Source organism: Erpetoichthys calabaricus, chromosome 2 (assembly GCF_900747795.2).
Source record: "Erpetoichthys calabaricus chromosome 2, fErpCal1.3, whole genome shotgun sequence".
Lineage (NCBI taxonomy): Eukaryota > Metazoa > Chordata > Cladistia > Polypteriformes > Polypteridae > Erpetoichthys > Erpetoichthys calabaricus.
In genome coordinates this window covers 97,080,720-97,202,910 of record NC_041395.2, presented here as the reverse complement: position 1 = coordinate 97,202,910, position 122,191 = coordinate 97,080,720, and the positions used below count along the sequence as shown (strand labels likewise).

At 37.7% G+C, this 122,191-nt stretch overlaps 1 protein-coding gene across 1 annotated transcript; it reads right to left on the bottom strand.

The window, feature by feature from the left end:
- Positions 1 to 31,222: 31,222 nt before the first annotated feature.
- LOC114645306 (mucin-2-like) lies at positions 31,223 to 101,180 on the bottom strand. The gene is made up of 48 exons (XM_051922499.1): positions 101,060 to 101,180; positions 100,550 to 100,811; positions 95,606 to 95,720; positions 94,630 to 94,720; positions 94,203 to 94,312; positions 93,890 to 94,106; positions 88,347 to 88,472; positions 85,321 to 85,438; positions 84,776 to 84,914; positions 81,860 to 81,973; positions 81,253 to 81,322; positions 81,017 to 81,154; positions 79,401 to 79,565; positions 78,009 to 78,103; positions 76,892 to 77,018; positions 75,768 to 76,023; positions 75,052 to 75,104; positions 73,057 to 73,163; positions 72,702 to 72,853; positions 70,628 to 70,766; positions 69,959 to 70,069; positions 69,291 to 69,470; positions 67,813 to 68,052; positions 65,720 to 65,876; positions 65,298 to 65,426; positions 64,644 to 64,791; positions 63,709 to 63,752; positions 59,974 to 61,082; positions 56,639 to 56,723; positions 56,432 to 56,563; positions 55,650 to 56,197; positions 54,410 to 54,584; positions 52,559 to 52,813; positions 50,679 to 50,858; positions 49,225 to 49,444; positions 47,400 to 47,578; positions 46,915 to 46,984; positions 44,589 to 44,686; positions 43,518 to 43,549; positions 42,971 to 43,148; positions 42,290 to 42,394; positions 42,150 to 42,190; positions 39,750 to 39,872; positions 37,555 to 37,650; positions 35,866 to 35,994; positions 34,151 to 34,190; positions 32,336 to 32,459; positions 31,223 to 31,666 (listed from the first exon to the last, which is right to left on the bottom strand). Exons 1-48 carry the CDS (start codon positions 101,133 to 101,135, stop codon positions 31,441 to 31,443), a joined length of 7,824 nt encoding a protein of 2,607 aa, XP_051778459.1. The 5' UTR covers positions 101,136 to 101,180; the 3' UTR covers positions 31,223 to 31,440.
- Positions 101,181 to 122,191: the final 21,011 nt, after the last annotated feature.

The window sequence follows — 122,191 nt, the reverse complement described above, 5'->3', positions numbered from 1 at the left end:
CGTCCCAGCGAGCATCTTGCAGGAGGCAGGAACAATCACTGGACAAGGCGCCAGCTCATCGCTACTACTGCACCAACATGCCCCCATGTTTAATACATGCTTTAATTTATTTCTTCATGAAAATGATATCAAGTATACATCTTAGTATTTAAATTGTTCAGAAAGCAGTAATATCATTAATGAAAAGTGTCCTTTGTCCTGTCGTCATAAGAGAAAGCCTGCTTAAGAAGCACGTAGTGATTCACACACATAAAGCACAATGAAGTACACAGTAAATTTAACATTGATTTTAAGATTAAGTTTACAATGTTGTACTTTAATGATAAAATAAACTATGAGATTAAAAAAAAAGTGGAAATATGAGTATGCATAAAAAAATCCAGATGCATAAATCTGTGCATTCACCAACTTCCACGTTCTTCCGGTCCATAAATCCCGGTCAATGTGAAAAGTATCGCTCGTTCACGCGCCAGCTGCCACTCCCCAAACTCCTCCCAGAATTACGCCTCTTTGAATATGCAAATCAATATAAATAGCCCTTAAACTCAGGGTTCTGTGAAAAGTCAATGGCAAAAGCACAGGGGAAATAGAAGAATTTCAGCGAATACCACGTTGAGGCAAATAAAAACTTACTATTTGTTGGTTTAAACAATGGTATAAACAACAAAAGGAAGTTGATCGAGTGACATAGAGTGTTGGAGAAAATCGAAAGCTCAAGTTCACAAAGTCGCACAGTGCCCAAAATAAAAAAGTTGTCAGATATCAAAGTCGCCGTGAAAAAGCGAGTTGTAGCCCACCATCTGAGTGTCATATGAAAGCTTATTAGGGTACAGAGAAAAGAAAAAAAAATAGGGACACAGTGGGAAAAAAGCTCAAAATGTCAACTTTAATCTCAAAATTTCCACTTTAATCATGTAGTTTATTTTGTCGTTAAAGTAGAACATCATAAACTTAATCTTAAAATCGTTTAATTTACTAGTTTCTCAAATCCTATCGTAACTAAAGTAGCCTGTTAAATGCTTTGTTTTCTATGTGTTCTTCTATGTGCTCTATGTGTCTGAATCATGACGTGCCTCTTAAACGGGCTTTCTCTTCGTCCGATAGGACATAGAATCTATTACATTCGTGATATTACAGCTCTCTGAATAATTTAAATACTGAGATGTATACTTGATCTCATTTTCATGATGATAGGAATTAAAGCATGTATTAAACATGGGAACACGGTGCCGCAGTAATAGTGACGAGCTGGCGCCTTGTCCACAGATTGTTCATGCCTCACACAAGATGCTTGCTGCACCATGCACATCCTTCGATGAAATAATTTACTGCAGCAGTACTGTCTCTTTCAAACGTACTAACCTCCAATTCCTGTCCTTCCTTTTCTTTCTCCAAATACCCAATCACCACACAATCAGCTCTGTAATAGATGTAAAGCCATCTGTAAGCTGAGAACGCCGATTCCTCTAAACTTTTAAGGAACATTGAAATATCTTCATACTGCATGTTTAATTATTCTATCCATCTATCCATCCAGTGTCGCGCCAGCCCCAGCAAGAATACAGCGTTAGGCAGGAACAATCCCAGAACTAGCTAGCGATGTGACACCCTGTCCTCACATGTTTAATTATTAACAATATACATTATTTAAATGAAGTTAAAGTTTTACCTGTATAATATAATAAACATATTTTGCTGCATTTCATCTTAAAAATGATATTTTCATCATAAGTAAATATGTGCTAAAGTGGCTCAGGTTGTGTATCGCAAGTTTACAGTGAGGTAATTGTACTTATAAGTACAAACAGTTCTACAAGGAACACTTGATGCACTGATTAAGTGTGTTTATAGTTCTTGGGATGAAACTATTTCTGAACCGCGAGGTCTGTACAGGAAAGGCTCTGAAGTGTTTGCCATATGAGAGCAGTTCAAATAGGCAGCATGGATGAGGCAGCATGTGCTTGGTGCTGTATACTGATAATTCTCTTTCCGATCAGCTGCTGTAGAGCTGTGATTCCACACTCAGATACAGTGATATAAATTCTCTGAGAGGTGTAGTGAGAGTAATATGGAAAAGATGATCTGCTGTGGCAACCCCTAACGGGGGTAGCTGAAACAAGAAGAAGAAGGTGCTGTGAAAGTAACAATGGTAAAGCAGCTATGGTATTTTGAATAGTTTGTCTATTCTGTGGATCATTATATTGTTACAGGTTAATTACAATCAGATGCCTTAAATTAATAAACAATATATAGTTAATTTCAGTGAATATGATAAAGCCACATCAGGGATGTGGATCTAAAAAAGAAAGGGAAACCACACAGGGACAAAAGCACTGCTTTGACATTGGGTGCCGCCAGTTTGCAAAACCGAGCAGAGAACTTGCGTACACCAGGGTTTGAGCTACCGTGAAAATGTGTGTGGCTTTACGTCAAGTTTAGGTTTTATACATCGCGATTTGAGTGTTTGTGCATACGCACCATTTATACATGAGGCCACCTGGTTCTTGGCTTTTATCCAGGACACTCGCAAACCCAGACACTCAGACTCCTCGCTCAGTCTCTCGAGAGCCCCAATCATCATTGAGCCTCCATTGACTCAGCGAAGATTACAGCATTGTTAGCAAAGTCAAGATTAGTGAATCTCTCTTAACCAACAGATGCCCCACAGCCGGTGGACTCCAGGACCCTGCCTAACACCCAGTCCATGCAGGCACTGAACAGAGTAGGAGCAAGAACACACCCCAGACAAACCCCAGAATCCACTGGGAAAACCGCAGAGGTTCTGCCTCCACTCTGCAAGCACTCACAGTACCAGTGTAGAGGCCGGCCATGATATCCAGGAGCTTATAAGAACATTATTTTAATTTCTAGCAAGTGTTTGCTTTCATCTTTACTTTAACAGACTTTTTTACTGCTCATTGACTGTGTTGAGCATTATCTGAGTTCAAACCGAAGCATTAACCGAGAACCAGTTTAATGATTCTTATTCATTTGATTTGTGAACTGAATCATCACCCATGAATGAATAGCACCTGTCTTGTTCAGTTGTGATTCTGTAATGTAACACCTTATTTTAATTATGCATCTTACATTTGTTTGTCATGCTCTGTGCACTGAAATAGGACAATGTCATATGAATTATCATCATGTATGTGTATATGTATATATATTTTTATTTTTGTATATGATATACTGTATTAATTCCTGTGGGGAAATTACTTTATCGCATGACCTTTGAAGATCTTTAGCCTCAGAGCCACCATTTTATATATATATACTAGCAAAATACCCGCGCTTCGCAGTGGAGAAGTAGTGTGTTAAAGAGGTTATGTAAACATATATCTACATATACATATACATATATATACATACATATACAAATTTACACATCTACATATATATATATACATATGCACATATATATACACATATATATATATACATATGCACATATATATATACATATGCACATATATATATATACATATGCACATATATATATATATATATACACACATATCATATATATATATATATAGACATACATATATACATACATACATTCACATATATATATGTAAACATATATATACATATACATATATACATATATACACATATCTACATATACATATATACAGTATACATATACACATATACACATCCACATATATATACATATATATATATACACATATCAGCATATATATACACATACCTATACACACATACATAAACAGACACATATACATCCATCCATCCTCTTCATATATACATATATAGCAAAATACCCGCACTTCGCAGCGGAGAAGTAGTGTGTTAAAGAGGTTATGATAAAGAAAAGGAAACACTTTCAAAATAATGTAACATGATTGTCAATGTAATTGTGTTGTCATTGTTATAAGTGTTGCTGTCTTATATATATATATATATATATATATATATATATATATATATATAGCAAAATACCCACGCTTCGCAGCGGAGAAGTAGTATGTTAAAGAGGTTATGTAAACATATATATACATATACATATATACATATCTACATATACACATATCTTTGGTTTCCTCCCACAGTCCAAAGACATGCAGGTTAGGTGCATTGGCGATTCTAAATTGTCCCTGGTGTGTGGGTGTGTGTGGGTGTGTGCGCCCTGCGGTGGGCTGGCACCTTGCCCGGGGTTTGTTTCCTGCCTTGTGCCCTGTGTTGGCAGGGATTGGCTCATGTATTTAGGATATAGCGGGTTGGATAATGGATGGATGGGCATTTGTATGCATAGCCCCATTTGCCCGTTTTCGTTTTTTTTCATTCTTCAGTAATATTTAAGCAAACCCGAAGCTTGTCAGTTCAAATCGTGGTACTGACACCACTGTGTGACCCTGAGGAAGTCACTTCACCTGCCTGTGCTGCAAAAAACCAAAGTAATGTAACAAATTGTACCTCAGATGTTGCAAGTTGCTGGAATAAAGGCATAAGTCAAATAGATAAATATGTATTATACACATAGGAACTATTCATTTATTTTCAGTTAAGTCATCTGCAGCAAACCTTTATAAATGAGGGTTTCTCGTTTTTAGATAGTGCAAACTGTTTCTTCTTCATTGAGGTTTTCTCTTGGAGAGCTTTTTTCATTTCATTGAAAATTAAAGTAGCAGCTGCCAAAATATGTAGCTTTCTTATTAATTTTTCAACATTGTGTAAAATAACTTTATAAAGTAACATAAAAGGTTTAAATACTCGTTATCCTTTTACACTAAAATATTACTAAAGAGATACAAAAAAAGTAAAATGCATATGTTGTTTTTCTTTAAGGAGATTAAATATTACTGAAGAAAAAAAAAAAACTTAAACAACCAAATGGGGCTATGCATACGAACTTAAAAGGTTTAAATAAAACAGAAATATATACCTTTTATTTTTACTTCCTTAACTTGTGGAGGGTGTATCTTGTAGCAAAGCCCTAAGTTTTTTCATGAAAGCCCATTTCAGTCAATAAGTCTTAAAAAAAGGTGTAAAGATATTGACAATAAGCTACGCAAACCCACCAAGACGTGCAATCATTTAAATCAAGGTGCGAGTCGAAAAACACCATCCGATACTATTAGTTAATGATTAACACATTTCTATATGTATTGTATGCATACAATACAACTGATAATATGTTGTGCTTATTTATCTGGTGTACCGACATTTTTGCGCGTTTAACGGCTGAAATCTAACGTGGTTTGTGCCCTTCAGAATGAAAACAGTTAGCATTTACCTTTTTAATAAAAAGCGAGCTTTTAAGCCTGAGAAATCACTCCGTAAATGCACACGTTTAATTCTTGATCACTTCAAACAACTGAACTATCCAGAACATTTCAGGCATACATCCAGCATTCAAACTATGTATAAAAAGCACAACTGTTAAAGGAATTCAGCATTTCTTAATTGAAAATGTTCCTTTAATCCTCAACATGTCTCAATGAGTCGTTCTGGTGGTTTTACTTGACATTTTGATATTCTGGTTAATTGTGTTTGCAGTTGAGATGTTCTTTCCTGATTTATACTTGTTTTCTCGTTAATATTTGTTTCGCTGGTGTTAGTGTTCTGATTAGAGGTTATTGGTCCTTTGATGTCTTGACGGTTTCTTCTTAGAACAGCTCCTATTACGCAATTCCGTCACATTCCGTCTATTGTTTCTCCGCTTTTCTGGAAACATGTAAAAAAACATGTGCCGCTCAAACGTCACATTGCGCTTTGGGTTGCAATACGTTTCGAATTTTTCAACTATTTTGTTCAATTTCATATTGTCTCCATCTTCTTCAAACTGAAAATTGTTATACACCTCTAGCGCCTCTTCACCAATTACATGTAGAAGCATAGACGCTTTAATTTTTTCACTTTTCCTATCTGCTTCAATCGCAGCAAGATACAACTCGAATCTCTGTTTAAATCGTTTCCAATTTTCAGCTACATTTCCATTTAACTGGAGATTTGGTGGGGGCTGTAATCCTAACATATTTGTTTTTCTCTTTTGCTAGAACATCTTAGCGCTTTCTGATCACGTTTTCGGGTTACTAACAGACACACGACTCGTTCAAAAGCTGAACCTCTTCTTCACATTCCTCTTCCAATCCGCCACTTCTGACACCATGTAGTGATCTTGTTAGGTTCGTAGTTTAATCAATACACACGATTGAAAGATATAATAACTTTTTAATAGACAGACTTTAGAGATATTTACTGTACAAGTTACTAATCGTTCTTTAGTTCACGCCCATTCTCCTACTTGCATCGGCATTCACAGGCATTACTAATCATTCTGTATGTATCCCTTAATAGACCTTACTAATCAACTATCATTACAAAATCCAACGTGGTTTGTGCCCTTCAGAATGAAAACAGTTAGCATTTACCTTTTAATAAAAGGCGAGCTTTTAAGCCTGAGATATCACCCCGTAAATGCACACGTTTAATTGCACATGTGTTAATATGCATGCTTACACAGTATTAAAAGACCCTCAAAAATTAACGTCATTTACCTTTGTTCTCGCGTTTGATAAAAGGCGAGCTTTTAAGCCTGAGAAATCACCCCATAAATGCACACGTTTAATTGCACATGTTTTAATATGTATGCTTACACAGTATTAAAAGACCCTCAAAAATTAACGTCATTTACCTTCGTTCCCGCGTTTGACTCGTGCTGTAAATCTCTTCCTTGTTTTTAGTTCAAGTGAGGTGAGTTACGTAGGAGGTGTGATGACGCGATACGTGACTCCGCCTCCTCCATTAGAGTATATGGACAAAAAACAGGTTCCAGTTATGACCATTACACGTAGAATTTCGAAATGAAACCTGCTTAACTTTTGTAAGTAAGCTGTAAGGAATGAGCCTGCCAAATTTCAGCCTTCTACCTACACAGGAAGTTCGAGAATTAGTGATGAGTCAGTCAGTGAGGGCTTTGCGTTTTATTAGTATAGATATATAATATATATATATATATATATATATATATATATATATATATATATATATATATTGTCACAATAATGACCATCAGACATTGCGAAGGTTTGGGGCAACCACCCGTATAATTGTTTACGGCTACAAAACGAATTAATTAGCAAAGACATGTGCATTCAACTGAGTCCAAAACAGAACTGATTCTTTTCAGGCAATATGGCGACTTTAAAGGCCAGCGAAGGAAGTGATGTCATCAGCACCGGAACCGGAAGGGACGTCATTGGCTGCCCCAGAGCCAGGTGGGATTTCCCTAGAATGGTCTGCAAAAGATCGAGAGGGAAAATCAGTGCACTTCGCCACCCCCTGGTCTGGCATGGAATTACATGTATTCAAGACCTTTAGTTGTCTCCAAAACACACGTGTGTGACAATATATATATATATATATATATATATATATATATATATATATATATATATATATATATATAAATATATATATGTACAGTCATATGAAAAAGTTTGAGAGCCCCTCTCAGCCTGCATAATAATTTACTCTACTTTCATCAAAAAAGATAACAGTGGTATGTCTTTCATTTCCTAGGAACATCTGAGTACTGGGGTGTTTAATGAACAAAGATTTTTAGTAAAGCAGTATTTAGTTGTATGAAATTAAATTACATGTGATAAACTGTGCAAAAATTTGGGTATCCTTGTAATTTTGCTGATTTGAATGCATGTAACTGCTCAATACTGATTTCTTGATACACCAAATTGGTTGGATTAGCTTGTTAAGCCTTGAACTTCATAGACAAGTGTGTCCAATCATGAGAAAAGGTATTTAAGGTGGTCAATTGCAATTTGTGCTTCCCTTTGACTCTCCTCTGAAGAGTGACAGCATGGGATCCTCAAAGTAACTCTCAAAAGATCTGAAAACAAACATTGTTTAGTATCATGGTTTAGGGGAAGGTTACAAAAAGCTATCTCAGAGGTTTAAACTGTCAGTTTCAACTGTAAGGAATGTAATCAGGAAATGGAAGGCCACAGGCACAGTTGATGTTAAACCCAGGTCTGGCAGGCCAAGAAAAACACAGGAGCGGCATATGCGCAGGATTGTGAGAATGGTTACAGACAACCCACAGATCACCTCCAAAGACCTGCAAGAACATCTTGCTGCAGATGGTGTATCTATACATCGTTCTACAATTCAGCGCAATTTGCACAAAGAACATCTGTATGGCAGGGTGGTCAGAAACAAGCCCTCACGCCACTAAAAGAGTCACTTGTTGTATGCAAATGCTCATTTAGACAAGCCAGATTAATTTTAAAACAGTGCTTTGGACTGATGAGATAAAAATGGAGTTATTTGGTCATAACAAAAAGCACTTTGCATGGCGGAAGAAGAACACTGCATTCCAAGAAAAACACCTGCTACCTACTGTCAAATTTGGTGGAGGTTCCATCATGCTGTGGGGCTGTGTGGCTAGTTCTGGGACTGGGGCCCTTGTTAAAGATGAGGGTCAGATAAATTCAACCCAATATCAACAAATTCTTCAGGATAATGTTCAAGCATCAGTCACAAAGTTGAAGTTATGCAGGGGTTGGATATTCCAACAAGACAATGACCCAAAACACAGTTTGAAATCGAAGTCATTCATGCAGAGGGAGAAGTACAATGTTCTGGAAGGGCCGTCACAGTCCCCTGACTTGAATATCATTGAAAATCTATGGGATAATTTGAAGCAGGCTGTCCATGCTCGGCAACCATCAAATTTAACTGAACTAGAGAGATTTGTATTGAAGAATGGTCAAAAATTCCTCCATCCAGAATCCAGACACTCATCAAAGGCTATAGGAGGCATCTAGAGGCTGTTATATTTGCAAAAGGATGCTCAACTAAGTATTGATGTAATATCTCTGTTGGGGTGCCCAAATTTATGCACCTGTCTAATTTTGTTATGATGCATATTGCATATTTTCTGTTAATCCAATAAACTTAATGTCACTGCTGAAATACTACTGTTTCCATAAGCCATCTATATATATAATTCACAAAGCCGCCGCCAGAGTGGGAAGACACCCATGAAAGCACGCAGAGCAAAGCAAGACACCCATGAAAGCATGCAGGAAGGGGCGTGGATTCACTAAGCCACCGACAAGTAGGAAGGAGCCACGCCCACCAACTCTAAGACCATTGGATACGACAACAACTCGCAGAGCCACACCCACCATTTCGGACGCGACGCCTCGGAAAAAACTACGTCATTTATGTTCGTCTGTGCTACAGTACACATGGACCTCTGAGCCACGTTGACATTTCGGTTACGACGCACGACCACCATCGCAAACTGTTTTACACGCTACGTACAGCAATTCACATCTGCTACAAACATGCGTCTTCTTAGATGGTCCTGCAGGAACACGGAAGACATTTCCCCGCCCATGACTAGGCGGTGTGTATGCTTCGAGAACGAGGGTGGACACGGCAGGACCATCTAAGAAGAGGCTGTGTATCGATATATATAATTCACTAAGCCGCCGCCAGAGCAAGCAAGACACCCATGAAAGCACGCACCGCTTTGAAAGCAGTCAACTCACAAAGCCCAGCCCACCAACTCATGCCCATCAACTCGAGCACGACCCACGCTCTCAAGGCATTCACAGTACCTGCTCATGTGCCCGGACTAAACAACTCATTTTCGTCTTTGCTACAGTACACATGCACCACTGAGCCACGTTGACTTTTCATTATTCTTTTCGGTTTCAGCTGCATTTCCATATATAATCCACCAAGTCGTCCGACCGTGGGATACAAACGACAGAGCACCGCCCAAGAACTTGAACCGCTAGAGAGACACGCCCACCAACTCTAAGAGCACCAACTCTAATACGCCTGCCCGCCTGACTGTTACCAGCGTTCACCGCAATGTACTGGAGTGTAAAACCATCACAACTATCAGACGCTGTCTATATCTAAGAAGATATATAGATACTCATTTTCCCTGGAAAGCGTCCACCCACGCTCTCAAGGCATTCACAGTGCCTGCTCATGTGCTCGAACACAACAACTCGCCACACACAAATCTTGCTTAATTTGACTCAACACGGGAAACCTCACCCTGCCCGGACACGGAAAGGATTGACAGATTGATAGCTCTTTCTCGATTCTGTGCGTGGTGTTGCATGGCCGTACTTAGTTGGTAGAGCAATTAGTCTGCTTAATTCCAAAAACGAATGAGACTCCCTCCTGCTTAATAGTTACGCGATCACCAAGCGGTAGGCGTCCAACGTCTTAGAGGGACAAGTGGCTTTCAGTCACGTGAGATTGACCATTAACAGGTATGTGATGTCCAGTACTGCATGCGCTCTGCACTGAATGGATCAACGTGTGTCTACCCGGCGCCGACAGGCATGGGTAAGCCGTTAAACCCCATTCGTAATGGGCACCGGGGCTTGCAATTGTTCCCCACGAACGAGGAATACCCACTGAGTGCGGGTCATACGCTCCCTCTGAATATGTCCCTACCCTGTGTACGCACCCCACCCCCCTGCTACTACCATGGTCGGGTGACTTGGATTATATATAGAAAAGCAGCCGGAACCGCAAAGAACAATGAAAAGACAACGTGGCTCAGAGGTGCACAGATGACAGCGACTCAGGTGAGGAGTTGGGGGCAGCAAGTCTTTGATAGGCTGCAACAAAATGATGAAAGAACAGGCGCATTTTTTGTGCAAGATTTAAAATGCACAAGCGGTAACACTGCAAAAGCAGCCCAAACCTGAAAAGACGACTGGCAAAAAGTGGCTGACAAATTAAACGCGTGTGCATTGTACTTACTGAACGCAGTGTTACGGATTTTGCAAATGTTCATTTTTTTCCCTCTGCTTAAAAAACATTAAAAAAGTGGTGTGATTATGTGGCGTATACTACGCCGCAGGTTGGTATGCAGCATGTAAAACAATTTGTTTGTCACGGATAATTTAAGAATATTAATACTTCATTACATTGATATACCGGTGTTTTCAGTATTCAAAGCGCTATCCACACAGGGAGGAACCGGGAAGCGAACCCAAAATCTTCCACAGTCTCCTTACTGTAAAGATAAAGAATGCACCACGCTCGATCTTATTTTCATTTCTGTTTGGACAACTGTGTCGTTCAGGAAGTGGTCACCCATGAATACATAATTATGCGGCATATGCTACGCCGCAGGTTGGCTAGTGTCATATATTAAAAGGAAGTTGCCACTTTGAAAGCTCAGCCAATGATAAACAAAAATCCAAAGAATTAAGAGGGGTTCCCAAACTTTTTCATATGACTGTATATATATATATACAGTGGTGTGAAAAACTATTTGCCCCCTTCCTGATTTCTTATTCTTTTGCATGTTTGTCACACAAAATGTTTCTGATCATCAAACACATTTAACCATTAGTCAAATATAACACAAGTAAACACAAAATGCAGTTTGTAAATTGTGGTTTTTATTATTTAGGGAGAAAAAAAAATCCAAACCTACATGGCCCTGTGTGAAAAAGTAATTGCCCCCTGAACCTAATAACTGGTTGGGCCACCCTTAGCAGCAATAACTGCAATCAAGCATTTGCGATAACTTGCAATGAGTCTATTACAGCGCTCTGGAGGAATTTTGGCCCACTCATCTTTGCAAAATTGTTGTAATTCAGCTTTATTTGAGGGTTTTCTAGCATGAACCGTCTTTTTAAGGTCATGCCATAGCATCTCAATTGGATTCAGGTCAGGACTTTGACTAGGCCACTCCAAAGTCTTCATTTTGTTTTTCTTCAGCCATTCAGAGGTGGATTTGCTGGTGTGTTTTGGGTCATTGTCCTGTTGCAGCACCCAAGATCGCTTCAGCTTGAGTTGACGAACAGATGGCCGGACATTCTCCTTCAGGATTTTTTGGTAGACAGTAGAATTCATGGTTCCATCTATCACAGCAAGCCTTCCAGGTCCTGAAGCAGCAAAACAACCCCAGACCATCACACTACCACCACCATATTTTACTGTTGGTATGATGTTCTTTTTCTGAAATGCTGTGTTCCTTTTACGCCAGATGTAACGGGACATTTGCCTTCCAAAAAGTTCAACTTTTGACTCATCAGTCCACAAGGTATTTTCCCAAAAGTCTTGGCAATCATTGAGATGTTTCTTAGCAAAATTGAGACGAGCCCTAATGTTCTTTTTGCTTAACAGTGGTTTGCATCTTGGAAATCTGCCATGCAGGCCGTTTTTGCCCAGTCTCTTTCTTATGGTGGAGTCGTGAACACTGACCTTAATTGAGGCAAGTGAGGCCTGCAGTTCTTTAGACGTTGTCCTGGGGTCTTTTGTGACCTCTTGGATGAGTCGTCTCTGCGCTCTTGGGGTAATTTTGGTCGGCCGGCCACTCCTGGGAAGGTTCACCACTGTTCCATGTTTTTTGCCATTTGTGGATAATGGCTCTCACTGTGGTTCGCTGGAGTCCCAAAGCTTTAGAAATGGCTTTATAACCTTTACAAGACTGATAGATCTCAATTACTTCTGTTCTCATTTCTGTTCTCATTTTGAGGTGCTTTTGGTCTACTTCTCTGTGTCAGGCAGCTCCTATTTAAGTGATTTCTTGATTGAAACAGGTGTGGCAGTAATCAGGCCTGGGGGTGGCTACGGAAATTGAACTCGGGTGTGATACACCACAGTTAGGTTATTTTTTAACAAGGGGGCAATTACTTTTTCACACAGGGACATATAGGTTTGGATTTTTTTTCTCCCTAAATAATAAACACCATCATTTAAAAACTGCATTTTGTGTTTACTTGTGTTATATTTGACTAATGGTTAAATGTGTTTGATGATCAGAAACATTTTGTGTGACAAACATGCAAAAGAATAAGAAATCAGGAAGGGGGCAAATAGTTTTTCACACCACTATATATATATATATATTATATATATATATATATATATATATATATATATATATATATATATATATATATATATATATTAGGACTGGGAATTGATTTAAAAAATTATGTAATTAATCGCATAAATGTATGTACTTAATTAGGATTAATTGCATCTAATGTTAAAACATGTAATTATAATATGAATACATAAATCATGGAGTAAATGCAAAATGAATCACAAATTTAATGTAGAATCAACACTTCTTCTTCTTCTTCTTTCGGCTGCTCCTGTTAGGGGTTGCCTCAGTGGATCATCTTCTTCCATATCGTCCTGTCTTCTACATCTTGCTCTGTTACACCCACCACCTGCATGTCCTCTTTCACCACATCCATAAACCTTTTCTTAGGCCTTCCTCTTTTCCCCTTGCCTGGCAGCTATATCGTTAACATCCTTTTCCCAATATACCCAGCATCTCTCCTCTGCACATGTCCAAACCAACTCAATCTCGCCTCTCACTTTGTCTCCTGACCTTCCAACCTGAGCTAACCCTCTAATGTACTCGTTTCTAATCCTGTCCATCCTTGTCTCACCCAATGCAAATCTTTAACTCTGCCACCTCCAGATCTGTCTCCTGCTTTCTGGTCAGTGCCAAATGTTCATCACAATCAACAACTTGATAATTATACTCTACACAAGTGTTTTTCAATTGGTGCACCCTGAAATAACAGGGTAATGTCCCTAGGTCCTGATCTGAGAAAGACATGGTCCAGTAGGTTCAGACCTGTCTGAGAAGGATGGTACTATCTGGAGAAGCCAACATAAAAGCAGCTCTGCAATCGCTGTTTTGCAGACACAGCACTTAGAGAGCATTTTAGCAGCCAGCAGTGGTGTTGAGGGTCAATCTGCCTGGGTGCATGTTTGCAAGCAACTCTCATACAGAGGTCATAGAGGGGTCATTGGAGTGAGGCAGAGATTTTTTTGGGTTACAAAAAGTGTGCCACTAGAGAAAAATGGCTGAAAAAAAGCCCTGGTCAACCTACACCTTTGCTCCTTCCATGCTAAAAAAGCTGCTATTTCAGTTAAAAACTGACACTGTGCATTACATGGATGGTTATGTTGCATTCTTTGCATAAATTAGTGAAGATGCTACAAACTGGAAAAACGGGTAGGGATAATCATTACACTTCTATTTTGCAGAATTTTGTCATTTTATTAAGGCAGTCAGAACTGGCAGACTGGCGACTTAAATTCAGAAGTACTAGACACTTATTTTGGTTTTAGTGGCAGTCAAAGATAACTTATTTAGCACTTAGACATTGAATTGATCTTCTTACACAAACATGAAATGAAAAAAAAAAGGAGAGCATAATTTTTACCATCGCAGCTTTTCTCTATTGCACCAGGACTGCCGTAAACCCACCCCACACACAAACACTTTCCTCAGCACTGATGTCAGTATGAATAAATCAAGAAAACGAACACCAGTGTTACATATTGACATGTAGCGCATCGTTGTGAACCATGTAATATAAAATGTTAAACCTTTAAATGAATATATTATTCCATGAAAACAGTAATGGAAATGTATGTAATTCTTTAAGGTAACACTTAAACTATTTGTATTATTGTAAAAAAAAATTACATAAAATATCATCCTGGACCAAAGCACCGTCTGAGATGTTTGGCTCATTGCCAGCCCTGGATGCAACAATATTTTTTAACATATTAATCAGGCATCATTGCCAAAAAATAATGTGCTAACATTCTCAGGCCTAATCAATATATATAGATTGCTAGAAGATAAAAAAAAGTGTGTATTACCTGCAGGACTCAAGCAACGCCTCCAGCTTCTGAAGTTTCTCCAGCTCAGCATTTGTTGGCATAACCACGTTAGTTTTATGTAGGGCTAGTGCATCTCTTAGTGGTTGTTCGTTTCTTCGCACACGCTTCACCATCTCCAGAGTGAAGTTCCATCTAGCCGGTACATCTTGCACGAGTGTCTCAGTCTTCAGGCCATGCGCAACTTGCTGTTTCTCAAGTTCATCAGTATTTGATGAACTGTGCTTGAAGTGCCCCACCACCTTTCGGCATTTGGAAAGTGCGCAGTCAAATGCACTATTCTGCAGAGACACTGTGACAGAACGTTGAATGCTGTGTGTGATACATGGCAAGTGTTTGAAAGGCAGCTGTCTCACCGCTGAAATTAAATTTCGTGCACTATCTGTACTGAGTGTGCTTACTTTATTCTCAACGCTCCCCTGCTTTGCTACATCCATAAAATGTTTGGCACATGTTTCAGCATGATGTCTCTCCGATGTTTTCATGACCGTCAACGCATGTGAATGCAGTTTCCACTGTTCATCGGTATAATGGGTTGTAACCCCGAGGTAGCTATTATTTGCAAGTGATGTCCAGTAGTCACCAGTAAGGGCGACTGTCTCCATGATCTCCAACTCCTTAGCTAGTTTTGCCCTCTCTGAATCATACAGCTCGTGTATACTAGTTACGACTGTACCTCTTGAGGGTAATTCATAAGTTGGGTCGTTTCTACGCAATCCGAATTATGTCGCGCAGACCTTCGTCCTACACTATATAAATCGGCCTACATGCTGTGGCTATCTGTTTAGCAATTGCTACCATTAATTTGCTGGAGGTTGACACGTCCATTGGTTTCTGCCATACACTGTCAAGTATGGTCTGTCGCATATTACCCGGGCTAATGCTATTAGTGCAAAATGAATGCTTGGCTTGCATGTGATATTGTAGGCTGCTTGTACTCCGGTGATAACTAAACTCGGCTTGACAGTAACTACACACAACCTTAGTTTTATCAAGTGAGCCGTCGGGCAAGTTTTGAAACTGAACTTCCCATTTAATGGACCTTTTTCCATCGTTCAACAATTAGGAATATGGAGTGACTTCTACGAGAAATAACTTGAAGGCTAGAGTGGCACGCATTCAGTTTGCAGGCTCAGCTTGAACTACGGGAATGTTGTAGGTTCAAAAAGAACCTGCGTTAGCGGCACTCATTATTTTAACGGCATTAAAGTTAGTGTACGTTAACGCGTTACTTTGACAGCCCTAATATATATATATATATAAAATGTGTGAAATATTAAATTAGATATTTCTGATGTAATCAGAGGGGGACCCCTCCGGACTTTACATATGTGCTACCATATAATCCTAATAATGAATCAAATTAATCAATTCACATAAACAGGTAGTTTGAAAGAATCAATTCAGTAAAGTGAATTGAAATACCCATCACTACTCTAAATTCTCCCAATATGAACAAGCGTACATTTATGAATGATCATACACAAGTATTAGTATTTCACCTCCTAACCCAGGGTTAAAAGAAGAATCTATAATATGGATGGGATGTTCAGAAAATCAGTGGATGCTTCTTACTAACTTGCTTATCTAGAACAGGGTCAGAGGAGCCTATTCCAGTAATTATTAGGTAGGAAGAATCCCTGAGCAGCGCAGCTGCCCATCACAGGGTGAACACATACTCAGGCCAATTCAGCAATGCCATTTCACCTAACCTGAATGTCTTTGATCTGTGGGAGAAGACCAGAGCAGATCCAGGCAGATATGGGGAGAATATACAGTTTCACACAGGGAGCCCCCATGATGAGAACCCTGGTCTCCTTATTGTGAGGTAGCAGTACTACCACTGTACCACAGATGCTCTAAAAGTTTTACTCCCCATTCAAGAATGTTGATCATTACATTTCTGCAAAGTCAACTAACTCATTCTTGCTATTTTTTACCACACCTATGTAAAGAATGCATAAGGGGCACTACGCCCTGTGGTGACTCCTTGCTTTCCACAATGGCCTCCATGGATGGTGTTCACTTACATGTATAGCGTGTTCTGAAATTTTGTTTTACTTTGATAATTTTCTGATGTAGGAAGAATGTATTTGTTGCCTGCCTGCTCCGGGATCTTTTCATAACAAAAGTCTTACTATTTTTTGGGACAACTGATTTATTATATGATGGGTAACTTATGGTTGACATTTGCATGTTGCTTTGGATTTTTGGTCCTGCCTATCAATGCTGCTTTAATGTATAATGAGTCTGTTACACACCAAACATGCATTCCTCTGTCCATGGCAATTCCCTTCTCATTTGTGACCAGTCTCTATGTCTGTAGAGGATGACTAAGTATAATCATACATCATCAAGTAGTCATCTCATTCCGTTGAACTTGGGCCTAAAGACAGGCATATTAGAAAATTAGAATTTCAGTACATCTTAAATGTATTTTTTGTTCTCATTAGAACACTTATAGTTATTTTTCTTAAACAACATTCTTTTATTTCAATATAAGCCGTTTTTAGCTCCTGGAGTACCTTGTAATTTTCATTAAAATGTGCGATTAGTGGAAGGGGAATGTTTCTATGTAATGTTTTCCAAACTATGGTAAAAATTAAGTGACTTGTTTATGTTCTTGACAAATCAAGATGCATCCTTCAAAATGTGATCAGTGCATCAAAACATTTCAAAGTGGGTTTATCCAAAAATAGGATCTTCAACAGTTTGGCAATCATTGTGTTGAGTAATGAGGATCTGATCTTTTATTCAAATACATCAGTAAGATCCATAGACTATGGGTTTTCAACCTTTTTCAAAATGTGCCCCACCTTTGTGCATACTTTGGACTCAAGCCCCCCTTCCCCTCAACCACACAAAAAATACATCAGGATGCACACATCATAATAATGTAGGCTATCCATGCTACATACACGTCATAACACAGGTTGTTTACATTCATCATATGATTTAAGCCAAGAACTTACTTTTTTTCAGTGGGATGATTGAGACACCATCTTATGAATTCAATGCTGGACACGGCTAGTGTTAAATTGTCCTCCACTGTTAGTAAATGTGATCAGTACTGTACTTGCTTTGATGTACGATAGGATGGAAATCGTCTCATTGTGTTATCGGATAGTGGAATTTTCTCAATATCACTGGCAAACCAATCTCAGTGCAAAGTTTCTAGAAATCTCCATCGCTGCTGGACAAATTAGAGTCTCTGCAATCGTATATGGCTTTTCGCTTTAGTGATCAAATATGCCACTTCAAATGAAGCCGTCAGTGCTTTAACTTGTGCGGCGGTTTGGCTGAGCATGAATGAGTTTCATTCTGTTGCTCTCACCCTGTTATTACAAAGTGTTTACAAAGATTGATCATGGCTCGAATAAAGAGCATTGTTCCTTCCAGTCTGGATCAGTACCAGCAGGCAAACAGGTCAACTGAGGATTGTCCCATACACTGCTTTAAATCGTCTTGAGAATGTCTATGCATATGCCTATGATGATTACAGCTCCACATTCAACACAGTCTTCCCAAACAAGTTGACTTCTAACCTTTATAGTCAAGACCTAAACACAAGAATATGTAACTAGATAGTAGAGTTCTTGAGCAATAGCCCTTAGACTGACAGAGTAGGCACACATTTTTCCTCAACCTTAATTCTGAGCACAGGAGTGCCACAAGGATGTGTACTCAGTCCCCTTCTTTATGCCCTCTTTACCCATGACTGTGTACTCACTTGCACTTCAAATACAGTGATGTGTCTGATCAATAATAATGATGAAGCGGCCTATAGGACAGAGATGCTGAAGTTGGTGGGGTGGTGGATGGTTTTGTATCTTAATACAAAAAAGACAAAAGAAATCATTATAAATAAAGGACAGAACATGCATCAACTATGATCAGGAATGAACCTGTGGAAAAAGTGTACAACTGTAAATTTTTGTATGTTAACAATACAGAATATCTCTCTTGGTTTGCTAAAACCTCCATTATAGTAAGGAAAGCAAAACAATGACTTTATTATTTGATGTGGCTGAGGAAAGTGAACTTGTCCCAGAAGCAGCTGGTCAACTTCTACAGGAGTGCAATAGAAATCCTATTAACCTACTGGATCACAGCTAGGTACGGCAGTTGTACCAAAGCTGAACTGGGAGCTCTTCAGCGAGTTGTTAAAATAGTACAGAGGATCATAGGAACACGGCGTCCAGCAATTGAAGACACGCTGCTTGAAGAGGGCATTTACCATTATTAAAGATCCATCTCACACTCGGAACCATCTATTTGCCATCCAATAGGCGTTATAGAACTATTCATGCCTGTACAAGTAGGTTCATAAAAAGTTTTTATCTAAAGACCATCCTTCAATAGAATTCTAAATCTAAGTAAGGTTGCAAGTTAAATAATAGTGGAATAATGAGTTTTCAATTTTGGAGTAACACAAAAGTTTAAATATGTTTAAGGGCAATAACAACAAATAATCGATAAGTGTGCAATACTTGACCAGAAATGTTACAGTGTGGAATTATTTCTTGTAATTTATTTTATATTCTGTTATTGTACATTTCCTTATTTAAGTGTTTATTTCATATTTGGCATTGAGTTCAGTGGTTACTGGTGTCATTTCGTTATAACAAAAAAAACCAAAATGACAATAAACTCTGATTGGATTTATTATGTATAAAATGGAATTAGATATTAGCTGATGCTGTAACATTATACACACCTTTCACTTGATATCATTAAATGGATGGCAGATTTTCTTCTCTGGTTAAAATGCACAGTATGACACATGTGGGTCTGGGAATCGACTTCCTGGTTCTGTTAAGGAAAGCGATACCAGTCTGGGATGAGAGGGGGTGCTGTTACTAACTGTGTCTTCTCTTTTGCCTGCAGTTCTGAGAAGATATCCATGGATGACACCTAACCCCACACACAATGTCCAGAGCAGTTTCCAACCCTTTCAGTCTGGTGCCATTAAAGTGGATGGCTCTCGGAAGGTGGTGTCTCATTCTGACCAGGCCTTCTCTGAGGACTCACCTCCCATGTGATCCAAAATTTTTGATCTTTATGGAGACCCTTTTTGATATGAAATATTGTAAGCTGTTGTACCACAGTTCACTCTTAATTTTGCTTTATTACTATTAAACAAGAACTCCCGACTGGTGCCCCAGCACTCCATGGTGACTTTTTCTGGTTTGTCCACAAGTTCACAACAGCTATAGTCAAAGGCTCCTTTTTGTTACAAGTTCTACTCACTGTTTATGTTCAAGTGCTTACAGTTTTAATCACTGATGAAATCCTTAAATGTGATTTATATAGTGTATTGCTGTGTCACATGGAAATATATGAAAACTGATGCATAAAATCAAGATGGCAGGCAGAGATTAAAATATCAGATCTTAGAGAGAGGAAGGGGAGATTGGCTTAGGATGGTTAAATTTGTGGATAGATCAGGGATCTACAGTGCTACAAGTGAACACTTCATTTTGCAATTTAGCTTCAGAAATTATGAGCTTGGCTTTGACTTAGTGTTTTGTACATTTTTAAACTGGCTCTTATGTTTATTTAAAATTTCCACTACAGTGGAAAATGATGCAACTTTCCTTTACCAGCTACAGACAGATCAACTGATTACTGCAACTCAAAACAAAACGCATGGTCTAGTGTCCAATAAACACACATTATTATTATTTTTTGCAGAAGTGCTGCATGTAAATTGCGTCAATGTTTTGTAAAAATATTTTGTAAAATAATGTATTTACAATTCTTTACAAAAAAATCAAAGTTTCTAGTCACCCATCCATTTTACCTTCTTAACTGTATTACAGAAATTTAATTAATGCTTGGGGTGGATATTAATTTTTTTTTAACATTTTTTCCCTTCTTTTTGTCTACAATATTTTATTTATATGGGCTGACAAGATTAGGTCTGTTAAGCCTTCCATTTATCCATCCCTCTGTAGTTTTACTATGGAGTATAAAGAAAGTCCCTCCTCAGTCCAATGCCAAACTAAGTGAAATTCACTCAAGATGAACCAACAGAGGGTCACAATCCAGCGGAACAGCATGTCTTTTCACTGTGGTAGGAAGCTAAGTAATCCCACAAAAACACAATGAAATCCTGTATACTGGCAATTGAACTTGAAGATTGCAACTGAGATGAGAGTGAGCAGAAGTCAGTGACAGGCAAGGGTCAATATAAAAATACAAAAAAAGTAACAAATCAAAGTTAGCAAACCTCAAAATGTAAACCAAAAATCAAGTTTTAGAAAATCTCCCTGGGGCGTTCTAGCTCCAAAAGTTGATTATCAATAGCTAAATGCACCACAAAGATTCCCACAATTTCAAAATGTTTAAAAACTTGGACAGTTAATAGTGTGCCACCATATTAAATACTGCTGCCATGATGACATCACACATCTCACTTCTGGTAACCACAGGTAGCAACAGGGAGCCGTTATTAGCAACAATATGGACACAGCCTTAAAATAAATACACAAAAAATCGATGGTAGTCGAAAACATTATAAAAATGATAATACAAAATAATAACTTTATCACAACAATATTATACATATGCAAATTTAGAGCAGAATTACATTACATACACATGGATGGCCCCAACCACAAAATCAAGACACCAAGAGTTGTATTGATAGAACATTCCTGAGTGTGAATTTGGCTGAAACTCCTAAGTCATTTCAGTCCTTTGTGAATCCCCATTCAAAGTAAGCAGACACACATGTAAATAACGATTTCAGAGGACAGGGTTGCAGGTCCTGTTTCAAAGTTGGTAGGTGCAAATCTATATTATAATGGAGTAACCCGTTGGGTACCTAATAAGTTTACACTTATGCTGTCTGTCTGCCTTGTCTTGAATCCAAGGATGCCACTTCTGCCTCTGCTTCCCTCTCCCTGACTTTTTGCTTCTGGTGAACCCACAACAACACTCACAGCCACAGCATCTGGCACCTCACTCAAGCTTTATAATGCTTGCTAACCATTAAGCTTCACATCTTCGTTGAGCTTCACCAAACTTTCTATTTTCCATTTCATACCTCACTGTACACTTCAAACATGATCACGGCAGGCCCAGGAAACCGCCCCATCTTCATTTATCCATCCATCCTGTTGGCTAATGCTGCTGTCAATCACTTCTGCTACTTTCTTCATTTGCATACAGCTACCTGTATGTGCCACACAGGGAATGTAAGTTCACATAATATTAATAAATATTGACAAATAAAAAATTGATCAAGAAATAAAAATTTTAATATAACATTGCAAAATTTCAAGCAAAACATCAAAGCATTTTTGAGATTTGGGGTATTTACAGTGGGGGAAATAATTATTTGAACCCCTGCTGAATTTGTAAGTTTGCTCACCTACAAAGAAATTAACTAATTTTTATGGTAGTTTCATTTTAATGGAGAGAGACAGAATATCAACCAATACCCAGAAAAAAACACATTACATAAAAGCATTTTATATATATATATATATATATATATATATATATATATATATATATATATATATATATATATATATATATACAGTATATATTTAAGATGCATGTCATTGAGAGAAATAAGTATTTGATCCCCTACAACCCTGCCAGAATTCTGGTTCCCACAGACTGGCTGTGTGCCCATGTGACACACAGATTACAATCAATCAATCAATTATAGATATTCCTGATCTGAACTCATTATGTGTATAAAGCACACCTGTCCACAGAATCTATTTCTTCTATTCCAACCTCTCCATCACCAATAGCAAGACCAAAGAGCTGTCAAAGAATGTCAGGGACAAGATTGTAGATCTGCACATGCTGGAATGGGCTACAACACCATTAGCAAGAAGCTTGGTAAGAAGGTGACAACTGTTGGTGCGATTATTATGACCATCAGTTGCCCCCAGACTGGAGCTCCATGCAAAATCTTGCCTCATGGGGTGTGGATGATCATGAGAAATAAACATTTGAAATACATCAGTCTGTGTGTAATGAATGAATCTAATATACAAGTTTCACTTTTTGAATGGAATTACTGAAATAAATCAACTTTGTCATGATATTCTAATTTTATGACCAGCACCTGTATTGTAATCTTTTTAATTAGTCAATAAAAGGTATCATTTTGTTTGACTTTTCACTTCAAAAATCTTACAAAACTCAAAGAACAGAAAGAGAATTTATGACAAAGAATCTCAGTGTTTATGAGGTATACTTGTTAGGTAGAAGGAGGAACAGAGCAGAAATGTTCTTTAGAATAGCATTTCCGCATGCGGTAAGAAATTATAGGCATGCTGCTTTTGTATAATTTTTTACGTAGAAAAATGTATTCCTCGTAATTTAAAAATAATCCAATTCAGGTCTTTTATTCAGTTCTTAACTCTTCATAGGAATTGAAAGGATACCATGAGTGTATATTCTGTTTATGAAATAAATCAGGAAAGACAACACAGAAAAGGTTGGGGCTCTGTCCAATAAATCAGCTTAATGGCAGTAATGGGGACAGATGATAGAGCAAAAGATTTAAACTGCTGTCTGTCACCAATACACATTTATCCAGAGAGTGAGGTGTGTGACATAAAACTGTTTGCTTTGGAATACTGAAGCATTTTTGAAGGCAAGTCAATGAGTGGACTCTGGTCACAAACAGTTCTTCTTTCAGTTAGAGATCAGAAACAATTCAAAACGTAGGTTAGGTTCTCCAGCTATAGACATGACTCCAACATATGTTACCTTTGTTTTATCCACTTTAAAGACACCATGCTCACACTCCTGTCACCCTTTGTCTAAAATAAAGCACACTTAATATATTTGTGTCTGAAAATAAAACTATAAAATGAAATGTTCTGTTAAAATTAAGAGTTTGTTTATAAATAGTAAATTTGTTATCCTCCTTATCTTGGTATGGGTAATCTAGGTTAATTTGACCAAAAAGGGGTGGATAGTCTTGATGTGGAAAATCTTCAATTTTTGAACTGCAGACTGTATATATAAACTTGTAATTATTTTTCTCAAACAAACCAGGACGAACTGAATTTACAGGAATTTAATTACAGGCATTGCAAGCATCATTTTGTATTGTACTAGTAATTTATGCATTTGTTCAAGTCGGTTTCTTTTCCAATTAGTTTATGACCTGGGAATATTAACCAAGGAAATAAATACAGATGCTATAGAACCTGTTTTGATTTTTAACCTGGGAAAGGACAGACTCCACAGGAGTAGGAATTACAGAATTAGTTTACAGCTTGAGAAAGGAAGGAGTATGAAGGTATTTAAAAAATCAAAAAGATAGCCAATCAATATCTGTAATGTCACGTGTCCTGAAACTCCACATGTGCATTTAAACATAAACATGGCTTGTCCAAAGGACCAGAAAAACAATAATAAAAAAAACAGAGATAGTGACATCAGATCTCAAGACATATGCGACCATTTCATCTGGACATTGGAGAACGTAATCTAAGAATAACACCGATTGCCAAATCAAAAAGCAGCCCCAGGACAACATCCACTCTTGACATTTCAGATTTTCAATAATCTTTATCAATAAGACTATTTTTAAACAGACTTTGCTACTTATTTAGTTTTCTGTAATGTTTTCTTATATTTGGTATTATTATATGTTAATACATTCCATGTTGCTTTTATATTTTCTAAACTTTCTACACTCTAAAGTAATTGAAATAATAAAATGGTACTAACTGTGAGTCTGATGGCTACTTTCTTATCCACAAATCAGTTGGGTCACTTCTTAATAAGTAAGACATTGTTTGGTTAGTAAGTAGCATATAGTCAAAAGTGTTGTGCTTTTATGTGTGTAGAGACAACACCCACACATTTGTTAGAGCTGATGATAGTAAATCCCTATATAAAGAATCTTATACAGAACAATATGGAGTGACTGGCACTTGGCACCACCACTCTGGCTAGGATCTCAATATGCATGTGTGTGAAAAGAATCCTAAGAGAAATATTGTGGGGTAAGTGGCAATTGGCACTTCATTGGCATAGTAAATGAATCTTCAGATTTGTATATATATTTGTATATTTGTATGTGTTTGTAGAATCACACAGTAGAATATGATTCAATTTAGAAAAACGAAAACAGTTGCATTAATTTGTATCTTACTCTTTATTTTTCAGCACTGATTGAACTATTGTCTGTTTTTCTATGTTCATCTGTATTATGTAATATACGTAATATGTGATGGCTATTTATAAAGTTTTCTTTAAAATAATCCAAGACAGGATACTGGCTTTTATTTTGCAGATTGCTACATTTTCTCTAAACTGTACTGAGTTAAAATAGATAGCATTGCTGGCTCAAAGCTCCAGGCATCTTCATTTGAATTGTAACTTAAGACACTGCATGGAGTTTGCACATTCTTATGTTTTTTTAAGGTTTTTTTCCCCAGATATGCCACTTTGCACCCACACATTTATAAGAATTGCTGACTAGGCTAATTGGTGACCCAGTATGAATGGTTATAGGTGTGTAAATGAGAGCGTGTGTGACCTGTGACATACTGAGACCACAATCAAGGTGCTTGGAACTCTACAATTGGGTTAGGCAAGGTCAGTTAACAGATGGATGGCTGGATAAGCCTTTATTATTCAATACAATTCAATTCAAGTTTTTATGTTTGCCTTCCTTTCATTTCCTCAATCATTACCAATTCCAATTCTTTTTTTTCTTGTATAACCAAAAATTTGATTTTAATTCCACATCCACGTCCTTGTGACATTCTGCATCCATAACACACATACATGGCTGGCTCTGCTTCATTCCACTCAGTTTATTAGTTATGAAGCCATTTGTAAGCTTGTTCATATTCACTGACAGCTGCTTTGCAAGTACACTGAAGCATCTGGTCGCTGGAAACCTAAGTGAACATGGCATGACCTTGAGCGTGCCAGTTAACTAGTCTGTGTAACACATGGAAACAATTGTAGTATATCCTGATCATGCAATTATGATTGGCAGTTTTGTGTTATTATGTTAGTATTTCTCTTTATTTATTTTTACAGTCATTGAAACCAGTCCTGACATTAGTTGTTTAGTATTTTGTTGTTTTAAGGTCATTGAAATAATTCTGCATTTCCTGCAATGCCATTTTGCTTTTTGCAGGTGTCAGCATGTTGTGTAAATTTGAGTAGAAACTGTAAGGAGAGACATCAATCGTCACGGACTGTGTAACATCAAGGGCCAAGGAGTAGAGAAGTCAGCACTTTGGAACCCCTACAGATTTTATTTTTTTCTCCAGCCATCTGGAGTTTTTTTTTGTTTTTTCTGTCCACCCTGGCCATCGAACCTTACTCCTTTTCTATGTTAACTAATGTTATCTTATTTTAATTTTGTATTTTGTCTTTTATTTTTCTTTTCTTCATTATGTAAAGCACTTTGAGCTACTTTTTGTATGAAAATGTGCTATATAAAAAAATGTTGTTGTTGTTGAATTCCTGATTGTCCGAGTATGTCCATACTCAAAAGAAATTCAAAGTGCTTTTGCATTTTCTGTTTATCAAGACAATTATTTACTTTCAACAATCAACTGCAAGTTAGGTTCACATTTTTGTCTTCATGCTACCTTCATTGGCTTCCCATTTTCAATATTTCACTTTTGTTTTGACACCCTTTTGCTCTTGCACTGTGCCCTCTTCCGGCAGTATACCACTTGTAAGTGACCTTGAGAAGAGCTTCCTGTCGTATATACTGAGCAACAGAATTGCTTCAAGTAAAATGTTAATATTTTGAAATTTATAACACTAAACATTACATTGTGTTGTCACATCTCACCATTATCAGTTGTCATAGCTGGACTGAGAAAATTATGGTTAGCAGTAGAATTGTCTCACTCTGTGTTTTGCTAAAGTTTTCTTTCTTTAAATTGTGTCTGTCCTTTCCTTTTTTGGAATTTAACTCTAACATAGTACAATCAGAAATGTTCGGTGTCTTCAAAACAAACTGGATGAACTTCAAGCATGTGTGTGCTTTCAATCCAATTACAGAGGTACAGTATATGCATTAGGCTTTTAAAGAAACATGGCTGAATGAAAACAACCACTTGATGACCAATTCATTTGGATAGAGACTTTGCCATCACTGGTAAATTGCATGGCAGTGGTGTCTGCCTTTATATAAATAATCGTGTAAATCGATGATGGTTAGAGAAAAAGGTCGCACAAAGGATGTGGAATTTCTTTCTGTCTCACTGCATCCTATTTGTTTTTCCAGACAGTTTCCACAAATTTTCACCCTGAGGGTGCTGATGAGTGATGCAGCTGACAGCATCTCAAGAGTGACACAGAGCCTTGAATCACTATCTCCCAACTCTACAAATGGTATTTTGGGCGATTTTAACCAGTATTCACCAAACAATAATTTTGCCAGTATGTCACTTTCAAGACTTGTTATTACAAAGTGCTTGATCAGCACTGTAGCAAAATTTTAGGTGCTTATGAATATAAAGTCAAATCCCTTCCAAGTGTATCTGATAATAACTTTGTCCATGTCATTCTTACCTACAAAGAAAGTAACACCTTAACTTTATTCACCCACAGGATCACCCCAAGGCTGCTGTCTGTTGTCTGTTCCATATAATTTTTACACAAATGAAGGCAGGTGTTCACATATGAATAGACATATCCTGAAATGTTCAGATGATTCTGCCATTGTGAGTCTGTTACAAGATAAGGATGGCAGCCATGAACCTGTTGTTGATAAGTTTGTTCAGTGGTGTTAGGATCCTTTTTATGGCTAAACATTCCTAAGACCAAGGATTTGGCTGTAGATTTTAGGTGCTCCCCTCCTTCCTCTCTCTGAACAATAATAAAAGTGGAGACTGTGGTAATGGTGGAGCAATTCAAATATTTATTGACAATCACTGATAACAGGGTAACTTTTGATCTCAACACAGGTTGGGAGAATGCACTGATGCAGTGTGTTGCTGTTCCCACCACACAACAAACCACCTCAGGATCCCAAATTATGACCCAAGTGCAGCATCACATTAGTTCAAATGAAATGGAACATTATGAAGAGAAGAAATTTGTAAGTAGGGGCAGACATGGCTATTCCATTGTTTTAAGTTGCCTTTTAATTGTCATATTTTATTTTATATGTTGGTTTGGTTACCTAAGCACCAAAAGTATAAACTATCTAAACAACATTGTAAAAACTAGCCAAAAAAATGATTGGTTTGTAGCAGACTTCTGCCCATGAGATGTATTACAAACAGAGTAGGAAAAAGGCCAACTCAGTTCTTTCAGACAGTAGCCATCCTCATATTCTTACATTGCTGTCAGGCTGCAGAGTTAGGTTCCCATTGGTAAACAGCAACAGATTTAAGAACTCTTTAATTCCTAGAGCTATACACATTTTGAATTCCAGTAGTTCTGGGGATCCTGCGGAATTATGACTTCTTATTATCGTGTACTGTTAAAGGTAATTACACTTATGTGTAAAAATCTTGTGTTTGTTTTGATGATAACATTGGTTGCCAGATGTTGTGCCTTGACTTATTTTCTTGTATCTAGGTAACAGCATCTTATGTTTTTGTACTCCCCTGCTGCAAATAAACTTCCTTCTTGGACAATAAAGTCTTCATAACCTAACTTAACCTAACCTAACAGTAAATATAAAAATAAAAGAACGCAAAAGTTTAACAATATGTATACTAAACAAATTTCACACTAAAAAGAAAAAGTAAAGCCCCCTTTACACTGCACAACTTTTCCAGGGATTTTCAGTTGTAGCCATGTACATAATCTTACCAATTCATGAACAGTTGGATGCACATCCAGGAGTGACCTCAGTAATCCAGTCATATTGCTCTATGACTTGCCATCACAATATCAAACAGGTTATCCATCAAAAGAGTTGATAAACAATATATACTCACCAAGAAGTATAATGCATACAATGTGAATGAAAGGAAAGATGTAAAATGGATGTGTTGGACTGCAAACAAAAGAGACACTTGTCTGTCCAAAGTTTGTGAGACTCAAGGAAAGTGTCTCTAACACAAATGTGCACCACGCAAGCAACAGTCCTGTCTCCTTTTCTCTTCACTCTAGGTACCTCCGACTATAAATATAACACCAAGTCATGTCCCTTTCAGAAATTCTCAGATGACTCTCCACTTTTGGTGTGTATTGATAAAGGGGATTAGACAGAATACAGGAGTCAGGCAGAGAAGTTTGTTTCTTGGTGCAAAGAGAACTGTCTGCATGTTAACATCAGAAAAACCATGAATCTGGTTATTAACTTTGGCTGCACCAAAGAGCCTCTATGTCCAGTCACGATTCAGGGAGTGAATGTTGAGATGGTGCAGTCCTATAAGCACTTGAGGGTCCACATCAATAACAGGTTGGACTGGTCTTGGAACACAGAGAAACTATATAAGAAAGGGCAGAGCAGGCTGTTTTTCCTTAGGAGACTGTGTTCCTTTACTGTGGGAAGTGACATCGTTCACATCTTCTGTAACTCTGTGATGGCCAGTGCAGTTTTCTACACTATGGTGTACTGGACTGGTAACAAAGCAATCAGAGTTATTGGGGTCTTAAATGATTAACATTTGTCTTTCCAAATCAGACCTTAGCTTATTTTTGTAAAGAAACTGAACTGCCCATTGCATACATTTGAAGCACAACTTTGTTTATCCCTGTGTGTATCTGATTATGTCAGCCCACAAAAATAAATCGCAGAGCACCCCTCAAGTGCAGAAATAAAAGCCTCCTTTTCTCAGCATGCTACAGCCTATTCCATACTGCTTTATACAGCTTAGTTTATTTAATTACTAGACAAAAAGCCCATTTCGACAACGTAAGATGAAACGAGTTTGTGTCAGCAGTGTATGAAGAACAAATGATAAGTTAGAAATAAATAAGAAGGTGATGTAAGTAATGATAATTAACTAAGAGGTTTGGGATATGTATGACTTTATCACAGCGAAAAATACTGTACACTTAAAAAATACGTGCTATGACAACATTTTTTGTTTGTATACTGCAGGCCTGTCAGTATGCAACTAAAGTTGTAAAATCTCTCTGTAGACTACATTTTTTGTGAAGACACTCTCACTGTTTGGTAGTAATTTCCCTTGATGTGGCCCATCTTTAACTTGCACCTTCACATCACTTGCCCTTTTGACTCTTGAAAAAGCCACATACAATTGACCATGGCTGAAAACGGGTTCAGCAAGGAATATTCCTACCGTGTCAAATGTTTGTCCTTGTGACTTGTTTATAGTCATGGTAGTTTGACTGGGAATGCCCTTTGAATTTGGAAACACATGTAGTCTTTAAGCTTCATTTATTTTGTGTCATGTGCATAAAAATTGCCATATTTTATAATTATGTAGGCCTATGGCAGTTAAAGGGAAAAAATGAGAAATACAAATCAACGAAAAGTAGAAGAAACAATGAAGTTTTTTTGTAATGATTTTAGTCCGTTTACTCATTACTGTACAGGCTTGTACTGTTAGTTGATGAATTTTCCAGGCCTATAGTATAATACTGAATGATGAATGTTCCAGTAAAATATGGAATAGTAATAACTATAAGCATCACAAACCTGATATAGGTGTATTGAATGAATGCGTAATTGAATCAGAATGCGTAATTAGACCTCGAGCTGTAGTCAAAATTGCCTTTCAGGCCTCTAGAGCTTTAATCGAAGTCACCTTTCTCTTTGAATTTTTGCGCCGGTTGGCCAAGTTGCGAGAATAAGCAGTTTTGAAAGGGCGAGAATGCAAGGGGCATTAAAATCACTCCAGATGGTGTGGTGAACATTCAGTGCTTGGTGCGAATAGGCCAGCAGCGTTTTATTTTACTCAGATCTCAGCAGCAGCGCACGACAATGCGTACCGCGCCACCTGTGGAGATTTGTATGCGGCTTAGAATGTGTACCTCGCTTCGCACACATCAACATCTGCGGACGACGGTAGTGTAATGATCGTGATGGCTATGGACTCGTTCCTGCCGCTGAAAGTACTTAATAATAATATGTTCTTACGTATTATTTTGAGTGTGAGGGTTGGCTGTGATCGGGGCTAATATCCTACGCCTGGTGGAAGGATTTGGGATTTCAGAATAATAATCCCGAAATGCGTAGGCTAAATCTGCCGCCTCCCGCAATGTTGGGGTTGGTTTTGGTCTCGTAAGGTTTTTCGGGCAGCTGCGCAGAAGGCGACTGCGCATTCGGCTTCGGACGTGCGCAGAAGGCGACAGCGCATCCGCTGCCTGCTGCGATGTTGGGGTTGGATTTCGGTCTCGTAAGGTTTTTCGGGCAGCTGCACAGAAAGCGACTGCGCATTCGGCTTCAGACGTGCGCAGAAGTCAACTGCGCATTCGGCTTCGAACGGACGTGAGTGAGTGAGGAGGCAGGCAAATTATGTATTAAGATTTTGGAACACTGTATTAATCCCTGAGGGGATTATGATTATGTCTTTTCATATGACCTCTAGAGATGAGAGTGCAGGGTCAACCATCATTTATGACATGCTAAGAATGAGAAATGTTAGACAAGAATATTTCACATTGTTTTTATTTGCTAGGAAAGTAAGATTTATTGATTAATATGCAAGGCTTTAACATCTACTTTTAACACATGAAAAAAGTGACTAATTAGCAGCTGACATTAATAACATGAAGCGAAAGAACAATAAATAGAGATTTCATTCAGAAAACTAGTGCGCGGTCAAAATGACAAAATTCATTCCGGTGTTTATAGCGTTTTCAATGAAACTCCTCACTTGCAATTTTCGGAAGGTATCTCCGGGTCCTTGTTCTCTTGAAGTCAGGCCCACAAGAAGTGGTGCGACAGTCGCACTTGTCCACGTAGATGTAATTATAAGGCTTAATGGTTCCATCGCTGCAGGCCAAACTGATGGTTTCATTGTGGGTCTTCACCTCCTGGCAGCAAGTACATCTATGCTGCATGCTGGCTGCTGAGGCAGAGTATCTACAGGACGGAAATAAGAGCAATTAGAAGGCACTAACTAGGAATGGATGGCAAACAAACACAGTTATGATCTACATAACAAACAAATCTTTATGGTTTAGAGATTATGCACAATGGCTTGTTTAAAAGTAGAACTAAATTTGTTGATGCATTTTTAGAAACACGTTTACAAGTTTATAAGAAAAGCCTGTAATTTTTTCCATTTGTAATTTACTTCATTATTATTTATTTGTTTTTTAGATACTTGCATGATTCACTATGAATATAAAAATTAAGATGTTTCATGTGGAGTTTGACTAAAGATTAATTCACACACGAATGAAAAAATACAGTTGTGTCTTTAGGTGTGAAGGGAAGGGTTTGAAACTGTGTCTGATACAGAGCCACCCATAACTAAATATTTTCCATTCTTTTCCTTTCCACACCTATTCTTGATAAACTGTAGACAGCTTTTCTTCTAATGTACTTACAGCAGCCACGCTTGCCATCTACTGGTCAGAAAGACTACAGAGTATGTGATTCTGACACATACACTGCACATATTATCCTCTAAGGAATTGTGCCCAGTGAAATAACTATCGCCCTTTCAGATGATCTGTGAGTTCCTCAAGACCTAAAACAATATATCCAGACTCTTGACTGAAGGGTAAAGCAGAACAGGGTGCTTACTTGGAGTAAGTGTCACAGGCACCCTCACAGAATGTCATGTCAATGGGTTGTAAAGACTTGCATCCCTTATCAGTTATAAAGCTGGTAATTGTCTGAAGCTTGCAGGACTTGTTCTTCTCCAGACCTAAAAAGGAAAAAAAAATGGTCAGATTCATCACACTATAATTTGCCTTTCTTTTTTTGTTGGGAATGTTTGCTGTAGATGTAAATAATTATTGGTAAAACTTCAGAGTACAGGCTTTAAGGGCTGCCTATAGTGCCACCTATTAGTCACTTATTGCTATGTAACAAAAAGTCTTGTTATGTGCAACAGAAGAAATGCGAGTAGCCCCATTCTCACCCTCAACTGTTTGTTGTTATGTACTGCATCTGTCTATTACACAACAGGCTAGCAATGTTCTGAAGGATTACCAAATTGTTTTGCTGTAATATCATTTGGATTGTTGCTTTTTTTAAAAATACATTTAAACTCAAAAGGCGTGCAAAGAGTTTCTAAGTACAGTATGTTGATAGATATAGTGTGTGGAAATGGACCCTAATATAAGCCATAACAGTGAAAAGACTACAGCAGTTCTTTTATTCTGTGCATATCAGTCAACAGCCCAACTTAATCAGCACCACTCTGTATTGACACTTTGTAGAAGTGTCTATAGCCTTGCAGCAGCCATTTCTGTAGTATCTGGTTCTGTGTGTAAAATCACCAGAATTCTTCCTGGCATTAAGCTGTCTTGTGTTCAGAATCTCTTTTTCTATACTAGTATGTTCCGTCTTCTGGGTCACATAGATGGTAAAATTCGAATTGGGGAAGACTATGAATTGTCAGTGATAACTAGTCGGCCTTCGGTTACCCTTAAGCACAGTAAATTGCCCTATTTGTAAGCCTGTTACTGTTTTGTTATACACTGCTGTCATTCACTACCACTAAAATAATGTAAGAATAGTGGTTAATAGAACAAGGTAGAGTAATTACGTGTTTATACTACAGCACTGCACTTTACTCTGCTATCCTCACCAAAAATGATTTATGAGCATTAAGCATCCCCTTACCAAAGTCTGTAAATTTCCCTGTAAGTTTTTTTTAATGTCTCTCAGGTTCTGCTTAGTATATTGTGGTGGGAAATCCATTATCTGTCATTATTTAATTGATTCAAAACCTTTCTGATAGTGTTATAATTATTTCATGCCTTGACATTCCAACATCTTGGTTTTTCATGGGCATCTCCCTATGGACCATGTTGTGACAGTATAAAGGTCTGCATTGTGTACGTCCTGGTTATCCAAGATTCTGTATAAAATTAAAAGATTTCTCATGGTGTTAGTGTGTTTTTGACTTTGAAATATTCCTCATGCTTTCTCCAACTTGATTTCTGAGATTTTACATTACCAAAATGTCTATCTCTCAGTTTGTTCTATGGTTCTGGCTCTGCCTTTTTCTATCCATGTCAGAACACCATCTTCCATAATTATTATTTAATAAAAAGAAGTGCATTTTGAAATTATGAGTAACGGAAAGAACTTCCCTGCAAAGGACTGGTGACAAAATTGCCTTGTTTTGTTGTACAAGTAGGCGAACCACCATCTTTTTAAAATGTGCTGCACCAATTAGATGAATTGTTTTAATAATCTGTAGACTTCCTACATATAATATATGAATAATAAATATAATACATATAAATTGTTAACTTTTCAAAGTATTTATGGAGCAGTGTTTGAGAAATTGAAATATTTAAATCATAAGGAAAAGTGTGTCATATATTCTGGCGATATTTCCACCTTGATATACGGTAAATATTTTTTCTTCTTGTAGATACTTACATGTTTTACAACAGCCATCAGGAGCAGTCTGTATAGTTCCCTACAAAACAAGCAAATAAAATTATTTAGATTGGGTATTGTTTCTTTATAAAATACCATCCAAAAATCACATATACAAAAGAATTCCCCCATGTGTTACATCATTCAGCTATTTTTTAAATTATTGATAAATGTTAAGTAATAGAAAAAAGGAAGCTTGAAACACATGATCCACAGTTTTTGGAGGGTACCTCCTTAAACAGTTGTAATGATGCCATTTGTAAGTTTATGATCTGAACGAGATACAGAAAAATGGAATGATGGTCCACATAGCATTGTGATTATCATTTTTATGTGTACATTGTGGCAAAGGCACTATATAGGCGTCGACCCGACACAGACTAACAATGGAGGAATGTGTAAAATAAACAAAAAGAACTTTTAATTTTTCTTCAGCCATGGGGTACGTCTTTCCCATGTCCCACAGGCCCAACACAGTCCCAAAACAACACCCAAAGTAAATCACCCCAAACCACACTCTTCTTCCTCCACTCCTCCCCCTCCCAGGCAGCTTCTTCGTCCTCGTCCTTGTCCTTGTCCTCGTCCTCGTCCTCGTCCTCGTCCTCGTCGTCGTCGTCGTCGTCGTCGTCGTCCTCGTCCTCGTCCTCGTCCTCGTCGTCGTCGTCGTCGTCGTCGTCGTCGTCGTCGTCGTCGTCGTCGTCGTCGTCGTCCTCCTCCTCCTCCTCCTCCTCCTCCTCCTCCTCCTCCTCCCAACTCTGGCGCCTAGAGTACTGGCTGCAGGCTCCTTTTATACCACCCCCGGAAGTGAACCAGGTGCTCGTTGACCTACTTCCAGCTGCACTTCCGGGTGTGGCTGCAGTCCAGCCCACATGGGCTTGTTAACCCACGCAGCTCCCCCTGGCAGTGGCCATGGAGCCCAACAGGGATGAGCTCCAGTGTTCCACCATTGTGGCCCTCATGCAACCCAGGGGTGCTGACACCAAATGTTCCAGGGGATGTAGTGTACATCCCATGGCTGCTCCCCCGGATCCAGTATCAAAGGGGCGACCCGGCCGGGCATGGGTCCCGGCCGTCTTCCACAACATCAATAAATACACATATATATATGGAAATTAGGAATCATTTCCTGCTCTGTATAATACACAAGCATTTTTAGGCCTCTTCGAAAAAAATATTATGATAACTGTAAAAACAAAGTCATTCAAATTCCAAGCATCCATACTGTGTTCCTTGTTTTTGGGTTTGAGGCCTCCTAGCCACATCAGTTGCGATGTTCAAATCAACCTTAAAGTGTATCACAATACAAACTCAATCACTATGGACAAATGTAGACCCACCAATTAGCCAAACACCAAACGTTTAAATTTTCAAGTAAAACTAAAACTTCATGATAGCTTAAGAACTGTTCAAAGTCATGGAGAAAATATAAGGACTCAGTGAACAGTCTAGTTCTTCACATTAATGTTGTTGGGCATAGGTGCTCTCTATTATCCTCTTTTGATTATAAAAATGTTTTACTTTATTTGAATCAGCAGCTAAGATCATTTACTTCTCTTGATAGTTTAACACCCCAGTACTTTACTTCTGAGGTCAAAGTATTCTGTCCATCTCAGTGTGACTGCAAATAGCTCATTCCTTGTAAGAAACGTATTAGTCAAAGTGAAGGACCAGAATTTTATAATTCACGTTAGCCCTACACATTTGGGCACACTTACTGGCTGGCAGTTTTCAGGATGGAACGGAGGACACACGATATTTGCTACAGTTGATATGAAGGTATCTTTGATGTGGATGCAACTGTGTACAGAGCATTTATCGTGCTCAGGAGACCATGTTTCACCAGGCTAAAGAAAAAAAAGAGAAGAAAAAGTAAAAATTACAATTTATTAAATCAAAAATAAAATGCAGGTTCATGAAAGAAACTCATTAGTATAGTCCTTTTGAAATTTTGCTTAATTACATTTCTTAGTTGTATTTTCAATTACAGGCTAGTGTAATCTTTTAGTTGGAATACAATTTTAATAAGGAAATCATTCTGTGTGCCTTACTTTAGAGATTATGGTGTTGTTCTTACTTTTAAATGTCTTTAACAGAGCACCATCAAAGATTGTTTACAAATTAAAAGTGTAAATATCTTGTCTCATTCTCAAATCTGTTGAACCCAGTTGGAGCCTAACCCAGGAGTAATGAAAGCAAGGAAGGAAACAGACTTTGTACCATCATACCACCCTTGGTTTAATAGCATATACTCAACTACTTTCAACAGTAGACATCATCATGAAAAGCTTTACTTTCTGTGTGCTATAAACATCATAGTTATCTTTAACACTAGACCACAAACAAACTCTGAAATATGTTTCAGGTCTTTAAAGATTATCATTGTTAACATTATCATTAGTGCACAATTACAGCTTTGTGGGGTTACTACCTGTGTAATCAATCAACGTAGACCTCAGTGTTAACATTTGCAGTGTACTATACAATGCTTATTTTTCTGTTAGAAAAATCAGTGTAAGTGTTTGTGATGTGCCATCTACAGTATTGGAATGACAAGTGCAATGCATTTTATTACTAAAATGTTTGTGATGTGCCACCTGATGGAATGACAGAGACATAACAACCAGACACTTATCCTTTTTAAGGTGGATTACTGTCACATGTACAGAGTACAGGGCAGTTCTTACTTGTATGTGCTAATCAACATGCTTCATTCCTTCATTTTATAAGTAGTAAGTTAGTTTTAATGATTTTTTTACTGATGCAAAGTCAAATGCAGATTTATTTTCAGCATGTTCTGTTTAATAATAAGAAATGTCAGCCTTGCCCTTCTAGTCTGTTCAATATGCCATTGTGATTGTTGTTGCGTCCCAATTAAGCCTGACAGATAAAAGGAAAGTGAATAAGAAGTCCTCCTTGGCTTTAATGGTATTTTGTTTATCCAATCAAAAATTCAGTCACGTGCAAGTCCTCAGAGTGTAGTAACACACAACAATTGAAATTGTGATTTCGGACTCCCACCGTCTGATCTTCATTTTCATTGTACTAGAAATTATTTTGGTCTATGGTAGGTAACAGGCAGCAGGTAAAACAAAATTAAAACATAACTTTGGCTAAATTCCTTAGGAACCCTTATTCTTATATTGAATTTCATCAATATGTGTTATTTTTCGGGTGCTTAACAATTTACTTTCTTTTTATCTGTAACTATAAAATGTTTTGCATTATCTTTAAAAAGAGTTGCATATAACAAAACATGACTTACTGAGTACACTGGGAATATTTACCTGCTTAAATAAGCAGATCTGCTGTGGTTAAAATAAAGTGAACCACCCCGATGGAACTGAATGTTTGAAAACCCATGTGAAATACTACTGTGAAAGAAAAGGTAACCAGCAGACACATACCTTGATCAGCTGATTGGTTCCATTGTACTGTATAAAACATTGTTCCTGGATACACTTGCCACAGCACTCCTCCTTTGATGGGTGATATCTGAATCCCTGGAAGATGGAGAAACAAAATATGTCAGGTTGCTGTGTGGATCTGCTCTGTGGCGCTTTACACTAAAGCCTTGCATTATATGACATTAAAATACAATGAAGTGTTTACACAATAGCCCATCTGATTCCCGCAATGCTGCATGAATTGGGCACATGTGCCACAGACATGCAAAACCAGAGTCACTGTGAAGCCACATCTCCTCCAGAGATTCGACACACCTTCTCCTCTCTCAAGGTAAGTGTTCCCATTTTCTATTTATTTATTTATTTATTTATTTACAAAGCACTTTAAAAACAACATCAAGGCTGACCAAAGTGCTGTACAATAAAAACCCAACATATCTGACACACAATAACTAAAGGGTAAATGAAACAGAAACACATAAGAGCTGAAGAGATTCATAATAAAACGTATACAGATAGCCAACATATCATACTGGGTTAAAAGCCAGAGAGTAAAAGTGTGTATTTAAATAAGATTTAAAGACAGCTAGTGAAGGACCCTGCCTAACGCGCAATGGCAAATCGTTCCAGAGTTTTAGGGCTGCAACTGAAAAAGCTCAATCACCTCGGAGTTTGCATCGTGCCTTGGGAACGCGTAAGGAATCTGGTCTGCTGAACTGAGAAAGCGAGATGGTATATAAGGGTGTAGCAGTTCCAACAAATAAAATGGGGCACAACCATTAAAGGATTTAAAAACAAATACAAAGATCTTAAAATGGATTCAAAAATGAACTGGAAGCCAGTGAAGGGAAGCCAAAATCGGGGTAACATGCTCATGCTTTCTTGTGCCAGTTAAAAATCGGGCAGCAGCATTTTGCACCAGCTGTAAGCAAGCAATGGATAGCCATTTAAAAAAAACAACGGTAAGACTATAAATAGCTATAATGTGAGAAGTGATTGTAAACCACATGAAGATGAGAAATAAACCTGCATTTTAATATTTCATTTATTTGACTCTGTATAAATTTCACAAATTCAAAAAGAATATTGCTGTGGTGGGCTGGCGCCCTGCCTGGGGTTTATTTCCTGCCTTGCACCCTGTGTTGGCTGGGATTGGCTCCAGCAGACCCCCATGACCCTGTAGTTGGGATATAGCGGGTTGGGTAATGGATGGAAAAAGAATATTGTGAAACATGTAGTTCTATGGCAGTGCAGTAATTTCCTACCCAAAAAGTCTTAGCCACAAGTTAAAATTACAAACACAAACTGACGGGAAACATTTAAATGTTGACGTGGCCCTGCGTCAAAGGCAGCCAGTTTTGAGAGGAAGAGTGTTAACCTTCTAGCTTTAAATTTGTTTAATCCAATTTAAAATCATAGGATTTCAGGGCACCGTTGGATTTGTTAACATATAGTCACCGATCAAGCTAACAGGCACATCCTCCAAATGTGGGAGAAATAAAAGTTGTCTCAGAGCGCAACGGCTGGGATTCAGAATCTGGACTCACAAACTAATGCGTCACCCATATATTATCAAAGTATATACAGAATAGTTTCAGTAAACATTCTATAACAGGATTGCACGTTTTATGTAAGTTATCACATTTTAGGTATTTTATAGAAGGAGCATTGCTGTGGAGAAGTTGTCAGACTATAACCCCTTGTTTGGATTTCTTAGAATTTCTTCATCTTGCATTTTACTGTACATGTCATCATTAACGTAATGTGAAAAACAAATTCTTTGGTATTTCGAAGGTGTTGATTCAGAGGTTTTCAGTGCCCCTGAGTAGAAGTAAGCAACAGCAAAAGAGGCTGCTTCTCAGTGTCTTACGATTGGGCAAATGCTAGGTTAAATTGCCAGATTTTTCTGTTTGACTTTTGTCCTTCACAACTATTGTTTTGCTGTCGTTTATGTTTAGTTTGTAAATACCTATATGATTCATAGTCTACCATGGTTATTGGGTTTCTATTTATATCACAATGTGCTTTGTAAATAGTAAACTATGCACAAAATACTCAGAGACTGATCACTTTGCAAGCTCTAAATGCAAAAGAACACAAAGTACTGGTAATAAGCAGAAAGCTTTACACTCAATTGTAACTCCATTGATGTGAATAAGGCATTATCACTAATAAAGTAGAGGAGGAGGACTCACCGGCTCACAAGTCTCAACACATATCATAGGCACACAGTTAATGATGTGTAGTTTATCTTTAGGATCAATTTCCTTGCTGCAGACACATGTCTGGCATTTATCTAGCGGAACAGGAACTCCAACCTAGGGACAAAAGAAACAGGATAGCAATCGGTGTTACAGGAAATATGACATTTCATGTCACCTTCCCCTGAAGTATTGATGAATGCAACAAGTTAGCAATGAGTGGAGTTGAAGTTGTTACATAAAGAGACCTTCAGATCTCCATGGTGACATATTTGGAAAACATTATGCGAGTATGAAATAACAATATATGTTGGTGAGTAGACTATTTTTTTGTGATTTGTTTTAAGAGGAACTGTCTCACTTTTTTAGGACTACTTTGTTCATTGTTATAATCACTTTAAATATAAGCATAAACAAGTTTATTTTAAAGGTTTTTCAAATTCAATACACTCAACATAGACTTGTTTTAAATTGATTTGCAATGCTACTGTATTTAGCTTGTGCATACTTGCAGATGGCACAATTATTGTAGGATGCATATTTGAGGATGATGAAAATATTTATATCAATCCACTAAAAGAGGTGAATGAACCAATAACCATTTTTCTTTGAATGTTGAAAAGACCAAAGAAATGGTATTCTTATGTGAGAAATAGCCATAAAACTACAGTAGAACCTGAATAATAATAATAATAATAATAATAATAATACATTTTATTTATATAACGCCTTTCCCATGCTCAAGGCACTTCACAGAGTTTAAGATAGAACAGCAGGGAATACAGTGTATAGCATTGTGCAAACCAGATAAATAAATAAAGAAGATTAAGACAGTAAATTCAGTAAATACAGGAAACCACATCATTTACTGTGTTTCCCTGAAAATAATGACCTACTCCGAAAATAAGCCCTCGTCAAGATCGTCAGATGAAAAGTAAGGTGCCTAAGGCCAGGTTTATACTTCACGCGATGTGCCCAAAACATCCAATAAATTCCGAGGACACCTTGCCACAATATCTCTGAAAAGGATGTTTAATGATTACATCCATCAATTCGGGGATGCGCCCATTCCAGCATCATTGTAGGTTCACCAAATGGAAAACTGAGCACACTGTGGAAACCCACCAGGTAAACATGCAAACTCCAGGCAGGGATCACAAGGGACGTGACTCCCTGCAAGACAGCAGCGCTACTGCTCTGCCACAGTGCCACTCCATATGTGTAACTATTAGCAGTATTTATTATTTAAACAAAGTTAACGATTTATCTGTAAAATGTAACATACATATTTTTAATGCATTTCATCATGAAAGTGATAGCAAGTGTAAATCTAAGAATTCTAAATGTGCAGAGAGCTGGAATATTATAAATTTAATGTGATCTGTGTGGCGATGCTGCTGTCAGGTCAGGAAGAAGCCCCAGAAGCATGTAACGATTTAACAACTGGGTCGGTTTAAAGAAGACGTTTACGATGGTCTGCTTTAATGATAAAGTAAACAATGAGGTTAAAGCCGAAATTTCACAAAGTAGACATTTTTATTATTTCCTTATTATTTTTTTCTCTGTGGCTCAAATACGCCGCCATACATTTTGATGGTATTGTAAAGGTGCAAAAAAAAAAAGAAAAGAAATTCAGGCTGAAATTCAGGGTTTGAATGTGGAGAGTTATGACGATATTCCAGAAGAAGATGACATGACTGTATTTGGATAAATGTATATTGTTGTACATGAATAAATATAAGATATCCCCCGAAAATAAACCCTAGTGCATCTTTTGGAGCAAAAATTAATATAAGACCATGTCTTATTTTTGGTGAAATACAGTATAATGTTAGATTATTCATTGTGGACAGGGACCTCATGTTTTCCTTTTACTGCAGAGGGATCCAGTCGTCATTATTTTCATCTACGTTGCTTGGCTTAGTGGAATGAAAAAATTAAAATGTAAGCAAAATCCAACAGGTTACCAAACAGGCAGACAGAATTATTGGTGCTGATGTAGATGACACAATAAAGGTCCAATTGAGGGTAATACTGAAGAAATTAAGAATGAAAGACACCCATTATATGAACTTATAATGCTTTTAAACAAAAATCATCACTAATAGAAAACTACAGTACAGAGTGTTTCTACATAAACACTAAGTTTGAAATTTTAGAAGTAATCGTCCAATAACTGTGTTTTAAAATGATTTTTGAAAACTGATCTTAGAGTAAATCTTGTTTTCAATTGTGTACAAATTACCTTTATGTGTTTTGATCCCTTTCTCAGTGAATTCACCTGACTAGACAAATCCTGTCTTTTTGTATTATTATGAGTGAAATAAAACTGTAAACCTGCAGCTCACTGCTCTAGAATCGAAACGCTACGTGGAAAAGTTCCATATGATTTACCTGGTATTCCACAGAATTGAGGACACAAACATCCTTTGGCTCTGCAAAAGAAAGGAAGAAGCACAAATGTTAGTACTGAGAGTCTGTCTGTGGGCTCCTCCACAGAAGTTGACAGTTGACTTCTCCTTTCACTGGCTTACCACAGGTGTAGACAAGGCAGCATTTCCCTTCTTCTATTTTTGTAACTAACTGGAATCCAGTGCTGCATTTTAGGTCATTTGGTTTGCACAAAGAAATGTTGCATCCTGGTAAATCAAAGCAAAATATAAAGTTAACAAATCGGCTTCCAGGAGTGGTATTTCCAGATAGAAAAGGAAAGAATTAAAAAGGGCACTAACTGCATTTTAATTTGGCTAGCAGAGGCCTTTTAAAAGGCAAAATCATCAACATGAATGGAAGTAGTACAGATCTGTGATAAACTGAGAACAATCTTCTAATATGGGAAAATACATTTGATTTAGCTAAGAATTGTATAGATACTAACATAATTCTAATATGTCAGGATGAAGTATTGTTTGTTTACTGACAAATTATGTGACACTGTGATTTAATGTACAACATTTTGTGTCATCATTAGCTTAGGCAGAGCAAATTATATTGATAGTCACCCATATGATATCATTTTCACTAAATAATTTTTTTAGACTGAAAATAATAATGACAGGCTTGAACATACTGCAACTGTGGGCAACGTATATCTTTTACAGCTATTTGTTTAATATTTATTTTATAAAACCTTCACCCTTCTTGCCAATTTAACTATAGCCTAAGGTATATTCACATGAGTAAAATATTGCAAGTTGATCCTTGGCATGACTTACTGCAGATCAGTTCTGTGCAGCAAGGATCATCCACACTTGTCTCGTTGGAAAGCACAAAGCCTGGGTCATTGCAGTTGGGTTCTGGGATGACAGGGCATGAATGATCTACACACTTGACAGTCTTTGTGTCCTCATCACAAATGCAGTCCTGGCAGTTGTATGCAAACTTCTCTCCAAACTTGTGGAAACAAATGACAAATATTGATTTTAGTGTGACAGAAATTATTTTGTATGTATTTCTTATATTTAAATATTATTTGTGAAATTTTCCACTGGGTAGCTAGCACTGGATATCAAAACATAAGATCATGATTCTCTTTCAGAAAAGAGTATCTTGTTCTTTTCAGGCAGAAGCCAACCTTATTGGATATAGCATGTTACGAACTTGCTTAGGAATAATAGGAGAGGACTTTGTGCAATTGATCTGTGAATTGCTGTCTGGAAAAGAGAATTCTGAAAATTTTTTACCATCCTGTCTTATACTAAATGTTATCTATTTATAGGTAAAATTTAGAGACATGAAATGAAATAATCGATTCATTCTTACCTCCCGAGGTACATTATTGGGATCAAGGCATCCTATGAGAAGAAGAAGAATGACACATGTTATTTTTAATAATATTTTAGAATCTTACCATTCATGTAGTAATTATAGTTAGACAAGTGATTTGAGATATTATAAAAGCAAAATTACAAAATCAAACACTATAGATATGAGCATGGTGCACTGCTACAAGTCACCTGTAGCTCTTCTCTTTCAACTCATAATAAGCTCACAACGTCCAAGCATCTGCTTTCTGTTCATTAATTTACTGTACTGATTTTTATTCTGCCTTGGTGGTTTCTTCATCATTCCTGTTTAAATGTTTCTGCACCAAGTCATGAAATTTTAATATTCAGATGTACAGAGCACATTAGTAACTTATTTCTGCATTAGTGTTTGTTAGGAATTCATTAAGATCATTTGACTGATTTTATACACATAATTAATTGTTATTTCTTGAAATATTTCATATTGCCATTTTGGTTTTTTTTCCCATTAGCTTTGCCATTTTGCAGGTTGTGTGCATTTCTCCTACCTTATTGTTTATTATAAGTTATCCTGACAGGTTGTAAAAGCTGGTGACACACATAAGCTAGACTTCAAAGGAAGACATTGAAATAAAAAGCAAGTGTTTGCAAAAGGCATGTTGGGGTTTGGAAGCTCATTCACATATGACTTTGGCTTCTGTATTTTGGTTTTGTGATTTGGCTTAACAATTCTCTATGTACCATGTTATGGTATAACAGTTATAAGAGTTGAACACAGTTTTATGAAAAAAATAATACTGTAAAAGGCTGATAAGTAGTTTTGCCTGATTCTTTGATAGACCTAATTAAACCAGACATGAATGAGCCCTTCAATAAAAAGATGCCTAGAAATGAAACCCTACAGATACAGTAGCTTGGCAAAAACTGGGCTTGACTGTTCTGCTGAGCGTGATTTGAAAATGTTTATTGAGCAATGACAGACAAACAAGAAATGTATTATGTACCAAATTAGTACCACCTTTTTAATAACTCTAAAGTAGTATATTTTGGCATAATCTGAAGCTCAAATGAACCTATGTGTACGTACCACATTTCTTCACGCAGATGTCAGAGTTTGGACTGAACAAAGTGGTTCCATCTGGGCAGAAACATCCTTCTGTCTTCAGGTTGCTAACATCAGTTGACCTGTAGACAAATTAAACTACTTAAAAGCTGTTTTTATTTTATTTTATTTTTGAATGTCCTTCAAGACTAGACTTTCAGATCTCACCAGCGATGCCTTATATCATGGGTGGGCAGATTCAGTCCTGGAGGGCCGCAGTGGTTGCAGGTTTTTGTTCAAACCCAGTTGCTTAGTTAAAAACCAATCCTTGTCAATTATTTAATTGCATGGCTTGCTAGTGCTTTAACTCTGCCATGTCAGGTCATTCTCATATCCTAGATTTATTTTCCTTTCTAAGGATATCATCCAAATGATTTGAAGTCTAAAACAGATGAGTAATTCTCAGTGCTTACTTTTTTCTCTTCACTTTCCTTCCAAGTATTTAATTAAACCAAATAATGAGTGATAAATACACACAGGTCTAAATGAAAACAAGCTAAATGGAGAAATGCTGGTCTCTTTTGTCATTTGCATGTTATTGCTAATTAGGAGCAATTAAAAACCAAGAATACAGCTGTTTAAGACTAAAATAAGCAATAAGGGTTCAAAATCTTAACGAGCGAGACAACTAAAGTGAAGCTGAAGTGTTACTTGAGCAATAAATGCTTCTTATTAAGCAACTGGGTTGGAGCAAAAACCTGCAGCCACTGCAGCCCTCCAGGACTGAATCTGCCCACCCCTGCCTTATATGATAGTTAAAAATGAATGAGGCTTGTATTTGCAGTGAATAACTGACCTTTTGATTTTTTGAAACATTTGACAAATTGCAAGTGATTTTGTCTTTTCTATTCCTATATATTAAGACATGTTGGTAAGTAAAAACACACTTATTAGATTAACTCATCGATTTATCCATTCTATTGGTAACAAATATGAGAATGTTGTACTATTATAGAACCTACCAACTAGACTAAATATTAAATATAATTGCAATTACACCGTTACTGTTATTCAGGTGAGAGGAAAAAGATGTGATATGCTGAGTTAGCAGCTGAGACAGAACAGCAAGCCTTGAGAGCAATGGTCCACCCAGTGGACCATTGTTGGTCCACCCAGTGGACCCAGTGGTTGTTGGGGTTTAATAGCAACATCCACTACTAGGCTGCCAAGGGATCTGGTAATCCATGGCCAAGCCCTACGCCAGACTATTAACAGGCAGCAGATAGAACTAGATGACTTGGACAACGGCACCTATACTGTGAAAGCCACTGTTCTGCTAGTGTGCCATTCAAGAATAGTCTTATCTCTGTAGATATGGTGGTCATCTGCTCCAAGAGAAAAGCAGAACTAATTGCAGAAAATGACACAATTTCATTGTGCTCAACAACAAACACGAGGTAATACTGTAGCTTCCTCTCAAGGGCTGATATTGTAACAGATGCTGTGAATGGAGCCACACCAATGCAAATTAGTTATCTATACAGGGTACCATGTAGGAAAGTGCTGATATCTACTCACTAGTGGTATGTTGCCTCCAGTGGTTTTATTTCCCTGAGCTCCACAGATCCTTTTTGATTGGCAAAAAAACCTTCTAGCAACCAACATCACCACTGATGACATGACAAAGTTGAATAATTTGTCTCCTATCACACTAACATAATTACTTGCCTACTGAAGACTGCATTGCAGTGATATTCTTGCTGTGCTGTAACAGCACTAGAAGTGTCCCAACTTCACTCTGGTTTCATCTAACCTGGTCAGCATCTTTTTATGCGTGGTATTCTTCTGTAATCATGAACAGACATGTAAATCTAATGGTTTGGATGTATGATTATTCTGATTTCGCATGTCTGCTGGTTTTCATAGAAATGTAATGACTGCTTCTGAGTGAACCTATTTTTCCACATATTAGAGGTAAACTAAATGATTACACCAAACTGTCCTAGTCTGCAAAAGTGTGAGTGCTTCTAAAAGTGTGATTTCATAGTTGGTACATGTCTTTTGCCTGATGCTGCTGAGATAGATCCCAATTGTGACATTGGCTTAAGCAAGTTTATATATGTTACATGTAGACACTCTGCATGTACCATAAATAGTTTCCTTCAAGTAAAGTTACAAGATTTGAAGGAAAGTCCAAAGTGATTTTTTTTTGTTTTTTTGTTTGCTATTCAGACATTACTTGGTAGGCGTTGCTGCAAAAATGTAAAACATTTAAAAAGGAAAAATTCTATTGACAAAGTAACCTTGCTTTTTCTAAAAAGTGGCAAAAAATCATTCTTGAGACAACACTGTTCAAAAGAACAACACTAACCGTTGTGTACAAGTGTCTTGTTCCACTGGTCCACAGGGCTTATATATTTTTGTTGCAGGACAGGTGGATGCTGAAAAGGAAAAAGAAATTATATAAGAAACAGCAAAGGTTCACAGGATTATACTGCTGTTGTACCCTGTCTCATCTTATTTTAAAAAAAAAAACTTCATGTTTGTTGAATTTAAAAGCTGTTGACATTATGTAGGATATATTATTTAGTAATAAAAGATGATTTGATTGTTAAAAAATACAAATTAAAAGACATTTACCTGTCAGTTTTTTTAATATATTCTTACTAATCCAAATACGTGTCCTTTAGATGCTGCGGGTTAAATCAACTTATGACACAAAACACACTATTGGGCGTTTAATAGATGTCCTCGATTTAACTAATTTAACATGTGCGATTACCTACTGTAAATGTATAGTTAAGAGAGTGATGCCACCACAAAAACAGTATGATTTTAGTAAAATATTATACATACGACATCTGTTGTTGGTGAAATTTCTCCAGTACAAACAAACACCCACGCTGGAACACATGGAAGCATAGTTCTGCAGACTGGAACACTCAATATCTGTGTGTGGCATTGCACAGCCATCAAAAATACAAGCTTTATAGTAAGGATCTGGAGACAGTAATTTGTGACAGTCTTCAAACACACTGTAAAGAAAACAAAATGACATGCGGCCTTTGTTGAAATTATTTGAACTTTCACAGCTGCCCTAACTGGAGTGCTGCTAGTAAAGCAGGCGTACAGCTTTAAATTCACAGCTTTAAAGACAGAAGGTGTTTTATTAATACTAAAGATTTTACAAATTAATTTTACAAAAAAACATACATAGACTAGAAATGTTACATAATTTTGCATAACTGATTATAGCAAGAGACCTTTGTAGCCACAGTATATCAGAGAATTAGCTACATTATAAGTCTTTGATGGATTAGGTAAAAAGTATAATCTAGAAGACCTGAATATATCAAAGAATAGGATTATAACAGAAAACCTATACATATCAAAGATTTCATTTAAATGAGATATCTAGAGAAGATACCTCAAAATGTGTTAAAATAAGTCACACAACACTGGTATGCTAGAAGATATAGATATTGTCAAGAAATGAGTTATGAGCATGATAATGTATCTCAAATAATGAAATTAAATCAGAATTAATGAATAATGTGGAGGAAACACTAAGCTAAACTAGAAACCCTGAGCCTAACCAAATTAGATTTACAGGAGTGGGCCGATGGTGTCAACTTGGCTACTGTATGTCAATCATTAAAGGCAGATAACCCAGATATCACAAATTACAGATTGGTATGGAACAGAATATTGCTAAAAAGAAACAATACAAAGTAAATCTAAATTACAATAGCTTGTTTTGGGTAAGCTAGCATTATTCATGGTCTTCTGTGTTAGCAAAGACTGCAGGAACAAAAGGAAGTTTAAAGTCTAAGTGTGCAAGGAGGTCTGCCCAGGATTCCATAGTCTAGGCCACAGGTTCCCACACATTTGTAAGCCATGGACCCCCATATTATTTTACCACAAGATCAGGGTCTCCCACTAATGTAAACATAATTCCATGAAGTGGAGCATGATCATGGATCTTTATTAGTGCTAACAGTAATCACATTGTGTGGTTTTGAATAATAGTAGAACTTTTCGATCAAAGCAAAGCAAATCCTTAACTAAAGGAGGTGGCTGAAGCATATGTGATGAAATGCCAGGTGATATTTCTAGGCTATAGCTACATTGATATAGCCCTGTGTTTTTGCAACTGCTGAACAATATTTTAAGTTGTGTTATTTAAAAGTGATTTAAAAGAATTTAAAAAGTTTGAATAATATATGATTTTAAGAATGTCAACCTCTTTAGCAGTGCCACAGCCCTATGTATGAAATCCATTGATCTAAGCTGTTCAGATGAGCCAAGAAATGAATTCTTATAGAAAGAAAAGTCACGTGTATGGCATTAAAATCTTTCTGGTCTGCATTTCTTAATTGTTTCCTTAGTGAGTACATTGAAAGTGGCATTTGTTTTGTACTTGTCTAAATTTATTGATGCAAAAACTGAAAATTAATAAAATAAATATGTAGACAGAGAGCTCAACTAAAGAAAGGACAGAAGGCACCCTGAGTTGTGATGTGTTAAAGTTTTAAATAACCAGCAACTAGTAACAATGTAAACAATCCAATATCTCCATAATAAAACCTTGTTTTCTAGATTTATTGTTTGTTTTTCTTGAATAATCCTTTAGCCCTAAGATTCAATACAGTACATCTCAGCAGAAAAATGCCCAAAGTACCTGCTTTTGATAATCTGGCAGAGGGAGTTGGCAGTGCATGGTACTCCAGTGGGTTTCACAGTAGGTTTTGATGGAGGGACAGTTGGTAGCAGCGTTGGGGGGGTGCAATGAGCCTTATTGGGGTCTTTCACAAGCCAGTAGTCCGCCATCACCTCACAACTGTCCACAAGCTGTCCACCTGGCAGTAGGCAGTCATCAGCTCTGTTGTTGTTGCAGGTTCCTGAGACACCACAGAATATCAGGTTACTTATTTTTCTGTCACACGATTAGTTGTCTTCCAAAAAGAATAATTTATTAGTATAGATTATATAAACTCATCTCTGCTAAATTGTATTTTATCAAATCCAAAAAATATATATACACAGACAGCACCCACTCCAATATGTTTGGGTCAAAGATGCTTTTTTCCATGGCCATGTATAAAAATTGTTGTAATTTCTACATTTTGTGACTGAAATGCATGCAAATGCCCTTAAAGTTTGTAATGTGCACTTTGGTCACCTCTGAGTTGTTTGATTTGTAATCTTAAGCTGCGGAGCAGAGGGGTAAATCAATGAAAAATATATCTGTGTCCCAAACATTATAAAGGGTACTGTCTATACCTCTGTGTATCAGGTTTGTGTAGTGTGCTGGTACTGAAAAAGTACCAAAAAACCCAATTTTAAAATGGTATGTTTCATGCATTTCGTTAATTTTGGTACCAGAAGTAAATGGTAGTTTTCAGCACAGTTATTTCTCTTTAGTATGACTGAAACTCTAAGGGGAACGGTGTGCTGTTTGATTTTATCAAAGCACCAAAGGGCCCCCACCACTTTTCAAGTATATTTATTTGTAAACAAACCAAAGAGTCGAAAAGGGAGGCTGCCCTTATTAATTTATGGAGTGCGGTACATAAGGGAGGTGTACAATTGTGCAGCAGGGCAGGGAGGCATGCGTGTATGCAGGCTGGAGGAATAGAATAAAAGTAAATAATAGTTTTTAAGCACCTCACTGTCATTTGCAAACACGTTTGGAACTCCAAGGGGTAACTCAATTCAGACCCACGAAAAAACCCCTCTTTTCAAACTTATATTAATGTAAACTTGCTGGATAGTCCAAAGAGGAGGATCTCCTTATTGATATACAGAGTGTGATGTACAATTGAGGCATCTGATTGTGTGGTGGAGGTGTGAGGTGCGTCTGCATGCAGGCTTGCAGAACAAAGCAGCCATGAGACAGAGGGAGTCAGGGGTTAGTCATCCGTTATTTGCTTTGGAATTGTTTTGGTACCAGTATTGACGTCCAGTCGCTGGTGTTGATACCAAAGTCAAAATTTTAATACCGAGCCAACATTACAAACCTGTAAAAGAAATCTGTTACCTTAAGCAGCTCATTTATCAAAGATTGCAAAAATAAAACAATAATATAGTATTATGTAAATTTAAGTTATCAAGAAAGAAAAATAAAGACAATACCGCATTGTCCTTGAGTATTGTTTCCAAATTTCTGGTAAGGCAACTTAATTGTAAAGGCAATTCCATTGAAGGTCACTTCTATATCTGCTTTTGGGATTTCGAGAATGAGGTTCAGACCTGAGCTGTAAACCTTCATTCCATATCTCTTGAATGGCAGCTGCACTTCTTTTCTATCCTCGCCTTTTTCTTTACTAAAAACCTGACAAAAAAGAAATAATTGCAAGAATGTGGGGAAGGTCAAACAATGCAAGTTAACCAGTTTGCTCATAGTAACAGGTCTAATGGGAATGAATATTGGTTGTGTAAGTGGTGAACTCATAGAATTTTTTCAAAGAACATAAGGAAAAGGTTTGATGCAAACAGGCTATCAAGCTCAACCAACTGTAGCTACTCTAATCACAATTTACCATGTTTTATTATTTGTTGTCCAGGAACTTTTCATTTTCTTGATCTCATTGAGATTAAGTTCACATTACAATATCCATCCATCCATCCATTGTCCAACCCGCTGAATCCGAACACAGGGTCACGGGGGTCTGCTGGAGCCAATCCCAGCCAACACAGGGCACAAGGCAGGAATCAATCCCGGGCAGGGTGCCAACCCACCGCAGGACACACACAAACACACCCACACCCACACACCAAGCACACACTAGGGCCAATTTAGAATCGCCAATCCACCTAACCTGCATGTCTTTGGACTGTGGGAGGAAACCGGAGCGCCCGGAGGAAACCCACGCAGACACGGGGAGAACATGCAAACTCCACGCAGGGAGGACCCGGGAAGCGAACCCAGGAACATTACAATATGCAAAACACAATCTATCCATCCATCCATCTATTATCCAACCCGCTATATCCTAACTACAGGGTCACAGGGGTCTGCTGGAGCCAATCCCAGCCAACACAGGGCGCAAGGCAGGAAACAAACCCCAGGCAGGGCGCCAGCCCACCGCAGAAAACACAATCTATTCAAAAATATAATAATTAGAACATTTCTAAAGAAGATGCATTAAATCATAATCAATAAAGCACCACCCAACAACTAAGACGACTGTGCTTACAAACGTTCCAGTTTAAAATATACTGTCTTTGACACTTTGACTTGCACTCTTCTTTGCTTTGTAAAGCACTTTGTGATATTAAGCAGTATGGATGGTGCTATATAAAGCAAAAATGACTGATTGGTCTATCATTACTATTATATATCTGGAGTTAAAGACAGAAAAATAAAATGCTATTTTCCTCCATTTAGATCTTTCACAATGTAGGGAATGCTGTAAGTTACAGCTCTGAGAGCATTAATAGTAACATTAAAATTAAAATGAATAACAGCAGTATAAGCCAAGTAAAGGCAACAATAAATATATATCACATACTTGAGGACACCAATGGAAGCAATGGAAATGTGAAAGACTGAAACCAGGAACCACTTCTTCACACAAATAGTCACAGGAATCTCTGGCAAACTACTAAGTCATATTGTTGAAGCACATACAACTTTTATTAAGTATCTGGATGACATATTGGGACAACTTAGCTATTTGGAAACCCAGGGACCTTGAATGACTGAATGGTCTCCTCTCTTTTGTGAATTTTGTGTATATTCCTATGTTTTGAAACAATCTGAATGAGTTTAACCAGGTGCTACAAGTTGAAAAAGATTGCATACTGCATTGTTCTGAAAATACACAGGATACTCCTTGGTTGAAAGAGCTGAGCTATGAATTGTAAGGTGAAGGAAGTGACAAAAGAAATAGTGATGAAATATAAGGTGCCTCATCCGACTGGACAGAAAACAATACAGGATACACAGAGGGCAGGTTACTGCAGGCCGAAATACCTAAGGAAGTCGCAGTCTATACAGGCATGTTTCACACTTACCTTCAGTTTCACACGCCCGTTTGTTTCCATGTTCTTCAATTCAATGACCAGGCTTTCAAAGGATACAATGATGGAGCGTGGACAAGACACTCGGTCACGAATATCACAATGAACGTTATCAATGTAAATCTTGAAATTGTCATAATTGGAATGAATCTCTTCTACTAGCAGATAGGTACAGTTCCCTTGATGACTATAGTATTGTCCATCAAATGTAATGTAATGTGGGTCTCCAAAGCCAGTGCAGTAACCTGAAAACAGCAGACATTCAATATTATTTAGTTTCATTTAAAAAGATAAAATGAATTATTGATTTTTGTTGTGTAAAACTTTCAACTGCAGAAGAAAAAACTTGCATTGTCAGCTTTGTCTTGAATGTCAGTGGAACTCAGGGCTTTCTTAAACAGCAAGCATGAGGTATGTAGGAGGCATGCTCTGTCATCTGTGCCTTATTCCCATCTGTAGACTAGAGTATTCTAAATATGGAGGATTCTTAGAAATTAATATATGCGTTTATTTCTAGAAGAACTGACAACTGCATGTGCTTTATTCACAGACTGTTCGAATTGTTCTATATGTAGCTGTGAGGTAATTCAAAATGCTGCATCAGGAACACTTACTAGAACTAGAAAGTATAACCACATAACATTAGTTCCTATGTCTTTACAACAGCTTCCAGTTAAGTTTAGGGCTGATTTCAAAATCCTCCTTCTTACATATAAAACTTTAATGGCCAATGTTCTGCTTACCTTATCTTTGATTACAAAGCAGTGCATATGTTACAATTCTCAAGATGATGGTGGCTTGTCTTCTGTAGATTCCAAAGATTAGTAAAAGAAACTTGGGGTGTCAAACATGAGACCAGATTTATTAGATGATTTGTCTCCTTGTATAGGAGATTCCCATTCAATTTTAACTTTTAAATTCAGACCACACATCCACTACTTTAGCCTAGCATATTCTGAATAGAATGGCTGATTAGCTATTCCTATTACACCTCTCTTTAATGGCCATCTGTTGAAAAATATAAGTATTACAATAATTGTGAATTTTTAATGACACCTCTCTATTCTGTTTCTCTTCTTGGCGTTCTGCTTTGAATCTTGCACCCCTTTGAAATCCTTTTTAAAGGTTACTTTAAAACATAAATAATCAATATGTTTGTTACGTGCAGTTTTGCGTTTTTGCCAGCTTAAAATGTAAATCACACATGTGATTTCTCTTATGGTAACATTTGGTAACAATAACTCTGCAATAGGACTGCAGGGATTAATAACAGACCTGCATTTTGACTAAAACACAAACAAAAGCATCAAGAGAAAGGAGCCGATCTCACTTATAAAATCAAATAGAAGCTAAATCTGAAAAACTAGAAAGCTAACGCTGAACACTTAGTCTGTTACTTTTTTTTGTATGGTTTTCCACTCTTTTGTGTTTAGATATAAAGAACCATGCTTATAGAAATACAGATTTTTTTTCCCTTCTCATTTATATCATTGTTTTTATTACAGTGACCTTAGTTTTATAGCTAAAGCCACAAGGAAACAAATCAAAGAGTATTCTGTCACTCTTATGGAAAGACTTACCGAAAGTGACACTAGTAATCAATTAAATAAATAAACACTTCCTAAAAACGAGTGATGTTTGTTTAGAATAGACATACAGGAAAAGATCATATAAACAGAGGACAAGGGAATAGTTAATGATACTCTGTGACTCTACACTCAATGATCTGAAAACTTAGTTTACCTAATTTCTTATTAACATTTTCTGTTTTGACAACTTTAATCAAACTTAAACTTAAGTATTACCACCTTTAAATGGTAGAAGGTTTAACAGATACTCACAATCACAAACCTCTGTTTTGCAGCAGAATTTTTCATCCATTACAGTGTTAGAAGGCCTTCCACTTGCACAAGTGAATTTCTCAGGTGGGGTACAATTATAAGGAATATACTGAAGGGTGTTGTTTTCAAGACACATTACCATGGTGCAGTTACAGATCTCAATAATCTCTCCAGGCTAGTATTTGGAAGAAAAAACAAAATCTTAGTGAGAAAAGAATGTATTGAAAATTAAGAAAATTGCATTTTAAAAAGCACCAAAAGACGTGTAAAACATTATTGTCATGAACGTCAGACCATACGAAGGGTATTTAAGAACTGCTTTCTATCTAGCTCAGTTTTCTGTAATTTACAAAAAACAATTGGGTGTATTTTTTGTCTTGAGTTTTGATTTTTGAAACTGTGTGTTTATGCTTAAGTACTGTTAATTATGCTTCACCAGAACAATTAGAAGCTGTCAATTGCAAAATATTTATAGTAGTTTACTACTGTTATATCCTTAATAACTAAATTGTCAGCATGAATATGAAAAGTATTTGGTGCTTTATTGTGTGAATGTACTTTGTTTAAAATTTGTGTCTCACTGCTGCACTTCATTATGATAAAAATAAAGATACATTAATGTTTTTGAAATTATGCAGTAAGATTAGCTATAATTGTCTACATCTATTTAATATTTTACCTTTGGGTGCTAAATCCATTAAATAATTTACCATTAATTGAAAAAACATGAGCACACAGTCTAGAGCATGGCTTCTGGACTTCAGTGCCTACAGTTGTTTACAGTGACCAGCATTTTAACTAGATACTGTATGTAAGTGAGGCTCTTTGTATGTCTATAATTCTACAGCTCCTTTATTTAGACACACACAAATTGGAAAAATATTCAGTCTAAAATTGTTAACATTGGGGCAGATATATAATCATGCACTGTAATATTAGGAAATTGTGCTGTAGACAATGCATAATAGAAAGTAAAGGTGTCCCCAGACTTAATGTTAGTACACTTCTAAAACATGCTAAAAGTGATGCAATCAAGCAAACATGAATAACTAATGTCACAGAATTACATAAATATTTTAAGCACAATATTGTTTATTCTATCATAGCATAAGGGACTAAAGATAAGATTATTAAATACCAGGAGGTAATGTAATCACCTGTAATATTTAAAAATCCAACTGAAATTACTATATCTAGCCATAAAAAATTGTAGGCAAAGACAAAAGTTTAATTTACTCACTGGACAAAATTCTGGTGTTGTCATAATTGGTGTTGTGGTAGTAGTTGGTGTTGTAGTTGTTTCTGTGGTTGTGGTGGTGGTCGGTGTTGTGGTAGATTCTGTAGTTGTTGTTGTGGTGGTGGTTGGTGTTGTTGTGCTTTCTGTGGTTGTGGTTGGAGTTGTTGTAGATTCTGTTGTTGTGGTGGTGGTGGTTGGACTTGTTGTAGATTCTGTTGTTGTCGTGGTGGTGGTTGGAGTTGTTGTAGATTCTGTTGTTGTGGTGGTGGTTGGAGTTGTTGTAGATTCTGTTGTTGTGGTGGTGGTGGTGGTTGGAGTTGTTGTAGATTCTGTTGTTGTGGTGGTGGTGGTGGTTGGACTTGTTGTAGATTCTGTTGTTGTCGTGGTGGTGGTTGGAGTTGTTGTAGATTCTGTTGTTGTGGTGGTGGTGGTTGGAGTTGTTGTAGATTCTGTTGTTGTCGTGGTGGTTGGAGTTGTTGTACTTTCTGTGGTTGTGGTTGGAGTTGTTGTAGATTCTGTTGTTGTAGTGGTGGTTGGAGTTGTTGTAGATTCTGTTGTTGTGGTGGTGGTGGTGGTGGTGGTTGGAGTTGTTGTAGATTCTGTTGTGGTGGTGGTGGTGGTGGTTGGAGTTGTTGTAGATTCTGTTGTGGTGGTGGTTGGAGTTGTTGTAGATTCTGTTGTTGTGGTGGTGGTGGTTGGAGTTGTTGTAGATTCTGTTGTTGTGGTGGTGGTGGTTGGAGTTGTTGTAGATTCTGTTGTTGTGGTGGTGGTTGAAGTTGTTGTACTTTCTGTGGTTGTGGTTGGAGTTGTTGTAGATTCTGTTGTTGTGGTGGTGGTTGGAGTTGTTGTTGATTCTGTTGTGGTGGTGGTTGGAGTTGTTGTTGATTCTGTTGTTGTGGTTGGAGATGTTGTGGATTCTGTTGTTGTTGTGGTGGTGGTTGGAGTTGTTGTGGATTCTGTTGTTGTTGTGGTGGTGGTTGGAGTTGTTGTACTTTCTGTTGTTGTCGTGGTGGTGGTTGGAGTTGTTGTACTTTCTGTGGTTGTGGTTGGAGTTGTTGTACTTTCTGTGGTTGTGGTGGTGGTAGTTGGAGTTGTAGTAGTAGTTGTTGTGGTAGTTACTGTGGTGGTTGTGAAACATGGAGTGCAGCACCATACTCGTATTTCATAGTTATAACATTTTGGTGGGAACTTTGTCTGATTTTTATGGTAGCATGTCAGTCCTTTATTGTCACATGTGACTGTTTGGCCCAGATCCTCTAGGCTTATGTCAGGGAAGGGGACAGATCTGCATTCCACCTTCTCAATTTTTTCACATTTCAGATCTTTAATATTTTCTACTAATTCGTATTCTCCTGTATTATTTGGGTAGTGCTCATCAAACCATTCTGTCCAACCACAATTTGGGATGCAAGCTGTAAAACAGACAAACAGAAATCAGAGTTACATTTTTGTACTTTTTAAGATATAACATTGTTTAACATCAACAAAGATGTTTCCACCTGATACATCTCAATACACCATCTACTATATCTCAAAAATTTAAATATGAAGCCACCAAAGCTATTTTTTCATGTCTAAGAAAATAATTAAAAACAAGAGGTGAAGTGGCATGGAAAATAAGTGCATGCATGGGTGACTATGCCATGCAATGGACTGGCATCTCTTCAAGGTTTGTTCTTAGCTTGTACACAGTAGTGTCTAGATAATAACTCTGATATGGAAACAAATGTGAGCTTATAAAAATCAATCAGCTTCAGTTGAGAGAAAACTGTCTAATATTCCAGTATGCATAAATTCTGTAGAATACAAAATGTGTTTCTGGTTGTCATATGTAATCAGCTATCTGCTACTACTTGATTGTGGAATTGTCATTGGTCACAGTAGGGGGGGAATTGCTTAAATAGGTATTAGCAGTTTAATGCTTGGCTTGTTCAATGAAAGTATGGAAATGGCAATAGACAGATTGTTTAAGTTTCCAGGAGATTGTAGCTGTAATCTGCTATTATTCATATTCTTGTCATTGAATATAAAACATTTTTAAGACCTCGGCTGCTGCAACAGAGTTAGTATCCTTGTACTGTATACTTGTACTTTTCTGTATTTAAAATGAGATACTGTACATGACATTGGTCAGTTTGTTTTCCAACAGCTCAAGCGCTTCTGTTATAATTTTTAGACTGCAAATCAACATTTTGATAATAAGAACTATTGTGTAAAAGCTTGTAGCATCTGATAAAGTTTCCAGAGTTGCATTGTAAAAGGGCTTCAGCATTATAACAGTTTCTTCAGTAAGTTCCCACTCCACAGATTTCATTTGAATTAAATCCTCCCTGTTCATTATTATTCATATTACTATATACTATTGTGCATATTTTACATGAGTTTATTTTAATCTTCAACATTCAATTGACAAATTCCCATTTTAGGTACAATATTTCACTTAAAAATGCTACAGTAGCACACTTTTTCGCAATGCCTTTTTAAAAAGTCAGAGTAATTTTCTCCAAATTCATAGTTATTGCAGCCCATCAGAAATAGAGCATAGAACACAATAGCGCGAGCGTTTTCATTAAGGCTGTTTTTTGTGAAGTAGCTCATCATCAAGTAATTTACATTGCTTATAAAATAGACAAAAGGGAGCTTTGCATAGCTTGGTACACTGATACTGCCTTGGCAGGACGTCACTAAATGAAGTTGGCAAACTAAACTAAGTGATAACTTGTGCAGCTTGTCAGTTACTGTACATACAGTATACAGTGTAGGGTCAGTATGGCTCTAATAGTATATGAAGACAGACATGTACTTAAAACACCTGATTGCCAGTACAATGTGCAATGTAAGAAGGAAACGAGAAAGAGGAAACAAATAAAAGTATGTTTAAAAAGCTGAGAGATGAAGTTAAGGGGACAGAGGCACTGCAAATGCCCAGTGCATAAAGAGACAAAGTGCTGTTAAAAAGTAATTTAAAAAACAAAATGTGGACTCATATATGTATGTATGTATGTACTGCTGATGCACATTATCAGCATTTAAAGTACAACCCTCTGCATCACATTGCTGGAAAAGCTTTAAAATTCTCCAGTTACTAAAAAAGAAAAAAAATTGTAGAGAAGTGCAAACCAAATGGAAAGGAATGAAATAGCACAAGCAGTTAGTTTATGTTTCGGCTACAGCAATATCAGCTTCTCGCTATGTTCAGTACTGTACTCATTTCACAAGATGATAAAGAGCTTCACAAGAAATTTATTGGAAGAGTCTGTGTCTCAGACAAAGCTGAGGGAATGTCTTCATAACTAAGTTAACTAAAATATTGCAGTTTAAGAAAATGCTTTGTTGGGCTTAAATGGAAACAACAAATATTTGGTGCTTTATGTTGAAATAAAATTTTAAAAATCATCAAGGTTATTGTTTCTGCTTGAATAGCACCAACTTGAAAAATACAAAACTTGTCCTTTAGAATACTGATTACTGGTTTATCTGACCTACGGCCAATGGCAATTACAACTGCTACAAAATGTAAAATGAATGTCTAATAATGCTATGAGTTTAAATACTTGGGATCAACAGCACAGAGTAATGGGGATTGTGGAAGAGAGGTAAAAAAGAGAGTGCAGGCAGGGTGGAATGGGTGGAGAAGAGTGTCAGGAGTATTTTGTGACAGACGGATTTCAGCAAGAGTGAAAGGGAAGGTCTACAGGATGGTAGTGAGACCAGCTATGTTATATGGGTTGGATACGGTGGTACTGACCAGAAAGCAGGAGACAGAGCTACGAAGTAGCAGAGTTATTAAAGATGCACTGGGTGTGATGAGGATGGATAGGATTATAAATGAGTACATTAGAGGGTCAGCTCAAGTTGGACGGTTGGGAGACAAAGTCAGAGAGGCGAGATTGCGTTGGTTTGGACATGTGCAGAGGAGAGATGCTGAGTATATTGGGAGAAGGATGCTAAGGATAGAGCTGCCAGGCAATAGAAAAAGAGGAAGGCCTAAGAGAAGGTTTATGGATGTGGTGAGAGAGGACATGCAGGTGATGGGTGTAACAGAACAGAGGACAGAAAGCTATGGAAAGAGATGATCCGCTGTGGCGACCCCTAACGGGAGTACCCAAAAGAAGAAGAAGAATTAAAAATATTTGATTGAAGTCTACTTACTTGTAGTGGTGGTTGGAGTTGTTGTACTTTCTGTGGTTGTGGTGGTGGTTGTTGGAGTTGTTGTACTTTCTGTGGTGGTGGTTGTTGTTGTTGTTGTGGTGGTAGTTGGAGTTGTTGTAGATTCTGTTGTTGTGGTGGTGGTGGTTGGAGTTGTTGTACTTTCTGTGGTGGTGGTTGGAGTTGTTGTGGATTCTGTGGTTGTGGTTGGAGTTGTTGTAGATTCTGTTGTTGTGGTGGTTGGAGTTGTTGTGGATTCTGTTGTTGTGGTTGGAGTTGTGGTGGATTCTGTGGTTGTGGTGGTGGTTGGAGTTGTTGTAGATTCTGTTGTTGTAGTTGGAGTTGTGGTAGATTCTGTTGTGGTGGTGGTGGTTGGAGTTGTTGTAGATTCTGTTGTTGTGGTTGTGGTTGGAGTTGTTGTAGATTCTGTTGTTGTGGTGGTTGGAGTTGTTGTGGATTCTGTTGTTGTGGTTGGAGTTGTGGTGGATTCTGTGGTTGTGGTGGTGGTTGGAGTTGTTGTAGATTCTGTTGTTGTAGTTGGAGTTGTTGTAGATTCTGTTGTGGTGGTGGTGGTTGGAGTTGTTGTAGATTCTGTTGTTGTGGTTGGAGTTGTTGTAGATTCTGTTGTTGTAGTTGTTGTTGTGGTGGTGCTGGTTGGAGTTGTTGTACTTTCTGTGGTGGTGGTTGGAGTTGTTGTCGATTCTGTTGTTGTTGTGGTGGTGGTTGGAGTTGTTGTAGATTCTGTTGTTGTTGTGGTGGTGGTGGTTGGAGTTGTTGTAGATTCTGTTGTGGTGGTGGTGGTCGGAGTTGTTGTAGATTCTGTTGTGGTGGTGGTTGGAGTTGTTATATGTTCTGTTATGATGGTGGTTGGAGTTGTTGTAGATTCTGTTGTGGTAGTGGTTGGAGTTGTTGTAGGTTCTATTATGATGGTGGTTGGAGATTCTGTTGTTGTGGTGGTGGTTGGAGTTGTGGTACTTTCTGTGCTTGTGGGAGTGTTTGGCGTTGTTTCACATGGAGTGCAGCACCATACTCGTATTTCATAGTTATAACATTTTGGTGGGAACTTTGTCTGATTTTTATGGTAGCATGTCAGTCCTTTATTGTCACATGTGACTGTTTGGCCCAGATCCTCTAGGCTTATTTCAGGAAAGGGGACAGATCTGCATTCCACCTTCTCAATTTTTTCACATTTCAGATCTTTAATATTTTCTACTAATTCGTATTCTCCTGTATTATCTGGGTAGTGCTCATCAAACCATTCTGTCCAACTACAATTTGGGATGCAAGCTGTAAAACAGACAAACAGAAATCAGAGTTACATTTTTGTACTTTTTAAGATATAACATTGTTTAACATCATCAAAGATGTTTCTACCTGATACATCTCAATACACCATCTACTATATCTCAAAAATTTAAATATGAAGCCACCAAAGCTATTTTTTCATGTCTAAGAAAATAACCATTCTGTCCAGCTACATTCTTGGTCGATGCAGGCTGTAAAACAGACAAACAGAAATCAGAAAAGGCAAAGTAGGAGTCATCAAAGCATTTTTTTTTCACTTTGTAAAAAAATGTGTGGAAACATTAAAAAAAACAACTTGGTTATATGAAATAGATAAAAATTAAAATTTTAAGAGTATCTTTAGGCACAATAAAAACGTTTGTAGAACTGACCCTTGGTTTAAAAGTTAGCCCTGAAAGTCAAACTGTAAAACTGACTAAACACTAAACATAATATATTCACATCATGACTTAGAAAGTAATTAAAACCAAGAGCTGACATGGTACTGAATGGACATTGGTGAAAATTAAGATGTACTGTACGTGAATTTGTGCAATCTGAAATTAAGCCCTTTTCAAAAAGTATTACCTCTAAATTGGGCTGATAGATATTAAAAAGCTTCGTAAGGAATTTATTGGAAGTGTCTGTATCTCAAGCAAACTTGAGGATATGTACAAGCCTTCCATAGTTACATTAATTTAAATATTGCAGTTTAAGAAAATGTTTGCTTTCTTAGACTCCTATTAAGATGGATGTTAAAAGGCTTGACAAGAAATTTCTAAGAAGAATCTGTGTATTTCACAATTGTGAGGGTGTGTGAAACCCATTGTACTAACAATTAAGCTGATTTAAATTCTATGGTTTAAGAAAATGCTGTCTTGGACTCTGAAAAAAAGACAATTCAACTGATGTGTAATTATAAATTAAAAATGTAATGTTCCTGTTTGCACTTTCATGAATTTAGGAGCTTTGCTTTCCTTTGGGGCAAACAGACTAATTACAGGTTTCATTGATCTACAGCCACAGGCACTTAACCTATGCAAATGTGGAAAATATAAAATTAATAGCTAATGATGACATCATTTGTAATAAGTTTCAAAACACTAAACTTTGCTTCAAACACTGTCACTGGAACTTTACTGGGAGATGTGATGAGTAAATGAAAAACTTGAATGAAAGAATGAAGCAAAGAACTTTGTAGCATGTTCATATTTTTGAAATAATTATTATTCTACCAGTATATAGAAATTAAGACCTGATGCATTAAATATATTTCATTAAATTCCACTTACTTGTTGGTCCTGAAGGTGTAGGTGTTGTAGTGGTTGGGATTGTAGTAGTGGTGGTGGTTGTTGTTGTTGTTGTTGTTGTTGTAGTGGTGGTAGTTGTTGATGTTGTTGTGGTTGTACATGCTTCAAAGAAAGAAAGGAAAAACATCAATAATTGCAAGCTATGCTCAGTAATTAATACCACTTTGTTACTTTTCTATCTTAGTCTCTTTTGTTCTAAGCATCGAACCATCTTTACTTTTGTTAATGCAGTAATAATAGCTACACACATAGACTTCTATGTAGAAGTTAATACTTGTACAGTATCATTTCACGTCTACAGTTTTGATGATGTTGTTTTAATAATTACTGTATGAAAATTACCCAATTGAATTTTTGATAAACTAAAAAATCTGATAGTCCTATTGGTTAATTTCAAATGAATTTTATGGTTGTAGAGTCCTGGCATTGGATGGTGTGACAGGAACAAGCAAGTAAACAACACGAGGACTGGCACTACAAAAGAAAATCTTTGGTTCAGCAAACTCAACACAGAGGCAATTGTACAACAGCAAACATATCAAGACGTCCATGAAAGAAAATCTAACGTTCCTTGTGTCACATAAACCACATGTCAAGTCATTCAGTCGTATGCTCACAATATCCCAAACACATTTATCTTTAAATGTATCACTATATTTTGCACAGATATGTTTGCATGGTTACATATATGGTTAATTATGGGTGGCACGGTGGTGCAGTGGTAGCGCTGCTGCCTCGCAGTTAGGAGACCCGGGTTCGCTTCCCGGGTCCTCCCTGCGTGGACCTTGCATGTTCTCCCCGTGTCTGTGTGGGTTTCTTCCGGGTGCTCCGGTTTCCTCCCACAGTCCAAAAACATGCAGGTTAGGTGCATTGGCAATTCTAAATTGTGCTTGGTGTGTGTCTGTGCCCTGCGGTGGACTGGCGCCCTACCCAGGGTTTGTTTCCTGCCTTGCGCCTTGTGTTGGGTGGGATTGGCTCCAGCAGACCCCTGTGACCCTGTAGTTAGGATATAGTGGGTTGGATAATGGATGGATATATGGTTAATTTTTTTTCTGTTACTATTTATATTTGTAAATTTGCTTGCTCTGAGAAGTACAGCATATAAGACGAAAATTAATTTAATTATATAAGCTCAATGTAACATGATAATAAATTGACCTGTAGGTATATGTAACGCTGTACTTTGCAGTCTGAGAAATTTGTTAGCATAATTTAATGGTTGCATAATTTTTTCATTAATTACAACTTTTGTTAATTTCCAGCAATTCACCCACAGTATACATAATCTTCCTCTAAAATAAATAAAAAATAATACTTACTTTCATCTCTGATGCACTTTTTACCCTCATATGATGTGCAAATACTAGAAAAGAAACAGATTTATGTGTCAGCAGGATTCCAGTAATAGTGAACGCAACAGAGTACACTAGCAAAATGTTTCTTATTCAGAGAAAAAGGGAAGCGTTCTCACAAAGGAGAAATGGATTCCTAATAAATTATCTGACTTTAAAAACTGTTAATGAAGTTGAGTTTAATTGGGGATGGTTTCATGGAGTAAGATATTTAAATTGCTTTGATAGCGTTACATTATGTGGATGTAGGATTATAGGAAGAAGATTTCTAAGGAGGTGTTAAGATGTTCAGCACATTTTCATCTCTATATATTCTGTTTTGGTACCAAAAATAGGAACTTTACTTTTATTTTTGAACTTTTAAGCTGAAAAGTCACTACAATGTATCGATCATTTAATTGGCTATAATTTCTGTTGCCATATAATGTAGATTACACATTAAAAGTAGAATTTATGTTCATAAAAAGTTCAACACAACATTCTTAAACCCCCTTAATTTAATACAAGGTTACAGGGGACCACAACCTATCCCACTAGCTTGAGTACAAAGCTTTGAACCTGTTCTGGACAGAATACCAGTCTATGACAGGCCCATAGACTTACAGACCCACCAGGTTTAGACTTACTTTTGGGTTTGTCCAGAACTGAGTGTGACAGAAAATACCAGAGCCTAATATGTACTATAATCCATGTGTTTTAGATGAAGTTAAAGATGTTTGACAAGTGAGAGTAACTCAACAGCATTTAATAGTCAACTCTACTGGCTTAGAGTTTAAATTAATGTACGTTATTTCTAATGGAAAAGTTACCCAATAAAAATTGTCATGAAGCTCTGAACACAAAGATTGTTAGAAAGACGGGGACTACACCGCTAGAGCTAGAGTTCAAATTGGTTTTCTCACCATTCCACACATGGTTCATCAGTGGGAACTTTGTCACCAGGGTTATAGTGGTTGCCGTTGATTTCACAACCACACTTCTCTTCAGCTACGCAGGTATTATTTTTCTCATGGAAGATTGGTCTATCTGGAGGACACTGAGGGAAGCATCCTGGAGCAAAGACAAGAGAATAACAATAACTTGCAAATTATATAATATCCCTTTTTCAAAATCTTTTTTAGGAATCTAGGAATCTTAACAGATGTTAAATTAACTCAAATACCCTATTTATCACACATTTTGGTGTGTTTCTGACCGAATTAACATAATATTCAAATTACATATTTCACTAAAGAACAACAATGTTGCTCTTTCATCAATGGCCAAAATTTTTTATATTAATGATATTGTAATCCCAAGTTATGCACTAACCATAGGTTCCTACTTAACTACAAATTTTTTGGTTATTTCTCTTACTTTCGTGCCAATTGGTCCTGTACATGACCTGTAAATTTCCAAGTTATTTTACAATTGGTGGAACTTATAAAGTTATTCATCAGTCAGGTAGCCTATTAAATCTAGCAAACAACAATGCACAATAAAAAAGAATGATATGTTTGATCATACACTTTGTTAGCTCAAGCATGAAATGTCAAGTAGCATAAATAATGTAGTACCTTCCAAATGTGGGAATGTAGAATTGCAGATGCCATGTGGATTTTCACAGGTTTTATAGCAGCCAGTATGGCACGGACTATAGTGCCACTCGCAAGCATTTGTGTGATTTTGACTTTCACAGCAGACAGCTGAAATAAAAAAGATCCATAGGAAATCAAAAGATATTAAAATAAAAATGTTTGCATTTTTTTATTCTTGTACAATTTAACAAAGAAAGCATGCATGAAAAAGGTTAGTTACATTATATTTCATGTTCAATGTGTATGTGTTTCATTCATTAACTTGGAAGAACACACTCAGTGACTGAATTAAGGATTATCAATCTGGGTTAATATAAGAAATAATTTGAGTCTGAACTGTTTAATGCAATAGAAAGAGAGAGATAGAGGACTTCTAAAGTATAATGTTAGAAGTCACTTACGGCAGAGGTCTTCATTTCTCCAGTTTATGCACACGTTAACATGATTGCAGGCTGCAGCATAAGCAGCAATGGCTGTGCAGAGGCACTCACAGTCTCCTCCAGCATCACAGGCGCAGGAATCATGAACACACGCCTCATAGTAAGGAAGAGGGTTCACCTATGGAAGATGAGAAATGACTGTTAGTGATGGGCTTTGGATGATTGAGAAGACCATGACTTCAAACTGTCATGTAAAAGAAAAAAAATGCAATTAAATACTAATGACTCAGGGCCTTGGAAAGAAAACGTCATTCGTCTGTTTACTTCAAATAATTAACAGATCTTTTCCCTGTGTTTCATTTATCCTTGTAAAATCATTAATTAAAGTATCTGATCTTTTCTTTGATGAGCTCCAAATGCAATAAAACATAGTGCATTGAAGCAAGTCAGAAAATGCATGAAAGGTGTTCCCATTGGATGGAAAGAATTATGCATTCTAGCAAATACGAAAAGTAAAAGGAGCAAATGTAGGCATACAGATGAACTTAGACAGCAGGAGAAACTGTGAACAAAAGAAAAACCTAGCTCATAAGGAGAAAGCTATAAATATATGGGAAAAATAAAACTTTTTATCCCACCAAACAACCTGTTCTCTTAAAGTACTTATCCAGTATTATATTATTAAGAGGAGGCAAATCAATTTATAACTTTGTTCAATGTAACCTTCAATGTTTCTTGCAATGTTATTTATGTTATGGAGAGTAGGGCACCCCATGCCTTCTTCTATAATATAAAAGGGAATTAATCAATATTCCTCTGTGTTCAGAAAACAATACATAGTAAAAGCTTTGATGGTCAGCACCTTTGAAATATGTCAGATATGACAGTATTAATATTTTGGATGAGTTAAGAAAACTGTGTTTATGTGCTGAGATGTACAGTATGCTTACTCTAACAGTAATGGACAGGAAGTATGAAAACAGTACAGCTCAACTACAGAACCACAACTCTTTACATGCTTATACCTGTATTTATACCATTGGCCCACCTGGGTAACTGATATACTGGCAAAGACAATGTCTATATGATGTGCTCCATGAAACTCAAAACCCACCCAGACATCTACTTGAAAATCTGGCCACAAGACTGCAGATATGGTTTAGTAACAAAAAGCAACCTACGGTAGTTGCAACTCAATCAGCAGGCTTCATGGCCTGCTTAGGTCAATAATGAAACAGTCTAAAAAAGATACCAAAATTGAGTGAAGAGGGGAATCGTGCAAACCCCTGGCCGTAAATAACAAAACAATACTCCTTAAATTTTAAAGGTGCCATGAACACGCTTTTTTTTTTTTTTTTTAAAAGGCCAAAAAGAGAGAAAACTAAATTAAAAAGGATAAGCCTAAAAGGCAAACCCAAACAAATAAAATGAATGGCATAATCTAGAGATGTAAATCCTGAAAACAAAGAAAGAATCCAAAAATCATAAAATCAACAAGAGAACACACCAAGAATTGAAGAATCCATAAATCAAAATTCAACAGAATGAATGAGCAGATGTTCTCCCTAACAACACAGTAGCCATTTTCTGGTCTGCAGACCTCTTAAATAGCACTAGGGTTGATCTCTTAGCCCTTACATCAAGTGGCCCTGCCCCCTTAGGCTTAATATGCAGTGAATAAAGTTTATTACATAAGGTACAAATAGATATATTATTAACATAATACAAAAATATGAAATATTCGATACACAAAACAGAACAAAGCATGCATGACACAATTTAACTCAAAACAAGACAAAATGAATAAATAAAAAGCAAAGACAAATAAGCCAATGATAAGAATCTGGTTATTTTCTTACATAATATTGCTTTATTACCATTGTCAACATGGGCCTAAACTTGGGTTTCCCATTCCTCGCATACTTTCCAGAGTACCAGCAGAGTTTCCACAATCTGACTCTTTGAGTATTATGGTTATGTTTGATAATGAGATCATACACCACAATGAAATTAGGGAATAGATGATCACAATATAGTAAAATTTGCATGAAGAAGCAAAATAATTTCTATTTTTCCAATGCTCATAGTGCTTATCATTTGAGACATACACTTACCATGCAGTGACAAGCCTTGAACACATCACCCAAAAGGATTTTACATTGCATTTGTGCCCAGTTCTTTCGGTGAGGAGAGATGGAACAGGGGTCTACGTCAACATCAACATTAGGACAGGAACTGGAAACCTTCCAGCTGTTCCCAAATTCCATTGGGCTCACCACAATGACCTGATTTCTAGTGGTAAAGTCATTTTTCGTGTTGTCATCAAAGTTTCCACATAAACCACAGACTTGTCCCTGCAAATAAGATTGAAAAAGAAATATTCTGAATCAACAATTTTAATCCTCAAGTGGAAAAGAAACACAGTTACATTAGATGTGCACTCTTTAGTGGCTGTGGAGGTTAGCTCCAGGAGACTATGTTCAAATCCCAATCCATATAGTGTGTATGTGGCATTTAAATTTGAGTTTTCTCTAGTATTCGAGTTTACTCCCGCATTCCAAAAATGAGCAGTCAATTGGACTTTATGTATTTGTATTGAATAGTGTGAAAAAAGTGTACATATAACTTATGCACACCAAAAGCAATCTTCCTTGACCAACATAGTTCTGCGACTTGCTAAAACTATATTCCTCACGAGCTGGAAGTAAATAGTAGTTATTTTTAAACAGCAAAGGGTCAATAAAAACATCAAATCACTCTTCACCAAAACCACCTTATTGTCTTGAAATTTTTTTCTGGGTCATCATGTTGTCAAGAAAGAAAAATGGATCCACTTGTTTATATGGAGAACAGCTTTCTGATCCTGCAGTACAGAACTTTCGGAGAGTATAGTGTCCTTCCCTTTCCTTGTTTTAAAGTTTCTACAGTAGTGTTAGACAAATAAAGTTGTACCCTTTTGGATTGTACTCAGAATATACAAACATCCAGCATGTTTCTAAGGATTACTAAAAATGTATGTTTTTATTAAAATTCTCAAAGTAAAGTCCAAGTGGTTTATTTTGTATGAATTATGAAAAGGATTAAAATGCTAATTTAAGTATATTCAAAAAAGACAAGTGATGATCTTTAAAAGATTAAATCTAAGTTCACATATTTAACTAATGAAGTCATCAACAATGAAGCAGATGTGTAAGAATCAGTCTTAACTTTATGCAGCTGTCACACACATGCACTTGGGAGACAACTTCAGGACACATCCACTGGTAATTCTATTTCAAGCCACCGACTGTCACTGTATCTAACTGTATCTAAGATTGACGCACAAAAGACCTATGATTTCACTTCTGTTTCTGACCTCCTGGACCTGCCCCTTCCATTTGCTTAGCCCTAAAACCTGCTCTACTGCCATCTGGAGGCAGTCGGTCGAAGACTCACATCTGAAACATAAAAGCATAAATGTGTGCCAATCACCCCCAACTCCTTACAATCTCTCATGTTGTCTTATTTCTATACAGCATATCACTGAAACCCCTGGGCTTGAAAAATAGAATTATCACACATTTAATAGGATGTTAGGTAAAGGTAGCCTTACCTTGTAATCTGGGGCTAGAGTGATGTAAACAGTGGTCCGTCGGTCCCATAAAAGAGTAAGTCCAATGTCAGTTTCAACAGCATAGTATATGCCAATCCTGTGGACCTTATAGGTTACTTTTTGTTCTTTTTTAAGTGGCTGGAGCTGAACTTTTCCATCGCCCAGTTTAAGTTCAGTTTCCTACAGTGGCAAGAAAAAGACATGAGTAAAAATATTGCATCTTTCAGACTTATGTCTGAAAATGTTTCATATGTTTTAGATCCACAAAACAATATTTCAGTCATTTCCACAGCATTACAAATAATTTTCAAGTGTTTTATACTCAGACTCTATCACAAATTCTGATGTATTTTTCTGCAGTATGTTGAGGTTGTAATATCATTGCTTCCTTTAAAGCATTTATCCATTTTCGAATGTTCCTTGGCTATAAAAAACTCATGCAACCTATATTAAAAAAGGACTATTTTTTTTAAGTGAAACTCCTGATTTCTAACTAACTGATTTTAGCATTAGTATGCAAGCATTACAGTTTGAATATTTATAAAAAATGCCACAGATCAATAACCTGTATTGTTTAATACCTAACACAATAAGCAGAATATACCTTGCAGTTTCTGTGAAGTGACATTTTTCTTAAGTGAACAAAAACGAAGAAATTACAGACTTACCCCAAGATAAACTTTGATGGATTTTGAGCAAGTCACACCAGTTGTTCCACAAGGCACGTTTTCAGTGATGACACTGAAGGTGCTATTCTTGGATGGATCTTTACAGTTGTCCTAGGTGGAAAAAATTAAAACAGGGGTTGGAGTCATTGACTTTGCTGAGGTCCCCACTTTCCAGCATCATCCAAATGCTCAGACTTTATCTATAAATTTACTGCTCAGATTGGCTCAATGATTCAACAAACAGCTTTTTCAACTTTTGGTTCAGTGCAATATTGGTTTATTTTTTCATACTAATTGACTTTTTAGCATTGTATGGACTAAGTATATAGTCATTTAATCACCAATGCATTAAAAGTATCTTTGCACTACTTTCATATCTATACGTTATGTCATAATTACAGTTTAAAAACAGCACACCTCCAGCGCGCCACTAACTATATACAGTTAAAAACTGCAAATGTAAGTTGATGATAAAATACATAAAATCATGTACAAAAAATTAAAATTGTATATACTATAAAAATAGTATATCATTGTGCTGGTGACACCATTGGACATGTAGGTAAGAATTTCAGTTTATTCTGTAAAGGTGACGATACTATTACTACTACTAATACCAGTATCATCAGTAAGTATAATGTACAACAAATATCCTTTAAACAGTGTTACCTGTGTTGCAATGTATTCACAGTCTCCTTCAAATTCATAACGCAGGCCATCATAAGTAATGTAGTGTCCTCCTCCATAAATGGTACAAGTTCCGGGGCACTTCTTATTTTCACATTGCCAACTACCACTCTTACAGACGCTGCAAAAGACCAAGAATGGTGTCCTGCTTACTCTTTGTTTGTGGCAGCTCATGTATAAATACGTAGCTGTCCTTCTCCAAAACCATTCTTAAAACTAGGCCATTTCTTTAGTTGCTCTCCTAACTTCTGTGCTTATCAAAGTACTTGGCTTCCTACATAAATATTAACTTACAATTGGCCAGGCCAAAAATTAATTGGTCTAGTGTTTAAAAAGTTCCACAAAAATAAATGCAAAAGAGAAGAATGTTTGTGTCATTGTCTGTAGTCTTCTTAAGTATGACCAATGACAGTACCTTTTCACCAAGTCATTTGTTTAAAAAAAGAACTTTGCAATGGCGCAGAACTGTTGCATAAGGGAGTCACATCTCAGTTTTCTTGACAACTGAAATAATCTCTACACCAAATAATTACATTTTTTCACTTTCTTTTAACATGACTGCATTTATCTATCTGGCTTTTATTTCTGAATCTGTATTCTCTACTGCAAGTTCAGAAGACTGCAGAGCCTATCCTAATAATTTTCAACAAACAGGTAAAGTGAGCCAAGTCGGATACCATTTCATGACTTAGGGGCATATTCACTCTGGTTATTAAATTGTTTTTTATTGATCTTTTTCATGCTGAAACAAGAAATGTTTACCTTTTGCTGCACGATCACTTAACATTTGCTTTAAATAAAAGTAAAGTTTTCACCTAATTTTGTATATACAGTCAAAGCAATGTTTAAAGAAAAACAATTTTCATGTTAAAATACTTTTTCTCCATTTTTATGGTCATCAAGTGAGCTATCACTTATATTATCAAATCTACTATATAATAAAATGCTGTTCTGTTTGTGTGTGTCCGGGCACTCTGCAATCTGATTGGTCATTTTGGCTTTGGTGATGTGATCGACACAGGAAGTTCTGGGTGAGAGAGGTTGAAACACACAAGAATACCGAGGAAAGGCACACATAAGGCAAGAGATATCAAATAGCAATTTTTTCTAAATTTATTCTTTTATCTGTCTTCAATGGGCAATGTGGCTATTAACCATATAACATAGGTAGGAGAGAAAAGACATTTTATCAGGAAACTCCAACAACTAGTTACCAAAATGCCATCCAATTAAAAGACTTAACATTCACAATCCTGTTTAATCCTGTTCATAATTTGTGGTGGGCTGGAGCCTGTCCTGGCACACTAGGTGAAAGACAGGAAACGTCTCAAGACAGAGCATTAGTCCATCAAAAGGTTCAATCACACACACATATACTCGCACTCATCAAAGGATGCAATCATGCCCGTACGCAAAGTCACTCTCACATGGATGTGATGAGGGAGGACATGCAGGTGATGGGTGTAACAGAACAAGATGCAGAGAATAGAAAGATATGGAAGAAAGATGATCCACTGTGGCAACCCCTAATGGGAGCAGACGAAAGAAGAAGAAGAAGAGCTCACTAAATGAAAATGTGGAACATCTTTGGGGATGTAGAAAGAAAACAGGAGTACCCATGAAAAAAAAAACACACAATCATTAGGAAAACATGTAAACTCATCACAGACAATGACCCGACATAGGATTTACATCCAGGATGTGATCCATGAGGTGGCAGGACTACCTACTACGACATAATACTGCCATCCAGGTGATTAGTAATAGGTAGTTATGATATATATTGCATTTCAAAATGGAATCTTAAAATAAACTGTGATTGCACAGTTAAGAGAAGTATGATTTATTGTCATTTAGCAAGGCTTTCTGAAGATGACCAAATAAAAGTGATCCTTATTTCTGATTAGATAGGTAGATAGGTAGATACTTTATTAATCCCAAGGGGAAATTATAATAACAAATGCTTATGAAAATATTTCTCAATTCTTTTTCAGTTTTGTACATCGCCTTCTGCCAATTGGTGAGAAATCTACAAAATGAAAGACAAAACACTGACCATGTGTTGCACTTGACCTTGATGTGTGCTCCATCGTAGTAATATGCTCCATTGTGAATACAGGGACATTGAAATTCCTTAACACAGTTGCCTCTGCCATCATCAATCATTCCTGAAGGGCACACACAACCTGACTGGCACTCCACAGCATACTGTATGAGATAAAATAAGTATATTTTCACAAAATGTCCTTGAGAGCTCTTGCTCACATTTCAAAGTTGAAGTGCAACAACCATCTTTGTGCATGCACATCACTCACAGCACTCAATGTAATATATATAATCATTGTTAAATCTAGCTGACAAAGTGGACTCTATGGGAGAAACCCACATACGTATGTGAAACACAGACTTACACAGATTCCATCTTTGTTATGACAGGTCCTCCTGCACTCCACTCCAGATGTACCAAGCTTAGCATTACTGCAGTTAACATAGACCATTGGAGCAGTACAGAGAGATTCTGGGAAAGATTAGAAATATATAATAAGACATTTAATTTTGATTTTGATTTGATAATCCCCAAGGGGTAATTGCCTTTTCATATGAAGGGGGCCTATATTTAGGGGTCAGAGCACAGGGTCAGGTATTGTATAGCATAGTTGGAGCAATTTTCAGGTTAAGACATGTCAGTGAATTGGGGTTGTAGGAGTGAATATGAAAAGATGAACATTCATAGCAAACCATTTCACTGTCAATTTTCACAAATCATAGTCAAGGAAGCAATAAATTGTTTGTGTAGGTTCTAAACCAGGGACATCAAACTCTGATCCTTTTCATTTCATCCACTTTCTGAATTGGACAATCAGACCCTGCTGCTAATGGGACATGCATCTCTAGCTTCATTTTAATTAGATTGACTTTTATGATTCAGAACCCTTCAGTGTTTCTCTATTTCTTAAATAATAATGAGATGCAAATCAAGCTACCTGATAAACAGCAAACGTAATCCTGTTTTCTACCTCTGCGTCCATTATACAATATCTCTTTCAATGCAGTATAGTATTTGAAAATAAAAAGTGAATGTCTGGTCCACAATACATTTGGATGATGCCATCAGAAAAAAAGAAAATAATAATTTTCAAAAAATTTAGCGGGGCTGAATTAGAGCACTATAGTAGGTAGTCATAGAATTAAATAATAACTTCTAATTAAGAAATTGGTAGGAGCAAGAGTGGTGACCCCTCTGGGAGCCGAGTATGTGAATCCCAATTTGACTGGCCATCTGTTGGCTTGCTGGTATCTTATTATTGTTAGATTTCTGATTAAGAAATAACAAAAACAACAGGAAAGGGCTTGGAATATTAAACAGCCCGGTAATTAAATTATGGCAAAAGACGGCGGTTCCATTAATTGCAGGAAATGCTTACTAATGAAGAAAATAGCCAGAATGAAACCTACAACCTCTGTGGTCTTATTGGATCTTTTAATCAGGTAGAATGTGATTTAATCAGATGGTGTCAACAGGTCATAACTACTGTATTTGCAATGGCACAGTGGCAATGTGAAAGTATCTATAGACGCAAAGTATGCAGCACATAATGAAAAGTAAACAATAAATATAAAATAGACACAGAATACAAAACCAAATATAAAAAATATTTTAAAATTTTTTAAATTGAAAACAAATTTAATATACAGAGGATACTGAACAACATTACTTAGACAGAAAAGCCTGGATGGGGTTAATACAGTAAGGCGAATTCTTCTTATTTTAAAATCGTATTTGTGTGTATCGTCTTCTCAATTCATCTTATGTTTGTGCACAACAAAATTTAAAATAAAGTAACTGCACTGTTATCTATTGATCTATTGGCACTGTGAATACTATTGCTATTTGGACTATACGAAGTGATCAGTATTGCCACTATTATGTTTCCTATGTGACTAAAATGAACAGATTGGGACAAACCTTAGTGCCACATTACATGTTTAAGAATTGCTGCCTGCATGGGGTCTCCAAAACATGCTTGACTGAACATACTTTGTATGGTACAGTTTGGGTATAGTAAATGTCATAGAATTCATGCATGTGTTGTTAACAAGCAAGCAAATAAGGGAAATAATTATCACTCATTCTTTAATCTATGTCTTCCTCACACATTACAACCTAGATGCATCATTTCTTCCTTCAGCTGCTGTTCTGATAGTGGATGGGCAATAGTTCAGAAAAAAAGAAAAATAACATAAGGAGCATGTCTTATTTTAACTGAACATAGTCATGAATTTGTGTTGTTTATTTGCAGTTTTTTATTATTAATTGGAGCCAATTGGAGTAATAACCCAAGTGAGCTCTGTTACCAATGTAGAAAGACATAAGGCAATGCAGGGGACAGTTATTCTGTATTTACCTTCTATCATGCGTGCTGAAACTTGGCAATGCATCCTCCCACTTGCACAAGTGCTGGAAACAAATAAAAAATGGTATTAATATTTGTAAGGTTTCAGGATTAAATACCACAGACATCTTTTGTGAAATCATGCTACCAAAAGAGACTTACTTTTTCTAAGGCTGATTTGTGTGAAATGTGTGCACATTTTGCTATTACTGATGTCATCTTTTTAATTATACAATAGGTTCTCTTTTCAGAAATAAGGTTGAACCTTCAATTACCAAAGCATCTGTCTTTTTAATATGGAGAGCTGATTTCTTGGGCGGTGTGGATCTTAATGAGTCTACTGTTACTATTTTGGATGGGATTGTGGCACAGCAGCAGTGATCTGTGGGACCAGATTTGCCACCCATTTTCAGACCAACTTAAGGGTGGCAGTGTCCTGATTCATTTCATGGCTGGTCAGAGAGGTGCTTCATGAAGTTACCCCTAACTTTACGTTGAACTCTTCTTGAGGAAATCTGTCTAATGGAGGTCTATAAGTATATGACACCACACGTCAGTGAAGACATATTTCTTATTCCTTATTATTTTTGTATTCCTTAATATGATTTGATCAGTGTCAAAACAGCAAACCAATAAGAGCATTCAAAGCTAAAAAAGTGTGGTTTATTGTATAAAATCTGAACCACCAGGTTGCAGTGTGAAATTGAAGGCCAATCCTTTTGACTCACCATCTTTCATCTTGTATCATTATAGACTTTCCAGGTTTAACCCAATCTCCTTTATGGTAGCATGGGCACTTTGCCTTGGGCACACAGCTCCCTTGGTCATTCTGGTACAAACCTTCTGGGCAGGAGCATCCATCCACGGGTTTGAAATTCATAGTGCAAGCCTGACTACCCATACTGAGGGAGTGGCAGGTCTGTGGGCAGCTCTTTATACCATAGGAGAAGATTTGTGTAGCAGGACAGCTTTCTGCATACTTAACTGTTTGCAAGGGAAAGGAAAACAAATTATGAAAAGAATAAACTAAGGAATTTGCAGTGGGTACTTAGAAATGTTACATAGTCAATGAACTATTTGTTTCACGCAGAGCTAACTAAATTTTAACCTGTTATTCTACCTATATCTGCGGTCAACGAACCTGTGTCAGTGTTGCAGGCTAAAAGATCAAAATGTTGAACTTGCCAGACTTCCCTGACATAACTACTACTCCTAGCCATACCATCAGCTCTTGGTTAGGTGCTGGGATGGACACATTGTCTTTCTACTATTATTAGACGTCATTCATAAACTTACCACAGTCTTTTCTGTGATACGATATATATAGCATATCATTCTTGCCAATTTACAGATAAGGAGAACTTGTGTTTCTTCTCTTCAGCCCTGGAGCTCTACCATCCCTGGTTTGAAGAAAAGTTGTGTCCAATGTTAAGGATCTCCCCGGACCCAGAAAAATTTCCCTTTGCAGTCTTCATATTTGCTGACTTTACCAGCAGGTTCGTGGTGATGGCAAACAGGATCAACACAGCATAGACATTGACAATTTTTTTCTTTAATCTGCATCCTCCTGGCAATCTTATCTCAGAGGTGACTCTTAGACTGAAGCTGCTGCTGTTGTCTACAGATAAAGCTGATGTATTCCAAAGGGCATATCAACTCTTGTGCTATTGAGCCATTATACATTTACAAGGTCAAGCCATGTTAAAACTACAGCTGTCTTGTTCTAGCCCTCCTATCAGCTATAAGGCAATACCTGTATGTTCTAAGCAACCTGGTTCCCTTGGGATCACACCCTTACATTTCCAAGGCATTATTTATAATCCACAGAAACAGCGATAGAGCTTTTACTCACCACAGACATTCTTTCTCCACCCTTCCAAGGTGATGCCCTTAGCCATACAGGCCCTCACATATGAGGACAGTGCTGCACACAAGCAGTCTTCACTCTTCTCACAGCTGCAGGTGGAGTATTTGCATTTCTAACCAAAAATACATTAATACACTGTATCATTCTTAGAGTAAATAAGTGCACAAGGAATGAAAAATAAACCTCTGTTTAGTCCAATTCCAGGTGTCTATCCCAACAGCACTATATGAAGGGCTAACAATTGATTTGCTGCTGGTCTGTCATAGGGTACACTCATGAACAAAAACATCCTCACTAATGTTGGGTCAAATTAGAGAAGACAATTAACGTAACCTAATCTGTGAAATGTGGACAGAAAACACATACTGCCATAGGAGAACATGGAAACGCAAGGCATCAGGCTACACTCTTGAAAATAATGGATCCTGAATAGCAATTTATGGGTCTTTATTGGGTTGTGCAGTTCCTCGTAGAACTATTGCTTGACAAAGCTTAATTTCTTTCTGGGAAGGATTATTTGGAGTTGGCTCTTTATGTGCTGAAAAAAACTGAAATCTTTAACGTATGGTGGGCTGCCTAGCAGGACAAGTAAGATGACTAAACGATTAAGAACATCCGAACTTAGTTTGCGTGATTGTATGCAGCAAGAGTCCTAAATTTGGTGACTGAACCAACAACCTTAGGCTTTAATATCAGATAGGCTACTGTATGGATGGCATTGATTGTTCAGGTCTCATTGTACCTGTACAGTATTTTTACTCCAAGGTTGCTCTGTAATATATAAAATAAATACTTAAATAAAATTATGTTTTACTTAAAATCTTTAGAAATGGAAATTGGAAATAGTGTTGATTAGTAAAATTCACCAAAGTGTTTCTTGCAGTAGAAATGCTCTGTTTGTCTGTGATTTTCATTATGTTTTCAAGGATACATTGTGAAGTAAGTTTAACTGGAGCCAGCTGGTGACAACGCTATACACAATTCCAAAAAAATGATCAAGAAATGTGTGTTATAGCTTAAAGTGTTGAAGGAATCCATAAACTATGTGGTGCATAATAACCGAATGTCACTTTTTAGGTAACAGAAACAGTTTCATCTATACCTTATAGTATTCTTGAGGGTCAACCATAGCATGACATTTAAAAAAGTCTCCTTTTTCATCCCGAAGTGCAGAACACCAGTGTTCAGCATATTGTTCTAGAAGGGTACAAGAATTGTTATTAATATTGTTGTAGACATTGTCCTTATTTGTATTAATTACATGATTGATTGCATAGGAATTACATCATTCTCAAACCTGTATACCTGTAGTTCATTACGTCATCCCAGAAGCATCTGGTGTCAGATAAGAACTACTGCTGGCTGGACACCAGTCCATTGCTGGGGCATATTTAGAGTCACCACTTCATCTAATAAGCTTGTGCTTGGAATGTAGAACCAAAACTGAAGTACTCAGGAAAGAGCCATGCAGAGAATCTCAAAAATCTCATACCATTAATCCATCCATCCATTTTCCAACCCGCTGAATCCGAACACAGGGTCACGGGGGTCTGCTGGAGCCAATCCCAGCCAACACAGGGCACAAGGCAGGAACCAATCCCGGGCAGGGTGCCAACCCACCGCAGGACACACACAAACACACCCACACACCATGCATACACTAGGGCCAATTCAGAATCGCCAATCCACCTAACCAGCATGTCTTTGGACTGTGGGAGGAAACCGGAGTGCCCGGAGGAAACCCACGCAGACACGGGGAGAACATGCAAACTCCACGCAGGGAGGTCCCGGGAAGCGAACCCGGGTCCCCAGGTCTCCCAACTGCGAGGCAGCAGCGCTACCCCACTGCGCCACCGTGCCGCCCCATACCATTAATCATATAATTAATTAAATATGTTATACTGTTTAATGAATCAAATTGTGACCAGGAAAGGATTCCAACTCAGTCACCTCGAGCAGTGAAACAGCAATGGCACTATGCCACCTGTCATACTAGAGATTATATTGCTTTCTTGGTTATATTAGTATTATAATTATATAGAAGTTGCTACGTTTGGGCTTGCCTTCACAATGTCCCCATAAATAAATGTTATCTACATTTTTGTAATCTCACTTTGTTGCTGATCAGGTTTAATTTTCCAGTATTACATTTTCTGTTAATTTCCTTTATCTGCTTTTGTTCTAATTAGATTAGATTAGATGGACATCATTAATCCCAAGGGAAATTCAGATTAAATAAATAAGCACAAAGTTGAAATTTCTGTCCATAATATTTATATATTGTAAAAACATAATTGTTTTTGTAGCTTGATTATAGTTTGCTGTTACTGAAATAGCTTTTGTCACTAAATAAGCCAAAATTTCTTTTTATGATCATTTTATTAATAATTATAATGGAAATATTTTGTGCTCTGGCCCAGATATTTTATGGCCAACTCCTACTAGCAGAGGATCACCTCGTCTGAGATTCTGATTGATTTAAAAATGTCCTTACCATTCTCCACACTGATGGCACACGGATCTTCCAAGTGGTCCTTCTGGTCTGGGCAGCTGCTCTGGGCTTTCCATGTGTTGGCAAAGGAGGCAGCTGTGCCCTCCACTATTCCTTGGAATGTCATGAAATCGTCAGCCTGGGCATCATTGTAGTTTCCACAAAGACCTGTAGTGACACATTCATTCTTGGTGTCAGTTTCTTTGATGCAACTGAAGCATCCAACTGTCCATTAAATTTTAAGTCCACATAAAAATGTGGAGCTGCATGTCAGCTGGATTGGGTGCAGTTCTAGATGTAGCCCTGCATGGAGTACCATTAATGCTTACTGACTCACACAAGTAAGTTTAAAGCTACCTAACTCATTGCTAAAATATAGATGAGGACTACACATTTCACTAGAGTTCAGTGGTTCATCTGCCTACTGAAAATAATATTTGTACAGTGACATATTTGATTCTATTCCAGCAAGCATTACATCAGAAACATGCAGTCCATGCAAAATATAATGGCTATAATAGATGGCAAGTATGGGCTGTCAACCCGGCCAGTGCCATCTGGGAAGCCAGTAAAGTGCTGGGACAGGAACAAAGGCAGGATGTTCCCTGACTCAACCAGAAAATGGGCAGACTGTGCCAATGAAGCCATGCAGATGCTGACATCATGGAGGGACTCTATAAAACACCCTTACCTGGCTGGGAGGCCAGTATAATGGAGAGACAAGAAAAAGCAACTTGCCAAGACAATTTGCTCCCCCAACACGATAGGTGATAGCATCCCTGGGCTTCAGTACCTGTTCTGATGCCCACAGGACATGCTGGGTTCATAGTCCCATGGGACAACCATGTTGGGTTCTGTAGGTGCTGATGGGGTGGTGCGGGGATTTGCCACCCTTCTTTCTGCATAACATTGAACTGCTTCTAACAGACCATGTCCTAGCAACAGAACTCTTGAGTCCTGGATAAAATGAGTTGTTCCGTTTCACTTCAGAGAGTCAGAGTCAGGAAGCAGAGTAAAACACTTGCTTAAAGGAAGAGGACTTGGGCAGAGAAGGAGGAAGATCTCTGTTGCTGTGCTGTGCTCTTTGGGAGAATTCTAGAAGAGTCTGTAAAGATCCTGGATAGAATAAAATCATTATATTTGAACCTGTGACTGTGTTTGTGTCAGTTGTGTTCAGGGGTTGGGGCTGCTGCTAAGCTCCCTGGAAGTCACACAGTCTACATAAGGGTCTAGGCTAATGCAGTGTCTTTATTTATTTTTAGAGGTATTCTTTGCTATGTTGTGGCCATATTCATTCATCTGCAATGATAAAGGCCATACAAACAAAACCAACCATTGTTTCCATTTTTGCTAGCTTGTGAATAAACCTTTACCTATTTTTCACTTTTCCATAGCATTCACAATATTGGAAGAAGACTTTGAGTAATTGGACATCCTTGTCAACAATACTTTTAGGTTTGAATTTCTTTAAAACTCCGAAAAAATACGTTTGGTCAAATTTTGTTCATTTTTCCAGCTTATTACACAAAAATGTATTAACTGTTTTATATTACATAAAAATACTGTTTTTTAGAAGCATTTCCATCACATCCAGCCATGTTCACAAATCCCTCACATACCTTCCATCTTTTTTTTGTTGGACTGATCCAATGCAATGTAAATTTGCATTATGGGAACCAGTTGTAGTTGAATCTGAAGGCCAGCCTCTGTCTGGATCATGATGTGAAAAGATGAAGGCTTGAAGATCTTAATGTTGGCTGATTTAAAAAGTAGGGCAAGATGGTGTTAAAAGAAAGAATGAAAATATAGTTTCATATCAGACATTCAAGTGCAACCATGTCATCTCTTTTTTTACCTGTTACGTATGGTAAGTGGATTTCAGCATTATTCTGAAAAACTCTCCCGTCTGCTTTAAAAGACAATGCCTGCAATTAGAAATCAGTAATTGAATACTTTGAAGACCTTAGATTGTTTTGTTATTTTCCAACAGAAAAAAGACGTTATTTTGTGACACTGTAGGCTGTATGGGTGGTATGACAATAAAGCTACTTGACTCAACTTACAATGTCAGTAACATGAAAATATAAAGGTATCTATTTCTAAATTTTGCTTCAAGGTCCACCCAGTGGGAAAAAGATGTAATTAAAACTGCATCCAATTTAAAATTCTAGAGGCAGGTGTGCTGTACCAGCTTCCCCAAAGTGCCACATCAAAAACTGTCATCTCTGTATCTATCCACTTATTTTTAATGGAGCAATACAATTATCTTCAAATAAGAAAACTATTTTAAATAAGTTTTTCTGTCTTTGTAATAACATGTATAAAAATAAAATTATATTTTAAAATAAAGTATTCAAATTGCCATTCAGCATCAACTTTGATCAACAGAGAGATAAAAAAAAGCCTTTTCATTACACAAAAGGCAGTCTAATGTGACGTTTTTGCACAGAGCCTTCACTTACGTTGTTCCTGTTGTTATCTGGCAGAAGTACCATAGTTTTCATACAAGCATCCAGCTGCTGAGTGCCACATGGAATTAGTTCTATTAAAACAGTGAAGCCCTTGTCTCCAGGAATCTAAGGGAGCGCATGGAAAAGAGAGAGTGAGAGGCACTGCATTACCTCCACAGAACATGTCTGTTATTGAAAGTCAGTTCTCAGTCCTCGTAAGATAGGGCAGAAACTGTAACACCAAGAGGATCATGTAAGGTGCCCATAAGTTGTCCCCACACTTCACACCCATGCCCAACTCTAAGTGAGATAACTTTTGTAGACACTACATGGCAGAATGAGTATCAATCATAAGGAGAGTTAAAACCCAAAAACAGTATGTTTTAAATAACAAAGGGTATGAGTTATAAGAAAGAAAGAAAGAAAGAAAGAAAGAAAGAAAGAAAGAAAGAAAGAAAGAAAGAAAGAAAGAAAGAAAGAAAGAAAGAAAGAAAGAAAGAAAGAAAGAAAGTTTCCATTGTTGTTGAACAAGGGGTTACAAAGTGAAAAGGTCATTGCGGTGTGAGGCAGCCAGCATGCTTCAACCCCATTCCTTTAAGAAGCAGTTATAGATAAAATGGTAGCTCTTAAAGAGATCTAAGTTATTTTATTTTATCATTCCATAGCTTAAATTTAAAGTTTAATTATTATTAATTATTTAACTCTTTATCCAGTCTGAAGCCTCAAATGTGTTGTGGGCATAGCACTGTCAGTTAAAGACCAATTTAACACCACAACAGTATAACAGTAATAACAAGTTCAGGTCACAGTTTCTCACTGTTCACCTTCACCACTTTACTTGTGTATATTTTAACTGTAAATATGCAAAGTCTATTTTAATGTATTTTTGCCTTCTATTAATTGTACTGTATGAAAAGTATACCTGTATATGCAGACAATCTCCCTTGTGTCACAGCAAATTTTATAGAACCTACAATACTACTTGAGATGATAGAAGGATGGTATCAGAGAACATTGTCGAGCTGACAGAGAGTGGCCTTAAATTTCTAGGGGTGCGATGTTTAGGAAGTTGGTACTGTTATGCACAAACATAGTCAGCACATGGTTTCTGACATTTAAAAATGAATTATTTTAAAGAAATGTACAACCAGGAAGGTACTGTGGAGATCTAAAAGTCTAAGGGTTACTGTGGCTCCAGGGTACAAAGATACTATAATCTTCTAGGTGGAGATCTTTCCTGATGTCCAAAGAAGTCAAAGAAGGGCCATTGCTTACTTTAGAACTGACCTTGTGAGTGGGTTTAAAGGAATGCTCCACTTAAAAATTATATTTTTTAATATGTTATGTAACCCATATATGTTTGTAGTGGTGTCTGAAAAAAATGTTTTCGTGGATAAAGGAGATAGCAAAGTTTTTAATAAAACAGGCCCCAATAAAGAGCACTGCTTGACAACAGCAAAAAATATCACAAATCCCATGAAAAAGTCTCATATTTTTCTTGTGTTGCAAAATCCACATGTCAAGTCATCCAGTCATATGCTCACAACATGTAGAACACATGCATTTTTTGCTAAAATATTGTTAAATAACTCTAAAAAATGAAAGTAGTCCCCAAACAGGAAGCCCATTTAAGCAGGGTGGCAGTTTTGAATTGAAGGACTTCACATATACCCTATTCGTCGGTCAAAAGACTTGCCTTCAATTCAAAAGCATGACCCCGTGTGAGTGGGCTTCCTGTTTGTGTGACAATTTTCAGAAGTCCTTGCTCTACAAAAACATGAAGTTTTTCTCAGCCACCATTACACATTACATGGGGTAAATACCAAATAAAAAAATATTCCTTTAAAATCACTTTGTGCATGAGGCTTGGATGAGTTTGGAATCAAGAGAAGAGTAGAATGAGGCCTCACTGATGGAGGAACGATGCCAGAGTCAATAGAAAATGAAAAAGATTTAAAGGGAGAGTGCCGCCGATAGATAGATAGATAGATAGATAGATAGATAGATAGATAGATAGATAGATAGATAGATAGATAGATAGATAGATAGATAGATAGATAGATAGATAGATAGATAGATAGATAGATAGATAGATAGATAGATAGATAGATAAGAGTGACCTACATGTATCACTGTTGATGAAAAATATGTATCTTAGAAATTTATTTTTTCAAGTTGAGTGACAGAAAGAGGAAAGTCTTGATGAAATCAGAAACCATAAGATATATTGAACTCATCCTGGAGAAAACAAATTGTAAACCTCATGTTCTTAATCTCATTTATTTATTTCTTGACGGAAGAATATCATGTCACCAAATAACACATGCTCCGTGACAGTGCTGCAACATGCATGCATTCCTGGAAACCATTACGAAGAAGAAGTCAGTGCTATCATCAGGTATGTGAGAAAAATTAAAGATAAACCAAACAATTATGAAGAATCTACATGTGAGTATGCAAATACTGACCCGAGAGCTGCTAATCCAGAAACAAGTAAAATATTTGACCAGAAAGAAAAGTTATCATTATTGTTTTTTTAACACTTTTGTTTGTAATAGTTCTTTAATGATTTATTCTTTCTGTAACTTTACCAGATATCAACTGATAAGATAGAGAGTTGTTTTTTGCTAATTTGAAAGTAAAGCTTTTGATTAATCCTTTAATTTACTGCATATACAGTACCTATAAAGACATTCTTGCTATGTACCACTGTTAAGCTTTAAATAACTAACTGTTTCAGTATAGTTACTTACACAAAGATGGAATCTGATTCAAAAATGATTACTATGTTGTGAAATATTTCTAAATAATGCATATTTTAAGTGAAACTTAAAATACATTTTCTATGAAGTGGCTCTTTTGACGAGCTGATTGCATTACCCATACCCATCATACTGAGGCGGATACCCAGAGTGTATTCTACATTACCTTTGTCAGGATGTAGTAGCAGTTGCCATGGAAAGTATAGGACTTTCCATCAAAGGTGGTGATGTGGGTTCCACCTTCCACAGAGCAGGTTGCAGAACATGGCAGGTTCTTACACATCCATTTGCCGGCGTTACACAGGCTGGTGGTACATAAGCAATAGACTCTAAGTGTTTAAGACATTTACACAAGAGTGCTCACTCCACATAACCTCAACCTGAGTTTATGTTATGCTTAATGGCTTATCTTCTAAGGCAAGCATGTCATCACTCTTGCCTCAGGCTTTGTTTGAAATATGTTTTGAATTCCGGTCTGTCAGTAATGCTTTTTCAATATTTCAACTTTCTTTTTAAGTTAGTTTTGCTCTTTGGTGGTAATTTGACCAACAATGCACTTAATACTTCACACATATTTTGAAAACATATAAATGGTCTACATTAGAAGAATGTAAAAGGGTCCAGCATTCTGAGTATAAAATGTTATTTGTCACATTTTTTGAAGCCTCATCGATTCAAGCAAATTGGGAAGAAAAAGTTACAAATGCTCACCATTCCTCACACTCCTGCTTGACGATCTCTCCTGGGTTGAACTGTGTGTCATGCAGTGAGCATTTGCACTCTGTGACCGGTATGCAACCAGTATTTGAAAGGTCATCCAGAACCATTCCTAAAACATACAAATATAGACAAATTGAGTACTTGAAAGTCATTCAAAAGTCAACATCAGCCATTTTGGATGCATACAAGAACAACAGCAAATGGAAGCATGGTGACATTAAGTTTTTTTTCTGTTGGTATTTTAACCCAAAAAATGAATTAATACTTCAATCTGTATTTTTTAAAATATTTTGAGTCCCAAACAAAAATACTTTGCAAATCAATATTAAAAAAAAAAGAACTGACTGATGGCTGGGAGCATGGACTAGTGAATAAGACCCCCAACAGAGTCTAGCTGCAGACCTTCAGAGCTCCACTCCATTGAGGAGTTTGTCGCTTTATATTACTCATCAGTGATAGCACCTGGTTACACTATGGTTAAGATTAAGGTTGGGGGAGGGTTATTTGACTCAAGTCAACTGAACCAAGTGACAAAAACCAGCAATCCAATTGGCTGTCCAGCAGAGCTACTGAAGGTCTGCCACTGCACCCATCTCCAATAAGGAGCTGGATTTAAACGTTCAGGTCTCATGGCTCAATTCTAAACATTTCTGCTTTCTGTGTCCATGAACAGGGCCAGTGTGTGGAATGATGCCATCTGAGGCAAAGTGCATTTTTGTCACTCACCAACCTGCACAGCCCCACACAATCCCAACACACACATACCACAAGAGTTATCCTTGTTAGGTATTAAACAACACTCTTAATTCACATATTTTACAAATTCCTGTACAGGCTTCACGGTGCAATGTATTTTCTGAACAATTTACAAAAGTAAATAAATATTTTTTCGTTTGGAGAAAGATATAAATATAAAACAACATAAGAAGATTAGCTTTAAGACAATAAAACGCAAAATAGGCATTAAAAACAACTGAAATGTTTAATATGATACTCATACCACATGCTTATTTAAACACCTTTGCTTGTTTTAAACTCAGCACTGCAAGCTAAAAGTTGAGGTGCACACTTAATGAGACTCAACTTTTCAACAAATGTGCCACGTTTCCATTTCACTGTAAATAAATGTAAATTATGAGATAATACATTTATAATTGTTGTCATGTTAAATACTGTAATTAAATAGCACATCAGAACTACAATTATGCATGGTCTTCAGATTTTGTGAGAAATTTTCGCTGTGAAGTTCGCAGTATGGAAATGAAAAGATCAAAATTACGTGACTAAAACAGAGTCGAACTGAGAAGCATTCTATCGATCGAAGTCAACAGAGTGCAACTGCAGCCCATACTGCTGAAGCTACGAAGGACAAATAATTGTGGGAAATCGAGGTCTAAGCCCTGCTTCATGACCTGCGCTATTTTCATGTTGAGAACTTGAAAATGAAAATACACAGTGGAAAATGAAGATTCAATGGGCAGTAGGTGGTACCAGTGCATATTTGCATTTTATTTTCCATTTTTGCAGCTTCATTGCTGTTCAGGCTGAAAATGCAATTGAAAATGCTGTTATCTCATATTTTGTTTCATTTTTGCAGCATTCTTGCATGTAGACTTTGAAAATGAATTTGTAAATGATTTTTGCAGAAAAAACCTCCCATAAACTATGTGACCGCAAACAAGTTACATAATCCACATTTGCTCTATTCCGAGAATAAATGAATGATGATGTCAAGAATTGCACTGTACCCTTTCTTTCTAATGTGTCTTGGGTTGTTATGATTTGTTCAGGGTTTTGTTTGTTGTTGCTCATGCATTTTGTTTTTTTTTTTGTTTTTCTTACGATGTTGTGTTTGAGTTTTAATTTTGCTTGTTGTTTTCCAATTTTTACCATCTTCTTGTAGTTAATCATTTAGTTTATTTATGTTCCCCTTATCTCCTGTGAATTATATCATTAAATATTTGATTGGTTTTACATGGAGGCAGGGCGAGACCTCTAATTAGATTTCAAGGTCAACTTGCTTTAATTAGCATTGCTGAAGTACTCTGGAGACTGTTTCTGATTCTTCCTGCCACTAGATCAATGCAGTGTCATTAGTTAATTCTAATTGTGCACTTCTATTCCTGTTTATGCATTTTGCTTTTTATTTTTATTTCTTGAATGGTCCCCTTGATACAGACAATTTTCAATTATGTTTATGAAATTGTTGTGAGAGTATCCTAGATTTATGACATTCCAACTGAAAATGCTAATCTGCACAAACAGCACGAACACTTCTACCAGAGAAAGATTACTCTGATATTGCATCAATATACAGGTATTCCATGATAATCATACGTTACTCTCAATGTATCAAAAGACCTAATGTCTGAAATGAAATGTCAACCTACACCATTACAGTACCCCTACCAGACTTCCTTGTTGACACCTGACATGTGGTTTTCATCATATCATGTTCCTCCCATCAGAGAAAATGAACAAATGAACACTCATTATTTAGGAAAAAAGGAAAAAACTGTTGAGTGGTTTTTGTTCCTCAGCCTACTAAACACACATTGCCTTATTTTTCCTCTAATTGGAGTAGACCTTAATAGGAAGATCTGCCATACTCCATTCTTGACAAAGAATGACAAGTTATGCATTTTGATAAGTCTTTGGTTTAAGACGACTTTGCAAAAAATAAAATATAAGAACTCAATTAAATGGGAAGGGAATGTGTACCTGAAAAAGCCAACTTAGTACACCCATCCGTCTATCCAACCATCAAGAATCAAAACTGTTTAGTCCAGATCAGGGAGGTGGGACATTTAGATCAAACTGAGCATTATTCTTTTATACCAACATTCGTGGAAAAATTTTGAACCATAATGTTTTATTATTAACCCCAACATTTTCCTTTTATTTTACCTGGCACATATATATTTAAAGAGATAGAGGGTAATAACTATGAAAGTGACTGAGCTGGGCCAGCAGCCATATGAAAGGTTCCATACATAGCACAGAATTTAAATGAATACCTGGGGGGCAAAAGCAGCCGTCCATAGCATGTTCTTCACACAGTTTGCTGGCATCCTGATTAGAACAGGTATCCAAACATGGAGAATGGCTCTCTTCGTAGATCATGTTGAATGGACATTTCTTGGCTAAAACAAAAATACCAATGAAAGTGAGAAAAGAAAAACACTCTACAACTTCCTTGAAGCAACATTTACAAATTGTGGGCATTGAATGAACTACAGTTAGTTAACAAACATGTTTACTTATAACAGACTAAAGCTGAATTATGATAAATTTAGTAAAATTTAGTAAGAATAAAAGCGTTAATGAAATGATGATGAGGGAGAGAAGAACATCACACGTTACAGTAAGAAAGGAGATTATTTTAATAAGTAGTGACTTGTGAGAGGACTTTATATTAGAATAGTCACATGATTAGTATGGGATATTAATATAGTCACTTATAACAGCATGGATATTTACAATACAAAATGTAACATGAACAGGTTAACAGAACGCATTGGATAAGAAGGGAAATTCAAGGCACATGTAAGTCAGTATGTGTGAAGTGTGGACGTCAGGTAATGTAGTATTACCAACATCTATAATAATTGTCGGTAAATGCAATTTGTTGCATAAACATTATTGTCAGCAACAATAATCCCCCCTCCTTTAACCGCCACCCCCTCCTTTAACCGCCACCCCTCCTTTAACCGCCACCTTATCGTGGTAGAGGGGTTTGCGTGTCCCAATGATCCTAGGAGCTCTGTTGTCCGGGGCTTTATGCCCCTGGTAGGGCCACCCAAGGCAAACTGGTCCTAGGTGAGGGATGAGACAAAGAGCGGTTAAACAAACCTCCTATGATGAAAAACAATTTTGGACGGCGTTTTTCCCTTGCCCGGACGCGGGTCACCGGGGCCCCACTCTGGAGCCAGGCCTGGAGGTGGGGCTCGATGGCGAGCGCCTGGTGGCCGGGCCTGCACCCATGGGGCTCGGCCGGGCACAGCCCGAAGAGGCAACGTGGGTCCCCCTTCCCATGGGCTCACCACCTATGGGAGGGGCCAAGGAGGTCGGGTGCAGTGTGAGTTGGGTGGTGGCCGAAGGCGGGGACCTTGGCGGTCCGATCCTCGGCTACAGAAGCTGGCTCTTGGGACGTGGAATGTCACCTCTCTGAAGGGGAAGGAGCCTGAGCTAGTGCGCGAAGTTGAGAGGTTCCGGCTAGATATAGTCGGACTCACCTCGACGCACAGCTTGGACTCTGGAACCAATCTCCTTGAGAGGGGCTGGACTCTCTACCACTCTGGAGTTGCCCCCGGTGAGAGGCGCCGAGCAGGTGTGGGTATACTTATTGCCCCCCAACTTGGAGCCTGTACATTGGGGTTTACCCCGGTGGACGAGAGGGTAGCCTCCTTTCGCCTTCGGGTGGGGGAACGGGTCCTAACTGTTGTTTGTGCGTATGCACTGAACAGCAGTTCGGAGTACCCACCCTTTTTGGAGTCCCTGGAGGGTGTGCTAGAGGGCATACCTTCTGGGGACTCCCTCGTTATGCTGGGAGACTTCAATGCTCACGTGGGCAATGACAGTGAGACCTGGAAGGGCGTGATTGGGAGGAATGGCCCCCCCCGATCTGAACCCGAGCGGTGTTTTGTTATTGGACTTCTGTGCTCGTCACGGATTGTCCATAACGAACACCATGTTCAAGCATAGGGGTGTTCATATGTGCACTTGGCACCAGTACACCCTAGGCCTCAGTTCGATGATCGACTTTGTGGTCGTGTCGTCGGACTTGCGGCCACATGTCTTGGACACTCGGGTGAAGAGAGGGGCGGAGCTGTCAACTGATCACCACCTGGTGGTGAGTTGGCTTCGATGGTGGGGGAGGATGCCGGTCAGGCGTGGTAGGCCCAAACGTGTTGTGAGGGTCTGCTGGGAACGTCTGGCAGAGCCCCCTGCCAGAAGTAGCTTCAACTCCCACCTCCGGCAGAACTTCAACCACATCCCGAGGGAGGTGGGGGACATTGAGTCCGAATGGGCCATGTTCCGTGCCTCTATTGTTGAGGCAGCTGACCGGAGCTGTGGCCGGAAGGTGGTCGGTGCCTGTCGTGGCGGCAATCCCCGAACCCGTTGGTGGACACCGGCGGTGAAGGATGCCGTCAAGCTGAAGAAGGAGTCCTACAGGACCCTTTTGTCCTGTGGGACCCTGGAGGCAGCTGATAGGTACCGGCAGGCCAAGCGGAATGCTGCTTTGGTGGTTGCTGAGGCAAAAACTCGGGCGTGGGAGGAGTTTGGGGAGGCCATGGAGAACGACTTTCGGACGGCTTCGAGGAGATTCTGGTCCACTATCCGGCGTCTCAGGAAGGGGAAGCAGTGCAGTGTCAACACTGTATATGGTGGGGATGGTGCGCTGCTGACCTCGACTTGGGACGTTGTGGGTCGGTGGGGGGAGTACTTCGAAGACCTCCTCAATCCCATTAACATGCCTTCCAATGAGGAAGCAGAGCCTGGGGACTCAGAGGTGGGCTCCCCCATCTCTGGGACTGAGGTCACCGAGGTGGTCAAAAAACTCCTTGGTGGCAGGGCCCCGGGGGTGGATGAGATACGCCCGGAGTTCCTCAAGGCTCTGGATGTTGTAGGACTGTCTTGGTTGACACGCCTCTGTAACATCGCATGGACATCAGGGACAGTGCCTCTGGATTGGCAGACCAGGGTGGTGGTCCCCCTCTTTAAGAAGGGGGACTGGAGGGTGTGTTCCAACTACAGAGGGATCACACTCCTCAGCCTCCCTGGAAAAGTCTATTCGGGGGTTCTGGAGAGGAGGGTCCGTCGAATAGTCGAGCCTCGGATTCAGGAGGAACAGTGTGGTTTTCGTCCTGGTCGCGGAACAGTGGACCAGCTCTATGCCCTTAGCAGGGTCCTAGAGGGTGCATGGGAGTTTGCCCAACCAGTCTACATGTGTTTTGTGGACTTGGAAAAGGCATTCGACCGTGTCCCTCGGGGAATCCTGTGGGGGGTACTCCGAGAGTATGGGGGTACCGGCCCCCCCTGATAAGGGCTGTTCGGTCCCTGTACGATCGTTGCCAGAGCCTGGTCCGCATTGCCGGCAGTAAGTCGAACCCGTTTCCAGTGATAGTTGGATTCCGCCAGGGCTGCCCTTTGTCACCGATTCTGTTCATAACTTTTATGGACAGAATTTCTAGGCGCAGCCAGGGCGTTGAGGGGGTCTGGTTTGGTGGGCTCAGGATTGGGTCACTGCTTTTTGCAGATGATGTTGTCCTGTTTGCTTCATCAGGCCGTGATCTTCAGCTCTCTCTGGATCGGTTCGCAGCCGAGTGTGAAGCGGCTGGGATGAGAATCAGCACCTCCAAATCCGAGACCATGGTCCTCAGCCGGAAAAGGGTGGAGTGCCCTCTCAGGGTTGGTAGCGAGATCCTGCCCCAAGTGGAGGAGTTCAAGTATCTCGGGGTCTTGTTCACGAGTGAGGGAAGAATGGAGCGCGAGATCGACAGGCGGATCGGTGCGGCATCCGCAGTAATGCGGGCTCTGCACCGGTCTGTCGTGGTGAAAAAGGAGCTGAGCCGCAAGGCGAAGCTCTCAATTTACCAGTCGATCTATGTTCCTACCCTCACCTATGGTCATGAGCTATGGGTAGTGACCGAAAGAACGAGATCGCGAATACAAGCGGCTGAAATGAGTTTCCTCCGCAGGGTGTCTGGGCTTTCCCTTAAAGATAGGGTGAGAAGCTCAGTCATCCGGGAGGGGCTCAGAGTAGAGCCGCTGCTCCTCCGCATCGAGAGGAGTCAGATGAGGTGGCTCGGGCATCTGATCAGGATGCCTCCTGGACGCCTCCCTGGTGAGGTGTTCCGGGCACGTCCAACCGGGAGGAGGCCCAGGACACGCTGGAGGGACTATGTCTCTCGACTGGCCTGGGAACGCCTTGGGATTCTCCCGGAAGAGCTAGAAGAAGTGGCCGGGGAGAGGGAAGTCTGGGCATCTCTGCTCAAGCTGCTGCCCCTGCGACCCGACCTCGGATAAGCGGGAGACAATGGATGGATGGACAATAATCCTCTGTGTGTAACCCGCAAGGAGCTGCATGTTTAATCCAGGTTTCGATGTAACTCTGGAAAATGTAGTGTAGAACTGGCCATGGGTAAATACAGGGCGAGCAAATAAACTCATATGATATTAAATGTTTGTCATTATGACTTGATGCTAAATGAATGGGGAATTGCCTATGCCGTAACATAAAGGGAATATCTTGTTTTGAGTTGTCAGTGTTATGGAATCCCTGTAGTTTTTCCGTCGTAATGTTTATTATTGTCTGGCAGTTTGCTGCTGCTCTTCAGAAAGGTTGTGTGTGTAATTCGTTTTTCGTTCACTGTCTAGGTGCAAGACTTGTTGCTGCTGATCTTCGGATAACGTCGCTCTGTGGTTTGTCATAAGTTGTCTTTGTTGTTCTAAGGCATCTTGCCTGTGCTGGTTGGTCTGGTGTGATGTAGATGTTTCTGCTTCTGTGCGTTGGTGTGAATATGTAGGCCGGCGATACTGTTTCTGCTGGCTGCAGCTAGGCTGTATGTGCCTTTTCATTTTATTGTTATGGAGAGGCTAACGCTGAAGTGAGGTGTAAAATGGTAGTGTCATAATGCAGTTTCGGTGAGTAACAAAGGTGGGAGGCTTACCTTGAAGTGAAGGAAAGAGGATGTGTAGTTTCGGCCAGTAACAAAGTATGCACCGAATAAACAGTCAAATACCACAGTCGATAACTGGTCACACTGAAGAATTGAAGACTTGAAAATAAGCCTAAGACCAAAACTCTGCCAGGAACACGGATTCCTCGTGGTTGTTGTGGAGGTATATATAGGTAGTACTTGTGGCAACCATTGTTTATATCAAGCATGGACGGACAGAAGCAAAATAATATAAGGATGTTATATTATGACGAAAGAATAAGAATATGAGAGTGATTACTTAAGTGTGAAGAAGTAAAATTTAGCTTCAATTGATTGTAATTGACTTTGCAGGTAAGCTACACAGATGAGTGAATGGAGGAGGTGGGGAGAGATGAAATGGGTGAAAGCGTTGAATTAAGACATGTGAATGTTAAACGCTTATCCCCTGGTGCTTAGCCCAAAGTATGTAGAGGCTTAGAAAACATAATGTTTCTAATGCTGTTGATGTTGGCCTTAGAAATAGGCTACACAGGTTTACAGGAAAGAAGAGCATCTCTAAGGAAAAACAATGCCATTTGAGAGTAGCGTTTCTCCTTTGAAAAAAGGGAATCTGAAAGACCCTGATGGAGAGATGGGGGAACACAGTGTGTGAATAATGAAAGCTTGCACATTTCAAATATGCATCACTTTAATTAAAGAAATCTGTTAGTGCTGCAAAATTTTTCCTTGTCCTTGACTCAAAGGAAATGATCAACAAGAACTATATGAGTTTGGAGCAAGGTGGTGACTGATAATGCAACAATGATTTGAGTTTAGCATTAAGGTCCTTACTTGTGAAGCAAAGCTTGAAGTTCTAGCATCTACTATTATGTCCAGAAATTTCAGAAAACACTTACGACAGAAGCTGTCACTCCTCCAGTCCCCAGGTTTGCCGTCAGCATGGGAGCACTGCCTTGATAATTCAGAAAGTGTGCCACAGAGGCAGAAATCACTCGCAGAGTTTGGACAGTTGCACATGTCCTTCATGCAAGCCTGAATGAAGACTTCTTTATTCACGCGACTCAAGCAATCTGCCCAAGCACTCTCACTCAGTAAGATTTCACACTTGTCCCTCTATAGAAACAGAAATTGCGCACTCATAAAAACCTGGGAACTATCTCCAAATGCTACATTTTATTTTCTTAAAGATATAAAAATTTGGATGCTTACATGCATGCTGCAGTCCACCACAGTATCCATTTCAACTGGATCTTCACAGTTTTCATTGGGTTTGTAAATTCTCTGCTGATTTCCAAACTGGATTGGGGTGAAAGATTCATCTAGAGATAAACGACATGTTAATGGTCAGTCTGAGGTACTGGCCAGAAGATTGGGGTTAGGGGCATAGCACAGATATATAAAGTAATAACATTTTGTAACTTCACTGATTCTTTTCTGCCTGTTTTAAATATAAATTTCTAATATTATTATGCTGAATCCAGTTTCTGTAGATATAATATTTTTAAAAATCTACTGACCTCTGCGCTCAGTAGATACCTTACTTTTAAAAGTTAAATCCCAAGTATTTCTCCTGCAGATCATTCTGCCTACCATACTATCAAAATAATTCATAAGGAAGGCTGTGTCCAGCACTCACCTTTTGAAATAAACTCATTGTACACTTGAATTCCATTGTAATCGCCACACAAACCACAGGTTCGATTTTGGAATTCAGTGTCCAGTTCCACCTAGAAGATGATAACAAAATGTAATGATTCTGGTGTTACTTTGCATGGTTTGCAGGAAAAAGCAACCAATTATTATCTACTGTTCTATTATCTACAGCTCTTTAATGCTGTTTCTTGATTAGTGTAGCAATCAGATCCCTAAGTACCTACAGACAAGGTAAGGCTAGCTGCCTGGAGTGCTCAGTGCTGTGGGCTGAGAGCATAAGCATCAACGGATGGGGTAGCACTTACTACCTGCAGTGAAAGCCACTGTTCCAGAAAGGAATGGAGGACCTTTACATAACCTTCTATATGATTGTTGGTTGGGCAATACCATGAAAAATCTTAAGTAGTTGTGCTGTGACCACAGTAGATTCAAAGGTCTAGTGGTATGGGATAGTAATGACAGCCTGAGGCAGTGGGCCACCATGAGGATAAAAAAAACTAGGCGAAGCAACACTACAAAAAATTGAGGAGAATCTGTGGAGCTGTAGGAAGCTAGAAGAGTCTACAATGCAAAGAGGAGATCAAGGGAATCAAAGGAGTGTAAATGAGATTATCGCACATGCACATTAGGTGTGCAGTCACTTGAGTTTTTCTATACTTCTTTTTTGGAAGCATTCTTCAAGGCCCAACATGGGAGGAAAGTTTATTTCGGCACGACAGGGTTGAATATTTACCATGGTTGGGTTAATCAATAAACATGCCTATAAAATACGATTTAACTGCTAATGATTATGTGCTGCCGTTGGCATTGTCTTCTTGATGCTGACTGCCTTTTGAAAGTTAGAAAAGTTAATGTTAGTAAATGACAAGGTTTGCAAGAACTGTAGCAGCAGCACAACACAATTATTCAGTTATAATTCATTCAAAACAAACAGACTAAGTATTAAAAGTTTATTTTACCATAAGTGCATCTTCGCCATTCCACATGAAAATGAGCCCCATCTTAGCAAAAAGCTTGGTGTAGCTGTGGCTTCTTTCCAGTAAAAGTCTAGGTCCATAGAAGGCATTGGAGACTCTAAAAATGAAAAATAATTTAGTTCAGCTAAATCTTGGAGTAGAAGTTCAAGCATTTACACAAACGCACTATATTATATTAACAGTAAATATTTATATTATATATACTTATTTACTATATACTATAGCAAAAATAAGAAGTAACAATATTAAGGTCATTATGATGGAGGTATGACCCACTAGAAAAAAAGGAGAGGAACATAGTAACAGTGTTTGGCTGAGTGAATATGTGTAACTGTGTCATCTCCCGTTCTCTCCACATTTCAGAGAAAGCACCCCATAAGGGCAATTGATTCTGCCCCTCCAGGTCGGAGTGCTGTAAAACCCGGGGTCCCTGGAGAGACGGAGTCTATTACTGGACCAAGCTGACTGAAGGATGGAGCTCCCTCCTAACTAAGACACATGGCAGAAGATGGCCAAATTTTGCCTATGCAGGCTGCCTTCCTTTCATTTAATGTACACTGTTTTGTTCGCACCATCGAGTGCTGTTTTTGTTTTCATTTTGTTGGAACTAAACGAGTTGACCTGGCTGGTATTTCAACTTTTCTTAATTCTGGGCTGTGCCCTTCCCCCACTCGATGACAACATATTAACAAAGATTGCGTTGATCTTTCTTTGAGCCTTCCACAGTCTCCTACTAAAAATACATTCGCCACACAGCCCTAACACAGACTGAACTCACAAGCTGAACTGTACATAAAGGCTGCTGAATGTTTATTATTTTATCTTAAAAAAACTGTTAAAAACAAGACTATAATTAAAAATGGAAATAATGGAGGAAACTGGACATGCCCACATTGAGAATGTGCCACTGTCAATCATGGTTTCATAGAATCTGTGTGGCTATACTGCATATAGTCACAAAATAATCTCCACCGGATTTAAAAAAGCCACCAACAGTGAAGATCTAAAAAGAGCATGTGATAGTTATGAGAGACAATTTTACGATTTTTATAAAATTCACATCACATGATTAAGTAAGTGTCTCCTTAATGGAAACTTTGGTGTGCTACTCTGGGAATGAAAGGCCACATTTTCTATCATTCAGACTTATTTTCACTTCACGACCTCATCTTAGTATTTAAAAGTTAAAGTATATCTTTACTGGTTAGTTTTTCATTAATAATGTAATGCTCACCTAAATAACATTCTTAAACTTTCTTAATCCAGTTCAAGGTCAAGAGGAGGTAGAGCCTATCATAGCGGCCATGGTGCTATGCAGAAAACAGCCCCCGACAGGGTGCTGGTTCATCAAAGAAAACATTCACACACACATGTACACACAAATTGGATCTGCCTATTAACTTAATATACACATCTTTAAAATTGGCATTGGGTTAAAATGAAGGATTCAAACCTAGGAAGCTGGATCTATGAGGCAGGGGCAGTAACTGCTGTGCTACCATGCTGCTCCCAGAGGCAATCAAGAAGTGCTCGTTTATGGTTATTATACTAAGGGTTGTTTATCTTTCATTTTAGCAAACTTTTCCCCAATGTTTTGAGGCACTCTGTGTGTTTTACATGATTTCACAGAAAAAAATAGTCTCTGGCAGTGGTAGAATTCATTGAGATGCCAGGCCTAGAGAAGGAGCAACAACCAGTAAATTGAAGCTTATTTATAATGATTATCCTTGTATACACTGATTAAAGGAAACAAATGTGGGAGGATAGCAATGGGGTACGATAAGTAAAATACTGAAAGTTCTCCAGAGGGGGAGGAGAGGAGGGGAACATCTAGTAAGAAATTTTGTAAATAGGAGGAGATCGTTTAGGGTTAGCTAATAACTAAATTGTTGCAATATCTCATCTACTTATTCTTTTATAAATTTTATTTGTGGCAAACACAGTGATAAACCAGACAATTGTGCAAAAGAATTCATACAACATATGTAAAGATAGTAAAGTCTACTCCACCAGAATGGAAGGCAGGAATTTTAAACACTAGACAATAGTGAGCACCAGAGTGTAGCTCATTCCTGTAAATAACAGCGCAGGCTCAGGTGTGCTCTCTAGGAGGATGGCTTCAGGGCTCTCAGAGCATATTTGTGACTCCAAAAAGTAGCAAAAACATGGAATATAATGCCAAATCTGTCTCATTTGGGGTTGAGAGATGAGTCAGGTCAAGAGCACAAATGAAATGAGAAAGAAAAGCCATCATTAAGAGATAGAAAAGAAAACAACAGAGGGGCTTGTTTAATAAATGAATCACAATGTGTGGTATATGGATAATCTGACCAACTACCCCACAAACAGTGATGGCTGGGGGCATGCACTAAGAAAACCTAAGAGATATTAGGTGTTATTTGTCTTATTACTGTTGTCTGTTTGTTAATCTGTTAATTAATATTAAATAATATTTATTTAATAATAAAATAAACTTGTTTTGCCCATATTAATATATATAAAAAAATAAATTACAGAAAGTTGTAACAACATGGCAAATGAAGCTCTTTTTGTTGTATTCTGATTTTCACTATTAATTTTATATATATGTAAACTTTAATAGGCTATGGAGTGCCCTCTCAGGGTTGGTCATGAGCTATGGGTAGTGACTGAAAGAACGAGATCGCGAATACAAGCGGCTGAAATGAGTTTCCTCCGCAGGGTGTCTGGGCTTTCCCTTAAAGATAGGGTGAGAAGCTCAGTCATCCGGGAGGGGCTCAGAGTAGAGCCACTGCTCCTCCGCATCGAGAGGAGTCAGATGAGGTGGCTCGGGCATCTGATCAGGATGCCTCCTGGATGCCTCCCTGGTGAAGTGTTCCGGGCACGTCTAACCGGGAGGAGGCCCCGGGGAAGACCCAGGACATGCTGGAGGGACTATGTCTCTCGACTGGCCTGGGAACACCTTGGGATTCTCCCGGAAGAGCTAGAAGAAGTGGCCGGGGAGAGGGAAGTCTGGGCATCTCTGCTCAAGCTGCTGCCCCCGCGACCCGACCTCGGATAAGCGGGAGACAATGGATGGATGGATGGATGGATGGATTAATAGGCTATGAAGTAATCTGAGTCTTGTAAAAAAAAATGGAAATCCAAAATAGGACTTCAGTCCAGAAACGGGATATCACCAGGAACTTAGCAGAGTAATGGAATGTAACCATAAAATGAAGAGCAGAGTTTCTTACATTGAGGCAAGAAATGAAATCCCTGATTTCTGCCTTAAGTAGGCAGTAGACAGTTGCATGGTTTTAAGTCAGTGTTCATTGTATGTGCTTTATGGTGTGTTTGATAACTAGGTGGGCTCTTGAGACCATAAATTTGTTCTGACAATGTACACAAAGGGAAAATACCAACTGGACTTGTGCCCTGTTGCCACTTATGTCAGGGCCCTTTCCTAAATGCTTACCTTTTAGCAGAATTTTCAGGATAAAAGATAAAGTAACACTAAAGATTGCTAAGGAGTTGGGGTATGATAGGGGTACTATGGCCTTGTAGTCTGCACAGTTTCTAATCGTGAAGCAAAATTAATTCTGGGAGACACCAAGAAAGTCAGTGAGGGTTTAAGCATCTCTCTCCCTTAGAAGAATAGCCTCTGGTACAAGAAAAATGTTCAGAGAAAGAGTGATAGGGGTACAACATTAACAGAGTAAGCATGCAAGTTGCTTTCTTGGTCAGAATGAATATTAAAATTCCTGTATCGTTATTCTCACTTGGGTACTGTTACTGTATTACACTGTACTTACTACATTACATTGTACTTTTGTTTTAGGTGTTTCTTTCAATTGTTTTTATTTTGCCTTTTATTTTATCCCAGGTAAGTGCATCACAAAACTATAACATTTGTAAATACAGAACAAACTTTTAAACTTGAAAAGAGATCTCAAACAGTACCACATAATGGTCCATGTTAGTGTTCACATTGCACACTATTAATTATTAAATGCTGACCAAGAATCCCGTATCTTAGTCTTGTGCTCATTCGTTGTCCATGCCCTTTCTGTGAACTGTTTGCTTTTCAGTCTATCTCCCAAAGCTTTGTGGATTAGCTTAACTGGATACTGTATATTGGCACTAGTGATAGTGACTGAAGTTTTGTTCATGTGTGCGCGTGTGTGTGTATGTGTCCTGTCGAGGTCTGTTTCCTGCTTTGTGCCCAGGAATGCCAGAATAGGAGACCCTGAATTGGATTAAGTAGGTTTGAGAATGTTTGTATGAATTCAGTGCTGAGATCTTTTGCATACTATGTTGAAAACATAACTGTGGTTTGCCTCTTATTTAAAGGGAATAAACATTTTTGAATCTCAGAGTAAAATTTTTTTGATTCATCTGTATATACAAGTTGGCACATAACTGAGAAAGACCCCATGATAAAACACTAAGAGTTAATTGTACAAATAAGTGTGGAAACTGAGGGTCTGCTGGAGGCTGATACTCTCCACACATGTGCTGATCTGGAAAGAAGACAGGCAGGTTCACCAGTACAAGTGTAAAAGAGATGAGACTTGGTATGCTATGCTTTCCTGTGACATTATGGAGTAGGTAATCCCACCCAGGACAAGGACATTCTATGCATAACGAGAGTGAGGCTAATAAGAGCTAGATTCTACCTAAAGAACCTGGGGCTACAGTATATGGCACTTGAGGTAAAGCAAAGCAGAAAAACCAAACATAAATATATTAAAGACATGTGTATGAATCATTTGCCAGTTCAATACAATTATTAGCTGCCTGTGTGCAGATTTCAAATTAATTCACACTGACAGCACAAAGTTGTTTCTGCATTATTTAGATTTCACTTTTCTAACAAAACCACCTTTATAAAAGTATGGAGGTAATGAAGCAACTTTTAATCTCTCTTACTTTTCCCCTTTCAGATAAAATGTTTAAATTACTTACTTTTCCCCATTGACAACAGCAGTGTCCTTAGTCAAGAAGATGACATAATCTTTGATGGTTATCACCACAGATTCAATGAGAAGTTTGCCCTCTGTATCTGCCCGCTGGATGTGAACAGAAAACTCGGGAAGCGAGTTATGACAGTCAGAGGCAAAGTTGTAGTCACAGGTGCTAGTAAACTGGTAGACATCTCCATCAAAGGTCTTAAAATGGCTGTTTCCCCAGGTGCTACAGATTCTGTTGTTGTGGTTGGGAGCTCTTGCTGCAGTGCAAGAAACAAGACATATAAATATCCAACATTTAAATAATACAGTTATGGGTAAATCATTAAATGCCTAGTTTAGCATTTTTCTTTCTATATTCTATAGATTTAATTGAATAAAAATGCCATGCATTGCAACAAGGGTCTCATTACACACTTCAGCACTGAATTTGGCCATTTGGCATGCAGAACCTCTGCCAGAAGTGCCATAAATGAGTTTCATGTGCCCTCCTGTTGTTGTCACTTACCTGGTTTCAGAGACACTCTCAAAGCACATGCCACCGAGAGACTTACAATCCATACTGCTAATTCTTTCATCCCCATGGCAAAGCAGAATGGGGTGTGCAGAGCACAGCAATGGATTTCTCCTCCCTGACCACGACTAAAGCCACAGACTCTTTTTATATGTGCAGGGAGAACGGTTATCTTTTTATGATAGGGAGGGTCTTTGACGGAGAGCAGCCTTTTCTTGAGAAATTGTAAGCATACTTCCTGATCTTCAGAGCATAGAAAATTCAGGTCTTCTCTATAATCTTGCAAATTTAAAAGCAGGATTGCATTGTTATACATTTTGTTTAAACAAGGATGTGGCTGTGATCGTATTCCTTTTATCATAATAAAACATTTGCATTATTTTTTATAGGTTCTCTGATTTTGACTTATAGGTAAGATTTAAAACAAATAAGAGTTTAAAAATGTCAAATAGAACAATCCAAGGTAAGTGTAACTGAGACAGTCCACCCTATATTCTGTTCTAGAAATGACTAATCTAATTATATAGACACCTTTTTCCAAGTGTTCACTGCATTTTTACAGATTCATCATATTATTATCTTTCATCCATTTATTCATTGATTTGTTTTACCGACAGTGGTAGGCTTGCTTCACTTATGGTCCTTGTGAGATCAGACTATATCAGTATCAGCAAATAAAGCTGTCATGAATGATTCTCTCATGCATCATACCACTACAATACAGTAACAGCATGCTTACATTAGTATGTATTAATTGTTGGATTTTATACAATTCGTTAGTAGAAAGCACTTTAAGCATGGGAAAGGTGCTATATAAGTAAAACATATTATTATCATTGTTATTTGAATTCCTTTAAACTATAGATAAGCAACATTAAAATTAATATGTTTATGCTCCTTTGTACATTCAACAAATTAGTCACCCCAAACTGAACCTTATAAGAGGTCAGGTTGGAGAGCATGTGCTAGAACAGCGTGTTTCCGTGGCCACCATATGAAAAAACAGCTTGGGATCCTGGTTGGCAACCTCTCAGGCAGACACGCGGTTCAGTCCCACCCCCCAGAAATTACCATCTATCTGCCAGGTGTTACGTTGGCGTCCCCTTGGCCTGGTCCATCTGCTTGGGTGCTCAAAAATGAGGATGTATAAATGGTGCATACACACAAAAATGTTGCGTATGCCTGTTTCCACGCTCACTTCAACATGTATAAAAACTAAACTAGCCATGAAAATTCTCACGCCAGCATTACCCTGTGCACTTTGCTTTGCAAACTGGTGGCACCCAGCATCAAATCAGTGCTACTGTTCCTGTGTGGTTTCCCTTTCTTTTTTTGATTCACCTCCCTGACGGGGCTTTATCAAATACACTGAAATTAACTACATATCGTTTATAAATTTAAGGCATCTGATTGTAATCAACCTGTAACAATGTAATTACCAAACTATTCCAAATACCATACCTGCTTTAGCGTTATTATTCTCAGTGCACCACTCAGAGTATTTTAACCCACTGGATCTGAGTGTGGAATCACAGCTGTACAGCAGCTGATTGGAAAGCTTTACAGCGGGCTGTTTCGAGAACACAGAGGATTATCGGGATATAGCATCTACCCTGGAGAACATTTATAGCACATGCTGCCTCAATCATGCACACAGTCTATTTGAAATTTGCCCATTCAGCAAACGCTTCAGAGCCTTTCCTGCACAAACCTGGAAGGCTCAGAAACAGTTTCATCCCAAGAGCTATAAACACACTCAATCAGTCCATCAAGTGCTCCCTGTAGAACTGTTTGTACTTAGAATTACAATTATCTCACTGTAAACTTTGCACTACAACTGTAACATTGCACAGCCTGAGCCACTTTATGAACCATTTTCACTATCTGCACTATATGTAATTTTATGTTGTACTTATGCATTCATATTGTATATTTTTCATTGTTTATTATCATATTATTATTATTATTGTTTGTTTTTTAAACATTTATTAGGAATATAAGTTTATGGAGGATTTGCATATTGAATCTCATTGTACCATATAATAACAATAAAGGATTTCAATTCAATTCAATAGAAGAGACCACGTATTTACAGATGACAACGACTTGCTCGATTTAGATTTCCAAGAGCTATCTTCATGGAGGTCTTGATATCATTTTTAAGATGAAATGCATTAAAGTATATATATTACATTATACAGATACATTTTTAATTTCATTTAAATAATGTAGGCTGTTAATAACTAAACGTGCAGGCACAGTTGCGCATCAGTAGCAATGAGCTGGGGCCATGTCCAGGGATTATTCCTGACTCGCGCTGTATGCTTGCTGGGACTGGATGGATAGATGGATAGAATAATTAAACCTATACTACAAAGATATTTCAATGTTCCTTATAAGTTTTGAAGAATCTGTGTTCTAAGCTCACAGGTGGTTTGAGATTTATTAAAGAGCTTATTGTGTGGCGATTGGTTACGTGCAGAAACAATAGGGACAGGAATTAGAGGTCGGTATGTTTGAAAAAGACAGTACTGCTGCATTAAATTATTTAATCAAGGGTCGCACACATCCCAGCAATCATCTTGCAGGAGGCAGAAACAATCACTGGACAAGGCACCAGCTCATCACTATCACTGTGCCAACGTGCCCCCATGTTTAATACATGCATTAATTTTTTTCATCATGAAAATAATATCAAGCATACATCTTAGTATTTAAATTGTTCAGAGAGCTGTAATATCATGAATGAAAAGTGCCCTTTGTCCTGCTGGCATAAGAGAAAGCCTGCTTAAGAAGCACATAGTGATTCATACGCATAGAGCACACAGAAGAACACATACAATACGCAGCATTTAACCTGCTACTTTCATTACAATGAGATCTGAGAAACTCTAGTAAATTTAACATTGATTTTAACATTAAGTTTAAAATGTTATACTTTAATGATAAAATAAACTATGAGATTAAAATGGACATTTCAACCTTTTTTTTCCCTGTGTTCCTATTTTTTTTTCTCTGTTCCTTCCCTAATATGCTTTCGTATGACACTCAGACAGTGGGCTACGACTCGCCTTTTCACATTGATTTTGATATCAGACCACTATTTTATATCGGGCACTGTGCGACTTTCTGAACTTGAACTTCCAAGTTTCTTTGCCACTCTGAATCACTCGATCAACTTCTTCTTGCTGTTTATACCACTGCTTAAGCCAATGAATAGTATGTTTTTCCTTGCCTCCACTTCGCATTTGCTGAAATTCTGTTTATTCACATGCTTTTACCAACCCATATAACACAACTGGTCTCACTACTGTCCTGTAGACCTTCCCTTTCACTCTTGCTGATACCTATCTATCACAAATCACTCCTGACACTCTTCTCCACCCATTCCACCCTGCCTGCACTCTCTTTTTCACCTCTCTTCCACAATCCCCGTTACTCTGAATTGTTGATCTCAAGCATTTAAACTCATCCACCTTCACCAACTCTACTCCCTGCATCCTCACCATTCCTCTGACCACCCTCTGATTCACACACATGTATTCTGGCTTGTTCCTACTGACCTTCATTCCTCTCCTCTCTAGAGCATATCTCCACCTCTCCAGGGTCTCCTCAACCTGCTCCCTACTCTTGCTACAGATCACAGTGTCATCAGCAAACATCATAGTCCATGGGGACTCCTACAAGGTAAAAAGAAGGCAATAAGAAAGCAAGGCCAATGTATTAATTGTCAAATTGGCATAGCATATGGTCTTGATCTGAGAGAGACATGGTCCCAGGAGGTTGAGAACTGTCTGAGAAGGATGGTACTATCTGGAGAAGCCAACATAAAAGCAGCTCTGCAATTGCTGTTTTGCAGACACAGCACTTAGAGAGCATTTTAGCAGCCAGGAGAGGTGTTGAGGGTCAATCTGCCTGGGTGCATGTTCACAAGCAACTCTTATAGAGAGGTCATAGAGGGGTTTTTGGAGCGAGGCAGAGATTTTTTTTGGGTTACAAAAAGTGTGCCACCACAGGAAAATGGTTGAAAAAAAAACCCCTGCTCAACCTAAAGCTTTGCTCTTGGCACCCTAAAAAAGACCTCCGTAGCTGCTATTTCAGTTAAAAACTGACACCGTGTATTACTTGGATGGTTATGTCGCATTCTTTGCATAAATTAGTGAAAATGCTACAAACTGGAAAAATGGGTAGGGATAATTATTACACTTCTGTTTTACAGAATTTTGTCATTTTAATTAAGGCAATCAGAACTGGCAGGCTGGTGACTTAAATACAGAGGTACTATACATTTATTTTGGTTTTAGTGACAGTCAAAGATAACTTATTTAGCACTTATGTGATAAGACATTGAATTAATCTTCTTACACAAATATTAAATAAAAAAAAAAAGGAGAGCATACTTTTTACCGGGAGGCACGGTGGCACAGTGGGTAGTGCTGCTGCCTCGCAGTTGGGAGACCTGGGACCTGGGTTCGCTTCCCGGGTCCTCCCTGCGTGTAGTTTGCATGTTCTCCCCGTGTCTGCGTGGATTTCCTCCGGGCGCTCCGGTTTCCTCCTACAGTCCAAAGACATGCAGGTTAGGTGGATTGGCGATTCTGAATTGGCCCTAGTGTGTTTGTGTGTGTCCTGCGGTGGGTTGGCACCCTGCCCGGGATTGGTTCGTGCCCTGTGTTGGCTGGGATTGGCTCCAGCAGACCCCTGTGACCCTGTGTTTGGATTCAGCGGGTTGGAAAATGGATGGATGGATGGATAATTTTTACCATTGGAGCTTTTCTCTATTGCACAATGACTGCCGTAAATCCCCACCTCCACCACCCTCTTTCCTCCTACTCCTCAGCACTGATGTCAGTATGTAAAAATCAAGAAAATGAACACCAGCTTTACATATTGACATGTAGCATATCATTGTGAACCATGTAATACAAAATGTTAAACCTTTAAATTAATATTTTATTTCATGAATACAGTACTGGATGTGTATGTAAATCTTTAAGGTAACACTTAACATATTTGTATCATTGTAAAAAAAAAATACATAAAAATGTCACCCTGGACCAAAGCACTGTCTGAGGTGCTTGGCTTACTGCAAACCCTGGATGCAACAATATTTTTTAACATATTAATCAGGCATTAATGTCAAAAATTCTCAGGCCTAATCAATATATATATATATATTGATATATTACTATGGAAAGTGAAATTGACTGCTACAGTAACATAATGTGCATATGAAATATAAAAATATTATGATTAAATGTTCAAATGTATTAATTTAGTATGTAAAAAAATGCATTCTGTATGGATGGAAACAACTGACCTTAGAGTCTTACCTATAGAAGAAGATATAGATGAAGTTTCCTGCTACTAAACCCATTTAAGATGCTGCTGCTTCCCTGCTTGTTGTGATTTTATATCTTTAAATTGCTCAAGTAATTTATTTCCTGAAGCAGCAGGGTCTGATGGCATTTCAGGAAAGATGCTTGAGGCCTATGCAGATCAGCTGCCATCACCAGTATCTTCAATAAATATCTGTCTCCGGCTGTGGTTCCCACCTGCCTTAAATCTATAGTCATTATCCCGATACCAAAACAATCAGAAATGAAGAGCATGAATGAGTTTCATCCTGTTGCTCTCACCCTGTTATTACAAAGTGTTTACAAAGATTGATCATGGCTTGAATAAAGAGCATTGTTCCTTCCAGTTTGGATCAGTACCAGCAGGCAAACAGGTCAACTGAGGATTGTTCCATACACTGCGTTAAATCATCTTGAGACTGTCTATGCATATGCCTATGATGATTACAGCTCCACATTCAACACAGTCTTCCCAAACAAGTTGACTTCTAACCTTTATAGTTAAGACCTAAACACTAGAACATGTAACTAGATAGCAGAGTTCTTGAGCAATAGCCCTTAGACTGACAGAGTAGACACACATTTTTCCTGAACCTTAAATCTGAACACAGGAGTGCCACAAGGATGTGTACTCAGTCCCCTTCTTTATGTCCTCTTTACCCATTACCGTGTACTCACTTAAACTTCAAATACCTTCATCAAGTTTGTGAATGGCATAACAGATAGATAGATAGATAGATAGATAGATAGATAGATAGATAGATAGATAGATAGATAGATAGATAGATAGATAGATAGATAGATAGATAGATAGATAGATAGATAGATAGATAGATACTTTATTAATCCCAAGGGGAAATTCACATTCTCCAGCAGCAGCATACTGATACAATAAACAATATTAAATTAAAGTTTGATAATAATGCAGGTAAAAAACAGACAATAACTTTGTACAATGTTAAATGTTAACGTTTACCCCCCCGGGTGGAATTGAAGAGTCGCATAGTTTGGGGGAGGAACGATCTCCTCAATCTGTCAGTGGAGCAGGACAGTGACAGCAGTCTGTCGCTGAAGCTGCTCTTCTGTCTGGAGATGACACTATTTAGTGGATGCAGTGGATTCTCCATAATTGATAGGAGCCTGCTGAGCGCCCATCGCTCTGCCACAGATGTCAAACTGAAACAAACAAATGTCAAACAGTGGTGTGTCTGATCAATAATAACGATGAAACAGCCTATAGGACAGAGATGCTGAAGTTGGTGGGGTGGTGTGAGGAAAATTATTTGTATCTTAATACAAAAAAGACAAAAGAAATCATTATAAATAAAGGACAGAACATGCATCAACTATGATTAGGAATGAACCTGTGGAAAAAATGTCTAGCTGTAAATTTTTGGATGTTAACATTACAGAAGTTCCCTCTTGGTTTACTAAAACCTCCATTAAAGTAAGGAAAGCACAGAAATTATTTTATTATTTGATGTGGCTGAGGAAAGTAAACTTGTCCCAGAAGCTGCTGGTCAACGTCTACAGGAGTACAATAGAAATCCTGTTAACCTACTGGATTACAGCTAGGTACGGCAGTTGTACCAAAGCTGAATTGGGAGCTCTACAGCGAGTTGTTAAAATAGCACAGAGGATCATAGGAACACGGCATCCAGCAATTGAAGACATTTATAGATCACGCTGCTTGAAGAGGGCATTTAACATTATTAAAGATCCATTTCACCCTACCAAACATCTATTTGCCATCTAATAGGCGTTATAGAACTATTCATGCCTGCACAAAAAGGTTCATAAAATGTTTTTATCCAAAGACCATACTTCAATAGAATTCTAAATCTAAGTATGGTTGCAAGTTAAATAATAGTAGAATAATGAATTTTCATTTTTGGAGTAACATAAAAGTTTAAATATTTTTAAGTGCAATAACAATAAATAATTGATATGTGTGTAATATTTGACCAGAAATGTTACAGTGTGGAATTATTTCTTGTAATTTATTTTATATTCTGTTATTGTACATTTCCTTATTTAAGTGTTTATTACATATTTGGCATTGAGATAAGTGGTTACTGATGTTATTAATTGTAACAAAAAAAAAACAAAACAAAATGACAATAAACTCTGATTGGATTTAATATGTATAAGATGGAATTAGATATTAGCTGATGCTGTAACATTGTACACACCTTTCACTTGATATCATTAAAGGGATGGCAAATTTTCTTCTCTGGTTTAAAATGTACAGTGTCACACATGTGGGTCTGGGGATCAATTTCTTGGTTCTGTTAAGGAAAGCGATACCAGTCTGGGATGAGAGGGGGTGTTGTTACTAACTGTGTCTTTTCTTTTGCCTGCACTTCTGAGAAGACATCCATGGATGACACCTAACCCCACGCATGATGCCCAGAGCAGTTTCCAACCCTTTCAGTCCGGTGCCATTAAAGTGGATGGCTCTCGGAAGGTGGTGTCTCATTCTGACCAGGCCTTCTCTGAGGACTCACCTCCCATGTGATCCAAAACTTTTGATCTTTATGGAGACCCTTTTTGATATGAAATATTGTAAGCAGGCATTTCTGTTGTGCCACAGTGCACTCTTACTTTTGCTTTATTACTACTAAACAGGAACTCCCGGCTGGTGCCCCAGCATTCCTTGGTGACTTTTTGTGGTTTGTCCACCAGTTCACAACAGCTATAGTCAAAAGCTCTTTTTTGTTACAAGTTCTACTCACTGTTTATGTTCAAGTGCTTACTGTTTTAATCACTGATGAAATCCTTAAATGTGATTTATATAGTGTATTGCTGTGTCACATGGAAATATATGAAAACTGATGCATAACGTCAAGATGGCAAGCAGAGATTAAAATATCAGATCTTAGAGAGAGTAAGGGGAGATTGGCTTAAGACGGTTAAATTAACACTTCATTTTGTAATTTAGCTTCAGAAATTATGAGCTTGGCTTTGACTTAATGTGTTGTAAATTTTTAAACTGGCTCTTATGTTTGTTTAAAATTTCCACTATTTGATGCAACTTTCCTTTACCAGCTACAGACAGATCAACTGATTGCTGCAACTTAAAACAAAACGTGTGGTCTAGTGTCCAATAAACACACATTATTATTATTTTTTGCAGAAGTGCTGCATGTAAATTGAGTCAATGTTTTGTAAAAATATTTTGTAAAATAATGTATTTACAATTCTTTACAAAAAAATCAACGTTTCTAGTCACCCATCCATTTTACATTTTTAACTGTATTGCAGAAATATAATTAATGCTTGGGGTGGATATTAATTTTTTCCTTCTTTTTGTCTACAATATTTTATTTACATAGGCTGACAAGATTAGGTCTTTTAAGTCTTCCATTTATCCATCCCTCTGTAGTTTTACAATGGAGTATAAAGAAAGTCCCTCCTCAGCCCAATGCCAGACTAAGTGAAATTCACTCAAGATGAGCCGACAGAGGGTCACAATCCAGCGGAACAGCATGTCTTTTCACTGAGGGAGGAAACTAAGTAATCCGACAAAAATACAACGAGATCCTGTATACTGGCAATTGAATTTGAAGATCAAGATTGCAACTGAGATGAGAGTGAGCAGAAGTCAGTGAAAGGGAAGGGTCAATATAAAAATACAAAAAAAGTAACAAATCAAAGTTAGCAAACCTCAAAATGTAAACCAAAAATCAAGTTTTAGAAAACCTCCCTAGGGGATTCTAGCTCCAAAGTTTGAGTATCAATAGCTAAATGCACCACAAAGATTCCCACAATTTCAAAATGTTTAAAAACTTAGACAGTTAATAGTGTGCCACCATATTAAATACTGCTGCCATGATGACATCACACATCACACTTCTGGTAACCACATGGTAACAACAGGGCGCTGTTATTAGCAATAATATGGACACAGCCTTAAAATAAATACACAAAAATTAGTGAACAAAATGGTAGCCTAAAACATTATAAAAATGATAATAAAATATAATAACTTTATCACATCAATATTATAAATATACAAATTTAGAGCAGAATTACATTACATTATACACAAAAGCATTATAACAAATTTATACATATCATAAAATTCCCATTCAAATATAAATATAGACATTTATTTTAACATTATAGTGCTTTAGTAGAGATAGTGTTAATTAATTAATCTGAATGTATATTTTATATGACACAATTTACATCTATCACTTAGTGTACTAATTTCTTGAAACTTTAAGAACTAAAAAGTATTCACTTTAAAAATCTGATGGACTAAAGATTTACCACTCATAGTTTTTAAGAAATATCAGCAACTGCTTAATTAATTTAGCCTCTGTTTAGGAGGAACCATCATGAAATTGTAGGTGAATAAAGTATCCTCTAGATCAGCGTTTCTCAACCTTTAAGTATTTGCAACCCGAGTTTTCATAACAGTTTTAATCATGCCCCCCGAATGTATTTTTGAAAGGAGCCCACTAACACCAATTTGTTCTTTTTTAATTAATGATATTTCATAGATGCATATTTTATTATACCTACTTAACTTTTATCGACATTTATCTAACTCTATATTTATTTTTCTAGTATCAGAATGTAGTTTAAGTTAATTTGTTTTGCTTTCAATAGATGTATTTTTCATATTTTCAATTCTTTTCTTTTTTTCACATCCCCTTTTTGTTACTTTGCACCCCCCTAGGGGGGCCTGCCCCACAGTTTGAGAACCACTGCTCTAGATCAGTGGTCACCAAGTGGCACATAATGAAAAAAAAACTCCAATTGTTATTTATTATTAAAATTATTTTGTCATGAAAGCGACTGTTTAAAAGGCACTACAAGGCCAGCTCAGAAGATCCCTCTGGGTTCTATAGGACTACACGCTTTTCTGCATATGCTATGTTCAGGCAGAGACACGAGACACAAGAATATGTAATTTTGAATAACTGGGAAAAGGTGGCATTATCAAAAATTTGAAACGTTGACAGTGAAAACTGAGACTTCCAAATTGACTGGATGGAAAAGAACACATTTATTCTTCCTACAAGAAGCTCAACAAGGCCAGTGTGCGTCATTTGCCTGGAATCTGTTGCAGTTGCCAAAAAGTGGAAATATTAAATGCCATAACTAGACAGACATTTCAACAAAACATACCCTCCGCAGTCCAAGGTAATGACACAGAAAATAAATGTGCTCGAAGCCCAATGCGAGCGATCTACACGGGTTCTCTCTCATTCCCTCACAGCACAGCGGCAAGCTTATGAGTGTTTGCTGAAAATACAACTGATTTTAGGAAAACATAAAAAGTCATTTCAGATGGGGAAATAGTAAAGGAGTGCATGAATGCTGTGTCTAAAACACTTCTAGATGGAAAAGAAAGACACGAACTGAGAGAAATAAATTAAACAAATCACCTCTTTCAGCCACAACAACCACCCGAAGACCTCAAATATTAGCACAGGATGTACAGTTAGAGCCTGACGCTGCTATTCAGTGTGCACCTTTCATATCTTTAGTAATAGACTAGACAAAGAGCCCATTTCGACAACTTAAGATGAAATGGACACGAGTTTGTGTCAGCAGTGTATGAAGAACAAATGATAAGTAACGAAGAAGTTGTTTTGTAATGATTGTAGTCCACTTTACTCATTACTGTACAGGCTTGTACTGTTAGCTGATGAATTTTCCAGGCCTATAGTATAATATTGAATGATGAATGTTCCAGTACAATATGGAATAGTAAAAAGTATAAGCACCACAAACCTGATATAGGTGTATTGAATGAATGCGTAATTGAATCAGAATGCGTAATTAGGCCTCGAGCTGTAGTCGAAATCGCCTTTCAGGCCTCTAGAGCTTTAATCGAAGTCGCCCTTCTCTGTGAATTTGTGTGGCCGCAAATCCGCCGCCTGCCGCGATGTTGGGGTTGGATGTCGGTCTCGTAAGGTTTTTCGGGCAGCTGCGCAGAAGGCGACTGCGCATTCGGCTTCAGACGGACGTGAGTGAGTGAGTGAGTGAGTGAGTGAGTGAGTGAGTGAGTGAGTGAGTGAGTGAGTGAGTGAGTGAGTGAGTGAGTGAGGAGGCAGGCGAATTATGTATTAAGATGACTCAACTGATATTAGTGACAATGTCAAGCTGTTGGTATGCATCAGATTTTACCATGCAGAGAGGACAGATTTTATTGAGGGCCTCTTAGATGTCACAGCACTTACAACACACAACAAAGGAGAAGACATTTACCTGGCCATAAAAGAAATGTTACAAAAGAGAGGGATCAGTCCATCATCACTGACTGAGCTCCTTCCATGATAGAAAAAGAAAAAGGAGTAATGACTAGAATGAGAGAGGACAACCTGGACTTCTCCTCATATCACTGTAGAAGAGTATGGAGAGGTTAAGAATACAGTGTTTAAAACTTACTGTATCAATTTTCTTAGGGCATCCTCATCCTATCAGCATCGAATGCTTCAAGAATTCCTTACACAAGCTGATAAAATTCAAATAACCTGTGATAATGTTAGATGGCTGAGCAAAGGCAGGGGTGCTAGCACACTTTTGGGAAATTAGAAATCAAATAAAATGTTCTTGGTACAACAGAACAATCACAAGGCAAGACAGTTTGCTCAGTTTATGGAAGATGAAAGAAAAATACATATTATGGTATCACACTTAAATGATTTCAACTTAAAATTTCGTTGAACTCTGTTTGTGATCTTGTAGCAGCTGCCCCATCTTTTCAGAGGAAGTTCTCCAAGAGGACTGTACATATGCTAAAGCCATGAAACAAATTCAGGGTGAAGAGATGTTTCTTCTCATGTTGAGTTCATACAAAAACCTGATTGGAAACTTCAGTGATCATTTTGATAACTTCAGCCTTGGAGAAGCACCTCCTCCTTTTCATTTAGAATCTCTTTCTGGTCAAAAATGTCATCACTTTTTCACAGATCTACAAGTAGGTTGATATTGGATCTCTACAGATGGAACTTATTGATCTGCACAACAAATGAGGTTGAGAGAGCAGTGTGGAGTTTGTGACCCCACCACCTTCTCGCTACAGACTGTACCTGAGAATGTTTTCCCTGGATTTACCAAAGTAGCAGTACACACCTTGACCATTTTGTCTCCTCATTCAACTGTGAATTAGCATTCCCAACAGTTAACTTTATTAAAACTAAACACCATTTAGAATGAGGTTTCAAAATACTAGCAGGTAAGGCTGAATCCAATATCTCCCACTGAATTAGGGAAGTATAGACAATGCATGTGAATGTGATTTCCTTTTTAAGCTAACACATTTGTGTTTAAGTCATTGCTAAGCTCAGTTCAGCCTAAAAGAACAGTTCAGTTTTCTTTGAGGGTGTTATATTGTTATGGACTGAAATGAATGTATTTACAATGTCAATTTAAAGATGAAGGGTTAATTGTACTTTGTTTTTCATTCATTGTATTTTGTCCAACATAGACACTGTCATTTTGCCTGTTTGATTTTATGAATGATTTTGTATTGTACTAAAAAAACCTGGATGGCAGTAGAGGACATTGTTCAAAATTGTTTGCTAAGGAGTAGTTATGTCATGCCAAAACATGTTACTGCAAGACTGATATCATTTTATACAGGAAGATTCACTCGAAACAGGCCCTGAATATTCTGTTGTAACTCCCGTTAGGATGAAGCTATCTGAACCTATTATATTACACCATGAAGACGTGCTGCTCAACACTTTACACCACCGTCCTGATGAGAAGTCGAGTGACTGAGTGAAGGGGTACAGGCGGTATGCACCCAGAAGTTGGAAATGGAGGTTAAATGTCATGATGGCTGTCCAGAGCCTACCTCATCATTCTGACGCAGGGGTGCCCCGGCTTGTTCAAAGCTCCATATACTCAGGAGCACAATGCACATTGTTTCTTTCAGATTGCTTCATCCTAGCAAGAGTAATTACAGAATATTTTTGAGTGAATCTCCCTGTACTTTGTTCAATAAAAATGTTAACTAAAGTGATGTTTTTACACCAGAAAAAAGGATGAACTGTATTTGCTGATATCTAATTGTTTGGACCTCAGCAGAAGAAGAGGGTTGACTTACTGCACCTCATGCCATTTTACTTGAATACTCCTGCTCTAGATGTACAGACCTTTCTATTTAAACTTGTATCCCCATAGATATGTGTATGTTAGGTCAACTGGAGATTGTGATTTTGATGGTAGGTTGGGGATTTTCATGCTTCTTCAGGCATCTCACAGCTGTGTAGGGGTTTGAATGTATTGTCAATACGATCAGAAGAAAAGTGAAATTCAGAAATGATTTTCTTTCTGTGACATGTGTCTCATAATCAAGTTTTAGAATGATAATGAAAAAATGTGTATGGAACTCAGATCTTTCTTATGCACTGTCTTCCTGTTGTTTCATCTTGAAAGATAAATATTTCACAATATTTATATGTGTCGTTTATGGCTTTAAAAATTTTGATGACAAATTTTCAGATGTAATGGAAACTGTTAAATGACACGGTACATATTGGTTTTATTATGTTAGGTACACTACAGCTACTGCAATTATGAAATACAAACAGTAAATTGAGTAAAAAACTAAATATAAGCGCTTTGATCTGCAATCATTTTTACAGGGCAGTTCATTATTTTTAAATTGATAAGTAGTAATGACAGAAAAGTTAAAGAAATATAGAAGTTCAAATTAGACATTATTATGTTATGTGAAAAAGGCAAAAGTTGAAAGTTGTAAAGTATCCCAGAAGTCTTTAATATGTGCTACATTTTTTAATAAAATTTTCAATATATCTTTAAACTCAACATAATACATAATGATGAGGAAAAGAAATACAACTTGTTGTGGAAAAAAAAAAACCCTAATTACAATTTACATTCGTTCATAAAAACTGCAACTTACCAAACAAATGTAAGATTTTTTATGCACATTTACACAACAATGTCTCAGTGGAGCAATGTCTGATTAGGACACCTTTAAAAAGCATTAACTCTAAGTTTAGTTCACAAGAAGACAAAGGCCACAAACGTTTTTGTGTATTCTATAAACCCATGAATGTTACCTAAACCAAGAGAGAGGGTCATTGGAATGCTGCAGGCAGACAGTGTCAGCATTACTAAACAACATGGATTAAGACACTCTACTGAGTCCCCAATGCAGGAAAAGCCATGTTCTTTTTTGTTTGTTTTTTTGCTAGTTTCTACAGACTTTATAGGTATGGAAAGGGTACCATTAGTGTCTGCTCTGCTTGTTTAATAAATCAGAGCAGGAATGACACCTAAAGTTGGTCCATCTAAAAGACTGTTTTAGATCTACCACCCATACAACTGCTGCTGAAGCTACCATCAGATACAATACCTGAATGAGTAACAGGACCATGAAGGACAGGCTCCATGCTGCTGTCCTTAGATTAAATTGGCCTGTCAGAGGCCACTTACTCACACCTCTTACACATCTAACTATACAGCAGGACAATATTCTACCACACACACACAACTGCCATGGCCACAAGTGTCCTGCAAAATGAATTTTGGTGTGCAGGTGCTGCCTTTTCCCCTGACTTTAACACTATATGGCACTATATGCCAGATCTGTCAGGCAGAGATAGGGAGCAAGAAATGGTCACACAAGACATAGAGGGACTGCAAGACAAATGTTCACAGTTGCTGTCTTTCAGTTTTTTTTCTTGTCGCTCTGCTATTTTTTCCTTTTGTTCTCATTTGTTGATCATTATTTAAGCAATGAAGGTTGCAATCTCAGCTCTGCAATGAGCATTGCATTTGTTTTTGCCTTCAGGTCATGTTCATGATAAACTTAAGCATGATGCCCAGATAATCTCAGAACAACCTGAAAACTGTTGATGTATCAATACAAATGTACTACTAATTTTGAAATTAATATATGCTGTTGTATAGATTTTCTTTGAGATAATTAAGATTTTTCAAAAATCGTACCTGAAGGAGGGGCCTAAGTTGCCTCGAAAGCTTGCATATTGTAATCTTTTTAGTTACCCAATAAAAGTTCATTTTGTTTGAGTTCTCACTTCAAAAATCTTACAAAACTCAAAGAACAGAAAGAGAATTTATGACAAAGAATCTCAGTGTTTATTAGGTATACTTGTTAAGTACAAGCAGGAACAGAGCAGAAATGTTCTTTAGAATAGCGAGTCCGCATGCGGTAAGAAAATATAGACATGCTGCTCTTGTATTATAATGTTATTAAATAGAAAAATGCATTCCTTGTAATATAAAAATAATCCAATTCATGTCTTTTATTCAGTTCTTAACTCTTTGTAGGAATTGAAAGGGTACCATGAGTGTATATCATTTTGTATTGTACTAGTAATTTATGCATTTGTTCAAGTCAGATTCTTTTCCAATTAGTTTATGACCCGGGAATATTAACCCAGGAAATAAGAACAGATGCTATAGAATCTGTTTTGATTCATTTTTAACCTGGGAAAGGACAGACTCCACAGGAGTAGGAATTACAGCTTGAGAAAGGAAGGAGTATGAAGGTATTTAAAAATCAAAAAGATAGCCAATCAAATGTGTGTAATGTCACATGTCCTAAAACACCACATGTGCATTTAAACATAAACACGGCTTGTCCAAAGGACAAGAAAAAAAAACAGAGAAAGTGACATCAGAGATCAAGACATATGCAACCATTTCGTCTGGACATTGGAAAACATAGTCTAAGAATAACACCGATTGCCAAATCAAAAGCAGCCCAGAACAATATCCACCCTTGACATTTCAGATTTTCAATAATCTTTTTCTAAGACTACTTTTAAACAGACTTTGCTACTTATTTTGTTTTCTATAATGTTTTCTTATATTTGGTATTGTTATATGTTAATAAATTCCATGTTGCTTTTATATTTTCTAAACTTTCTACACTCTAAAGTGATTGAAATAATAAAAGGGTACGAAGTGTGAGTCTGATTGCTACTTTCTTATCCACAAATCAATTGGGTCGCTCCTTAATAATTAGAACAACTACAGTAAAAGTAATACATTGTTTGGTTAGTAAGTAGCATATAATCAAAAGTGTTGTGCTTTTACGTGTGTCGAGACGATACCCACATGTTTGTTAGAGCTGGTGATAGTAAATTCCTATATAGAGAATCTTATGCAGAACAATGTGGAGTGACTGGCACTTTGTCTGGCTAGGATCTCTAAATGCATGTGTTTGAAAAGAATCCTATGAGAAATATTGTGGGATAACTGGCAATTGGCATTATCCGAGATTTTGTCTAAATAAAATTTCTATGTGTCTCTGTGTCTGCTTAATGTTGAATCTTAACATCTCAACAACCTTGAGAACTCTCATAAACCACACGATAATACACTCCTGAAACAGAGTTTAAAAATTTCCAGTAAAGAAAATGTAGTAAATGAATCTTCAGATTTGTAGATGTATTTACATATTCATATTTGCTTGTAGAATCACGCAGTAGAATATGATTCCATTTAGAAAAACAAAAACAGTTGCATTAATTTGTATCTTACTCTTTATTTTGCAGCACTGATTGAACTATTGTCTGTTTTTCTATGTTCATCTGTATTATGTAATATACGTAATATATAACGCTATTTATAAAGTTTTCTTTAATATAATCCAAAACTGGATACTGGCTTTTATTTTGCAGATTGCTACATTTTCTCTAAACTGTACTGAGTTAGAATAGATGGCATTGCTGGCTCAAAGCTCCAGGCATCTTCATTTGAATTGTGACTTAAGACACTGCATGGAGTTTGCACATTCTTATGTTTATGTTTTTTTTTCTCTAGATATGCCACTTTGCACCCACACAATTATAAGAATTGCTGATTAGGCTAATTGGTGACGCAGTATGAGTGATTCTAGGTGTGTAAATGAGAGCGTGTGTGACCTGTGACATACTGAGACCACAATCAAGGTGTTTGGAACTCTACAATTGGGTTAGGCAAGGTCAGTTAACAGATGGACGGCTGGATAAACCTTTATTATTCAATACTAAGTTTTTATGTTTGCTTTCCTTTCATTTCCTCAATCATTACCAATACCAATTCTTTTTTTTTTCTTGTATAACCAAAAATTAGATTTTAATTCCACGTCCAGTCCTTGTGACATTCTGCATCCCTAAAACACATACATTGCTGGCACTGCTTCATTCCACTTGGTTTATTAATTATGAAGCCATTTGTAAGCTTGTTCATATTCACTGACAGCTGCTTTGCAAGTACACTGAAGCATCTGATCTCTCGAAACCTAAGTGAACATGGCACCTTGAGCGTGCCAGTTAACTAGTCCGTGTAACAAACAAATGGAAACAATTGTAATATATCCTGATCATGTAATTATGATTGGCAGTTTTGTGTTATTATGTTAGTATTTCTCTTTATTTATTTTTACAGTCATTGAAACCAGTCCTGACATGAGTCGTTTAGTATTTTGTTGTTTTAAGGTCATTGAAATAATTCTGCATTTCCTGCAATGCCATTTTGCTTTTTGCAGGTGTCAGCATGTTGTGTAAATCTGAGTAGAAATTGTAAGGAGAGTCATCAATCGTCACGGACTGTGTAACATCAATGGCCAAGGAGTAGAGAAGTCAGCACTTTGGAATTCCTGATTGTCCGAGTATGTCCATACTCAAAAGAAATTCAAAGTGCTTTTGCATTTTCTGTTTATCAAGACAATTATTTATTTTCAACAATCAACTGCAAGTTAGGTTCACTTTTTTGTCTTGATGCTACCTTCATTGGCTTCCCATTTTCAATGTTTCACTTTTGTTTTGACTCCCTTTGACCCCCCAGGTCTTGTTCTGTTGCTCTTGCACTGTGCCCTCTTCCGGCAGTATACCACTTATAAGTGACCTTGAGAAGAGCTTCCTGCCATATATACTGTGCAACAGAAAGGGACGGAAGTTTAAAATATCTACTTTATTTGAGTTACTACTTGTTCTAGAGTACTGTATGTTGCTTTGAACATGTAGGTTTATGGTATCCATTTATTACTTCAAATAAAATGTTAATAGTTTGCTATTTATAACACTAAACATTACATTTTGTTGTCACATCTCACCATTATCAGTTGTCATAGCTGGACTGAGAAAATTATGGTTAGCTATGCTTGTAACAAAGAGCAGTAGAATTGTCTTGCCCTGTATTTTGCTAAAGTTTTCTTTCTTTAAATTGTGTCTATCCATTCCTTTTTTGGAATGTAACTCTAACATAATGTTTAGTGTCTTCAAATCAAACTGGATGAACTTCAAGCATGTGTGTGCTTTCAATCCAATCACATAGGTATATGCAGTAGGTTTTTAAAGAAACATGGCTGAATGAAAACAACCACTTGATGACCAGTTCATTTGGATAGAAACTTTGCCATCACTGGTAAGTTGCATGGCAGTGGTGTTTGCCTTTATATAAATAATCGTGTAAATCGATGATGCTTAGATGTCTCTCTGCATCCTATTTGTTTTTCCAGACAGTTTCCACAAATTTTCACCCTGAGGGTGCTGATGAGTGACGCAGCTGATGGCATCTCAAGAATGACACGGAGGCTTGAATCACTATCTCCCAACTCTACAAATGGTATTTTGGGCAATTATAACCAGTATTCACCGAACAATCATTTTTGCCAGTATGTCACTTGCAAGACTTGTCATTACAAAGTGCTTGATCAGCACTATGGCAAAATTTTAGGTGCTTATGAATCTAAAGTCAAATTCCTTCCAAGTGTATCTGATCATAACTTTGTCCACCTCATTCTTACCTACAAAAAAAAAAGAAACACCTTAACTTTATTTACCCACAGGATCACCCCAAGGCTGCTGTCTGTTGTCTGTTCCATATAATTTTTACACAAATGAAGGCAGGTTTTCACATATGAACAGACATACTGTATCCTGAAATGTTCAGATGATTCTGCCATTGTGAGTCTGTTACAAGATAAGGATGGCAGCCATGAACCTGTTGTTGATAAGTTTGTTCAGTGGTGTGAGGATTCTTTTTATGGCTCAACATTCCTAAGACCAAGGATTTGGCTGTAGATTTTAGGTGCGCCCCTCCTTCCTCCCTCCCAACAATAATAAAAGGGGAGACTGTGGTAATGGTGGAGCAATTCAAATATTTATTGACAATCATTGATAACATGGTAACTTTTGATCTCAACACAGGTTGGAAGAATACACTAATACAGTGTGTTGCTGTAAACACCACACAACAAACCACCTCTGGATCCCAAATTAGGACTCAGGTGCAGCCGTGCAATGGGTGACACTTCAGCATCACATTAGTTCAAATGGAATGGAACATTATGAAGAGAACAAATTTGTAAGTAGGGGCAGACACAGCTATTCTTTTGTTTTAAGTTGTCTTTTAAATCCATTGTCATATTTTATTTTATATGTTGGTTTGGTATCCTCAGCACCAAAAGTATAAACTATCTAAATAACATTGTAAAAAATAGCCAAAAAAATTCTTGGTTTGTAGCAGACTTCTGCCCATGAGATGTATTACAAACAGAGTAGGAAAAAGGCCAGCTCAGTTCTTTCAAACAGTAGCCATCCTCATTTTCTTAAATTTCACTTGTTGCCTTCAGGCTACATATTTAGGTTCCCATGGGTAAACAGCAACAGATTGAACAACTCTTTAATTCCTAGAGCTATATACATTTTGAATTCTAGTAGTTCTGGGGATCCTGCGGAATTATGACTTCTTATTATCGTGTACTGTTAAAGGTAATTACCCTTATGTGTAAAAATCTTGTGTTTGTTTTGATGATAATATTGGTTGACAGATGTTGTGCCTTGACTTATTTTCTTGTATCTAGGTAACAGCATCTTATGTTTTTGTACTCCCCTGCTGCAAATAAATTTCCTTCTTCGATAATAAAGCCTTCATAACCTAACCTAACCTAACCTAACAGTAAATATATAAATAGTAGAACTCAAAATTTTAACAATATGTATACTAAACAAATTTCACACTAAAAAGAAAAAGTAAAGCCCCCTTTACACTGCACAACTTTTCCAGGGATTTTCAGTTGTAGCCATGTACAATCACCATTACCATCTTACCAGTTCATGAATAATAGATGCACATCCAGAAGTGACTTCAGTAATCAAGTCATATTGCTCTATGACTTGCCATCACAATATCAAACAGGTTAGCCATCAAAAGAGTTGATAAACAATATATACTCACCAAGAAGTACAATGCATACAATGTGAATGAAAGGAAAGATGTAAAATGGATGTGTTGGACTGTGCAAACAGAAGAGACACTTGTCTGTGCAAAGTCTTGTGTTTGTTTCACCAAACATATATTGGAAAATAAACAAACAAACAAAAAAAAAAGAGGCAAGATTAGGGCTGAATGCAGCACACCTGCAAAAAATTCATACAGCCATTGCCAGCATCAGGAAACATGTTAATAGTCTGTCGAAAAGGGCAAGCTTTCACGGCACAATAAGAAAGTTGAACCTATGCTGAAAAGTGAGAAGGCAGTCATGTAGTTTCATCTTTCCTTGAATATAATTTGACATCTTCAAGGCAAAAAGATCTGGCAACTACAGTTGTCAAGTGTGCTTTGCACTCCAACTTCAAGTTGTGCAGTATGATGCTGGCCTCAGAAACATCTTGCTTTTAGCTGCTGAGGTTTCTTTGGGGAAATTCAAAAATGGGAAAAATATTCTTTTTTGATTGTATATGAAGGATATCTTATTCTCAGTTGTCTGATTAAGTTGTGTTTTCTTTTAATGATTTGTGTTCAAATAAATAAAATAGAACAA

Excerpts from the sequence above, each read along its gene's own strand:
- LOC114645306 (XM_051922499.1), bottom strand. The coding sequence starts at position 101,135 with ATGGGGATGAAAGAATTAGCAGTATGGATTGTAAGTCTCTCGGTGGCA. Across the intron at positions 68,053-69,290 it reads CTCTAGCCCCAGATTACAAG|GGACAAGTCTGTGGTTTATG; the intron begins GTAAGGCTACCT and ends TCTTATTTGCAG. Across the intron at positions 65,427-65,719 it reads GAGAAATGAAGACCTCTGCC|CTGTCTGCTGTGAAAGTCAA; the intron begins GTAAGTGACTTC and ends TTTTTATTTCAG.